Consider the following 144,179-nt stretch of genomic DNA (forward strand, 5'->3'; position numbering starts at 1 on the left):
ACACACAGGTTCAAACAGTGTTGTGAAATGACATTAATGCAGACACGGGACCCTTTCTGTACATTTTATTTACAAAATGTATTAAAATTCTCTGTACAGCTCCTCACTAATGAGGTTCAGCAAATTATGCATGCATCTCTTGCTCTTTTGTACCCACTACTATGCCTGGCGATTTTTGTTTTTGCAGAAGGTGAGGTGTACAAAAAAGAAAAAGGTGAAACTGATTTACAAAAGAATAACCAGGGCTGGATTTCTAACGTTAACCTAAGGTTTTGTGAGTAGCAGAGCTCGTCAAGCATCACTGATTTCACATGCAATTTCTTAGAAAAAAAAAAAAAAAGAGGAAGAAAAAGGGAAACCAATCTTTCATCATGTAATATAAATAATTCTCATTTATCTAAATGTACACATGTTCTTTCTTTTTCATCACATATCAGTTTCTTTTTTCATATAAAACTATCTGCCCATAGCTTCAGGTGATTAGATAAGTATCGTCCTAAATTCTATGGAATCACAGTCTTTTTGAAAGAAAAGAAATTGTTACAGCAATATGGAAATGTGCTAAGCTTCAGGACTCTCCCTGGTATAACCTTGTATAAATCTATTTTCCGTTGTATTCGTATATTTTTCATTTTCATTTACTAAGTGAAGTCACCAAACACTGTAATGCTCATTAAAGGAAATCAAATTAAAAGCAAACCACAGCTCATTGTAAAATGTGCAATTGTTAAAGAAAATGGTAAGGTAATCCAAAATACTACAGTTTAAATGCCATTACTGTTATCCTTTAATTGGATTGCAGTTAATCTACAATTGAATTACCCTTTTTGTTTGGTTTTACTTTCATGTACAGAAGACTTGAATGACTCTAGACTTCAGGGAAAGACTGTTCGGAGCAGCGAACCTTAGCAAGTCAGTGCTCCTTTGATATTTTACAAACTGTGAATCACAAACAGATTTTTTTTTTTTCTTTTTTAAATCAAGCATGAATACTTTGCTTTACACACTTTTTGTCATACAAAACACACTCTTGGCAGTATTGGAAGTGTGAATTATGACCTGGTTCTGTAGTGCACAAAAGCCAAACCAGATCATCTTCTCATCTTCATGAGTCCCATCAAACGTTCAGAAGACAGTGGCAGCAGCACCAGAGTTTAGAGTACAAACAACACACTCATCATTGTTTTGGGCTGAATGGCATTTCACTCCAATAAGATCAATCCGCCTTTTAAAACAAGTACAAGGTCACCATAAGTGGCTTACAGCAGTATAAAAGCTATTGTCTAATAACTTACAGTGTCTTACAGTGCACTGAGTGAATCTAATAAACTTATTTGAACACATATAACCAGTGAAAATCTGGCAGCAGAAGGATGAAGAGTAATCTGATCATATTGATAACAAGAAAACCAATTAGACACTTGTCATATAAGATTTGTCGTCTGTTTGGCACTTCAAAATGTGCTTAGGGTTGCAAATGATGGCTTTAGTTCTCTCATTCATTGTAACGTCAAATGTATTATAGATATATATTCTTTTTTTTTTTTTTTAATCACTGCACCATTCTTCTGTTTTGTATGAGTTTCAAGCAAAAAGCAATATCATTGTGAATGAGTTGCATTGATTGGACTCAGGAGTTCCATAAGGCACTGAGAGGAGGGAACCGCATTGGCTCTTCCCATGATCAGTCCAGTCGTGTCGTCATTGCAGATTATCGTGCCATGTCCGCGCGAGGTGGGGTGGGGGGCGGGATTTGGCTTGGAGCTCAATCCCCGTGATCCTGTCCTTTCATTGATGTTTAGTCACAGTTGTAAGGGAAAATGAAAATGTTTCTTAAACCTGTGTCGACACACAGAGGAGAAGCAAACATGGGAAGAGTTGAGGTTTATGTCATTGTCTGGAAAAACTTCACATTGTGTGACTCGTGCTGGGTGAAAATATGTGATTGTGAATGAAAAAAAGTCAACTTAAAAAAGAACAAAACACAATGAATGTGGTTATTTTGTTTGCCTCCAGTTGAAAGAAACATATTTTCTAAAGCCTTCAAAATCGTGGTTTCAAATCTTGACTTCTTTTAAATAACATCAAATGTTTATGATTAAATCAGAAACAGTCAAAGTAAAGTTCAGGTTTGATCGGGTTGACGGCAACGTAAGTGAACAATCCGTCAGCTGCCATTGCCCTGCCCACTTCAAACCAATGAGGGGAGCTCAGACAAAAAAAACACAAATACAGAAGTCTCTCATGTAAATAATCAGAAATTTTCTACTTTGGCAGAAAATTGTGTTACAGAAGTTGATTGAGAAAATGTGTTTTCAGGGCCTTTAAGTTCAGTTGCTCTGTTGTACAGCTGTACTGCTGGAAACAGACATGTTTTTAACGAGAAGCAACAGCGCACAAATGCAATCAATCCAATCAAACACAAGACTAGAAATTTATTTAACAATACAACTGTTTGTTCAGCGCGAAGCTTTAGAATTGCTGTATGGAGCTATTTTGTGAATTCCCACTTAACTCTAGTGGCATTACATGGTAAGTGAGCTTTCAGTGGAACTACTTATTACATTTCTACAGAAAAAAAAAAACAGTCCTCAGGATCTGTATCAATGCTGCGTTTACAGCTTTTTTTCACTGCCCCCAAGTGTCTAAACACACACACAAAAAAAAAATAATACTGCTTTAATTTTTTAAAATAATTTCTTTTAATGCTGTGAGCATCACTGAATTCTTTTCACCTCTCGTACATTGACACGGAGGCTGAAATCTAAGAAGTGGACGTCTCAAAACTTGGTCATTCAGTAAAACTAAAACCTGCATCTGCATAGCTAGACACTCTTACAGGAACCGACCCTATAAAGGTCATATTTTCCACAGCATGCTAAATTCTTACATCATAAAAAATAACCCCATACAGCGGTTTGCTGACACTGCACAAAACAAGAGGTTTGTGATAATGTGCCCTCACACAGCCCGAGGCACGATCCACGAAGCTATATGTTACAAGGCATGAACAACATGTCAGAGTTTTGTGTTTGAGTGGACATGCATGTTCCGTGGAGTCCAACACGACAACCATAAACAATTCCACGAGCAGCAGCTGCACAGCAAAACAAACAAATGAATAATTCACTCTCAACTGATATGACAGGAAGCTAAATGATGCATCTCTCACAGTGCTCGGGGTGAGGAGAGGAGCCGTACCTCTAGATCTTAACGCTCTCGGTTCCGTATACGTTGTAGCCTTCTCTGTATGTGGCAAAGTTCTGGGTGTTGGTCGGGGGAGCCGGCTTAAAATTCTGGGCATTCTTGGCCAATTTCAGCCGTTTGGTTTCTTGTCGTGATTTATAACAGAACTCTATCAGAGCCACCATCATGGCCAGCCCCAGCCCTCCAACCAGAATATAGAAGACACCAGCCACATTGCTTAGGCTGAGAGCACTTGTCTTGTCCTGGGGGAAAGTGAATAACATAGTTAAGAGTTTTGCAGTGGAGCAAGGGCAGCAGAACAAAATGCAGCCTGTATCCTTCAAACTGACTCTTACATAGCCTTTATTTCAACAGTAAAATTGCTTTAGTAAATCATCATACTCTATCTTACTGATGCTAGGTTATGGATACTAACAGCTACAAGCAACAGAAAAAAATTTAAGATGTAATGAGGTGCTAAGGCTATAATTTCGACTGAACTGATTTTCCTATGGTTGTCACAAAGTTATGAGGAACTTCAGACTGCCATAGTCAAACCATTCTCCACTAAGGAGAAAGAAGCCAACTCTTAATGCTCTATCTGCTGGTGAATGTAGAGCTTACGCTTCCCTGCGCTACATGTATGTTAAATGGCTTCTGCTCTTGACCATGTTAGGAAGCTGGTCAGTATCGCATAGGTCGACAGCTCTGAAAATCCCTATCTTTTTTTTTTTTTTCATCCTCTTAAGAGACATGTACGTATAACTCTCATGGCAACATTGTCATACAGTACAGTCAAATTCATAGTAGATGAATGATAGCTCCATTAAAGTTAAAAAAATAAATAAAACACTAAAGGTCAAACCATTTTGCTGCTGCTTACCTACCAAACATATTCATAAAAAATTTGTTCATTAGGGTTTTACTATTTGCAGTTTAACCCTATGAGCATGGAGATATTATAAAGCTATCTAGGGACCCTGATCTGCAATCTGAGGCTTTGACTATATCTCAGAGGGTTAAATAGTGGGTTTATTACATTCCTCAACTTCTTGTAGTGTGCAAACAGAGCCTCTAACCTCAACTCCGCGCAGCCACAAAAGATTTGGAGGACACCCTACGGCGCTCTCGCCGCTTAGAGAAGTTGAATTTGAGTAACTCATCACAATAAGAGGCTTTGCTTGTTCACCACACCACAGGAGGCCAAAGAATCTAATAGACACATCTCAGTGCAAACTAGTAACAACACAAATAAATCAAATTTTCATTAACAGTTTGGTAAATAGAAACAGCAGCATAATGGTCAGAGTATCATGAATGTCAAGAGTGAAAATGAGCAAAAATAGCATTTATCAACAACTGTTAACTGCTGTGATTCAGCTGAAATTGTATATCTGAAAGGCACTTTCAGCAATTTCCCCTCAGCATTATCATTACAGTTTTAACAAAAAGGAGTTTCTACATTTTATATTGCATCAAAAAGTGTCTCATTTCTATGGCATAAAAGAAAGAAAAAAATGAATTTGGGGAAGCAGTGCCATGTGTTAACGCCACAAAAACTGCGTTACAGCTGGTGGCAGAAAAAACTGAAACACTAAAAAAAGAAAAAAATATGTGTAGCAAATAAACAAAATGTATACTATAGATGTTAGAGAAGTTTTGTCTTGCATATGAACAGTACGTCAAAATGCAATTTGGAATCAGTACAAAAGACCTGCAGCGACTGACCTTACTTCCAGAGTCCTTGGTTCCACATTCACCCTTATCGTACCACCATTTGTTTTTCAGCTTGTCTAAGATGCCTTGTTCACTGAGTTTCAATACTGCAAGGTTTACAGGAGTTCTTCACGTGGGAAATAACATAAATAACATTATATTATGTTATTTTATGTTATTCAACTTTTAAACTACTACATACTTTACAAAGCGATAAAGCAGGGCTCCTGGCTATGTCAACATCACAGAGAGCAGGCATTCTACCTATTACCTTTATAACCCCTAGTCTAAAGCCAGGGCCTACCCATATCGCTTTGAGTAATCGGCAGACGCTGTTAGCAGGGCGACAAGCAGGTACTAAAAGTACAATCTGCAAGTCTATGAATACCAAAAAGCACCGGGTTGCATTGGTTTGAGGGCAGGTACTGGATCACAGGGGCTTTCTGAGAAGCATTTAACAAGTTCAGTCCAACAGGAGCTTTGTTTTAACAAACAGAAAAATCAAAGTTACAAACACTACCTTTCTATTTCCACCAATATCTGCTTAATCCTGCCATGGCTAAGACTTCTGTCGCTACAATGACAACAATCAATTCTGGAGGTATTACAACCAATTTCATGTATGCCGAAAAGTGAAAGCTTAATTAATTCTTACGTGCTCTATCCCGACATATCGCTAAGAAAACCTTATCTCCCAATTACACCAGATTAGTGTCAGATGAGTGTGTCCCAACCAAACTGCACAGAGCTGCAGGACTAAGCTCAAAAGTATCAGTGGAATAATTCTTCTCATATTTGCCTGTAGTTGCATAATCTAATGTCTGACACAGCTGTTTCTTACCCTTTGATATCTCTAAGAGTTATATCATGACCTCCAAATACTGCATGCCAATATAAATTATCATAATATTCTGTTGCACTAGATTACTTCCGGAAAAAAAAAAAAAAATTGTAAATCTGGATAAAGATCAGACCTTTTAGTCATAATAAAACAGTGGATCATTTGTGGTTCAGGTCTCTCTGTATAACTGAAAAGCAAATTGGAAGCAAAGAAAAATAGTGCATCGATAAATGAGTGGCCTGACTACTCCCTGGGAACAATGTCCCCCAGGGGGATCCATGCAATGCATAATGCACTGAGAGAAGATTACACCACTGTATATCCCTCATAGCCAATCTGGAGAAACGGACTGTGAAGACCAGACCATTGTCTTGGCTCAGAGAGACATTGATTAACAATGCAATTACCCCGTAACATGCTCTGTGTCTGAAACTCAATCTAGGCTGCATTGTGTTGTGCCTGGAGGCAAAAAAGAGCTGTGTTAACTGTGTGTGAGTGGGTGTGCATGCAGCCGTGTGCACGATTATGCGCATCTCCCGTTGTCTGTTGGAACACGGAGCTGTGAGAGGGACGGGGCCAAGCAAGGCATGGTTTGGAACGAGAGCGCTCCAGGCCGCTTTATTCCACCTAATCGGGCCTTTTCCACTGAGTCCTGGAGAGCCAAAACAAGCCAGGAAACAGACAGACAGTACATACCTGTGCATGATAAAAGATCGATGACAGCACAAGAGAAAGATACTTTCAAATGACTCCTGAGCATGCTCTCAGTAGCACAGGGAGGCGTCCTGAGCTCTACAGAACATAACAATGTTAGCAATGCAAACACTGAAAAAGATGACATAAAAAAAAATCCTTTTCAGAAATGACCCATGGGCATTTAGTAGGACATTATTTGACCTGTGCCTCATGTAGCTTCTTGTGGTGATGCTATTTTAACAGAGTCACTGCAGCTTAGCTGTTCACTGCGGTTCAGGCCAGTCCATGACAGACGACACTGAGGGTATAATTATACAATCTGCAGTCCACGGGACCTTGCAGCTTGTGTGTAATCTAGTCAATTACTTGACCTATATCATCACATGTGTGCTGACAGCGTCATTTGTCAATAAATTGACCTGCATTGTAAATAATGTAATGCTACTGCCTTATGTGTAATTTAGTGAAAATAGCACAAGGCTTCATGGCACATAAACTAAGTAATGTTACACTAAGTTGTCACGGGTGAGTGCGGTTTCACACTCTGCACCATTAGCTCCCATAATGGAAAAAAATCATTCATCATCTGGAAGAGGGAGAGATCTGATGGTCAAAAGGGTCAGAGAAGGGTTATTAATGAGTTGGGATAGGAACTGTATGTGGTGGAATCAAACCACAGGCGGTTTATCAGATGACCCAATTAAAAATGAATCACCTTTTGTTTAAATTAGAATTCTCACGTTTGCCTGCAATGCTTAGTCCCCTCAAGACGCCGCTGTTCCCCTTGCTTTGCGGTCGGCCTCAGCTGAGCAGCCATTTTTTAGGTTTTTTTTTTTCTGCAGTTAAGGAGAATTTACCATGTTGGCTTTAGAGCTTATGGGTTCTGGGCCAGTGTCATGGATGCGAAGCAGCTGTGCGATGAAGTACTGCAAAGCCATCTCTTACAGGATTAGCTAACTTCACCTTCATGAGGGAAGGCTGGAGGTTACGGCCTTTTCAGCGCGGAAACATACTCTGGAAAACTACTGCCTGTTGAATTACACGTGTGACTTCATTAAGTAGTATCTCAAACTAACAAAGCTCCCTAGACAAAGCCCTAAAAACTGAGAGTAGGTGATCTGCCCTACAGGTGTGTAAGGATGGATGAACAAAACTCAACCTTTCACAACTGCAGGGCAGCCACATCCCCTTCACTATGGTCAAACAGTAAGAAAACTATATTAATTCTTATTTTAACTAAATGTATGTCTATGAACATTAAAGTCTCAAAAACCACAAATATTTTTCTGTTGGCTAAGCAAGGGCTCCTTTGTTTGATCTGAGCTGTTAAACCGCCAGGTCAGACTATCAGTTAATTTGGTAATCTGCCTCCAGGGCAGCAGCAGGTTGGTAAGGACGGACAGTTGGTTTGGTTATGGTTGGGTTGTTGTAACAGCCTTGCCGATTACTCTGCACTATGGTACCCGATTGTGGTGACATCGAGGCTGACCTTGGAGTCACCTCCCCCGCTGCCGCACTCTCCCTTGTCGTACCACCATTTGTTTTTCAATTTGTCCAAGAGGCCTTGCTCATTCAGTTTTAAAACTGCCAGGTTAACAGCATTTCTTGAAACGATAAAACATAACTTGTAAGAAAATGCACAGGTCCGTGAGAAATCTAATGCAAAGTAATAATCGTATTAAGCATCATAATGATAGGTAAATGGTAGAGAGACTACCACTGTCAAAGCAGGGGCTTATGCACAGAACACTATCCGTTAATCAGAATGGACTAGGAAAGGACAAATTGTTCAAGAATTTAAGGAATATGAAGAGATAAGAAAGGCTTATTTAAGGTAAAGACAGTGTTAAATCTTGGAAAAGGTGGCATGAAGGGTTACGTAGTTTAGAACTGAAGTGTGCGGGATGGGGACACTTGTCATTGAGAAGAAAAGTAACAACAACAAACATCATGCAATTAACATTCGTCACAAGTGACAGCGCAGCTTTTAAAGGCTAAATTGAAAAACCATTGAACTGTTAAATTAAAAGTGACAACACAACAGTCAGGTAGGACAGCACACGGGACAGAAGGAGAGATCGAAGGAGAGAGAAAAGCAACAGTAAGAGAGACATAAATATGAAATGATTGTTAGCTTTAGCCTTATAATCTGGATTTGATTCCTCTACTGTAAAATAGCAACTCTTCACACATATATAAAAATATTTAAAAAACATTATTATCATAAAACCTTTGTATCCAAGTGCACTGAAAGGCATACTACCGTTACCTCTGTGTCCACAAAAAAACAAGAAGAGGAAGAGAAGAGAATGACAACAGGGGGACATCAGGGTAGGTGGAATACTATAACAACATGGAGGATATTGTTATATTATTCCACCCACCTTAATGCTGAGCCTTTGGGCGTCGCTACACCGTAGCCTTTCGAGTCGAGGTTCCCGCCCACTTTCATGGTGTCGCACGGCTTCCGCTGCTCGATGTACTCATTCATGGTGGACTCGAGGAGAAAGGCGAACTTGCCCTTTGACTTTCGTACCCGGGCTACGCCATCGGGAGTGGTCTTAACAAACACTGAGGGTTCAGCGGATTTCATGTATGACCACATCTTCTCATACACTGCTATTTTGGATCGCTGTGCAGAGGAGAAAAGGAGAAGAGAAGTAGTTTAGCAGCCAGAAACGTTATATATGTCTTTAATGGAGTTTGTAGGATTTTTGTGCTTAATGATCATTTCATTTAAACTGGCATCATGAAGTATTTATAGACATCTTGGAATGCAGCAGTGTGATATCTTTAAATACTTCCACAAAATATTGCTGGGGAACTTTTACAAGATCATGAAGTACAAGAATTTACAAAATCCATTTCTCTTCATCATCATAAATGTACTCTTTAAATATTATGTTGCAGCTTGAAGCTCAAATTCACAGAGTGTGAATGAGTATCACACATCACCTATACAGCAAGTATAATGTCATGCAAACTGGGTTTTTAGTAGAAATACTGGAATTTGTGGGCTTGATTATGCAAAAATAAGTTCAATAATTAAACTTTAGTGACAGTGAATTGCAGGTTATGATCATTTACATGGAGACTTGCAAAAGTTTTAGATCTGTTTGTTGAAAATATAGTCTCAGTGAATTTGAGCCTTGGTTTGGTTTATAGTCCTAATTTAACTTCTAGAACTTATTATAGTCATTAATTTCAACAACACTGTCCTTAATGTAACATCTCAACTGTGACTCAGAGGCGATGTGCAGAAGAAGCAATAGACGTGAGCAAGAAAGCGGGTTATACAGACGCAAGGCAACCCATCACAAAATGACACAGATGAGCATTTTCCCAGCGCCTGGGGTCAGGCTTAGCGAGCCTGTAAAATCTGGGGATAGTTGAGCGCTATCTATAATAAGCATCAATTAAATTATTCAATGCCGCTGGATTTATTTTGGCATAGGCATTTCAGTCTCCGATCAGATCCTGATCCAAGCAGTGATGAGCCAGTTCCTGAGTGGCACTGTGTGTACTATGAAAAAAAAAAACTTTCTTTTAGTAAAGGCCAGAGAAAGACGAAGGGGTTGGATGGTTTTCAAGAACTGGCTGAATCAAAAGAGCTACTGTCAGCCAAAGGGTTTGTGAATAGAACCCGGACAAGCTGTTGATATACCAGCATCTGTCAGAGATACTTCCCTGTGGCCTTTTTTTTTTAATTTTTAATCTCACATGGTCACAAGTCATGTAGCAATAGTGCTGAAATTATTGTTTGACACAACTTTGATGTTCAAATAATCGTTTGAGCCATTTATGAAGCATCTAGACTGGCTATGAGACTGCAGCCATTCTAGTAGCAGCTCTGTATGGCTTTACTTAGGCACAGCAGCGCTTTGAGTTCAATGTTAATGCCAGCATACAGCTAACCTGCTCACAAAGACAATGCTGATTTATAGCAAATACTGTGTGTTGCACCATTTTCACCATCTTAGAATGCCATTCATTTGTTCATAACCGAACTATAACCCAAGTTGTCTCCATTTTATATCAGAATCATATACATTTTATGCATGGATTTTCATTTTTAGTTATAACATTTGTTAATAGAAAAGGAGATCTTGTATTACACAGCTCTTCTATTTAAAGTTTGAGATAAAGGACACTTGAATACATACAGAACTCTGTGCCTTTGAATGTCCAAACATACTGATCAGTAAACAGACTCATCACTGCCCTGTATTGGTAAAAGCCCTCTTAATAAGAGCATATCCATCCCTAATGCTTTTCTATTAATAAACAAAAGCATTAACCTTGACCTAACGAAAGTGCTTCACTGGCTTTATGTAATCATATACAATTTGTTTGTAGGCATCTGTCATAGAGCATCAGGCCAAGGGTGAGGATGAGACGAGACAGCAACATAACACAAATTAAAAAGTCTGCATGATAAATGTTCCCTGCTCAGATGAAAAAGCCTTGAAGTTGGTGTGATGGTCGTTCTATTTTAACGCAAACACAACGGATAAAATGATGGGGGTGGGGGTGGGGCTCAACAGTAAGAGATAGATGTGATGTTTTTGTTTACAATCTTGTTAAATGTGTTCATCATGGAAAGGACACTAGTTTGGAGGACAATTCTCCCAAAGGCCTGAGGCTGATCCGCTCGGCAGTGGGAAAGCTTGAGACGCCTCCTCAAATGAAGAGAAAAGAATGGATCTGGGCATTGATTACTGACGACAGAGTGTGCTGCCTCAGTGCTTTATGAAGTCAATTGATCAATATGAGAGCGGGGACGAAGTGCGACCAAAACTTTAAATAGGGCGATTCCACTGCAACTAAAGTCACCAGTGAGATGCTTAAAGCAGATTCTGACAGAAAAAGAGAGAGAGAGAGAAAAAAAAACAAGCTACAGTGAGACAGCCCGGCAGGGGAAGAGAGATATTTGATTATTGACTGTTGGGACACAAATGGGCATATGCACAGAAACAGACACACACATACACACACATTAACACACCACAAAGTATCAAAAGTCTCTACTCCCGTCTCCTTTAGCATGTAATCATTCACATTCTGGTCTACAGTGGTCATTTAAAATTCAATTAGGGAATAATGGCTGCAAAAGTCCATCATCAATGAAAAGACAATTTGTTAAGCAATTACATACTGCCATAAATACAGCTTTATACATGTGGCTCTCCTCCACACCATATAATGGCACCGTTAGAACATACTGCTGAATTCTAAATGAGCTTCCAGACAATTAACAAGGAGTGGCTACATTTGACAGCAACTGTATGAAGCAAAACAGATCCACGACTCTGTGTTCAGTGACTTGCAAACAGCATAACCCTCCTCCTCTAAATCTCCTCACATTATACTGAAACAACCATAATGTTGCTCTATTTATAATGAAGTACCCAAATAGTTGATCTCAGCCAACCCTCCTACCTAAGTGACACAGTTACATCATCTGTGTAGGTGTTCCTCCTGCAAATCTGTCTGAAGCTGTGAGCTCCCTGCTGTCTTATAATAGTCATAAAGGCAAACTCGGGCCTCTTATTCCAGTCTGGTGACCTAAGATGAGGAATCAAGAGAACAGGACTTGCCTTCAGCAAGACAAGGTTAGGCCAGAGGAAAACTGGTGGGGGTTTATTATTCTGCTAGGGAGAAGTCTTTGAATCAGCACATCCAAATCACAAGCAGATATGAGTAGACATGCACTCAGCACACTAATGCGTGCAGATACAGATGAAGTTTCTCTTAGAGAAGGGGTCGGGAGTTCAGGTTTTGTTTCTAATTCTTCGACCTGCAACAGCTGATTTTCTTTCATTTTATCTATCAACTTTTAAGTTGCTATGGCAAACTTGTTAGCTAACAGTGCCTTATTTACACATCCAGAACAGATGAGGCAGTGTTTCGCATGACTATAGTTAACATCAGCATGTCATTTCTTTTAGACTGACACCTACGATATTTGTGTTGTGAGGCGCAAATCTGTTATGGGCAAATATGCTAAAGACACAAAATTTTAACTTTTTTAAATTCAATACAATTTGTCTCTGAAGTGAATTTAAAAAAGTTTAAATTTTGTGTCTAAATTTGTCTTGTACCTATACATAGCTATCTACAGTGAAACTATTTAAAAATCATGTAAAAGTTTTAATGCAAACTGTAAAAGTTACAAATTAAGCTGCTGTCAGGGGGCAAAGTATTTTTGTTGGAGGGCTGGATGTTTGCCAACTGCTATCTTAGTATTCCTCTCTAAGAGGCAATTACAGGATTTGCTTTTCTGTATCTTAAAACATCATTAGTATAATCTATTGTTTGGAGAATTTGTTGTTCCAGAAATCAACAATGTCATTAAAATGTCAGAGAAGGGACAAGTGATTAATGTCCAAAGTCAAAGAAATTGCGATCTCCATTCTAAATAACCACTTAATCCGTATTGATTCCGAGTTACGCAGCATTTCCAGACCTCTGTCCACTGCCCTTCGAACCGCAGCCTGTTTTTTATTCTTCCTATGGCATCTCGGGCTGCTTTCATTACAGCCTCTCTCACATGCACTCCACTGCTTGTATATCTAAATGCCATTTCCAAACAGGAACCACTGCATTTCCTAGGACTTTACTTCCCTTCCATTTTGTTTGTGGACATCCCCATTTTCCCCAATATCCTGTATGCCAAGACTACCTGTATCTCAAGTATGCAGAAATGAAAGTTGAGGCTCTGTGGGTGTACTTTGTCACTGAAGTGCCACATGCTACGCCATGAATACCAATTGCTTGTCTTTGATGCTTGTTGCTGGACTCCAAAAGCTCCTCTTGCGCCTGCTGGTTGCTGCTCATCTAAAGTTCGACAAGGCCCTCTGAGGATAGTGCTTCCCTAAGAGGTTATGCCTATCTTGCACCAGTCTATCATCACTTTTGTCAGCTTTCTCTTTTATGCAAACAGGCTCTAATCTTTATAGGAGTCTCCCCTTCACTCAGCACTATACTGGAACAGAAAGTGACAAGAGCTCGGGGAGTTGCGTTACAACGTGCTGCATATGATTGCAGGGCAACCAAAGGATTTCTTGTGTAAATCTCCTTGCCGGCTCCTCTTCATGCAACCTTGGGTAAATGCTGGTGTGCTCTGCATTAAAAAGCTACTTATTAAACATTGTGTTGGGCCACGCAGAAGCTATAATGTCCGTGCCACAATAGCTGAGACGTGAAATTGATTTTCATGCATAGTAAAATGCATTGGTGACTGTACTCAAGCTGTTGTTCACATCTCCACCACACCTGCAGATCAGTAAGATGCATGGTGTTTGCTGCTGAGGCTTTGGGTAATGTATAATCTTTTGAGGGAAACAGAAAACAATGCTGTGGTCTCATTTCTCTGCGCAATTATCATTCTTTCATTGTTACGCTGTTAAATGAGGTGCATGAAGGGACAGCAGTGTGGTTGTCTTTGATGGTCTCACCCCAGTCTTTACACGTAATTAAACATCCACATCAGCCTATTTTATCATCTCAGCCATTATTATGATCCGGCTTCTCCTTCAACGTACATTTCAAAATGTAACTGAGCCAAGCCTTTTGATGGAATAAAACCTCATCAAGAGGATAAACATGGCCTCGCTGGTACAACTCATCATTTTCTAATCATCCAAAAACACAAATATTCAACTGACTGCATGAAAAGATCCATGACAGGTATTAAAATGATGAAACAAACCACAGTGGTGCAGTGGCGCATGACAGCTGCTATGTCGAGGAAGCGCAACATAAAGCTTGAAGCTATAACACATTGTCTCAAGGTAAAGCAAGAGACAGGCTGGAGACAGAGGAGGAGAAGAAAGTGCCCAAACAAGCAGGGTAGTCTGGGGAAGAGGAGCCAAGAGCGGGTAGAGCTGCACTGCCAAGCGCCTACAGCCATTCAGGCTTCTGCTGGGCACGTCAGCGGGCTCCCAGGCCAGCTGTCCTAGTTGATTGCGAACAGCAGAATCGTGGCTTTCTGCGGGATCTACACTAACACCGCTCTCTTTGAAAATTCCTCCACAGCTCCTCTTCACTCCCACCCCTCCCCACCCAAATGAAGACACACATGGCGATGTGAATACTGTCACTGTCAGGTAATAAGCCATATGTCCAAACTGTCACGTATCGCAGGAGCTAAGAAAAACAGCCTTAGAGGGATATCTTAAACCACAGAAGACAAAGAGATCGTTTATCTGATTTCAAAACATGAAAACCAATGTAGAAGGTTTTGCAGCTCATTATTACAAGCTGTGTAGGTATTACCGTATCTTATTTTTTCCAAATTTGCTTAGAAAGGGCGCAAAAGAAAAAAGAAAAAAGAAATTAACAAATGCACAACATTACTGAGCTTGTTCTTCTTGTCAGCAGTGTAAGATAAACCAGGTGAAATCATCAAAAATTAAAGACCAAAGGTGATAGAGATGATGACATATGTCTTGTCTGAAACACTGAACTTGATTTAAAATTTCCAGCTGGCTGATGCCGTATGGGTCTAATTAAGCCTGAATGTATTTCCTGAAAAACAGATCTGAAATAGAACTTGAACTCCTATTAATCAGTGTGTTTTTTTCCTTGTCAGCCCTCTACAGCTTTAATTAAAAGTCACTTGGAATAGCAGTTCACACATGTCATTTCCTATTTGAAGACTTGGGGATGTAAGTAGGACACTCATTATACAGACTACACGAAAGCTGCGACTCTCCGACCACCTCTCAAATTGCTCCACCAGCGTACCTTGGGTGGCTTCATTGTCAGGCTGGAAACCTAATCTGTAATTGGCATCTATCACGTGTGTGACACAAAGACATATACTGTATATGCACCTGTGCAGCAGCCCTGATGAAAGGGAAAGTGATGACAGGCTTTGTGAGGTGTTCAATGGAGAATCGAGTGTTGCTGTCAAACGTCATGCGCCATGTTTCTCATCATGTATGATTCTCTCAGTCTACAGTCTTTTACAACCAACTCCTAAGAGTTTACAGACTTTAAACAAAAGGATTTTTAATATCAAGCTTTGAAGATGCTATCTTGTCCTTCTTTGTCTAAAAAAACATGGATTTGATTTTGCATTTTGTTGTTCTGAGCTATTCAACCCAGGGGTAATACAAATGAATTGCTCTTTCTGCCAACAGGCTGCAGCTGTGAAACATATGAATTGTTTCTCTCCTGCTGATGAGTAATGAGGGAGCGTAAGATAAAAGACTGTCTTATTGCCTTTTCGTCATCACAGGCTGAGTGCAGTTTCATTAATTCTTTTTCAACTTATTGCTCTGTAAATGCAAAGGATTGCACTGCCGATCCAGCCACGCCATAAGCTAAGACATCTATGGATTTCACAGCAGAAGGCCGATCGGTGTAAAAGATATGCAGAGCTCTTAAACTCCTGCATGTGGTTGCCTTTCAGAGACTAATATACTTTCGCTTCAGATTTTAGTTAATTTATGACTTAATTGCCAGGCTAGTCCCTCATGCCGATGGACATATTGCTTATTCCATCTGAACCATCTTTCAGACTGCAGTGTTTGACCTACAGGGCTCTTCTTCATCAGGTCCAATTTGCCTGCTATGGCTGGCTAGCTAATTATATTTCATGAGCTGACCCTTCTGAGTTTGAGCCTGATGTGGGTGCTTTGATTAGCCTCCTGTTTTTATCACCTCTGAGTCTTCCACGTTGTTATCACACTTTCTGCTGACAGCCCCAGTGCCTCAAGGTTGCACACTGGAGAACTGCCGCATAAATTTCACGTTCATGTCATTAGAGTTCAAGAACTGGTTCTCCGTCAACATGCCTCATTTGGAGAAATCTTGTGCGGGTCACGAGTGCTGTGCTAAAGGTACAAAACGGAAAAGCTGCGAGGAGGAGTTTATCAAGGACATTACACAAAGTGGTTCTCGTGATTCAACGTGCCTGAGTGCAAAATGTTTAGGCCTTTGCATTATTTGCCAGTTGAGCTGAAAGCAAAAGAGCCACCGGGTGATTAGTCGGGTGCTGTGCTTGTGAAACAGTATGTTGGCACTACTCACCCTAAAAAACTCTTTTGTGGAGCCTGAGTCCAGAGTGCCATAGGCTATCTCTGTCTGCTTGGCCAGATCTTCGGCACTTTCTATGGGAGAGACCATCCTCTCCACTGTCAAGAAGGCAGCCAGGTTGGCTGTATAGGAGGAGATGATGATGAGGGTGAAGAACCACCACACACCACCGACAATACGGCCCGACAGAGATCTGCAAGAACGAGGTTGATGACAGGGAAACACAGAATGTAATTACACAGTGGCATGTGGCGGCTATCAAACCGCTAAGACCTACCAGTTGTGTTTAATGTACCTAATTGCATCGCTCATCAGAATTTCCTTGTAAATCGTTAGAACAACCTGGTACTGTGTCAGCACTCTAAAGCAGTGCATTTCCATGGAAAATAATACCAGTTGTTTAAAATGTAGTCTAATCCAAGTCTCTAATTGACTGTGAAACACTGAGGGTCAAAGATCATTTCGTAGCCTGAAGTAACTATTGATGAAAGCATTTTGTTGATGATCATTTCAGCATACAAACTGACAAACTCAATTACACATGAAGTATAAAAGCTGCAATAAAGGCAAAATGAGTTTAGCCTCAAATAATGAACACCTCAAGGAAGAAGACAGCAAATGCAGATGCATGAGTGACTCTGTGTACTTATTAATAAATCATCTCATCACCTGAAGTCTAAATCTCTTGTATTAATTCAGTATTAATTTCTTTCTGCTGTCCACTCCTGGTGTCTACTGGAGCCCACTCACCTGGGGGAGATGTCACAGCCCTGCTGCATGAAGGCGCCCAGTGAGAACCAGAGGGAATTGAAGATGCCAAAGTCATTGGGAGGATCGGGGGGAGTCTGGGGGTCTTTGGTCTCGTCCTGTTCCTCGAGGTTCCACTCATAAGGACTGAACCGACTGACCAGGAACAGAACCACGCTCACCCCAATATAGGCAAACACTATACACATCCAGATCTCATAGGCCAGTGGGTCCAGGAAGGAGAAAACACCAGGCTTGGACTTTTGAGGCTTCTTTATCATAATGGAGATGCCCAAGCTCATAAATGGCTTGGAAAAGTCTATCACCTCCTCTCGAACCAGAGTAATGGTGAGAGGTGCAACAGCTATATCTGCTCTCTGGAAACAGGGACATGCACAGTGAGCATTAGTTACGACCTGCATAAAGAAAAAGGTCATTTTACATGTATGTGTGAGTGACTGGAGCTGGAGAGGGAGTTTTTAAACAACGTTATCACATATTTTACATATGATCATAAGAAATAAGCCTCTGACTGTGACACTTGAAGGCAGACTGAGAAAGAAAACACACACACACACACACACAGAAAAAGCAGAGTAGCATTTGCACAGTATTACAACCTAGGATGGCACTTTATAGATCTGAGATTCAGACAGTAAAATGAATCAGATTTTCCACTGAAATGTTAATACATTGGGAGGTAAGAAAGAGGAAAAGCTCACGAGGGCACTGCGAGACTTTGAGAGAGACAGCTTGGAAAAAATCCACCAAGGCAGATGGGAGTTTGAGTCATATTTGACCAAATGTTTAGGTCTTTTTTTTTTCAGTTGTCCAATTCCAACCAATTTCTTACTACAGCTTATAATGAAACTCTAGCTGTTTCAATAACTGAATTGTTTACATTACAACTACAAAATAATCAGTCATCTGACTGCTATTCCAACTTCAGAATGTATAGTGAAGGGGTTGCTGTATAACAAAATAAAACTCAAAGTCCTGGCTGTGTAAACTTCATCACATGCCATTCAGCAGGCTGGATTCCCCAAACACAGCTTATTCTGGCCTTAGCTTTATTTATTTTTTTATTTTTTAAAAATTTCCAAGCTGTTTCTCTTTATCTCCCTCCTTTGCTCTGCTGCTTCAATCACATTATATTATCAAAACACATCCATGGAGGTGGTACTGCCTTTTTAGAAATCACAATGGGTTTCTTTGTAAATGCAGAAGAAAATAATTAATCACATTAGACAGTGTTACTGCAGCTAGTGTGTATGTGATTAATTAAATAACTGCTCCTCTTCAAAGGAACCGCTCTGTGAAGGACAGTTCTTTGTATTGTGCTGTATTGTCTTTTTATGTCGAAACTGAGAAAACATTGGATTGAAGCAGCACAAGGCAGAAAATGTTTCTTACAAGGTCAAACTAGGAGCAACACAAATAGACCCAATAAACATGACTGTTTTCTTTGCGCTGTCAACACAGCATTGTGAAGGGGCTATAACCATTTAATCCTCGTGCAGGCGTAAGCAGCACTCAATCAATGGCGAGGGAAACAAAGCAATAAAGAGCAGCCTCAGGCCTAACCTTTAAAAGACAACTAAAATCAAATTAATTTACTGGTCAAAAGGTCAAAATGTACAAAACTATTAGTCCCGGCCCACCTGCTGTAAAATTACAGGCCTGGAAAGACTTGACAGTGACATGATTGGGATATTTTTTTCACCTTCCATCTGCGGGGAGTGGACTTTTCCCATTTGAAAGATAATTTGGTGGCGATAGCACATCAAACCAGGCAATCTCTCAGGCTGATAGTTGGGAAATTGAACAGATGAGAAAGCCTAACCCTCATGCATTTTGTATTTGGCCCCTGTTCAACTATTGTGGCCTCGGAGAAAGGCGAGAACGGGGCGGGGGGGCGGGGTGGGGTAATTTTGCAATGCTTGAGGTGTTGCGAGAGCCTGAGAGCTCTGTCAGATGTAAAACATGGCGTGACCCTTCGCTAATGTGAGAGGTTCAACCTTTATGGAGCACAACACATATGGATCTTGTTGTTTCAAACCGCAAACCACCATTTAGCTGTTGATTCTAAAGCAGATTTTCTCAGCTGTGAATTTACAATGTGGCATATTCATCATACACATCAAACATTGAACATAATTACACAATCACTTCAAAGGCATACAATCTTTCATTCATCAAAGTGATTACAGTGTGTTTGCCATATGGACTCATTGTTTTCATGTACCTACCTCTGTTTCAACTGTAAGAGAGAGAGAGCTTTCTATAGGCTAAGCAACAGGGATTAATTGCAATGAACAGCACTGAGAAATGATTTCATTTTCTCCGTCTCAAGATGATCACCAACTCCCCAATGCTTGAGGCTGCATTTGACAAATTCACTCACAGCTGAGCGTCCTGAGACAGCATTAGACTTTGAACTGGGCAAGAGCTGATGAGTTCACAATGGGTTGGTGATAACCTTAAGACAGAAAAATGAGATCTCCTCTCATGTTGAAGTTCCTTGCAAACTGTCATGTAATCAGCGAAATCGAGGCTCCCAGTACTCACCCCATAGACCAGTTCACCCACCATCCCGTTCCACGTCTTGGTCTCGGGGTCTCGGGCTCCGTACTTCCCATCCATTACTATAGACAGTTTGTACTTAATTCCAACATGTTTGGCAATCTCAGATGCTAAATCGACGCAGTAGCCTTCATATCTGTCATTCCCCTCCAGATGCATATAATTTTTCTTGTACATCACATAAGGAGCTTCCTGTTGATTTAAACACACGCTGGTTTATTCACTCCCATGCCCTAGCACACATTCAGTTACACAGAAATATGCATACATGCATTCATTCTCATGCACGCACACACACACACCACAGGCTCTCTCTCTCTCTCTCTTACACAAACACACACACACCACAGACTCACACACACACACAGATTCAACATACTGTAAGCTGCTATAACCACATCCATGCAGTCATGCATACAAAGATGATGCCCTGCGAATGCACAAGTATGCACTGATAACAGCAGCGTGATCGTGTGGTCACCCTGCTTTCATCGAGCCGTGGCAGCCAGCAGACACCAAGCCCAATGCATCCAACCCATTTCGAGCCCAAGGGTGCAACTCTGTGGCACAATAAAGGAAGGATAGAGGAAGGGAGGAACAACTTTTTTTTTTTTTTAATTTCTGTAGGAGAAGACAAGAGGCCAGAATGAGTTTTAGTAGGGCTGGGAGTCATTGGTAGGCAAGGTGTGGGTCAGCTCAGAGGTGGGTGGGGATGGGAATGGGGATGGGTTTCATAAGTAAATGCCAGTGACAGGAGAGGGATCAGAGAGTGCCCATAGTATCTCAACATATTCAAGCACATTGCACCAATGCGCAATTAAAGGCTGTTTCATTCCAAAATAAATAAAGAAATAAATAAACAAAGAATAAAAGAAATAAATAGATAAATAAAACAAAACGAGCTGGTATTTGCTATCCAGAAAAAAAAAAAAATAATGCAAGAAATTTTAAATAAAAATTACATCAGGAGAGCAGGAGCGTGCTAGCTTTCCTCTCCTTTTCAAAACGCTGGTGCAGCTCGTCCTTTCTCTTACTGAGCACATCATCATTATCAAACAATAGGACCGCTCAGGAGAGCAGGCATTGTCATTACAGCCACACACAATTAGAGCGCAAGTAGGAGAGCAATGGTTTGTTTGTTCTGTGCTGAATGTATCCCCTCACCTTGGATCCGCTGAGTGTTTCCCTCGAGTTAACACGTGTTTACCTCCTGACTGTATTTCTCATCTACAGATTTTAAATGTTTCCTCTCGCTATTGATTGACACTCCCTTACGCCTCAGAATACAAATGAAATCTAACTGTGGATAAATACCAGAGAACTTTATCATTTTCCAAACATTTCTCCTTTATCATTTTAAAAGAAATGTTTGCTTGTAAAGAATGAGGTACTGCAATGGGTAATTATAATACCATTATACAGTCAGTAAATACATTTGCAGAGGACGCTATCCAATAAGCTTGAAACATTTAGTTGAGTACATACAGTTATAAATAAATCTGTAATAGTTTGTTTGTTTGTCATACTTTGGTCTGGGAAAATACCCAGGAAATTATCTTCCTCTAGAGCGCTGACTGGAGGTTATACTTCAACACAGAACATGTGGAGGAGCAATACAAAATAGATTGGAGAGATGATAACAAGCAAAAAGTACCAAACCTTCTTATCCCTGCTCCAATACTGTTTATTTTGCTTTGCCCAGGCTGAAAAACCATTGCAGTATCATCCTCTAGTCATTCTTCGGCCAGTCTATCCCATGTGTCATTGAACATTTACTTGATGAGGACAGACAGGTCTACTTACGTATGCGTTTGTATGCGTTTTGTAATTGATGGAGTCAACCATTATCATATATACCATTATTGTGATGTCACTGCTACGACAGGCCACTGAAGTATGGAAAATCAAAATGCTTTGACACCCACACGGATACAGTTGAAACACTCCCCCGTTTCGGACCGACTGTTTCAACATGTAGTGAGTGGATGGAAAGCAACACAAAAAAGATGTGGTTCTACCCGCCCAGGACAGAATGTATCACTCATTGGAATCAACACCATGACCTTGAGTGGCAGAATACGTGAAACATTTAAAACTGCATGGAAAGTGTACCATAATAGTAGTGACCACAATCGTTCGGTTTTCCACTGAGGAGTCGTTGGAGACCTGCGGGTCCATAATATTTACAAATCGCGTGTACTCGTTCCAGTACCCAATCTGCGAAGAGAAAACAGTGGTTAGTGTTGCATGCCAACCCACTGATGACACTGATGTAAGTGAACATATCAGGGACACATCTAAGCATTACTGGGAACTGGCATGATGCAGGGCTCATGAAAAGAACACTGCATTTCCCAGAGGCCTGCCGCCCTAAAGTTCGACCAAAGCAGGAGCAAATGAGCAGAATACTAAAAAAAGTGGCCCAGTAATCTAATCTAATCTGAGTTTATACTAAAGTTCTACATTCAACATGCATATAACGCCATCATCCAAGACACTTTTGGTTTTTATGCTCCACATCAGTTCAAATACCCAAACATGCTGGAACCGAACTGCATGAGCATACGGCAGACAACTTCAATCCCTCCCACCTTCAGCTTCCCAGGTTTTATGGTAAATAATTGATTTTCAGGCCCATGAACTTCATACATGCTTAATAATTTAGCATAATATTCCAGTGGCTCTACAGTTTCTTCTGCGCAGTCCCACCATTGCAGTTACTCTGTATTCTGCTGTACAGATGCTTAAGTCAAACCAATGTCAAGTGTTTGTTTGCCCATCTGAAATAATGGCTGCTCTGGCTCACGATGAAACGTGTTGCATATGTTGCTGCCAATAGTCTAACTGTTGCTGGCTAGGATTTTCCCCTTCACATCTGGTCTGCATTTTTTTTTTTTTTTTTTTTTTGCCTCAGATCTTTAAATGTTTGGGCCAGACAGGTGTACAACAGTGCAGAGTTTGCACCAAGTGGAGGCGCTAGAAAGCAGCAAACTTCTCAAACTTCAGCTCCAAACTGTGGTTACAGTTGTGGCTGTAGACTGTGCACTTGCCAGACTGGAGAAAACTCCAAATGTTTATTCCCAGCTCTTGTCCGACAGTGATATTTGAGAAGCGCTGCTCGGGGGACTGGACTGTGGGGAGCTGTGTCATGGAGTGCTGCTCCAGAGGCAAAGTCCTGATCTCACCCTGAGCACCTGGGACAGATATCAGCTCATACATCACCGGTGACAGTCACAGCTAAGAACCTTCATCCTCTAACTGTCACTGGGGTGACTGGGGGCTCCAGGTCCTGACAAACTGCTGCCTGGCTTGTCTCATCTTCCCCCCTCCCTCACTCTCTCCCCATGACCTCCTTTCTCCCACTCACTCCATCCTTCTCCTTGCTCTCTCCTCCTCTGTTTGGCTGTGCGGGGATGGCTGTTAGGGCCGTGTGATGCTAATTGAAGTGTGGGCTTTAGAGGCCTGGGAGGCATGCGGCATAATCACATGTCATATCAGACTGAGCCCACACTTATCCAGCTAGCGAGAAATTCACAGCTGTCTCTTGGAACCCGGTGAGGTTATGAAATAAAACCAGAGGTCATCATATGGTACCGGTTATAATGTGAATGTACCGCTGGGAATTACCGTTTTGAAGAGGAGCCAGAGGAATTCTTGGATCCCCTTTGCAGTAATTGGTTATTTGAATGGTAATTACTGTCAGGAGAGGACCAAAAATCATATCTGCACTATCCCACGGCACGGAAACAGCCTTTTATCATTCTTTTGATAGGACAGTTTTAGCTATCAGATTGCAGGCTGTGTGTGATTTGTGGGGCTTGTAATGCTCGGCATAGCTCATCAGCGCTGCTACCTAACAGAAGTAGAGAAAGGCAATCAGCATTACTCTGCACTGTCCTCTCAGCCCTGCTGGTCCCACATGACTGAAAAAGCCCTCAGTGCTTTAATAAATGGAGGTAGAGGCTTGTTTGAAAATGTGTTCTACTCTCACACAATCGCACATTTCTCTCAAAACGCTTTAAGCTGACTTGGCGGCGTGGTTTGGGCATGCCTAAACATGTGGCCAACATTCATGGAGTTCTGTTCCTTAGTACAGATGATCAATAAATCATTCAAAATTACAAGTTGGCTCAACTCCAACCGACCCTTGATGTGTGCCAGCTGTTAGCTGTGTTCTGATAAAGACCAGGAGTTTTTTTTTTTTTTTTTTTGATCAAGTCTGAATTTGACAGTTGATGGATGAGAGCTGATAGAGGTCGCCGCTCCGTCTTACCTTCCTCGGCCCACCTGTTTTCATCTCATAAACATCTATGGTGTAGTTTGTCCTGCGGCCGTAGTTGTCAAACTGGATGTTCCCGGTCATACCCTGCACTTGGACCTGCCATGAGGGACAGAGACGCAGAGGGGGGTTTGTGTAATAGCCATCACTTTGCATATATAGCTGGTATTAAGGTGCTCGTGTTCATGGAGCTACTGGAGTGTGCACAGTCTGTTAATCAAATGATGAACTGGATACGCTTTAATAAAAGATGTAGTTTTATGGTAATGAGGGCCTGGATTTGAGTGAGCTCTGTGCAGAGATATCTGGAGGCAGAGGGAGGAGAACAGCTCTGCGCTCTCTTCCCTTCTCTCTGTCACTTTCCATCTTTATCACACTCTCACTGGCTATCTCTGCTTCACTTCTCCTAGCCTTTTCTTTAGTTATCAGCTTGCTATTCTCTCCCTCTCTTTTTCTCTCCTCCCCCCTACCGTTTTGAGAGCTCTCTCGATGTCGATGCCTTGGCTCCAAGGTACAGCGGGATTGGCTAGACAGTCTCCAGCGCTGCCCCGGCGAGAGACATCCACACGTTGGCGCCGCAGGTACCTGAAGGCCTCTGCTATCACCAGGATGGCATCATGGGTCAGAGCTGAAGTGTACTGTACAAAACCAAAAACAACAAGATAAAAAACCCAAAAACTCGGCAGAACAGTGAAATAGAAACATACGGTGGTAGGAGGAAGATAAGATTACTGTTTTTGTAGTAAGTCTTTGCAGATTTAAACTGCAAATTTATATTGTCCTATGTAACATGTTTTGTAAGACCACAAATAAATAGTTTAAACAACTACGGCTAGAGCTTTATATGAATATATCTTATTTTCAAATCAATCAGTTTTTGTTGGCAGTAAAATGAGACAATCCCAGAGAAAACTGGGGCAGTCTGTGTGTTGCTTTTAGCTCAAGTATCTCAGGTCAGATCAGTGTGTGTGGGTTGGGTGCGAGCTGTGACGCTCAGCATATGATAAAAATAGTTTGATTGGACAGATCTGATTAGAAAAGCCAGGACGGTCAGGACCTCTTACAAAACTTTTACTGCTGAGTTAGAGGGAGAGACTAGAGCATTAATGTGTGATTTTATGTTCCACTCGCTTCCCCTCCAACTTCGCCTGACCTTTTCACCACTGAGGGTTGAGCCACTTGTTTTGTTGACCACTGCACCATGACAAAATCTAATTAAATGCCATTCAAAATCCATTTCTTCCTTGATCATTGTTTAATTAGATGTAAATTGAAGCTGCAATATAACCTTGCCTTGCACCACCTATCAATATATTGATCGCTGGGAGGGATGCAAAGCAAAGAGGAGGAAACAAGGGGTGGGAGGAAGACAGAATGACAAAGGCAAACAGAGGATGAGAGGAGGAGAGGAACCGATAGAGAGCACTTCAGAAGGGATAATCATTGTATTCTGCATGCGTAATGAAAGGCCTTGCAAGCAAAGTACCTTCAGAGGAGTGTTTCGGGCTTCTGGGAATTCTCTTTCATCTAGCCGCTCCCAGCGCTGCATAAACTGCTGCACAATTGGGTTCTCAGGGTTCACTATCTGAAACCCTGAAATGTTGGCTCCACCGGCGAAGACTTTGTCCAGGCTCACATTAGAAAATCCCTGAGACAAGGGAAAGGAGGAAGGAGAAGGCTTATGAACCTTGTTTTTTTTTTTGTTTTGTTTTTTTTGAATAACCTAAGCATTGCAAAATATAAGCAGCTATTCTGGCAGCTTGTAAGGTGCTTTTTATTATGAACTCTGTGCTGTATGAGAAAGCAACATGTGTTTTTCGTTACTCTGAGGCAAATGTTTCTCTTCAAGCTTTGTGGTGTAACCTGAATTCATTTACGGATAAACAACCTGCAAGTAGATACTTTAGAGTTTGTCTCAGATCATGTAGAAGACAAAATATTTTACTTGAACCAGCTGGCCTACTTTCATTCAGAAGGCTTTGCTATAAAAAAAAAAAGAGACATTTTCTAATGCATTTCAAAACTTCTGCTACTCTAGCTGCCTTTAAATTTCCATCTTCACCCTAGAGCCATGACATGGAGTTATTTCTTTTTATGGTCAAATTGCTGTTTTTTAAGTGTAGGATTGTGTCATGGCGTGCGAGGACATGTGTCTGACTGCTGCATAATCACATCTTCTAATGTTGGTGAAACAGCAGCAGGGGATCAGCAAGTAAGTCAGGCTAGGCCTCCACTTTAAAACTTTCAAGTTAATATCAAGGCTAAATGAACATTTCCCTCCCCAGAGTGGGACAGGAGAGATGGCTACCCTCCAAAGATAGTAAAAAGGTTAAATGCTGTTCATTTTATTATTTGGGAGGTTAATTTACTTGAATATATTCATATCAGAAAATATGCAGTGCTGTCAGACTGCCAGATTGTGATTGATAAGGCATGAGAAATAAACATAATAAGGCATATATGCATACAGAACACAACATATACAGACATTTGTGTTCTTTTCTTTTTAAATTTCATACAAAAGCCTATAATCCACTTATTGTGCATGCACATTTGTGCCCATGGCTGAGACTAAGCCCCATCGCATGCAGCAAAAAGCAGGTTTCACTCCCTCCCAGGGGAGAGGCTCGGTTATTACTCACAAGATTGGCCAGAATGTAGTGGTAACCACGGCTGTTCTTCCCCAGCGTCACAACCTATGGGAGAAAGAAACATCGATACAGTAAACCACCCATGAGATGAGAGCTAAGAGCCACGGCTCGTATAAATGGCTACAAACAATCTCCGTAAACACGGTAACGTCCTGCAAGCACGAAGGATGCCACCGTAGCTGAAAACAAAGCGAAGTCACCTGCTGAATAACAAGAGAGAGGAAGCGTTTACAGGAAGTGTTCATTAAGTAGGAGCTGATGATAAGAGAGGAACAGGAACAACGAGGAACATCCTTGAATATTCTGCTCACTTTGAAGTCATTCACGGCGCAGGGATGTGAGTCCTAAGCAACTGCTGGACGGAGAGTAGAAATAGGAAAATTAAATTCAAAGGAATTTACAGTGAGAGAGCAAGATGTAGATCTCACTGTGCTTTGAAAATATCACACCTTTGGAGCATAACAGCATGTTTCAACCCACGCAGCCTGTCTGAAAATAGTAAGTGGTTTTCTAAGCCATTCCATCACTGTAACCATATGCTGCCTTTTATTCTACATTTTCTTCTTCTTTTTGTTCTGGACCTGCAGATAAATCCAATAGTGAAACTTTAAATTGTCTTGGCTTTTTTTTTTTTTGTGCATTAGATGCAGGACATAGTTTTCGATTTGGCCTCGTGAGATCTATTATTTATGAGATTTTGCCGTCTGTTGCTGAAGGACTTCTGAGTGGCTGCAGTGCAGAAACCTGTCAACCATGTCTCGGTTTTCATCTGCGTTCTACAAACACAGCAACACAAGTTTACAGCAAAATCAGCATGTTTGCACATGTTCTGGCTCTGGCTCTATCTCAAAAACAAACTGTCAGTTTATCATCTGTTTGTGTGTGCGTTTGTTAGGCCGGGGACGTTGGATATTTGTTACCGCGGATCGTTTACAACATTCCCGCTGAGTAGGAGAGAGCGATGAAAAGCAAACTTGTATCTTCACATCTCAGGCTGCAAAAAAATCTCTGAAGTACGTTTTCGGTTTCACCCGTTTTCGACTACAATGACAGTATTTCATGTAGATGTGCTGAACTTTAACTGACCTGGGTAGACTCGTGCACAGTAGCACACAACAATAAAACAATCATCCTTGCTTGGACTGAACATCCTTCCAAATTAAATAAACCATTTGTCTCCCTCTTTTGTGGACACCTGAAGGTCGCTCACAAAGTTAGTGATGTTTTTCAAAAAGAGCACTCAAGGGAGCCCAAACACACAAAGGATTTCACTCATGCTATCAAGCTGCTTGGGTGGGTCAGCGTTCTCTGACAGCTTCCCCATCATTAAGGCTTTAAGCTTCCAACACTGCAGGATGTCAGGCAGAGGGGAACAAAGCAGGAAAGTGAAATAGAAACAAGGAGGAAAACGAGCTGATTATAATGCAGAAATAGCAGGAGTTGGCTTTTAGAATGCATCAATCTGTGTCTAATGAGCAAGTGGCAGAAAGCTCCATGAAAAGAAATCTCTAACATCTAATGCATTGATATCAGAGCTATACAGATCACGGCTATTTCCTGTGTAATAGTTCAAAAATCGGACTTTCAGGCGTTTAGCCCCTCTGAATTTTCTTGGACAAACCCCACAGCTCCACACTCCTTCATCATGTGCTAACCTTGACTCTGGCGGTAAGCCCTCCTCCTCACACCTGCCCTGGAGCTGGGCAGAGAAAGGGCTTACCCCCCACCTTCAGCCCGCAGCTCACAGTAAGCCTGGCAACGCCTACAAGCAGCAACCTTGGGATGGAGCACAGCAAGACACTGATGACACAGAGATACACGCAACCTCCGGCCAGAACACACCAACCTCTCCCCTCAACCTCTTTAATTAGGCAGACGGCAAGACCTGACTCCAGTTGAGATGGACAGATTTCATTGTTACTAGCTGTGATGCACCGCTGACTGCCCTGTCCGCAAAACTCTCAGATACTGCAGATGGTGATAACTGTCTTTTAATAGTGTTGATAGCATATGATTCTCATTAAACCCAAAATTATTTGAGCAATAACACGCCACTATGAGCCACAATGCTTACTCAGATTAGACACAGGAAAATAAATTCTATCTTGCTTGTGAATAAACAGCAGTTGAAAGTGCTGTTAAGTTACAGACCTTTGAAGGCATAGTTTACATTTAATTGTTTTCTTGTCAAGATTTAAATGAGAACACTGATGCTAATCTCATGTCTGCAGAGCTGCAGTTGGGACATGATTGACTTGCTCACTAATTAACATGCAGTGTCTTGTTTGTTTAATCTGCAGACAAGGAGAAATGTTACTATTAAGGCTAATGTTTCCCTTTGCTAGGTCGAAAAGATAGCTGCCCTCCAAAGGTGGTTAAGGTTAATTGTTATTTATTTGTGTAGGACATTAATTTATTCTTAAAATATGAATGTATTAATTTAAGCAAATATGCAGGGGAGTTTCACTGCCAGACTGTGATTGGTAAGACATGGCTACATGTGGCTAAAACTGGGACTTGATTATCTCAATTTAGCATAAGGCCTGAAATCAGGAGAAACAAGCTCAAAAAAAAAAAAAAAAAAAAAAAAAAAATCCTACCAACACTGTTTCTGTTTGTAGATGGATAAAACAAATGAGTTACAACATGTTAATTAGTGAGCTTTAGAGGTGTTGGTAATTTTTTTTTTTTTTTTTTTTTTTTTTTTTTTATAAAACAGAGCTAAGCTAGCTGTTTCCTCCTGCCTCCAGTCTTTATGCTAATCTAAGATAATCATATCTCAATTTTCACAACTCACTCCTAAAAAGAAAAGTGCTGACTGTGGTCAGCTGCAGCCTGTTTGCTTTAATTGTCCTTGAGATGTGTCTAGAACTTGATTGGAGTCCACCTGTGGCAAACTGAATTGACTGTGGAGTCGCACACCTGTGTAAGGCCCCACAGTTCACACTATATGTCAGGACATAAACCAAGCCAAGAAGTCCAAGGAACTGCCTGTAGATACAAATTGTGGTGAGGCACAGATCAGACCTCTGTGGACATGGGAGAACCTGTAGGAAGGACGACCATCTCAGCAGCATCCAACAACCTTCCAAAAAATTCCCCAAACCCCACAGAGACTGTGTCTGCACCTCAATTAAATCCATCAAAAGTCAGCAAAAGAGGAGTAATTCATAAAAACCTGATAGAAAATTAAGGCAACTACTATAAGAGAACCAAAAAACAGGACAATTGAAAGTGGACTAAACATTAGATCACGCTCATTCAAATCCCTGTTAGTCAATGATCTGATAACTGATCATTACATTGATTTATTCTGTTTTACTGAAACCTGCAGTAAGTGTTATAGTTTAAATGAATCAACATCCTCTACTCATGTTAATTGCAAAGACCAGCAAAAACCAGTTTTACTAGTTACTATAAACTGTCCGCCTGCCCCTTACTCTGAATTTTATCTGAATTCTAAGACATTTGTCTGAGTTAGCTCTTAGTGCAGATAATTATAGTTGGTGGTTTCAACACAGATGTTGATGGCGACGGCCTTAGTTCTGCACTTAATTCACTATTAGACTCAATTGGCTTTTTTCTCTAAATGTAAATGAAAGCACTCACTTTTTTAAATCACATCCTCGACCTTGTTCTAGCATATGGCATAGAAATGGAACATTTAATAGCATTTCCCCGAAACCCTCTTTTGTCTAACCATTTTTTTAGTCACGTTTGAGTTCACAGTAATGGACCACACAGCATTTGGGGGAAAAAAAAAAATCTATTACAGTCGGTGTCTATCTTATAATGACAGTCAAATTTAAGGAAAGAATTCCATTGTTATTTACTACTGTGCCATGTGTTGATGGTGCCAATGGAAGACAGTGATCTCAACTTTACTCCCACAGAAGCTGATGATCTTTATGACGGTGTTGCAGCCTCACTGTGTGTGACACTCCACACTGTTTCCCCCTCTGGAAAAAGAAGGCAGTGCATCAGAGGAGGCTTTTTGGTACAATGCCTGCTTTAAAGCAGAAATCACAAGAGCTGGAAAGGAAGTGGCATTCCACCAGTCAAGAAGAATTTCATCTAGCCTGGAAAGATAGTCTAATATAAAAAAAGCCCTGTGTAATGCCAGAACCTCCTATCATTCATTATTAATAGAAGAAATGAGAACAACCTCAGGTTTCTTTTCAGCTCCATAGGCTCTGTAGCCAGACTGACAGAGGGTCATAGCTCAATTGAGCCATTGATTCCGTTAACTCTCAGTAGTAATGACTTCATAAGCTTCATTACAAATAAAATTGTAACTATTACAGAAAAAAATTAATCACCTCTTTCCCACAGATGTATTGTCCAGTACAGTGGCCTTAGAATCGAGTGTAGCACCTGATTTATATTGAGACTGCTTCTCTCTGATAGATCTCACTGAGCTAACAACCTGTCCTTTAGACCCTTTTCCAACTAGGCTGCCCAAGGATTCTTTACCTTTAATTAACACTTCTATATTCGATCTGATTAGATCTAATCATTTTATCTTTATTAACAGGTTACGTACAGCAGACTTTTAAGGTTGAGGTAATTAAACCTCAGTGTAAAAAGCCTACTCTTGATCCAGATGCTTTAGCCAACCACAGACCTGTATCCCTTCTCCTCTTCATTTCTAAAATCCTTGAAAAAGCTGTTGCAAACCAATTATGTGGTGATTTGCATAGGAATGGTACATTTGAAGATTTTCAATCAGGATTTAGAGTGAGTCATCGCACAGAATCGGCACTGGTGAAAGTTACCAGCAATCTTCTCATGGCCTCAGACAATGGACTCGTCTCTATACTCGTCCTGCTTGATCTTAGTGCTGCATTTGAAACCATCGATCACAAGGTTTTATTCCAGTGACTGGAACACGGAACTGGGATTAAAGGAACCACACTAGGCTGGTTTAAGTCATAATTATGCGACAGATTCCAGTTTGTTCTTGTTAACAATGACTCTTTCACGCACACAAGGGTTAGTCATAGAGTTCCATGTGGTTCTGTGCTAGGACCGATAAATTGGTTCTGCTATTATTACTGCTGTTATTTTTAGCATTATTACAGCTATAAATATTACTATTATTATTACCAACCACGACAACCAGTATGACAGTACATGAATACAACAGTATATACAGCTGTTCCTGCCCCACCACCTTCTCTTTCTCCCATTTGTCTCCTCTCAAGCCATCCAATAGAGGCAGACTCCTGCCCGCCTTGAGTCCGGTACTGTCAGAAACTACTTCCTGTCAAAAGGGAGTTTTTCCTCTCCACTCTCGGCAAGTGCTTGCTCGAGGTGGGAACTGTTGTGTTTCTCTCTCTAATGTTGTAAGTTCCTGACCTTACTCTGCACGTTGCCTTGAGATAATGTATGTTCTGATTTGGCACAATATAGACAAAATTGAATTGAACTGAATTGAATTATGGCAGAGTGGCTAGGTGGAAACCACTTTGAGCATTCAACAACCAGCTTGGAGTTTGCCAAAAGGCATTTAACGGACTCTGAGAGGACTCTTGCGAGGTGTCCGTGCCACTCTGCTCTGCAGGAGTACAGAATGACTCACCTCAGTAAATCCAGTTAGCATTTCCAAACTCTGTCTGTTTGAACAGAACCGCTCCCTCTAATCTAATCTAGTACAGTCATTCCTGCTAACCTAGCATTACTGCAGCTACCTGTGCAGTGCAGAGGAGTGACTCATTCAGAAGCTGCATTCATCATCAATGAATATTGAATATTTTTCATCAAACTAACACAACTTAAACCCCACAGAGCATCTGTGGAGAGACCTAAAGATGGCATTGGCTTCTCATCCAGTCTGACGGAGCTTGAGAGGATCTGCCAGGACGAGGGGATAAACTGACCAAATAGGCCACAGTTGTGCAAAGCTTGTTGAGACTCAGTCAAGAAGTCTACTGTTGTTACAGCGAACTGTAATTGCTGCCAAAGGGGGTTCTAAAAAGTAAAAGGGGTCTGAATACTTTTGATTTTGAACAAATCTGCAAAAAGTTCTAAAAAAGATGTTTTCACTTCATTACAGATTATCGAGTGTAGATTGGTGCGCATCAATGGCACTTTAGTCCTTTCATAATTAAATCTAAAACACAATAAAGTGTGCAAAAAGTGAGCCACTGTAAATACAAACAAAAGCCCACTAAACACTTATTCTTTTTCCCTGACACTGAAAATAAAAAATCTGTTAAGCGTGTCTACCCCTTCAATAATGTGATTCCTCTTTTTCATACAGTGTGCCCTCTTGCAAATCGATCCACCAGCTGGCACCACCACCTTTTGTTCTGCTGCTGAAGGAGAGCCTCTGTTTTGCAGACTGGAGTTTTCTTTAATGCCTGATGGGGACAGACAACCAAGATGACCTTGACTTCACCCTCATCCAGACTCAGCGTGCCGCGCCCTCACCAGACAGAGAGCCTTAAATGTAAAACTACAGCTACACATTTTCAATAAACGCCAGGCCATTTTCCTCTGAGTTTGACCTTTCTACTGTGAAGTTTGCCACGGCACAGGAAGAGGCAGACTGAAAATGATAGGTTCCCCAGAGTTTGCAAATACCATACCATTCACCGCAGCATATAAAGGAGCAAATAATGATGCAATTATTTTTAGCCTCTTTCTGAACTGCAAATACTCCCAACTAAACCGGTAAGGTGCACTGTTATGGCATTATGGCTGCAAATATTTTTTATTAAAGAATAAAGCCCTTTAGGTGATGTCTTCAAATTGCTTATCATGTCCAACCAACACTCCATACCCAAAATACATGCGGCACATCCATAAGGATAAATGTTTCATCCAAGGAGAAAAATAAACAATACTGTAAAAACTGTCCACTGGTTGAGTTCATCAAAATAATGTTAAATTGATATGAGAATATATATTACACCTACAACAAGTACAATTTACAACAGACTAATCAAATTAGAATTTCAGTAAATTGTAAAATTCTATCTGTGAAAAAATAGGTCAATCAACAAAGTACACTCAGCAGGGCTGTGCAGCCAAATATTTGAATCAGTATTAAGATTGAAGTAATCTTCAAAGGACTTGAAAATTCACCTGTTTCCAGAAGACCAACCTTATACATATAAGAGTGGGGTTACTTCAAAAAGGGACAGAAGCGTTGTTCCAGTCTAAGCTTTCAGGTTTCACTTTTAGTGAGAGAGGCAGCAGTTGGAGTCACATACAGTCAAAGGTGGACATCTCATCTAAATCGACGCAGTGCAGGTCTCAGACTCTCCTTTGAAAGCTGAACTAACACTGGCTAACATCAGAAATTCACAGACTGAGAAGCTGCTGCTCGCTGCTGTGATAATGATATTGATGGGATGTGCTGAAAAGTAAAACTGAAGGATTCTGACTATTATCTACTATCTGCCACAGTTAGCTGTTAACTTTTTAAAACTGAGAATTTGTCTCCTTCTTTTCCTGATAGTACAGACAACAGTTTGCACCACACATGTACTAGGTAAAAGCCAACAGTTTTATTCTGTTGCTGGGCTTTTAAAAAGTAAATGTTAATACAGCTTTAAAAAATGTAAAACTGAGAATTCTGCTCACAGCATTGATATTGCTCTTGATCTTATGGGGCATCAAACTGTTTGAGCCAAACATATAAATCATTTTTCATGGTAATAACAATCTATATTAAACTTCTACATCTGATCACGAGCAGATCAGCAGCAGTGAAGAGGCTGCACTTCACTCAGAATGTGACATAAGGGTGATTTTGACCTCGATATACTTTGATACAGAAGGACATTCCTCTTCTTGGGCCTCCATTTCTGCTTCAAGGCTCTTGGAAGAAGTGCTCTTGGTGGAGCACTCTCTAATTAACAGTCAGTAGTGGCTGTGGCTGAGATGATTGTCTTGGCAGCGGTCATATATGCCCCTGGCGGCAGCACAAGTATTGGCCTTCCCCTGAAATGGAGAACATTTTACCCTAACTTTACACCTGACTCATATTCAGATGATTATGTCTATCATTGCTCTGAGATACAAGATCAATTTGAGACTTGATACCTTGGGAGGAAGGAATCTCTGACACCGCAGCTAAGACGTCCTCGTGTTTGTGCCAAAACTTGGAAGAGATAAGACACCCTACTCTGTTTTCACTGAAAATATTCAGGGTTGTTTTGCTTGACTGATAACAGGAAAAAAAGGTTCCTCTGGTTTACAGACTGTGTTATTATAAGACTATTCTTGACACACCTACATGTGCAAATCGTCACAGTGGCAGTACACAGGTCTCAGCCTTTCATTCAGTCATGGATTCAGTGGGTCACATTCTCTTTAATGATAACACTTTAATCCCATTTAATTCTATAATCACAGTGAGTAAATGACCCTCAACAGCTCAGGTGGGTGCCAGGGATTTGAAAGCACTGGGTATCCTCAGCTTTACATCAAGCAGGAACGGATCGGCTATATTTCTGTCAGCCCCTCCTCTCAGCAGCCCGGGGGACAATAAGCTGATGTTGAGACCAGGAGCACTTTTCATATCAGTAGAGACATAAGCTCACTATCTCCCCACTTTCATCCCCTATCTTGTAGAACAAACTGAGAGACATGTCAGGTGTAGTATTCCTGGAAAACAGAGTCAGAGTAATCAAGAGGCTCTGAATACCTGAGAGCGTTTCATGTGGCAAAATTTGTGTTGTAACTTTAGGAAATGAAGGAGTTCCAGAGTACAATCATTTAGATTTTATTTTAGTTTGCATAATGTCTAGCTAAATCTGCCAGTATCTTACAGTGTGTCATCCCTTGGTGTTCAGAACACTGATATTTATCCCTTTTTTTCACTGTGTCATCCACAACATCGATTGAGGACCTTCTCTTTATTGCTGACATTTTTCTATCAGCTGCTAGCCATCTATCGTCCATTCTCTCCCTCTCCCATGACTTCTTATCTCCTCTGGTCAGATTCTTTGCCTTTCTTGAATGTGATATAACACACAGATTTCAGATTCTATAATATATTCAACTGTGGATTTTCTCAGAGTTCCCCATTCAAGAGCAGAAAGAGGGATATGGAGGATCTCCAATTCTCCATGGTGAGGCAATATGGCCACCCTTCATGCCTCTACAGGCGGCAGAATGTTGTCCTAACAAATCCCCAGATGCACCTCTCAGTTTTTTTTCCCTCTTTCTGTGAATCCTTTTCACTTCTTATTGTTTTTTTTCCACTGCATGAAAATGCAGCTTTGCGGCTGGCAGAGTGCTCATTGCCTGCCTGTATTTGAACAGCTTGCGTGCCCTGGGCCTGTCCCAGACGTTGCTCTTTTTTCTTATTCTTTCCTTTTTTTTTTTTTTTTTTTTTCTTTTTTGCCTGCCTCTCTCTCTTTACACTAGTGATGAGCAGGTTGTTGCCTCTGAGCAGACTCCAGCACAGGAATCCCGGGAGGGAAGAGGGCCAGGACGGAGCATGAAGGCAGATTTAAGGCTACATGTGCAATCTCATAGATGGATCTGAATAGGCAGGAGCATGCATGCGGTCCAACACATACTCTAAAAAAAAAACATCACTGTGACAAGTGGTAGCGATACAAATATGATTAACTTATACTCAATCATAGTTCTTTCATGCCACAAACATTCCTCTCAGCATATACTATCATAAACCCAGATGGTTCAATGAAACATATTCGTTGGATATGATTCAGAGAGTGGAGCTGGTGGAGGCTTTCCCATTTTTGTCGTAAGGGAAGGATTGCCATTGGGTTAATTTATCTGCAGTGCAGTGTATTGATGGAAAAGTCCTATGGACGATAAATCCTGAGTGGTTGTTACAGCATAAAATGATAATGGCCCGGGTGTAGCATTCTCCTCAGCATCCCAAAACAAATTTGTTGGGAGACTCGCTCAGCTCTTATACGAGCAAACAAAACTGCGCCTAATGCAGCAGTATGCAAATACTTGTCTTACTGTGTTTCTACATCATGTCAAGTGATAAATGAAGCTAATAAAAGTGGCATTCAGCTGAGCGTGCTTACGATTCAAGAAGAGGCACATTCATTGTTTTGTTGTTTTGTGTATGTATGAGGAACCTTTCGCCAATTGTAAGGACTGGGATTAGTGCTAAAACAATGAGTCCATTAACTGATTAGCTGATCAGCTGAAAATTTATCAGCAACCATTTTAATAATCATTTTATTTTTCCAGTCGTTTAATCAACAAAAAACGTTGAATATTCGCTGCTTTCAGCTTCTTTTTGCTTCTTTTTTGTTTCTTTTCTCTTTTTTTAACATTTCCTTGTCTCTATTTTATATGCCTTTTCATGTCTTAGCACTGCACAGTATGGGAGCCTATAGGGGACTATATTAAAATGATAATGTAAAAACTAATTTCACAATAGCATTAGAATTTTCCACATCTGTATGTGTTATTTGAGTAAAAATGAAAATGAAAATACAATAATCCAATTTGCATTTTCATTTTCGCACGGGAGTTCTGTGACCATATTAAAACAAAAATGGAAAAGCTGTTTGACGTTTAATTTTTAAAACTTGCATCCCACCATACAGTGGACGGTATTCGAATGTTAATTCAAATTTGAAAATTAAAATGCAATAAAAACAATGTAACCTCATTTTCCATTCATGCAAACAATATTCAAGATGTAGGGAAAATTAAATGGATGGTTTTGTGGAATTTCATTTTCATTTTCAAGTTTACATGATCATTTTAATGTAGTTTCCTATGAGCTTCCACAGTACAGCACTTGAATTGTATTGTCGTTGAAAGGTGCTATACAGAACAAGACAAAAAAAGACATAAGATGTTATCTTGGACTCTCAAAACTCATCAGGGGATCATTATATTCAAAAGTTTTCATAAACTAAAGAATTAATGAATTAATTGAAAATATAATCAGCAGATTAATTAATAAAAAGTGTCTTCGGTGCCAGCAGAAACTCTCAGGTCCTTAAGTACACAAAATTACTGTACAATGTATAGTACATAATGAACAGTGCAGCATGTCTATAATTGGTTTATTATTATTATTACAGATGCATTAACACGTCGAGGTGGAACAAATTTTAACCTGCGTAATATATTTAGTGTTGTTTCATGGTCATTTGTTTTGAAAGAAAATTTTAATTGTACAGTACTTGAGTAAATATACTACCGCTGGATGTCCCTTTAGTCATTTAGGAAGACTGCTGAAAGGTTTAAAAAATTCAGCTCATTGAACTAGTAGAGAAACAAAGACCCAAAGGGCCAAAGCATTAAACAGTGACCAGATCAAAAGTGGTGCTAATGAAGAGCAGCACGGAGGCTTCTCTTTTTCTTTTTTAGTGCAACAACTGTGCCAAATTGTGGAAGCTCGACCCTTGCCTATTCAAGATAACTCTACATTCCATGAACTTCATTGCCTGGTACAAAGACATTCATTCTGCGGTGGGATTACACCAACTGAAATCATAAAACTAAGCCACTGAGCTGATTCCCATTTCCCCCAGCAATCAGCTGGCTGGATCTGTCCTGCCTCATGATCCTCTCTCAACAGGCGGTGACCTTGAAGGATTGAAGCAACACGTCGACACTGCGACACACAGACACCGGCCTCATATCACAGGTTCTGTTCAAACTCTCCCTCCTGTCCTCCAGAGATGAAACTCTATCTGTCTACAATCATCGGTTAATAGAACTACAACAGCAGGTAAAAGCAGTGGGTTTGCACATAGCTGCCACCGGGTGCTCTTTTTTGGTGTGATTGCCCTCATGGGAGACAGTCCATCCCTGTTTCAAAGTATAATGGTATGGCCCAGGAGGGGGGCGGCTGCAGAGTGAAGTCCAGCAGCTTGCCTGAATGCCTGACTCATCCATATTGGCAGAACAAGCGAGATTATTTCAATTAACTCCAAAAAAAAAAAAAAAAAAATCCCACGCTGTGGTTGTCATTAAAACAAGGGGTAAAATTGAGCACACTGCTGCTTTGAAGGTTAGCTGTTGTAAAAGCTTTATTTTCCCCTTCTGAGCTAAAACAAAGTTTAGACAGAAAAATGTATGATGGTGATAGTTGGAGGAAGGGAAAGAGCCCCCCCGCCCCTAAAGAAAAAGAAATAATTCATTGATGGGAACAAAGACAGAAACAGGAGCACATCAAACAAAATACTGCCTTGCGTCCTTATTATTGTTTGCAGGAGGAAGAAAAGCAATTAAAGACGCACCCATGAATATGCCTCACATGTGATTTGTAATGAATATTCTAAGCTTTTCTTAAAAGCTGACGCGTATTCTTAACACAAAAAGGAAATAGATTTTAGTATAGACCTTGAATTGTAAAGGGAGGAAATTTGCAGCACAAGAATTAAATTAGACACAGCAAATTAATACTAAAAGCAATTCTGCTTTAAACTATGACTTTGGGATCAAATTAGATTCATAAAAAACAAGTGAAACTAACAGTCGTAGAGGGGATATTGTGAGGCAGAGAGAAGCCAATATCTAAATGAATGTTAACGAGCAGAATCCAATTCGGGAGCTGATTGCCTTATAAGCAGGCAACAGCAAACAGAGAGGTGTAGGATGGTGCTGGGCAGGCAAACAGTGGAGATGCATGGCATAATAGCCACTCATCTATTCATGGTAATTGTGTTTCCCCTAATACAAGGACTGGTGGACCTTTCATTTCCTCCTCAGGCAGTGCATGTGATAGAGGAATGGAGGCGTTTGGGGTTGTTAGAGGAGGATTAAAAAGGCTGCATCATCAGTGGTCTCTCCAAATGGCTGCTCATGCTCAGACCTCTCAACTTCAGGCTCTGGGGCAGCTTCAGCACACACTGATTTTCAAACAAGTTGGCCACAAACTTAGCAACCAAACAACGGCAGGCTGAGCCCCTCCAACAGGTGGGATTACTGCTATCCCTCACTTTCAATTTAACACACTGTGACACCCTGAGGACGTTGCACAAATGCAACTGCAGAAAAATAATTTAGTTGTGAAATGAGACATTAGCTTCCTGTAAAACCTGACAGCAGTAGTACAAAGGATACTGACATTTGTATTAACAACATCTTTTACATTCTAAAGTACTGAACCATAGACTGGATTATTCTCCAAATTATTCTCCTAATTAAAGGACTACAATTTAGTATTCCACTTCCATCCATGAGACAAATGCATGAACTGATTTTTTGATTTTTTTTTTTGGCCACTTGGGGGAAAAAGGTGACACGTTATCAGCTTGAAAAGTGATATGCAGGAGCCATGGAGCAACGTTAGCATTCATTTGTAGTCGGGTTTCAGTCAACCAATACTGACACTTGTTTAAGAGGGAATTGATGCAGCAGTGGCAGAAATATCCTGATTTTTTTTTGTTCCTATTATGGATCAAGCTCCAAAAATGTGATGCAATTCAATAGCATCTTTTTTTCTTTTTTTTTGTGAAATTACACTTTCTTGTCAATTCTGTGACTAAAGCAGGAAGCATCAAAAGGGCTAGATGGACAGTGTAGGTGTTTGGTTACATAAACTACCACATGCGTCACCACCTGTACAGTGGGTCTGAGGCTCACCTGCTCTAATATGGTGTTGATCCTGTCCACCTCGCAGTCAATCACATAGCGCTTCTCCTGCCTCCTGTCCATCTCCTCGATGATGCGCTTGAACTCTGCCGCGTCTGTTGTGCTGCTAACAGAGCGAGCGGTCACCTGCCAGTTGTTAGCCACTGCTGCCTCCATGATGGCCTGCAGTATAGAGAAACCTAGAGAGTGGGAGAGATATAGACAGAGAGTGACCCAGAGGATTAGACACAAAAGAGACTGGCACACAGTCATGCAAGAACTGAGTGGCTGCTAATTTATTCTGGAGAGGTTTTTGCTTGAATCCAAAGGTTAAAGGCCATCTCATTACAATCTAAAATAGCATTCTGAAGTCTGCAGGCCCCCTAAAATATGGTCTAGAGTCTAGACTTTGTGTGCAAGTGTATAAGTGTCTGCGAATTTACATTTGCATATTGAGAAGGCAATATCATAATGAAGTGAAAGGACAGGAATTGTATCTCCATATTATTAAAAGATCAGCGGGTGATGTTATTGCGCTTGGCATCAATTAAATTATGGCATTTAGCTCAGCCACATGTTAACTTTGACAGTGCGGTGAAACACATTGCGGCCTGTGTCTCCTTGGAGGATGGTGCCAACTCATTTAAAGATAAAGACAATGAAAGATTCATCCAGGCCAGTGGAAAGAGATCATTATGCTACCAGACGAATAGCGAATGAGCCCTTCTAATGATTAATTCACACGTGAAATATTTTCATTTAACAGAGCGCTCAGAAACACTATGGTCAAATCACATACCACAGAATGAATAATGTAGCCCTATTTCTGGAGGGATAGCTTGCACGTAGAACAAGCTGAAATAAAAATGGCTTAACTCTTCTCCGATGTACAATGGGCAAAAAAAAGAACATGAAAGTTATTAATGAAAATCAAGCATGCTGCTGGTATTTCATTAAGCCACGCACAATGAAATTGCAAGCTATATGGACAATAAGCTTCTTTTCCATATCTCTATTCATTTTTCATCATCCGTCGTGTGGTTGACTGATACAGAAAAGAAAAAAAAAAAACTTCCAGCTACAGCAAGTTCACATACAGATTTTATATGATGATTAAAATAGTTGCCTGTGATTATTATGTAAATTGCCTGACATAGTCTGAACAGCAGTAGGCAAAGTAAACATTTGTCATATATATATATATATATATATATATATATATATATATATATATATTTTTTTTTTTTTTTTTTTACTGTGAGCCGTTTCTCTGTACAGCCTTATCTCCGTGAACCGGCTGCAGACAGCCAACAAAGCCAGCAAAGGGAGCAAAGAAACAACAACAGCTATAACAAGAAAACCACTTTGTGACTCTCTTCATTTCTCTGCTTTTGCATGTTCCTTCTTTTCCATTCCATCTGAATGGTCAGGCAACCTTTTTTTTTTCATGACTTGTAAATGCTCTGAGACTGCTGCACTGAGTGTGTCTTGGCACTCCCGGTGTGACGCGGCCACTGCAGCACACGGCCACATCGCCAGCGGATGACCTTTTGGCGAGCGGCACAGCAAGTAGCGGAGACCGATGCACAGTGTGTCATCTGTCCAGAGGAGCAATGGCTTACTGCCTGGAGACAGCAACATGCCAGACCTCAAGGTTATCTGGCAACCTGGTTATCAGGTCACATCTCCAAGGAGTTCAGCCTATAGTTTATGAATGTAACTTGTAGCCCAACACTGACTTCAGATGATATGTTGAGGGCATGTACAAGTACACATGTATTCCCTTTGTGGCTTCTGGGTTGCATGAGCCATTTAAAAGTAGCAGCATTTGTACATCTGAAGAAAAACACCATGGGACAATAAGAATATGAAATCAGTGTAGTCTAAAGGCGTAAAATTGTCAAATGTAGCAAGATTTTTCCCCCCTGGACAAAAGCCACAGTTTCCTCTGGAAAAAAAAAAATATAAACTTGAAGTGAAGACATCTGAAGCTTTTCTCAAGTATCATCATTTTTAAATGAGCAGAGACTCTTGTGTACTATACCTCCTCATATCCCCCCTACCTAAAGCAAAAGTTACAGAATGAGGGTTTGAATAACATGGATGCATTATTCATTTTCCTGAGGCATATGCTCAGAACCTCACCGACCACAAGCCAGCTGGATAGCATGGCAGTCTTCCCGGCAATAAAAGCTTCTCACTTTGAGAGATGTCATGCAGATTAACTGGGTCAAAACGGTCTCTGTTGGTTTGCGAAGTGTCGAGAATACAGCTGGTAAAGCTAAAAATGCCAATGAACCATTTAACACACGGTAATCACATTGAGTGTACGACATGTCATGCATATGGGTTAAAATAATAGGGTGGATATTTGTTTCAGGGCTGCAAGTATCTCTTTGTTTACTGTGGTGCAATCACTGATTCCTGTGCTGCTTGAAACACACAATAACATGTCTCAGAAGATTTTAAATAGCAAAGGAAAATACAAATGCACATGGTGGAATGCTCTAGGGATTTGGGCCTCATATACAGTATGTATCTTTCAAAAAAAAAAAAAAATCAGAGCATTTCCTATTTCCATTTCTGAGGTGCAAGAAAAACATGAATAATGCTAACTCTCATGTGAAAGAGGGAAATAATGTCCTGTCAATCAGATTAGAATCACAGTGGGCTTTTATTTTGAAATTGCTGATTTGTGCGGCGTTCGTCTCCCTGTGCCTCTGGCAAACCCTGAACTGTGTGGGAACAATTGGATTCATTTAAGATTCACAGAAGATTCCATGCCTGCCTAGTTTTACATTTGTATGGAAATTAAGAGATGGAATCTGGTGGTCGTAAATAGTCTGTCCAGAAATGGATTACTTCTGCTCCTGTTTTCTATTAACGTCAGCAGAAAAGTTTATGTTCCGTGATTTAGACTTCAAAATCGAAATGAACAAAATCCTTTGAGCGCAACTTAATCTGACAGCAACGTCAACACCGATAGCTCCCTCTTCATCTCACCAGCAAGTATAAAAAAAAAAAAAAAAAAAAAAAAAAATTGTTATTCCGGGCTTCTTTGCATACATTTACATCTGCCAGTTACCTTTCTCACACCAGAGTCCACTTCAGCATCAGCAAATCAATGGATTCAACCTCCTAAACAGCACTGGAGACCCCCCATAAATGCTTTTGCTAGTCATCTTTATTTCCAACACTGAGAGAAGCTATAAATCCCATTCACCTCTTCGCCTTCAGGAGCCCCACAGCTGTGTTGCATCTAAAAATGTACTACAGTCAACTACATAAATTATGGAAGACAACAACAAGATTTCCTTATCACCACCTATAAATCCCCATGCTATGAATGCTGCAGCAGCAGCAGCATGCAGCATGCAGCAGTTTCTGCTGATCATGCTCCTTAGTGCTAATCATGCCATCAGGACACGGAGACATGCTGTTATGCTCACTGAACTCAGTCACGTCACGTTATGTAATGTGGACACATAAACATACAAACATTGTAGCATGTACAGTGTGTACATATTTGTATGTGTATATGTACAGTATATTTACTCAAGATACACAGGATCTGATATTCATGGTGTACAGTATGTGTGTGTGTGTGTGTGTGTAGTCTACCTTGTTCTTGCTGCACAGTTTAGATGTATTATTATATTGTCAATTGATTCTATACTTTGCAATAGTAGTTATTTGACCAAAAATAATTCTGTGAAAAAGCTGTGATGCATCCTTGTACTCCAGTGCAAGGAAACATCAGGGTCACCACCACCCTCACAGACTGTAAACGGTACAAGAGAGTAATGCAAAGTGCAGCAGTGTGTCTGTCGGCCAGCGCTGACAAGGTGCAGTTCAAATTTGCTAAAAGGTTTGGCCGTTAAATGTGTGAGTCTACCAGTCAAAAGAGAAAACGCATGCTTGAATTTGTCAAGGCTTGAATATGGTTGGAACACACCTGCGCAAATTTGAACTGGGGCTGATCAGAGATGTCTGTGTGACGCTTTATACCTATGTGGACTTTTGTGACTTTTTTTTTAATTATGTTTTTTTTTCCTAAACCTGTATGACGTATGGTTACCCATAGCTCCCTTCTCTGCGTTCAGCATGTTTATCTTCACAGAGGCATACTTCCAGCCTCAGCTGCACGAGGTTCAACTGAATTGAACAGGAGGCAGAGTTAATATTCACAGAGTACTGACTGTACTCTGGACAAACTGTCTTAGAGAGATGAGAAGAAAGAGAGAGTATTAGTGAGGTAACTGTGAGGGCAGAGGGATGTGAGTCTGGGTCTGAATCCAGTTTTTGAACGTGGGGAAAGTGTTGAAGCTAAAACAGGGTGTTAAGTCGCTCTTTAATCTCGAACACACACTTGAAACAAATGTGTAGTTTGTGGAGCAGTGCATAAACGGCTGTGATGGGTGAAAACTCAATTATTTCTGCATTTTCCTTTAAATCTATATCAGAACACTGCAGAGTCTGCTATCAACTCCCGACGGAGCCTGATGACACCCTGTGTGCTTATAAATCAGAGCTGTTGCGAATGAGATGTTGTGGCAGTGTAGCGTACAGCGGCTGAGTGAGAGCTGCAGTCCTCTTCCTCGTCTGTGAACCGGATCTTAACAGGATGAGTTTTGAAGCGTCACCCGTGGCGGCTCAGCAGTAATTGAATTGAGTTGCATCTAATCTCATTGCCCAGCTCCTTTGGTTCCCTGCCTCTCATTAGGGTTCGGTGCAGAGTGTCACAGCCCTCCATCTCTCCCTCTCTCTCTCTCTCTCTCTCTCTCTCACTCACAACCCTCTCTCATATCTCGCAGCTGAGCCAGGCTAACTAGACAAATCAGAGAAACCGTATTGCAAATTTCTCTAAGCATACAACTTGGCATTAGCCACAACTCAGTTTTAGAGAACCAGCTATATCACTTGCTCATATTACACTGTATCATTACACTGGCATTACACTAATCCATATCAATCCAAAATCTAATCTACCAATCTGATCAAATAACGACATGTTCGTAAATAAGTCACGTTAACCACTCTTCAGTACACAAGAAATTAAAGGAACCAAGAGCAACTGAAGCTAATAGCTAACAGCAAAGGGTGAGAAATGAATGGCACAAACAACACAATCTGAACTCATCTCTGAGGGATCAAACTCTAAAGCGCACACATGGAAAAGAGTCAGTGGCTGTTGAGCCAAGAGTAAATGTGGCTGCCATACCCCCTAACTTGCCAATCCTGTGGTAAATGAGGGTCGAGACGCCCTGCTGAGCACTGTCCCGGGTCTCAGAGGGCATCAGAAACAACTGAACTGAAACCACAGAGATAATGGCTTTGACTCATAAATTGTGGGGCTGACTTGATACCGAGTTTGGACATCTGAAGAGAAAGATGGAAAGTCAACTTTGTAGTAACAATATGACAATATTTCCATGAAGGGTCAAAGAAAAATAAATATCCTGTGTTTTTGTATGTACAGTGTATCATTTACTTCACTTGGTACCAAACTGTACAAATAGTTTTGGTTTTATTTGTCCCGGTTTTTAGATTTTGTTCATATGATGCTATAAAGGCAGTTCCAGCACACATGCGTGTACACTAAGCTTTGGGAAAAACATGAAGAAAAGCCAGCAAACTTGAATCAAAATAAACTTCTGACTGTGTTATAGTGTATAAAACTGTGTCCTATCATGTTAATAGTGTCTAATGCAGAATCAGACATCAAGTGTGTAACAAGGGGGAAGTAGGTTTCAGCAGTTGAGTTAAAATAGCCAACTTTACAGCCTAAAAAAACATATTTACAGTCAGCCTGGTACATTTTTTATTTTTGGTCTCTATTGATAGTTTTCACCTCCGTGAACTCTGGGAGGGGGGGGGGGGGGGGGTTACAGCAGACAGGCACTGGCAGTTAGCTCTTTGCTAAAGCATCGGCTGGGCTAGGCGGCTACATCCAGAGGCTTCCGGCTATGTTTGCCAATGTTTGGACAGGTTTTTGTGACAGTATGGCTTGCTGTAGTGTAGACTGGACCAACCGACTGTCGAAGGAGTCTGTGTTGCAGTTTTTTCGGTAAGTAAATTTCTCACTATTTTACCTGGATGTCTGCACTCATTAGCATGTATTAGCATATTTTGCCGCTAGCTTATGACATAATTGCCGATTTATGGTCGCTGCTGATACACATAGAGGACCGGAGCAGCTAATGTTAGGAACGCTGCTGCGGTGTGTTCTGTGCTCTCAGAGTCCGTTTATTGTGGGAATAGTAGGCTACAATTTTATTTCGTCTCATTTTTCTGTTTAAAAAGTCCGACATTGCATGGACAGAGCAGCTCCGTCAGGAAGCGGCTGCTGTTGTTTGTGTGCTAATGTTACTGTAAGTGGATAGTGGATGGAGGCAGCGGTGAAAGCCGGTAAATATTAAATATTGCTCCGAGCTCAGTGGGCATGTTCTCGGCCGGCTGGCCCCGGCTGACACGTAACCACCTCTCTATGGGAAGTACACCCTCCACTAAAATCCAAGATGGCGCAGCTCAAATGCCCATGGCGTGGTCGCAAAACTGACTCCCCGAAACCAATGGGTGACGTAACAGGTGCTAGGTCCATGTCTTATACAGTCTATGGTGTGTAACAGGGTGGCCTGTCATGTAACTTTTGATTTAGATTCACCTCTCCTGATTTTGTGACTTTCCCTCCATCCCGGACTTGTCAGTATACTGGGCTGATTCACAAAAAGCTAACTTTAAGTAAATATAAGTCACATTTGAGTAAATCCTGGCAGACTAAGTGGCCCATGAACAAGTGTAGACATCATGAAAATAACACCTGAGAGCTGCCCTCGACCGTGAGGACAATACAAATGTCTATTTAAAATTCTCAGGCTGTCAAAATCTGTCTCTTCATTAACTACACTTCTGTGTGTGTACAATTCATACATATTCCCAGAGATGCTTTGTCTCCATTGTCTTTTGAGGAAGCCAAAATAAATACTTACAGTATTTAGGACCTGGTGAGTGTTTGCCTCTGGGCTAAGTAAGCTCACAGGGCTCTGAGGATCCCTCCAGTGTTTGTGCAGTGGAGATCAAAATCTTGGGCTGGGAGAGGAAGAAGGCTTTATATTTCCTCTCATTAGTCATCTGGCATAGGCCCATAATTTGTATAAAATAGGCAGTGGCTTGCTGGAATTATATGACCTGTTCTCTTGACTTCTCCAGCAAACTACATACAGTAGCAACAAACAGGAAGAGTCAAATCAGTTTCTGGTGGGTGGTTGTATGCAGATGGACTCTTTAAGCAGCTGTAAAGACATGCTAAATAAGGTGGCTTTGAGAGAGGTTTTAAACACCTGACAATTAATAAAAGAAAAAAAAAAAACAAACACACCCAGAAACTAGTCCATTCGACTCCTGTAATTTAGAGGGAAAAAAATGTAAAAAATGAAAAAAAATGTAGCTGATGTGAAATCAGCTAGAGCTGCAGTACCAGCTCCTCCACTTCTCCCTGCCCACGAGAGAGGGACGCTTTAGACGTTTACCCCGATGGCAGAAACCTAGCATTCACCGTGAAGCGACTGCCAAAGTAGCCTAAAAGTGTGTAGCCAAGGCTTTGATGTGGGGTTTACAGTAGGCCTATAACCAAAACAGCTTCACTGCCAAGTGCTGTCCTAATCAAAAAGACAGCGCATGTCAAATCAAACAGAAGCAGCATGCTGTCTATATCTTTAGAAGTGCATACATGCAGGAGGGAGGAGAGTAGCGCTTCTCCACTGTGAAAATCCACCCACAGACTTTTCAGAGCTTCTCCATCTCTCCCCATCTGTCTTTGTTCCCTTGTCTCCCGCTCTCACTACATACTGTGACATATCAGCACATATACATGGACGGGCATGCACACCAACACACATACACAGAGTTGTGTGTGTGTGTGGTGTGTGTGTTTGTCTGAAGGGATTGATCAAGTGCTGTGCAAAAGTCTCTGGGCAGCTTTGGCTAATCAGATAAAAAGAAAAATTACCTTTCATGAACAAAAGTTCAAATATCATTCTGCTCTTGTGTTTACTCTTGAAGATGACATATATACATTTTGTTGTTTCAAAGAAATAAATTGGCTCTGTGACACAGAGTAACATCAAAGCAATCAACCTCTACTATGGCTGCTTGAAGCAAAGGCCAGGACATTTTGTTGTAATGAAAAAAAAAGAAGCTCCCAGCAGTAATTTCATGGCTGCTGAAGCTAGCAGTGGGTAGGTGGTAAAATGGCTTTATTCCAGGTTCAGTTAAAAGAGGACACTGAGAGAGCATAGAGGTTTATTGTGTGCTTATTGTGACAGACGATGGCTCTCATATCACTTTTTTTTTTTTTTTTTTTTTTTTAAAGGCACAGGTGCTTGACTTGTAGTTTTTCAAGGGGTTACTGAATTACAGCGGTTGCCACTGCAAGTTGGACCATCTGTATATTAGGATGTCACTTTGGCAGTGATACCAGTTTATGTGTGCAAAATAAAAAGAGAGAGAAAATGCCAGTGATGCATAGCTTCATTCACATTTCTTTAATATTATTTTTCTTTTGCATTTTATGGCTTCTCTGATGTGCCCTTTCTTGTCAGCGTGTCCAAGCTGATTTATTCTCCTGATGCATGCATAATTTAGTTGTTATGAAGCCGGCGTGAAGGAGAGGACCACTAAAGCACAAGAGGCATATGTGTGTGTGTGTGTGTGTGTGTGTGTGTGTGTGTGTGTGTATAAAGTCTCAGCTGGGTGCAGCCGATGTGCCATTATAGCAGCTGTGATGAGACCACAAAGCCAAGGAAACAAGCTGCAGTCTATGATATAGGCATGGTTGCAGTAGGGAGCTGGCATTCACACTTATTATCTCACATTGCGAGCAGGGAGTATAAATCAACAATCATGGGTGACAATATTGCACTTGAGTAGACATTATTTGTGTGAAATGTGTTAGAATGGCATAAAAATGACTTATATAACAAACGAAGGGGAAAACTGATGGTTTGCAGTAGCACGGTGAGAAAATATTGCTTTGGTTTAGCATGGTGGTTAAAAGATGAAATGGTGGTTAAAAGATGAAATGCTAACTACAAAGTCACTGCACATGAAAACATGTCACCGTAATTCCTTAACTAGATATGTTGAATCGAAAAGCAATAGCCATTTCATGTCTGTCTTTTTGTGTTTAACAACTGGAGTTTGGACTACCCTTAATGCATTTGGTAGTCTATCAAACAGCTTGATTTGTTTTCCTGTTTACAACCGTAAAAGCGATGCCAAACCTCTACAACCAAATTAAAGGACAGACCTGATTTGGTTTGCCATCAAAGGCATCCAGGAGCACAGTGGGAGGCATTTATTGTTTGAGTCTTTCAGGAAACAAAGGCAACTGTCTCTGGGTAGCCAATTAGAGGGATTGCTGAAGAATAGGGAGCAAGGTTCTCTTTAGTTGCAATGTATCTGGTTCTGTCTGATTGCCCCCCAGCCGCACGCCCCCCCCCCCCCCCCCCCCCCCCCCCCCTTTGTATCTGTCTTTCTATCTACAGTAGCTTGGCAGGAATTAGATGAGATGAGGCTAACTATGTGGGGTCATCCAATCCTCCCATTCACAAGCCTCTTGGCCGTATTGGCACATCACTCTGCCAACTGTGCCAGACTGCAGTTATCATGTCTGCCTGTTTAACAGCTGATCCACGGTGTCTGTGGTGAGTTATGAGGGTTTAATACAAAGCCAAGTGGTCTTTGATTGATGCAGCCATCAATATGATAGATTATTTTTTTTATGTTTTAGCAAGTTTGCAAATCTTATTACCCAACCACCGACATTAGCAGCCATGACGGAGGTAATCATGTGATCAGAATTCTCTGTCTGAACCCAGACAAGAAGCATGTAATCAGTGGCTGAACTAAACTAGTTTAGCCAATAGATTGAAACTGAAAGAACATGATCAAGAGGGCAGTTTGGCTTTGGCCCTTCAATCACTTATAAAATGAAACTGTAATAAAATGAAAGACTGAATATTAAGATATTTTATTTCTAACAACTGATAAAACAGAAGAGAAATTTTATATATTTAAATAAGTCTGGGCTGTATTGAGTGATTCATGGTAGCTTTACATTAGCTTGTCAAAGTAGTTATGAACTCTTCTATAACTATCGATTGTTCTGAGTGTGCTGAAAAGTTTGAATTTGAAACACCGGCTACACCGGCACCTTGGATTAATAAGTAAACAGATCTGATTGGCAGTTTCATACATAATAATGTGGGTGGGTGGACCCTGTCCATCTCTTTACCGGCCCTCTCTGTGTCCCTGTTGTTTGAGAACATGGTGCATGCACATACAAATTACCTGACTGCAAGCTTGCAAATTCATTTGTCTGCCTCAAAAATATAATACATCTTTTTATAATGAGAATAGCAAAATGGCTAAAATGTGTGCTAACTTTTTTAAATGGAATATAAAAAGATTATTTAAGGGGGTTTGATTTCAGTACTCAAGTACTTGATGGTTTGAGTTGCTTTGGAGCACTTTTAAAACTGAAAAATTACTGCAACAATATATTCGACTAAAAGAAATAAAGCACGTATTTTCACGGATTGATTTGTTTTTATGAAGGGCAGATTACTTTTATCAATTTATTCACATTTAAAAATAACAGAAAGGTATCATTGCTTTCATTATGGTAAACCAAAATTGGCCTGTTTGATTTAGGTTTAGGTTCAGACTGTTGTCTGGGAGACAGCTGCCTGAGTGATAATGAAGGCGCAAGTAACTGTTTTTAGAAAGTATATTTCTCTTGAGGACAGCTTTGGTGTTGTTCAACTTCTTACTGTGTTAACAGCAGCTTGTGTGAGATTTTCTATTTGTGTAAATAGTTACATGTTAATTCAATATTGACATTTTAAGACCTTTAACTATAAATGTGGCTATAAAAAGTGCCTCAAATAAATACTGTTTATATGCCTGCGAACACTCTGGAGACCATATGGTGGGACACAATATGCACATATTTGCATGTTTTACAATAAGCTGTTCCCGTTGTGGTCAAAAATACTCCAAATACCTTTAACAATCAATACTGTACATGTTCCTTATTGTTCCAGATAAGTTTGCTGAATTGACTGCAGTTGAGGTCACTGAAAATATTGACAGAATGAATGAAAGAAGTGCCCTAGAGGCATTACTGGACTGAATGCCAGACTACAGCTTCTACCTGGCAGATTTCTGTTCAAAGTACATTTGACTTCCTCGTGCAATAATGATGGTTTTAATATCGAACACTATTTCAACTGTAGTTTCAACTGTCAGCAGTTGAAATGATATAGCTTTGCGTTTTCCGTGCAGCAGCTATGACTTAGATCGTTTTCTTCCCAACTGTATCACATTCAGAATATTGATCGGCTGAGGAAATGACAGAAGGAGACAACACAAGGCCCCAGCATTGTTCTTAGTATGTCATCAACGCAGCCTTGCTGTGGTGATGGATATTGTGAGACAGGCTAAAATCCTGTGTCTCACAACACCATCATGGATTTAAAGAGGTGGCGGTTTCAGGTCTTACCGCAAAAATATCAGTGGTATTGCTCTCTGCAGATTGGTATTCGCAAAGTGTCAGTGGAAAATATAAGTGCTTTCACAGTGCCAGGAGACTCAATCAGTTATATTTACGTCTCAATTCAGGTTTTATTTTTTTCGTCTTGTTGCTCAATTCAAGGTGAACTGTTTTTTTTTTTAGACTGACAAAACGAATGTGATGCAGAGAGGCTAGGGGGGGGGGGGGGGGGGGGGGGGGGGAGTAGACACACAATTGACCCTTTGCTGAACCCCTCCCCCCCAAAACAGTGATTGTGCCATCATAACCTAGCAACTGTGACCGGGCACAGCAGGCCTGTCAAGCTTTGAATTTAGTGCTACATTTGCATTTAAAATCTTTGGATGGTGGTGTCCTCTATAGCCTTTCCAAAGCCAGAAGCACAAGCGCAAACATGAAACAAATGAATCACCTGCTCCATCATAACCTACAATTATTAGCATGTCTATTAGCATGGCTAATGTTGGCTGCATGTTTGCATGTCTGACACACAGACAATTAGATTGTGGGATTGCAGGTTGTGTTGAAAAATGCCCCATTCACAAATAGCAAATCAGGTGTTTACCCTCCGAGGGCAGAGACAGGTGGACGCTATAAGAGCGTAGGCTAATGAGCTACGGTAGCTAACGGTCAGTCGTAGTCATTGGAAAAATCAAAATACAAAAGACAGTATACTGCTGCAGGACAAATGTTCTCACACAGAACAGTAGACAAGTTGTAGTTTTTTTCCCCCCCAATTCATTTTTGTGACCCCTTTAGATTCTGATTCAGATTAACTTGCTGCATTTAAGGACAGAAGGGTTGTGACCGCTTTACTAGTACAGCCACAGTGAGGTCTAAGGTACACTCACAGGACAAAGGGGCACAAGAGAAACCTAAAAACATATAAGGAAAAGGTATAGAGGGTGTGAGAAAGAGAGAGCGCGACTCATAAATCAAATAGAGGTGAGATTGCTGAATCAGGGTTGATTGTGCCTGGGAGAGACAATAAAGCCTGTAATCATCTGTCTCTGCTGCACAGACCCGGCAATTATCTGCCCATACCTGGCCGCCAGAACGGAGAGGGCAAGATCCATCTACCAGCCTATACACACCCACTTTTTTGAGGGGAAATTCGTCTGCTGATGCAAACTGAAAGGACAGAAAAAAAATGTTCACCCTCAGAGAGGTGAGACTTGGGAAGACAGAGGACAGTAGAAGGAGTGTTGCAGGGATTGAGGTTTTTTTTTTTCCTGGTTAGCCATAGTGTATGTTGTATGTTTGGGGGTGAATCAAAAGAAAGAGTGGTGATGTCTGTTTGGATCTTTCATCTCTCTCTACCCACACATGTATTAATACACACACACACACACACACACACGTCAAGTAGCCTGTCAATGTATTACCTCAGATAAAAGAAGAGTAGCCACTCATTATGCTGGTATAACACTGCCTACAGAGGCTCCATTTGCTTCCAGTTTAGTTCCTTCATCATAACGCCTGCTTTCAAACAGCTGTCTGATATTGGCATTTAGGGCACAAATTTCCCTCCATTTCCCTCCAATACATCGGAGTCTGAAGCATATGAACCAGCACTCTCAGACTGAAAGCACTGCACTATGGCCTAAAAGCATTTTTTGCCAGCCCAATAACAGAGCCAAATGAATAGTGTGGTTGTAATTAATCTTTTCTATTGACTGAATAAAACCTCACGGTGGAGCTCAGCTAGTGAATGCTTTTTTCTTTTCTTTTTTCTGTAGCGCTGTGTTTTCTCTCCCTAATAGGAGAGTTTGGAGAATAATTGCAAAGTTGCTTCCAGTATTATGGATGATCAATGCTTTTATCAAACACAAATTAAAAGGCAAAAAGGACCAAAGAAAGTAATATGTTGAAAGAGGTGCTTTGCATTGCATGAGCAGAGGGTCATTTGACATTGGGTACATTTGCTTGTTCACTATTTATCTGCAGCAAAATCAGAAACCTGTAATAGCCCCCTGTATGCAGGGCTGTACTGTTACATAGTTTTAATTTTCTGACTTGCTTGTGTAGTATTTACAATCATGGTCAGAGATGATGTAGACAATAAATGCTTGAAATAGTTAGACTGACAATTGAACTGTAAATTTTGGAAATGTACACATTTGGAACATGACAGGTGGTATAGATGAAGGGCAACTTGAGCTCAACAGACAAGGTTGTGGGGGTATTTCAGACAAAAATAAGTTGGGAACCACTAAATCAATAAATAACTCAGAATAATACAGACGAAACCAAGTTGTCTGTCAATTTTCCTTTCGCTTCAGAGCAGAAGGGTAAAAAGAAAAAAAAAAAAATACACCCTTGAAAACAGTTTTCCCTTGTCACTCCTCCTGGTTTAGCCAGCAGCCAGTGTCCATATTGCCAGGGGAGCTGCACTACCTGATAAGCGGAGGTAAAGGCTCTCTGACACATCTGTCTGCTTGATGAGCCAAGTGTCAAAGCCCCCCAAAGTGCTGGATGGAGTGCATCAATAAACGACTTTAATCCCCTCCTGGGGCCAATGTCCTCCCACTAATAAGGGATCGTCTTACACCACTGGCAGTAAGGAGAGAGGTAAAAGTGGCTTGGCATGGGCCTCAGCACGGGGATGTACAGTACACAGGGAATTGTCTGTACACAGGTAACAGGCTGTAAATCACACATGCCTGCTGTTGCCTTAATTGCTGTACTGAATTGGTGTTTTGTTTCCTCCTCCTTCTCACTTTCCCTCCCACTTTTGCCCTCTGTCGCTGTTTTCACTCTTTAAAGCATGTGTCTGTTTGTCATAATTTTTTCTCTCCCTAACACCTCTTCTCTTTTTGTATTACAGACTCTTTTCCCCACCTCCACTATGTATCCAACTCTGGCCCAGACTGTCTCACTTGCCAGACAGAAGTAGAAAAGCAAAGGGATGGGGACCGGTAGCTGGGCAGTATTGGTTGTGCTGAAGGACGTGTGGGTTGCTAGCATCCGCAGGGAAGATCCAATGAGTGTTCTAGTCAGAGTGACCCTAATTAACCACATATTATCTGCAGGCTGTGTGGAGGATTAAGGCCCCTCAGCTCTGGACCCTACAGGCCTGGAGACCCAAAGACAGAGGACTGTGCGCTAAAGCACACTTCATATTCTGCCTCAAAGCGAGACAGACAGAGGAGGGGGCGTGAGGCTGGACCAGAAAAAGAGCCAAACACAGAGCAGAGAGAGCACACTGCAGAGAAGACAAGTTGCTTGAAGCATATCTGCAGGTCAGGACCTCTCTATAATGAGCAAATAAACATAGCAAATCCAAGCTGCTACGTACAGTGGGGAGGAATTTGTTGCCACCCTTTTTGGCACTGTCGCAAAGAAGAAGTAATATTGTCTCTTTGTCTGTGACATGTTGAACATATCCTTCCCTTCTGCCCAGGTGTTGTTGGAGCAAATTGAAGTTTCCGTAGGAGGAGTGGGATCATTATTCTACTGAGAGATAACGTGCTCATTTTCTCGTTTCACATTAGAAATCCCAGAAATTAACACTTCGCCATATTGACAGGTCGTCATGCACATGGCGCGCTGCTACATTAAACCAGCGTTTATTGTCAACCAGGCAATGCAATCTGGGAACCTCACAATAAACCCTCATAGAGGCGATGCAATAATCAGCCCCCACAGGCAGGAAGAGACTTTTTAGCAGCAGCTGTGACATACCTCATTTCAGATGAAAGACGAGCCAATACCAACAACATGATTAAACAGAAGATTAACTGACACCAACCAGCCAACTGTTAGAAGAATCCAAAGGTTATAGCTCATAAGACATGCAGCTTCTTAAAGTGTAATGTGTTATTACAAGTATTATGAGCTGCTAGTGAATGTATTCCAAATTTACATATCACCAAACTACTGTATGAAATAGTGCAGTGTTAACAGTTTAAGCACTTACAGGGCTTTCATGAAGTATTACAGTGTAAATCTACCCTTTGCTAACGCTGGTGAGCAGCTGCTATTCTGAGTCTCTGAAACATTTCCTGTGGTTTCACACTGTAATTCAAGCTTTAAGTCCTGACTCAAGGCCCGCACGGTCACCTACCTCGGTCAGTGTCGTAGAGGTAGACAAACTTCTGCCACTTGTAGTGAGAGAGCAGGCTGAGGACAGCACCCCGGAGGGCGGGTCGCATCTGGATGACAAACTGCACCTCATTATCAGTGGGGTAACTGGGTGTGACAAAGGAAGTGTGCAGAGCGCCGCAGAACGAGGTCAAGGTGTTCATGGACTTCTTGTCGTAGAATCCGAAGATGGCGTACACCCCGCGGGAGAACTGGGAGCAAACTGCAGGGACAGCAGAGGGCAAGAGGACATGAGTGTTAAAACATTAGTCAGCAAAATATGGGTATGCACATTCACAAATGTATGCCTCATCATTTTAGGCAGCAATACATCGATTGTGTCATTTGACCCACCACTAATAGCCAATTAAGGGTTTATGTGACTCTGAGTGACCCCCCCTAAAGCGCTGACAGCATATCCTGGGAAATAAAATAATAACTACTGATGTATTCTCTATAGTCAGATGCATAGTTTTGCTTTCTTATTCTTTGATCAGGTTCTGTAGATACTGGTTTAAATGAAAAAAACAAAATCTAAGCAATGTGCAGCTGCTTGTTTTTGACATTTAACATTTAAGACCTTTTGCTTGTTTTGATAAATTTTAATTTCTTTTTAATGAAAACATTCATATTTGTCAGTGTAAAAAAAGTAATGTTTTAACATCAGTACACTCAAAACTTGGATTTGACTCTAGTATCGGACCATTTCCCATGACGTCAGACCTAAAATGATCAGTCAACCAATCAATTAGCTGACAACAGTTTTGTCATATAATCATTGAAGTCATGTTTAAGCAAAACATGCAGAGCAAATTGCACAAACGCTTCTTTATTGGAAGGAATTGTGCTGTAGCAAATTGTGATGGGCATTTTTTTTTAGCATTTTCTGACATTTTATAGACCAAATGATTAGTCAGTGAAGGGGCATTCCAAAGATTTTACATTTCAGCTTCAGTCGTTAGTGGTACTACTCAGCCTGTGTAATGCCTTCGGGGGCTCTGGAGAGAGATTTGCAAAGTCTGGAAAAATAACCCTAATGATGTCACCAGGGTTATCTTGGGCTTATAGCTTGGGCTTTGAGACTAAAACCCCTTAAAGCACCTCTGATTACGTAATTGATCATGAAAATAATTGCTAGTTGCAGCCCTAAAGCCTGATACCACTCCCAAGTGATCGCAACATAAGAATTTACACCTGGAATTAATATTCAATCTCTGCATCTAGATAACGTATCTGACCCAAAAATAAATAAATAAATAAATAAATAAAATGCATGTTACATACAATACACAATGAAGAAAGCATGCACTGCATCTGAAAGTGAACTGAATCTGGTAATAGTCAGGCTAGCGTTGTGACAGGATGTCAGCAGGTGTAAATGCAAGCGGTACAGCGTGTTTGTGTGTGTTTGCATTGGTAGGAAAGTGGCAGCCAAATGATAGAAACGTCACGCGGTTCACTGAAGGTCTCCAGCTCCCATCAGGAGCTCCCACCAGTTACCGCTCAGTTCCCTCATCCTCAGTGAACGACTCACTGCAGCATTCACAGCTGCTGTGAGCGCCACTGCTGCCTGCCACCGCTTCTGTTGCCTCCCACGAAAGAGCTGAAAACGACAACTCTTTCTGCCTGGAGTGAAAAGTGAACACAGTTTCACTTTCAGTGACCTCACGTGTACTCATGATGTCTTTGCTGACGCCACGATGTCAGTTAAAGCTACATACAATGAGAGCTGATTAGAAAGAGGACAGAACTTAAAAAGACAAAACGCATATTAAGGTAAACAGACATCACACTTTTAAGCAAAAAAAAAAAAAAAAAACCCTTCGAAAGGCTGCACAAAAACGAGACGACCAGAGGGTAAAATAAAAAAACAGTTACATAACATTTTTGAATGTTTTTCCCTGTAAGAAATCTTTGGGGAAATGAACATGTCAGTGATACAAGCATTTTTTAACTTTTTTTTTTTTTTTTTAAATCAGCACGAGCATCTGCTGATGACATTTTGTGTGTGTCAAAAAAAAAACGTTTCAGTTTGTGTATTCATTATGCAGTCTACTGGGACAGCATAAATTGTCAGGCAGGAGCGACTTCCATTCAGTCAGAGGCCATTAATGTGTAAACTAATATAGCTACAGGTGTGTTTTGCTTTTATTACCCTATCATGAATGGCTGTTCACTTATTCTGATTGACTCTCAAGTGTTCCCGCTGGGTAATCAAGCATTCTTAACATCCGTAAACACTGAATATTCCCGCACAATGAGTTGGATGACATGAGGGAATGCTCTATCCAATCTTCTCTTATGGCTATGTTAAATATTTGTCTGAAGTCTGATTGGCTGATGGATATCCATTCATGTTATATGGTAAGAAACATAAGACATAGCTAGAGCTCAGTTCACCTCCAACATGACAGTTTGTATTATGTACGTCCATCTTAATCAAGCGCAAGATGCAATCACACACACATGCGCGCATGCAGTAAACATGTTTTTGTTTTCTCTTTCAGCCCGTGAGGATTCGTCTGTCCTTGTGATGAACGCTGCTACAGCATGTGAAAACCTTCCTGATGCTCAGAGGACAACATGACTGCGCTCACGTATTCGGCTCTTAAGCACAATTGCTGTGTGAATGAGAGATCTAGTCACTGCTGGGATTTGCCTCCTCTTTTTTAATTCTATTCCCTCCCTATCTGTCCGGGTACAGACACCTCTCCCCAGGTATAAGCATCCATTCTCAGCAACACACACACAACCAGGCAGACACACAAACGGACAGATCCAGGCATACACACACACCAACGCAGCTTCTTGATAAGTGAATCAACAGATGGACAGCAGTATTGTGGGTAAGTGCTGCAGGGTGAATGGTGCAATCTCCCACACTGAATGGGAGCCAGTAGGAGTTCCAGACCTCGTCGAGGCCCAGTTTTCTCTGCACTCCCTCTTAATTTGGGCCAGTACTGACACAGAACCTATCCTAGGGGACCAGATCTGGCAGCCTCTTTCTCTCTGCTCAGCTGTCCTCTGCTTATTAGGTTGAGCTTTGAGCAAGCCCATGCTTCAATAACAGATATGTCCACACACACACACACACTTCTTCCCTCTTCTTTTGAACTCTCATCTTGCTCACATGACTGATAGTGTCTTTGTGCTCCCTCCTTTTCAGGTGCGCCATCTTACTGTGGCAGAAAGGTCTGCCATCTAGAGCAATCTAAGCGGCAGGTAGGTTCACCCGCAGTGGTGAGGTCTGTAAGGATGTTCTAGACAAAGAATGACCTGTTCTGTTTTAGGGGCATGCGCCATCCAGTCTCACTGCACCAGATCTGCCAGCATCCTGCAACTCTGCCCCTGAGACACAACTCATCCTGAACTCTTTTGCCTCAAGAACTGCACACTCCTTTCTTCACAGTTCACCACCTTCTGCAGAGTCTGTTCTCATGAGCATCATTTGTGACAAGTTATGAGTCTTTGTTCAGTTAAATTCAGAGGGGCTTTACTGGCATAGGAAACAGACGTTTACATTGCCAAAGCAAGTGTGAAAAAAAAAAATGCACATATGCACACATATACAAAAATGCACACAAACTGAAGAAGTGTGATTTTGCTATCAGAAATATATAGAAGTATATATTTCTGTAGTAGTATATATGCATGTATATACATATCACAGCAGATATGGGAGTTATTTTGTTATTAACCATGTTTTCAAAGCCTTTTCAGTTGGTTGTTTTGTCTCTGATGTCTTATTACAGTTGGCAGGTGGTTAAAAAGTGCAGTTCAGTTTCCACCTCCTGCTGTGTGCAGCGGTTCCACAATCTTTCTTCTTTGGGGAGACCGATCTGCCTGCGGTGGCCTCTCTCCATGGCGAGGCTGTGCTCACTGAGTCTGTACATGGTCAAAGATTTCCTTGGATTGGTCACAGTGGTCAGGTAATCTGCCACTGAGCAGTCTCTTCTTAGGGCCAAATAGCATTCCAGTTTGCTTTGGTTTTTGGATGACTGTTTCCAATGTTTCAAATAGTTTCTGTCTGGGGGCCCTGCTTGTGTTTGTGAGTGGAGTCCCAGAACCAGCTGGCTGAGGGAGCTTCACTCTAGGGTCTCTCTGTAGGTGAGTGCTTTGTTATGGAGCGTGTCAGGGTCGCTTTCTTTTAGGTTATTATAAAATTTAAGTGCTTTCTTTTTAGCCCTTTGACCCCAAACCTTGTAACCATAAAAGGAAACAGGTTCTATGACAGAATCTAATATTTCAAGACTTGAATTGGGTTGTCTAACTTGATGTTCCTTTTGATAGCATAAAAAAAAAAAAAACCTTCTTGCCTTGTCTCTCAGGTCATTTACAGCTTTGTTGAGTTTCCTGTGGTGCTCATGTTTAGGCTTGGGCTTAGGAGGTAAATATTTTTGTAGGTTCTACAGTGTTAGCATTTACAAAGAATTTATATTTATTTATTTTTGTCTTGGTTAGATTCACTGTCAAGGCCCAGGTCTGGGGGAGCTGGTGCAGAAGATTAAGGTGCTGTTGTAGCCCTTCTTTGGTTGGAGACAGGAGCACCAGATCATCTGCAAACAGTCTGCATTTGACTTCTGTGTCTGCTAAGTGGATGTCAGGTGCTGTACGCCTTTTTAATGCCATCACCTGTTCACTGATGTATATGTTGAAAGGGGTCAGACTCTAGCAGCATCTGCTGTGTGCTGTATATGTATGATATTTTGGTAAAAAGCCAATTTAGGATTTTCATTATTTTCACTAAGGAGTTGTAGGAGTCTGTGGTTTATGATCTGGCTTTATGGGACTGGCATTCAAAGCCACATGCATTCAAAGCCACATGCATCACCATGAACAGAGACAATTACAGGTAGTGTAACACCTTATACAGTTAATGGAAACAGTGTTATTGATTTTCAGTGGAGTGCCATAAGCTATGCTGTGCAGAAACCTCTGACCCATTTCCATGGTTAGAGACTAACGAGCCACACCACATGTTGAGTTCTGATGGTGTATAATATGTACCTAGGCCTGCAGTGGATAGTAAATCTGACTTAGAGGAAGCTTTAGGTGGAGCTACAGCAGCAGTGCTGTTTATCATGCTTGATTAAACAAATGTGTCACCACATCAGTAAAATGACCCTTCATCCAGCAGGCAGCTACAACCATCATTTTACAAACTGCTGCAAATAAATAGCAGAAACCAATTAGCTGCTACACAGAAAGCAGAGAAAAACAAAGACACGCTTATCACCGACAGCCAACACCTGTGAGGAATGAGCATGTGGTTTTTGTGTGTTTAGCTTTCTTCTTTCTTTAAATTGCAGATTTTTGTATAATGCTGTATCTTTCAAATTAATCTACACTGTTCATTGGAAGCCGCACCAATCTGATACCTCGCTAATTTGTCGTGCTTGTAAATTTCCTAACATTTCAAATTTTAATAAATTCTAATTCTTTCAAGACAGTACAATTACAAGACAGCTGAACAAAAGAGCAGCAGATATACAGTGACGAGTTTATCAATAGGTAGAAACACAATGACCTGGCGAAAGTGAGGAACTTGGAAGTTTTAATGTCAGTCTGACCAATATTTTCAACTTAATCACTTCAACAAAAGAGAAATACCTGCAGTGGTTCCACATGTGGAGAGTTCAGGATTTGGAGTCATACTCTGTATATGTATGTGTTCTTTCACTCACTTTCTTCCAGAGATGTCTCTCCATGCAGTACTGATCCCCTCCTCCTTCAATGCCTCACTGTCCCTCTCCGCTCTCCTCTCCTCCATCCTCACCACTCTATTTGACCTCTCCTTTTGTTGCCTGTCTTTTGCCTCAGCCATCTGGTCATCCCCCAAAGCATACATCCTCTTCAAGCGTGGCAGTATCTCTCTCCACCTGAGTGCCCCTCTCTCTTTCCCCTCTCAGATTGTTTCCCCTATAATACTGCCCCGCTCCATCAGTGGAGCTGAGATTGGCATTGGACTTCAGTTGAAAAAAAAAAAAGAAAGAAAGAAAAGAAGTGGAGGCCCTGGCTTCATCCGTCTCAGTAATTAAATAAAAATGAAATAAATGTTGTGCTGTAGGTGGAAATGAGGCGGCCGAACCTGTCTCCAACTCTGAAGAAATAACACATCGGTTAATATAATTCAATGAGTCTGTGAGTGTCACCTTGAATTTCAGTAATGCTAATTTACTCAGTCAAACAACCATGTGCATGCAGGCCTACACGGAGCCATTAGAGGAGCTTGCATGAGGACAGAGTGGTAAACAACACAAACATAATTCTCTCTCATCAGCTCTTTCTCTTTTCCTTCTTCTCCAATCTCATTTTCCCTTTTTTTTTTTCCTCTGCAGCTAACCGCACCACCTCCTCCTCCTCCTCCTCCTCCTCCCCCTCCCCCTGCCTGCTGCAGGGAACCATGCATCCCATCTCCAGTTCACTGGTCAAACACACACAGTGTGCCGCCCTCATTCCCTTCTATAATCAGGACACTCGGCAGTGCTACGGGGATGTTACATTTCTGATGCATCACTTGAGATGGCTGGCCTGGAATGCTAGTTCAGAGGGATATGTGGTATCCTGCAGGCAAGCTGGGTTAATTCATTAAAAAAAAAAAAAAAAATACAACAACCTTTTCATGCACTCAGAGTATTTGGATTTCCATGCTCTTTCGCGGCCCATGAGCCAGAGCCTTGCACAGCCTTGGGAAGGAGGCCGGGAACAGTAAATGTCAACGATGATTGTATCTCTTTAGCTGTTTTCCTCTTCTTTTTCCACAAAACCCACATTCTCGCTTTCTCTCTTTGACTCCTTTGTTTCTCCTCTCAGCTACATGTCCTCCATCTCTTGCCTGTGTCTCGATCTCCTTCCCCCTCTAGTCCTGTGTAGCTCCTCATGCTGGTACCCACCCACCTCCCTCCCCTCTCCCTCCCTCCCTCCCTCCCCCAGCTTTCACCAGCCTACATCAGGACCAGCCTGTCCTGCTCAGAAGAAGGGACGCTGTCACGGGGAGATAGCTCGTAAGTGCCCTGGGGGATTGCATCAGCTCTTGTCATATAGAGATGGGAAGTGCTTCAAACTGTTAACTCAAATGGCAGACCCAGATTCGAGATCAACTCAACTGCAGTGGTGCCGTGAAACGTTAAAAGGAAGCTGTTACTAGTCCTGCTGCATCCACATCTACAGTCTATCTGTACTTCAAATTAGCTGCTGGGTTAAATGACACCGGTGCACACACTGTAGAAAGAAATCTTGGAGTCGTCACTGAATCAGAACCATGACTCAATATTAATGTGTTGTCATTTTCAGTGGAATGGCATCATGGCCATGTTCTCATTTTATGAAACGTTGTTTAATTTAACGTTTTCAGGAAAACTGTCTCTCTTTCAGTGACGCATGAATTTATGCCACTGCCAGTTTGGGATTCCCCCAGTACCCTCATCTGCTGTTTGGGCTTGAAAAAAAAAAAAAAAACGAAGTAATCTACTGGTGAGTTCAGGGGCACATCTGTATGTGTGCATCCTTATGCGTGCACATGTATGTGAAATTGTATGATGGATGATAGGGGGCTTGGGGATGCTCTGTCACTGAGGCTTGTTAGCCTGGAGCTCACTCACCAAGAGATCAGAATCCCAACAGGTTGACGGAGACAGGTTTTGTTTGACTTTCTTGATGACTGAATAAACTCTGTGCTCACCTCAAGACATGTCTTGTATGCGCACACACTCTTCCATAACCTTCATACAGAGATTCATAGATTAAGCTGTGGCCATGTAAAGCCATAATAGAGCATGCATAGCTTGGATAACAGAAAATGAAGGTGAAAGTTTTACTGTCTCTGTTTGGTCTATACAAGTGCAGACTGTGAAAACCCAACACATTTCCTTCTGTGCTTGATACATTAGTAAAAGTCACATCAAAAAAGGTTACTGCCCAGTAACTTTAATGGCTCAAATTAGTGTGTCTCTATGAAAGAGGATGCTGAAAGGCTGCCTGTAAATGCTGCACAAAGAGCACGCATAGAAGCCTCTGTCTCTCCAGAGCGTGGATAGACAGAAAACATGTCAAATATTTAGAAGAAACGTAATTTTATTCCAACATGGCAATGGCACGTGTGTGATTGTTGGCAAGTTTCTTATTCACAGTTACACTATTGATCCAAATGTAATGTGAGAAATAACAAGGTTTTTTTTCTTTTTTTTTTCTAAAAATATATGGAAATGTTTTATTAAATAAACTAGTGTAAAGTACATTTTTGACACTCCTGCTGCTCGTATATTTAGTATAACACATGAAGCCCACCACATATCTACAGATAGCACAGTAATTTAAAATATGTCAGGAGTCATTTGTGAGAACAAGCAAACTGAAATGTTATGCTGTATATACTGACTAAGACTGCATTGGATAAGCATTTATTAGCATGCCACAGGGATTAAGTTTTAATTAAACCCAAGTTAGAAAATTTACTTTGCATTTGTGTTCAAAGGTTCTCACTTGCTGGCTTACTGACAATATAAAAATATGTTCACAGAGCTGTATAGTTACCAGGTTAATATTCTGATCAAATACTATGGTGTTGTTTTTAATGGAATTAATGGAAATTTGTGTGACAGTACAAAATTCAAATTTCAGTATAGGTATCTTTTTTTTTTTCTTTGAGCTCGATGCAGAGCAGTGTATCCAATTGAAAAGGACATTATGGAAATCTGTGTGAAAGCATAAAATTCAAACACTAGTTAACATGATTTACATTCTCTTTGAAGCTTGAAGACTTGGACTTTAAAGTCTTCTATAAGAAAACCACTTAACACACTATACCATACTGTGCTGGAGCGTTCAGATGGAAGGCTCATGCACAACTTGAAACGCCAGTCAGTCCTAATAAGATGTCACTGGACTTCTATTAGCGAGAAAGACAGAATCGAAAGCTGAAAAATCACATCTGAATTACGTGACATGAATCTGTTTGTTAAATCTTTGCAGGGTTGCCAGAGTAAGCTGAGGGAGGATTACTTGTGCAAACAGTAACTGTCTGTTTCGTTCTGTAAATCAACCCAATATTCACATTTAAACCCGTCTTTTAAAAGAATTTTGAGATGTGAGTGAATTATAATTGCTGGCTAGAATTCATAGTTTATATCATACTTTTAAGTTCTTTTAAATAAGAGGGCTAAAAATGGAAAACTTAATACATTACCAATGAAATGAAGGGTGAATAAAGATATCTGCTATCTACTATCCACCCCTATCTATACTATCTACTAAATATTCAATATTAACAATAAATCAAACATTATTTAACAACACTTTTCCTTCCAACAAGGATCATCTGAGGCTTGAATTGGGACTACCCCTTTGTGAATTCCATATGCAAGTAAAAGTAAAAAAATTCACAGCATTAAGTCCCATCTCTTTTCTGCATTGAACTTCGCATAGTAACATTAATTATGTCTGACACATTGTAGGTTTGACTGCTGCAAATTATCATGTATAAGGTGCAGTGAAGATGAGAAACTGACCCGAGGACCAGAGTTACTGAGGTCAGATGTGGCCCACGAGCACGTACCTCCCAATCACTGGACTTCATTAACTATTCTCTTTCCTCTTGTTTTTCTCTGCAGCCCTTCATCCACTGGCTCCCTCTCCTCTCCACCTGCCATCTTGGTGAAATAGTCCTGTACTGTGTGAGAGTGGCTGGTGAGCAATCCCCAAGGGAGTCAATGACTCTCAACTCCATCTTCCTCTGACAGATATTTTCGCCTTCAAGGCCTTACCATCATGCTTTTGTTTGAACACAGTATAACGGACAGGGCTGAAAGCACTTCGCAGGTCAAACAGACCTCCACGCCACAGAGGACCCGCACATGTGGTGACGTCTCCATTATCATGGAAATGCTCTCTGTTTGACCAGAAAAAAATCATTATGCAGAGCAAAAGAGCAGGAGGTTTGAACAAGAATGCTGTTCAAATGTTCAATACATTGGCCATTTCAAAAGTTCAGATAACAGTGTCGTGATGGCAGCTGCGAAACTGAATAATTCTTAGGGAAAATCAGTTTGATAGGACCCAGCCGATACATGCACAAATCTCACTTTGCATGCCCTCCGTCCACTGCGTGCCATTTCCTTGACACATGCAATTATGGACTATCTATGCAAGCTGATAACAGACCTAAACCCTTGGCCTTTGCTTCACCTCGAGAGCCGTTCTCCGAGATCTCGGTCCATCACGCTGAACAAATAACAACCCCTTCTCCGGCAGGCTCACGCAGCCCACCATTTGCTGCAATGCAGAGGCGAGAGGAGTGCTACAGGACATGTCTTGTCCTGTAGCACCTTCGAGAAGACGTCAGTGCAGTACACAGCAAGGACAGCTGCTAAACTCTGACCCTTTGAGTATGGCTGTATGCATTTTTAAGGAGGATTCAGCAGAGTATGAAACATGTAAGGCTTATGATATTCTGTAATTGGATTTCCCAGAAAGCTGGTGACAAAGTCCCTCACACACCACTAATCCTCCCAATCAGCACTGCGGGCCTAAAGCGTGCTCTTCTTTGCAGATGAATATGGAGGAAGGCAGGAGAATGGAGCATGAAGCGAGGAACAACTCAAGGATAGCTAGACGAAGATGGGTGTGGATTGCGCCATTACTGCATTACAGGATGAACGGCCACAGAGAGTGTGCCAACGTGTCCCAACACACACGGACCTAATCGCCATCTCTGTGCTGGGAGTGAGACAAGTTGGAGGAGGCAGGGAGCCCAGGACAGCTGCAAAAAGGAACGGGGGAGACAGAGTTCAACGTGTCAGACCACAACAGCAAACATTCAGACTGTTGCTGTCAGAAGTGGTCTGAGGCTCTGCCTTCACAACAGACTAAGCAGATTAGCTTTGCTGAATCACAGGAAACAGTTCACTTTAGGACTCCATGACAGATGCCTTTAAGAAAAGAAGACACAAGGAGAAAACTCTCAGCTCCATCAAAGAGATTATAGTTAGTTTAAGAAGATGCTTCTAAATTATTTGACTTGACTACAGGAGAGCTGGGCTTGCCTGGGTAAAGACTTGTGGGGATATTTCAGGTATAGAGAGCGTCGCACCCAGCTGACTTGTTTTGAATCCAATTCAACACAGCAGGGGAAATACCTGGCAGCTGAAAACCTCTCTCTTGCTCCTGTTCTTATTTGGATGATTGAAAAAAAAAAAGAAACAAGAAGAATAAACTTTGTGCATGTCTGGCAGGCGCATATATTTTTCCATCAATGTCAAAACACTGAATTGTTTTTCCTGCCCTCATGAATACTGTACATCAATTCTATCTGTACTTCAGTCTTGCTTGCTAAACTAGTTTGTTTTTGTCATTTTCTCTTTTCCTCATTTGAAAGACAGGACAGCAAGAAGTCTTGAAATTTCCATATTCCAGTTAGAGTGCAAACCATTTGAGTTTAATGATCCCTGACTGGTTGTTTCTGTCCTTTAGGGGGGATTCCAGATCTCTGTGGCTCATGTGCGGCGTATACACATGTGCAAAGCCGAGCGTGTGCCACACAAGGCCAACAAGAGCAGATAACTATCTGCCACTCTCAAGAGGTCCACTTCCTGCATGTGTAAACTCAGCCTTTTGCCCCCGGTGTCACTAATCAAATTACATGTCACAATTCATATCCTATGGCGATGAAACAAACCGAGCCGAGCCATTAGGGATTTGCATTGTGAAGCTTGATTACAGGGCTGAATGTTAAAACAGCACCTCTCCATGACTAGTCTCTCCCAGCTCCTTCCCTTTCTGTGAAGAATAATAGAATAAGTCAATGAGGACAAGAGATGGGACTAGTTGTTTAACCTTGAAGACATCACTTAAAGAATTCCCTCTCCTTCTCAGCCTCAATCCAGGCCTGGTTAAGTATGTAGAGTCCAGCACCACTTTTCATCTTATTAGTGTCCTTGCTGAGACTGTGCTCCATCACTGAATGATAATGCTGGAGGTAGCAGAAACAGAGAGATGGAAAACAGAGGGCTGCGACAGTGAGTGAGCTGTAATCCTATATTTTCCAGTGCCCTGTCATAGAGGCGCTTAAAATATGCCTTACTCACCTTACTTTTCTAAAGCAAATTTCCGCACCAAAACCAATAAAGATTCTCAGCAAGGGGCTTCACTTTAGACCCGCTTCATGCAGTCACTGGGAGAAAAGACAGTAAGAAGTTTTCATGCTTTAAATGAAAAGATATGGTCCATTTTATTCTTAGTGGACCTTTCATTGTCTGGAACGTATGCTGGGCACTAACGATGAGAAAAGTTCAGCGTAATTTGGTGGCAGTCTGACACCTTGGCTTTGGGTTTTATTTGCCAATATTTTCAGATATCTGCCACCATACTCCAATACAATGGAGCTGAATGAAGTTTTGTTTGGGGTGCTCACAGAAATCATGTCTTGGTTTCCTGAAGATAATCCACAGACCACCTACTCATAGGTAGTCATTACTGGAACATCTTTCCACCAACGAAATAGCCCCTATAAAAACGACTTGGCTCTGGCCATTGGTTCAAACTAATTGCTGAGGCTGCAGAGCACAGCCTCATTGTTAAAAATGGGTGCAATGGAGAAACAAGCACAACCGTCAGACAATCATATGCAGGGTGTAAACATGAGAGGTTAATTTAAAACCAAAATTAAGCGCACTTGTAATGTTGGAAATATCAATAAATAACAATTTGAAAAATACAGGACCTTGGGTTGTAATTTTAGCATTCACCTCTGCTCAAATAAATCTTTTACTTATTTTTTAAATTTTAATTTAAATCTCTTTGATTGACTGACCACTTGTGCTTGTTGCCTTCATTTTTAGCAAAGCTGTTGTCTTCAGAGATCTCAGCGTTCACTTTGGTGAGAGCAATGTTACAACAGAACCGACAGCCTGGAACTTTTAAACCTTTTTTTCCTTCAATGGCATATTTTCTGGGACACTCCTTTCATCTCCATTGTATTGGTGTGGAGGCAGAAATTGCAGTGGATGTTTCAATACCTGGGCAAATTAAAGCAATCTGCTTTGCTACATTATATACCACTTGTGCGGTAAGTGAGGGGCCAAACTGACGGTTTAAGATCTAGATTGTGTTGTGTACCTGCATTTCAAACTAATGACAGACTATGGTGGATTTTGGGGAAAAAAAAAAAGGATTCTACACCGCTTCTACAACAGGAAACAGCTCATGCAACAAGACTCTTCATTACTCCTTAATATTTCATTCAGCTACAGGGCGTCCTAGGTCTAAAAAGCTTTACTCTGAGACAAACCCCTGAAATTGGGAGTGAAATGTTCACTGACTTTTCACAAACTTTGGCCACTTGAGAGCAATTTCCAAACTTAAGCTTCTTTATGCATAAAAGACCCAAAGTTTATCCCCTTACAGCTTAGGGATGGGACTTGTAGAGTAGTAGCAGCAGCAGCAGAAGCAGCAGTACAATGGGCAAGAGGAAAATACATTGCACAAAGTCTTGAGAAGAAAGCAAGAGAACATAAAGAGAGTCTGATGAGACTTCTCTGTGCCCTTGACACATTTAAGAAAGGTATGTTATTCAGTCTAACTGCCCATTTACACTAGAAAGAGAGCACCTAAACCACACATATTGTAAGTTTCTTTATGGTAAGTTAATGTCAAAGCGGACATCTTGCCACTTTTGGCTACTGCCCACTTCACAGCCATTGTGGGTCTGCTTTTGAATGTGTGCAGCTCATCCCCTGCAGCGTATCAAACCTAACACATCGGCCGACGGCGTGTCCTGGGCATTTAGCTTGCTTCACTTCAGTATCGAAGACAGGAGAGATGAAGGGGAAGCAACTGCATCTACTTACTATCCAGTTCACATTACACACGCGTGTACACACGGGCATGCACGGACGCAGTGGTTAGTCACTTCATCTCTCCATCCTCATACTGTGCCTCTCTCCTCCACTATTCCCTTCTCTCATAAACATAGCTAAGCCACTGAACTCTCCCAAGTCCTTTTTCATCATATTCTAGCAGTGTCAGGGCTGCAAAGGGCACCGGCATCTGAGAGAAGCTTTCTATTGAGGCCTTTGGAATGGATTCACTCCAAACGGCCTTTTCATTCTGCAGCTGCGATGGATTAGCTCTGTCATGGGTCCAGATGAGGTTTGCCTTCCTGATCTGCACACCACACCGCAGAAAAATAACGCCACACTACCCAGATAAAGAAGGCAGGAAAAATAAAATTAAGGGACAGGAATCGCGCCAGCGGCTACCCAATGGTCGATGATAGAACACTTCAATATTTCATCACACAGTCGAGCATGGACACAAACATTAACAGCGGCCTGGGAGCAACCGCCCACAGGTTTTAACGTAGCCATGTGTGAAATGGCAAGAGCCACACAACAGCACTCTCCGAATTAACCATTGGAGGGAGAAACAGAGCAGGGTCATGGTTGAGCGAGCACATCATGTTCACTTAATTCTCACTCATGGGGATAGTGAGCACTAAGGACAGGAGAATCGCGGTAAGAAACAAGTAAAGTAAGATCACACCGCTGCCTCTCATTCGAATGTTTTTCTAACACAAGTTAGACAAACTGATGGACAGCAATGGCAACCACCTCCTTGATGACAGAGCAAAAGATGAGTCTAAGCACCTTCGAGCTTTATAGTCACCTACAACAAACCAAATAATTCCCAGAATATTATTCATGGCCATTTGACCACCACTCTGATCTTTACAGCATTCATGCAGACATGATTAAACTCGTGCATTCAGTGTGAATCAGTGAACACTCAGAAATATATTGGCGCTTGTTATGGTGACAACACAGCTAAAGTGATTTGAGTGGCTTGGGTTTGCTCCTCAGGCCTGCCAGAAGATATTTCTGCTTCAGTGTCATCAGCAGTTTATTCCAACACATCAACAGACCCCACTCTGACATTGCTGGGGTCTTCAATCTTCAACTGCAATCACAGTTGCAGTAATTGTCTATAAATTCACCCCCGTCTCCAGAGGTGTTGGTCTGCATTATGTCTTTCATTACATAAGATGTGTTTAATATTAACCACAGAGGCTATTCATGGCACGGCATGTCTTATTTGCATCTCTGTATCACTGCAAGGAATATGCTAATATCGTTTTTTTTTCCCCTCCTCCTCCTCCTCTCCTTCAGCCTGTATGCTAGAGTGCCCATACACTAGTTTCACAAGGTTATGATGCTTCAGTGGCCCGGCGACTGTGAACTGTCACAAGCAATCAGTTATGATGGAGCCCTTGTTTCTGCACAGACATGCAGCTTTGGCAGGGCTCTGCTAGCGACTGCCTCTTTTAAAACAGGCCAGAAACGTGAGGATCAATCTGCTCAGTCGGCAGACGGAGAGTTGGAAGCTGGAAGCCCCTTCGCACTGTGATCCAATATTTACTAGTTGGGAGAGTACATCGTGACACTCCCCGTTGGTGTTTTGTATTCATCACAACGCCACCCTGATGTCCTCTTCATTTTTGACTGTCTTTAGCACAGAAATTATACTCCGCAGCACACATACAGAGGGAAACCAAAACAACAAACAGCTGATAATGCAGCCCAAGTGGACCACCAAGATTAGACAGCACATAGGTGCCAATTAATGCCTTTCCTGGGTTCTTGAGAAATAATAAGAAGGCGCAGAAGTGCTTTCTTTCTAAAGCTGTGTGACCTTGGTTAGGACAATGCAGTAAGCAGCTCCTGTTGAGGAAGACTACAGAGTTTCTTTTTCTTTTGGACCCAGTGAAGCCAGACAAATGCAGCAACTTCCGATGAGGCACGATGTGCTATTCCAGCTCAAGTAGAGGATTACTGATTCAGTGATTACGGGTATTGTAGGGGAGTGTAGTGAATGGCCAATAGCCGGCTGAGTGTGACTGCAATGGCTGCGGGAGCATAGCCGTAATGGGCTTTGTGGGAGAGATTAAATATATATAAAGAGAGAGATATAGAAATGAGAAAGAGAGAGAGGGGGAGTAGAAGTAGAAAAATGCTGACTGCAATGTCAGAGATCTTTAATAGTGACAAATTTTGAAAATGCGCTTCCTTTACTCCTCTTTACCTACTCCACCCCTGGTTTTCACAACTGGGTGCATGAGGATAAATGACATTTTGAAATGAAAAATAATCTCTGCCACAAATGGCCTACCCCACTCGCCTTGAGAGGTTTTGCTCATTGAGAAAACAAAATGGAAAGCAGCCATTACATGGAGCTGGGCTGCTGGCAGACATATCCCTGATGCACCTGAGATGAATAGTTCACAACCGCAACATGCCCCCTGTTCATTTTACTTAACATGCACCACATGCACGGGCTTTTTCTTATCATAAAGTTTTTTTTTCTTTACACACAGCACAGCAGCAGTAGCGTTTAATGCACCACTAAGGTCTTGTGTGCCTCCTCCTGTGTGGTCCATCATAGTGTTTATCACTGCTTTTTATATGGTCAGCCAGCTCCTCTTGTTCATCACAACGCAGTGCTGATATCATCTTCAATAAGGGAACACAGACTTGGCCTGTCATTGTTGACTTATAGTTCAGAAACCACCCCATTATTTGAACAGTGGTGAACAGATGTGCGGAGCATAGATGGGCTGTCATGTTGCATCATGTCTGCGAAAGAAAAAAAAAAGGGGGGCTTGATCTACGCCTTGCATTCATGGCTTTGCCATAAAGCTCACATATGGGTCAGTGTTCCACAAATTACTCTTCAAGTTATTCTAGTTGATGGTTAATGGTAACATCAGGGATTTCACTGCTCAGCTGTGGCGTAAATTGTTTTTATAGATGTTGAAATTTTATTGTCAACAAAATCCATCAAAATGTTAGAGCTTTATGAGCAATCCCATATGTCCATGGACATATTTAAAGCACTTCCTGCAGTCCAGAATTACTACGTTTGCATTATATAAAAACAGATATCGTGTTAATACAATACAATCTACAGGGGTTCTGCATTGACTGTGGAGACTATTAGAAATTACTGTAGTCTGTAGGGTGATGATATCTTCAGGTTGCCATGACAGTCCATCCATAATCAGTTCACCTTAATCCCTCTTCTCACCTGCAATTTATCAAATTTGCCCCAGAAAATTGAGCAGATAGATAAAGGAAATCAATAGGAAACTCAGAGACCCCTACATCCCCACAGTAGGTCTGAACACGCCGAAAAAGACTAATAACTGTCAGGGCAAGAGAAATCTTTACAAGTAGCAATGTAATTCTATGGTGTGATTTACTGATCTTTCAAATCAAAAAGCCTCCCCTATGCTATGCACTTATTTTATTTATTTATTTTTTTAGATTCCATAGCTGCTCACATGGCCAAATGCCCAGTGTTTGTGAAAGATATATGGAGATTTGAAGGAAGCACAGCAGCGAAGGAGGAAAGCTGTTGTTTTATCAAACAACATCTGCCAGCGTCATTGATTCCAAGACAAATAACACTCTCCGACAGCAACACTTCTCCTCAGGTTGGGTTTAAGAGGATCTTTTGATATTCTGATTAAAAATTCATTGTGTTGAATCTGCCTTGGAGTGTGTTCTGTGTTTTCTGTTCTGAATCTCATTACAGCTTCAGCTATATTCCTGACTTAAAAAAAAATAAAATAAAAATAGAAAATACAGCGGACAGCATCTCATGGCCAGAAAATTAGGTCAAAATAATGTTCCTTTGGGGGTTTGGCCTTGAGAAAATTTCCAGCTTTTTATGTGTTGGCTGTATGAGAAAGCAAAGTTTTAACCTCATGTGACCGCAAAACAAAAACAGTACCAGTGACTGTTATCATGCCAGTTCAAGAAAATAGTATAAAATTTAGGATAACAGTATTTCATCAGTACTAAATTTCAGTGTCTTATGTAACGTAGTAGCACTTACTGCAACACTTGTACCAACAGTTAATATTAGTTTTATGAAAATTTTTACTCTTTAGTGCTCCTAAGGAAAAAAAACCCTGCCAGACATTTTCAAACCTCAGTCAGATCATAAACTATGACAAAAGCTCCACCCCTTTCTGTGCCTCATGCCTTTGCTATTCAAGCTGTGCTGTCACTCACCGCCTTCTGCTGTTGTCCTGCTCCCCTCTCAGAGACCTTGCAGTCCCCACAGCATATAACCTCACCCAGAGCCCTTACTGTACCACTCATCTGACTGAGACCCACATCCAGCCACCTCAGCAGGCCTCTGAGACCGCCTGGCCCGCTGGCCTCGAAGTCACACCATTAAGTAACTGCACTGTGGCTCATGTTTCTCCCAGAGACCTTTACGCAGTCATGGCGCTTATCAAATAAACTTGATACATGTTTATTTTTCCACATAAATCCGAGCCTCCATATCTTTCAAAAATGGTATTTTCTGAAATTGTGTTAGCTTCTTGCACAAAGAGACGCAGGGAGAGCCAGTAATATTTTTACCGTGACCTTTACTTTGGATGGATGATGAAGGGTGTCATGGGAGCTTTAGTACAAAACAGTGAGATTTACTCATTAACAAATGTGAGGAGGGAGACGCGATGTGCCTGTCTATGCATATGTGACTGCACATGCCTTCCGTGTCTGTGTCTGTGACTCTGTGCATATGTGCACACAAATGCTTACATATGAACATGCCTGTGCATCCATAAACAAACCTCCATCTGTGCCTCCAACACAGCTGGACTGTTATGGCATGTCCCTGTACAACCCTCTTTGCCTGAAGAAGTGTCTCTGGCTCTCTCTCTCTCTCTCTCTCTCTCTCTCTCTCTCTCTCTCTCTCTCTCTCTCTCTCTCTCTCTCTCTCTCTCTTACACACACAGACACATTCATACACACACATGCACTCTGCAGTATAACCAACCTCTAAAACATTCTTTAATCAAATTCTTTTTCCTCTTGCTTTCTCTTACTGCAGTCTCCGTCTCTATCCTCCCACATCTCACCTCCCCGTCTCTTTCCCAGCTTCCCCTGCCATGTTTCCCCGGTCACACCTTTCAAGCTGAGTTACAGCCTGCAAGGACAAGAAGTGTGGCACTACTACAATCACCTGAGGAGCTTCTCTCGACCATAGCCTGTCCCTGTCAGGCTATGTGCTGAGAAGAGAAAAAAAGCAAAGAAAAAAAAAAACATGTCTCCCTGTCGCTTTGTTTACCATCCATTCACACACCACCAACACCAACAACAGCCCCAAAAGCTATATACAACAATACATGCAAAGATTGGGTAAGGGCTTTTTTTTTGTCTGTGCTTCGCAACATATGCCATTTGCCACATGTGCTCAGTCATAGTGTTGGCCGCCAGTGTAAAGAGACTGTCGGTGTTTCCGGGCAACATGTGCATAGCTAGCACTGCCTGAGTGGGTGTAAAGGTCACTGAAGAAGACGCTTTTAAGGATGTGTTGTGTCCGGACAAAAATTTGACTTGTGTGCTGTGTTATTGACATCTCCATGTGTCCTTTTGAAAACAAGCATCAGCTGTCTATTAATTGCCTTAGTTACTTCGTTGCCTCCACACATGTTCTGATCCTGATCCTGTACATACAGCAGCATTGCTCTCGTATTATCACCATAGATCATCCTGCATTTTGTGCAATACAACATCCAGCCAGAATGCAGCACGTAAATAATATGTGATAATTCATTTTTCAGCACATTACTTCAGGCTGACAATGCTAATGTGCAGCATGAACCTCTAGCATCACGTACGTGCTGCTATTCACTTGGAGCCTGGTTAAAAGAATAGTTTTGGGAAATACATTTATTTGCTCTCTTACTAAGAGTTAGAAGATGTATACTAAACTCATGTCTGTACAGTAAGTATGTAGAGTTAGTCGGAGTTTAGCTTAGCTTACCACAAAGACTAAAAACAGGAGGAAACAGTGAGCCTGCCTGTCCAAAGGTAACAAAAAGCCCCACCCACTAGCACCTCTAAGGCTCACTAATTAACACATTATACTTTGTTTAATCAATGTGATGTTGTTCCAACTTGTTACTTTACAGACAGAGAGTGCAATCAGTCTCCTCATCTAAGCCTTGGCAAGAAAGCAAGTAAGCACATTTCTCAAAATGTCAGTCTATTCCTTTAGACTCATCGTCCCTCCATTTACAATAAGACATTGAAGCTCACGGTCAGTCTGCTTTCCTCTCAACAGACTAATGCAATCACAGTGACTCTAGTTTTATCCTGCATTCTTTTCCATACTCTTGGTGGGAGAAGGTGGCTGAACGCTGCAGCCCAAGTAGAATCTGCTACTGCCAGGGTTTAAGGACCTGGAGGATTTAATAAAAGAGGGGTAGGCACATGTAAAGAGGCTGGCAGAGGGGACACAGACCATTAGCTTAATGACAGAATGAGGAATGAAGAACAGGGAGATGAGATTCAAAAGCCAAGCATTGCAAAATTTGCCTTTAACAGGAATCAAGGCGAGTAATCTAATAAATAGCGTGGCACGGAGAGGTGGAGGGGGACTTAATGTTTTTTTTTTTTTTTGCCTCAGGTAAAGGAAGAAGAAGAGGAAGGGTAAACAGGAGAGAAAAGGATGGCGGTGTCATTAAGTTGGCTAGCCGTGACCATCAGGAACATTAATGCTGTCTGCTCTGTTTTCTTCAGACTGGTACCCTTTGCTTTGAACTGCTCCTCTGTGAGCATACCTGACTCCTAGCTTCCACAGCTATTATGGACCCTGCACTGGTAATTACACATTTCACAATTTCTGATGTCACTTCAAAGCAACAACAGTCTTGCCATCAAAGCACATACCATGCTTCTGCAGTACAAAGCCAAGCCTTAAGGATTACTGAAGCCACACATTGTTTTGCTGCCGGTCACTAATTCAATTAATAGCATAAGGCTTTACACTGACTTGAAAGAAACTGTTCTGACACAAGGCCAGGCCTTCATTATACCTAAGGATTTCCATATTTTGTTTCTAAAAAGCAAAATAAACTGAAGCAACTTTAATTTGAATTACTGTATGCAGATCCCCTTGTTCCTCTCTATTACTTTTAAAGGCTTGTACAGCAAATGAGTTTAGGGGGTGGGGGCTGATCTACGTGATGAGTCAGAGTAGAGGGCTTTGGCACTCTCTGACCCAGAGTAAAGAGAGAATACACACTAAAGTAAAATAACATCAGCTGTAAGAAACGAGAAGTCCAAATAAAAAAAAAAATATATATATATATATATATACAAAAAAAAGTAATTTCAACGACTCTGCAAAGCCTCAGGCAGCCAGATCTCATCTTGATCAAAGCAATGAAGCTTCCCTCAAAATAGATTTACTCCCCAAACCTGCATAAATGCCACTTTCGTAAAATCTTGTTTCAGATTGTCCGATTATAAAGTAGATGTGTGCTATTGCTCACAAAGGTCTGAGTCATCCACATGGGGCTATTGATGACAAAGGGAATTTGAATGTCCTCTAAATAATTGTGACAGCTTGCAGAACAAACAACAGCGCTGACAAATGTAGAACTCAGAACACAGGAGGTCTTCACTCACTAGAGGCAAAGCCTCAAAGGCCTGGAAGTCAGCAGATAAGTGATATTTAATAACCGTCATCTCTATTTTGTTCTCTACATTGGTAGAGACAATCTGAGGTGCTTGTGGACTGTTGTGAGCTCAGCATGAGCTGTCTGTGGTTTGCAAGCTCAGCTTGACAAGAGTCTCAGGGCACTACCTTGAAAAAATTCTCAGATCATACATTACACAAATCAGATTCTGAAGAATGCTGCATCTCAGATTGTTTTTAGCACAGCCTTTGCTCAAAGTTTATTGATTATTTACTTCATTCTTTTACTATTAGGTAGAGAGCTTATAGTGTTAGGTGTAAAATATATTTCTGAATAATGGAGTGGGCTAAACACTCAGCACAGAGTAGATATTTCAAGCTGAGCAGGTAATTGATATACATATCAAAGTGAAAGAGATGCTCTCACCAAAAACCATAATGGCATATGACAATCACCCTCCTATTTTTGCATCACTAAACAATAAATTTCTTTTAACCACTGGTTTCTTCTCGTCATTAAAAGTTCATAGTTTTTTGGTTTTTTTTTTTTCTATCTGAAGTTTAAGACAGCCCTGAGACAATGCTCTTGATGGAGATACTAAGACGTGGCAGCAAGAAACAAGAAACGGGGCCATGGCTCCCACAGGAACCCCTTCCTCTCACTAAAGCTCTGTCTGCCCCTGAATTTAATTAGATTCTGATATCAAGCCTTTTTCTCCTATGCTTCCCTTCCTCTTCAACATGCGTGAAATTGCACAGCACTATCTATTATTTATTCTCTCTCATTTGCTTATTGTTTCTTATGGATGCCTTCGTTAGGGCACTTGCAGCTGTGCTTCTTGTGATATGATGCTCTGCTTCATCTCCCTCACTGCTCAAACCCACCTCCTCTGCAGGTCTGAGCCCAACTCATTTGCTGGCGCTGGTTGGGGAGCTATGGATTTTTTTTTTTCCCCCTTTCACCCAATGACAGCACGGTGAGGTGCTATGAGGGCTGGGTGCTAATGAGCTGACTCTGCAATGCTGGGGGAGATGCTCTGTAACACAGGGGGAGTCAGAGGACGGAGCAAGCGGAGATGCTCTGGCACATGGAAAGTCAGAGGGGCCATTATGACCGTGCCACACAGGGGTTAGACGGGCTGAGCCACACCAGTCACACAGAGCTTTGTGTCTCCAGAGTCAGCCATTCAGCCAAACTGAGCCCATCATTTAAGATGACATCAGAAAATGGCATTCTCGACTCTATTTCTTCCCCTTTTGTCCACTCGGTTTCTGCTGATTTCAAAGAACTGCTGCCAAAGACAGAGTATAGAAAGGAAGTTATTTGTTGGATCAGCTACAAATCAAAATGTGCTCTGTGCAGCAGTTCAACCATGGGATGTCCATACCCATAAATTAGGACCCATAAAAAAGCCAGGGAAAAAAAAAATCAAGATACCATATCATATTTGTCCATGTTCTTTCTTCTTTTAATAGTGAATTATTTATGTCATGAAAATTAAAGATATTTACAAAACACTGCATGCTTCCATCCAATTTTGTTCCATAACACTAAACATGAACTCCTCCAGCACCGAGTCCTTGACACTGGCTTTGTGTAATTGACTGCATTTTCTTCTCAAGGCCAATATGTATACAGCATGTTGCCAAGGGAACTTACTTCTCAATGTGGAAGTCATGCATTTGTAAAATATCACATCTGTCAAACTCAAGACAGTGAAAAAACTCTGGACGTGGTAAAACCCAAGAATTCTCAGTAGTATGAACTGCAAGAACACTATGTACAGTAGAAAAATTCTGTGTTTTTGTAAATCTTTCTCTAATTCCCACTGTGACTTCGTGAACCAGAGCGAAGCCAGATGAACCTGACTGCTTGCTGCCCTGGATTGAGCTGTAGCCTCTATAAGCTCCATATGAGTTTGACATTAATAATTCTGCTCATTCTGCGTGGACAGAAGTGGTGAGTGTGTGGACATGACTGAAATAGAAGCACACTTACACGCATGGGTGACTGAAAAGCTGTTGGACGACTCGAGGTTGTCGACATTGTAGTTGAGGTGGAAAGGCTTTTCAGTGGTGTTTTGGTTGGTGTTGTAGAGTTGGACAGCGAACCTGAACGCGCTGTGCTCCTGCACCGTGGAACGCATGAACAGTCCCCCTTGAAAAGATAAAAACCCAAGATCAGACAACGCTTTCACTCTCGCATCTGTGCCTTGCAGTGTGCTGTCAGCCTTGGACTGCATTTTATTCAGTGAGGGGGAACACTATACGTCCCCCAGTACTGTAAAGCAGGCTAATTGTTATGTGAAAGAATAACTATCATACATTTTTGACCAGTGCGCCTGTCAGTAACTCTTCAGATCGAGCTGATCGTCTCCCGTCTTCCTTATTACACACTCCACTTATTTTCAGACAGTGATTACAATGACACCGTCGGCGCTAGATGTAGCTTTAATCTAGTTTTCAACAATCAGCGGCTTTAAGCTTTGCAGCATATGTAAAATCAAGTTAGTCTCTATCATTGCGCAGAGCTCCGCGCTCCGTACACATCTTTCGGGTACGAAAAAAGAAATAAATTGCAATGTTGCATTTGATTTCTCCATACAAACCTCTGTCTGCAGCCCCCTTCACACAGCAAAGCACTTACCGATATTAATCTGATTGGGAAATCCTGCGAATGATCTTTCAAAGAGCCACAGAAGAAACAAAACCACGCGTTGTGCCATTTTCTCCGACCTATCTGTTCAACTCCTCAAAAGGGTCTGTCTAAGCAAATTCATATGTTCTGGATGAAAGCCGACTGCGATGGGAATCCAGTGGATAGATGATGGTCGCTCACAGTGCACCAATTAGGTTCATTGAGGTGCAGCCCAGCTGCAGAGCATTTTTTGCAACTAAGGGAGAGGGAGAGAGAGAGAGAGAGGGAGAGGGAGAGAGAGGGAGGAGGGGTGGGCTGGTGGAGGGGGAGAGAAGGAGCTGATCTGAACTCCGATTGGACCCGTCGAGGCGCGGGCCGGTGTTGGTCAAACTTGATCTGACGTGAAATTAAAAAGAAAAAAAAAAAAAACCTCAGCCCGCTAGATTACGACAGCCTGGAATAAGCGCGGCACTTGTCAATATTAGCCTACCGTTGGCCAAATCAATAGAAACACCGCAGTCTCAGGTGGCCAGCAGTGATTCTGAATAGCCAGGCCACTTCCAGCTGCGGCAGCTGCTGCAAATCTCGGCGATCAGCGGAGACGCTGCGTTTTGCTGCATTTGAGGCGAACACGGGGAACTGCGGTGGTTTTCCACAGTGGGAACATGTGCTAAAAAGTTTGTGTGCAGGAGCGTCCATGTTTTTTGGGTTAGTTTTTTTTTTTTGTTTGTTTTTTAAAATTTATTTTTTCCCCTTTTTTTCTTCTTTCTACAATCTTACACTGTCTATGTTTGAGCTCCAGAGTGGCTGAGAAAACAGTGGCATTTTAAGGTTAGAAAGAGGCGCAGCAATACTGAAAAGTTGTAAGCACATCATGTCTGGATACACAAACACATACACATACACACACACACACACATACACATTAAATGGTGGCAGAGGGAAATAGGGACTTAACTGAACTGTCTATGGTCCTGAAAAATGATCATGAAAAGACCTAAACATTGGGGCATTGTATTTTCTATCTTCCTCTCCGGAAATTATATTAAAAAAATAGCTGTTAGCCTTCTTTGGAGCTTTGGTGATAGGAATAATAAACTGACTGATATCAGTAAGGTCCGCATCTCATTTTATTTACTTTGAGTTTGACTCTGCCTCTAATGAAACATCTATCATTCCTGTGATTCTGCCTAAGAGGGAACAATTAAGGGATTACTGGCCCATTTATCACCCTCAGCAAAGCCTTTGAAAATGGAGTTTTTAATTGCATTGCAAATGGCTGAGGCTTTGGCTATTGATGCTGCAGTGCACTGAGTTGCCTTTAACATAAGGAGGACAGTGTGTCCTGTTTTAAACTTTTTAGCATTAGAAGACATGTGCAGTGACACTTTGAAACCTGATCTTAGAGGAAAAAGAATGACTGGTGACTACTGTAAATAAGCCAGTGGTAAAGGCTCTGCTGCCATGATGCAGCCGAGATCTCTAACAACTAAACAGCTCAATAATCACTGAATGCAGTGTAGCTGTATTCGCCTGTGTTTATGTCTAGGTGAGCAGATTAGGAATTCACACTCAAAATCTGAGAAATTACCTATGTTGAGTCTTATGACAATGAGCTGGATCAATTTTCGCTTTTATATTCCACACTTGAATTATAATGTAACTGGGATCATGTGTTTGAAGGTGTGCTGTTAATCATTGGTGTCAATCAAGTAATGATGTGGCATGACCTAGTCATCAGAGAGGGCGGGATTTCCTTTCCAAACAGGGTCAAAGTTGATGTCTGTTCCCACAACTCACTGGGCCTCTGGGGACGAATCTGAAATGACATCACATTGATTCTCTGGTCTCCGCAGCCTCTGTGTCAAAGTCGTAGGACGCTGGCTGCGTGACCTTAACGACTGAAGTCATAATGACCAATGTCAAACTGCTGACCTGCTGACTTCTCTGGCGTGCCATCTCCACAAACTCTACATCACATCATACCTGGATCTGAGATGTTCATGGTTGTTTTAGTGGAAATAAGAGGCCACCTGTGATGTTGGTTTGCTAAAATGCTGAGTAGAATAATTAATTGAAAGAATACCAAAGGAGCCATTTCATTGGTCACGTGCAGTGCATGCTGCTTCTCTGTGTGGATGCAGCTAATCATGCCTCATTTCAAGCAATCTGCATAAAGGAAAAAAAAAAAAACACAATTAGCTACAAGGGAAGCCCAAATAGTTGAGATAAGGCCTCGATATAATTGATATTAAATGGTGATGATTGTACTGCATCATTTGCAATTAGGACATTTTGGCCATGCTGTGATATCCTCTAGGCTCAGCCTCTGCTGGAATTCAATTTTGTCACGAGTGTAAAAAATTCACAGATATAATCTATATGAAAACAAATAATTATGTGATATGCCTTTTTGGATCTCAAAAACACTCACAGGAGTGTTACTGGAGCAGGCGAAATGAAAAGACTGAAAAATAGATGAAAAGATGTTGCCTTTTATCTCATGATGATGATGATTCACGGGCTATAGCTCAGAGCAGTGCAAGCCTCACCAGCAAGAATTATTCATTTGCTCCCTGCCTTCTCCTCCTAACACAACAGGATGAGATCTTCATCTTTGCCTCTTTGAGAATACGTGAGCAAATAAGTTAGAGACTATAACATTTATTAAAAAAAATGACATTCTCTGTCTCTGTGGGAATCTTGGCACCAGGGGTGTACTTATTTTTACATTTGATTTGCTCATGATGACTGGGTAATTATTCTGTTATCCTGACACCACAGAGTCCCATGATCAAACTCAAGAACAAACTATCTTCTTGTGATCATAAAAACATGTGTTATGTGATATAGTCAGCAGGTGTGATCAGATTGCATGTTGACAATGTTTCCCAGTCTTTATGGTTTGTGACTGCAGCCCGTCTGGCACTGGATTTTTGAGGCCAATAAAGATAATGATACTACATAGCTTAACCTCTTAAATAATGATATACTGGCCACTATTCATTGTTTTACATTTCATTGTTTTAAATAAAGATCGATACAACGGTGCCATAGTATCCAAAAATACACTGGTGTTTACATTTTGGTTTTTACATGTATGCTGATACCAATATGTCAGCCATAAGATAATGCTGGTCTGTTTATCGGCTCTAGCTGTTACCCTTTGAAGTGAAAGAGTGGTGACCTGGTAGCCTAATGGTTACAGTGCATACAACATAAGCACAGCTTGAATCCTGGGACCTGTGTTGCATGTCATACCTCACTTCCCCTATATTCCCCTATGTTTCCTGTCTCTCTTGCTACACTGTGACAGTCAAAGAAAGACAAAACCCCAAAAAGTGGCTTTTAGTGTAACGAATATAAGAAAGAAGATTGAATAAGAATGCTTTTGTGGCAGGCATATTTGTTTTTTGACCCACCGTTGTATTCAAGCTTGAACTGGTGCAGAGTTAAAATGCATGCCCACCAGTGCTGCGCTCAGGTTTAATTCATCGCTCCCATGTTTCCAGCTCTGTGAAACCCATTTGGCAGTGTTCCTTGTAGCTGTAGTTGTGACTCCTACAGGTTGGTCAGGGCGTCTGTGTAGAGTTGGGTCAAGATCTGCGGGAGATTCTTTGAACCTCTGCATGCGCGACACCTTCCTAGTGGAGCTCCTCACTGTCAGGTGAAAAGAAGCAGCTGGTGATTCCATGTGTATAGGAGGATGCACACGGCTGTCAACACCCTCCCCAGGTGAACAGTGGGAGTTTAACACAGCAGGTTCTGTGGTACATGGGGATTTGGCCTTTATAAATGGGAAACAAAGGGGGGGAGCATGCCAAAAAGAAAATAAGTTAAAAAAATAAAAAAAATAACACTATTAGAGCTGACTGCAGTTGCAATTGACCAAAAAGTTCCTGTCATGTAAATGAGCAGTTTTGCTCATTACGTTGTGAATTCATTATTTTTCATGATTGCAAGAAAGTAAAACGTGTCATGTAGAAAGAAACAAAACATGACATGGCTGATTGGTCCATCGTGCCCATGTCATACTGTTGTGACAAGAGCAAAACTGGCTCAATATGACACATCTGCTCAAACTCATTGGCTTGGCATCCAGCAACTTCCAGATACAGAACCAGGTGTTTGGATAAATTCTTAAATCTGGCGCAGATTACCTTAGAGCTTTAATCGAATGAGTTGCAATGCATCAAGGCCATACGTTTTAAATCAGCTATGATGACTCCAATTTAGCAAGACTCATTCTCTGCTAAAATTTTGTGCATATCAGAGGAAATTGCTTTTCATGTCAAAGATTTAAACACTTCACAGCCTGAAAATTCAATATTTTTCTGACTTGTGTCATTGGTACTGGTCACATCATGTTTCATTTCCTTTCCTCGCATATGACTTGACTCACCTTTCAAATCTCTCTTTTTTCCTGCCATTTAGTGCACTGCCTCACATCAATCCCACCCTGCTGAGGAACTAAATTCAGTAATCATAGAAATGGCTTCCTCTGGTGAAAGACTCATAATGAGAGGGGGTGAATTAGTATTGTAGGAAGGATGCAGTTAAACAAGCATTATGCAGCTCAAACTCAATGATATTTGAAGAGCTATTCCAAGAGCCCATCAGTCTTGGCCAGATGTTGGAGGCTGATAAGAGACTCCGCTCTCAAGGAGCTCTTTTTTATTCTGTCAGTGCCTCTTGCCATGAAAGAGACTGTGGGAAGGCAATGGCCTAAGGAGATAGGGAAGCACTTGCCATTGTGGTAGCGAGTCACATAGATGTAAAGAAACAACAAATCTAGTTGAATAAAACATTTTGTGTAAACACTGTACAATGTTGAAATCACATTTTGTTAACAAAGTGTAAAAAAGGAAAAAAAAAAAAATCTCCAGTGGACTAAAACGTCAAGTGGTAGAACATTCTGATGGAAAAGATGTTCGGGAGGAGACATTGTGAACTCCCCATGAGGAAAATGAAAACTCATCATGTGGCACAAGATAAATGACGTGACACAGTTCAAGGGATGAGGAAAAAAGTGCCATCCCCAGTTTCACTATTTGAATGCCACTGCGTGCTGCGTCACAAACCCATCACGCGCTTTGGCTCCCCAGCAAACACTCTTTGGCCTGAGTGTGACAGAGGCGGTGTTATCAGCTGCACAGGCTGACACACTTCACTCACTTGCCTCGGGCTTTGCACAGTCACAACCATGCGACCGCAGCAGTCAGAGCAGCGTGGCAGGAAGACATCTTCACCACATGAGGTTTGAGCTCCATGGAAGGGGCCGTCTGCACGCAGAAGGGTACCCACATGTTAACACGCAAATATATATACTGGACAAACATGTTTATGTATGTATGTATGCATGTGTGCACAAAGTAAACCAAAGGGCATTTCTGGCTAATCATGCTATGAGTGCATATGTGGGTGGTCAGAAGGTTATATGTGGCCCAGTGCTGAAATGATTAGCTGATTGCAGTTGGTGCGTCAACTGGAAAAATTGTGGACACTAATGTGACAGTTGATTAGCACTAAAGTCATTTAAGAAGCACAATTTCTACAGCTTTAAGCTGTTAAAAAAGCTGGTTTTAGCTTTTAGAAATGCCAACATTAGGTAACAAAATGTTTTCTGATATCCTCTTATTTCCATAGGTATAAATTTAATATCTTTGGGGTCAGATGTGTCTCAGAAGATGTCTAAGGACATTTTTTAGTGGGCAGTTTGGGGCATGTTTAACTGTTTTTGACATTCTATACTGATCAGGTGATCAATAAAAATGATCCTTTGATTAAAAAATAACAAAACATTTAGATAGTCTTTGTAGCCCTCATGTGGCCACTATAATGGACCAGGGAATGCTTATCAATATCAGGAAGTAACAGGACAAAAACTGAATCTCAGATCCTGCATGTGGCTTGACCTCCATAACCATTTTCCAAACAGAGCTACCTATACTAGCTATGGCTAAAGGAACATGTCGGATGCCTCCTGCCTATTATTGTTTAAATACAAATGCTTTCATTATATTCCAAGTCTGTTACTACTTAATGTCCTCTGCACAGCAGAAAAAAACAAAAAACAAAACAACCAGCACCTCATGGCTCTGACCCAGGTTAGGTTTCAGTGACCCAGTCATTTTAGACCACCAAAAGGGAGTGACAGAGGTTTAATGGTGGAGACAAGTTATCGTGGAGAGGATAAAGAAATGAAATGCAGCCAAGAAAATGCTCAAAACAATCCCTCAGCAGCAGCAGTGGTAACAACAACAGCAGCCTGTTATTTTCCCTTCCCCCATGGCCTCTGCTGCTATATCCCAGTAACAGGAGATGGGTGTTGCTCACTGCTTGCGTGCCTAATTGAGAGGAAAACAAACTGGTTGCTACAGATAATGGGAAAGGTGAGGCAAAATACCATTAATAGTCAGTGATCCTTCTAAATAATTACCAGTGTCCACTGTGTCACTTTGCCAGCGCTGTTCCTGTGATTGATGTCCCAGCTATTGTGGGTGTTAAGATAAACTTGCTAATGTAAAGAGAAATCAATCTTACTTATTATAGTGTAGGATAAATATTCTATGAGTAAATACTACAGTTTTAGGTGATTTAACAACAGTGTTACATAAGGTTTTATGTAGGCTGAACAGCAAACATGATGAGCAGCACTAAATGTACATGTTCATAAACAGTGGAAAATAATGATAACCAGAGCACATGAGAAAAGCAAGGAAAATATTTATCTTTGTATAACAGACACAGGTTTTCAGGCACATTTAGTACACAATATTAAACTAATGGTACTCTCTTTGATTTCCGACATACAGGGATACATGAAAGCAGCATTCAAGGTCATAGGAAGCATTTTATAGGAAGAGCGCACCAAGCCAACAGCACATGATAAATGATAAACATAGTGTAGATAGTCTGTGCCATACTTCTTAATAATGCACTCCACATCTCTGCAGTTATAATGAAACATTCAGTAGCTGGAAGTATGAATATTGCATGTCATTAATGGATCAAAGAATCAAGAGGTCAGGAGCCGATGTATGCTTTTCTAAAGTCTGCATGTATGTTGGTGAGTATCCGTGCTGGTACTTTTGTGTGTCTGCTTGTGTGTGTGTGTGTGTGTGTGTGTGTGTGTGTGTGTGTGTGTGTGTGTGTGTGTGTGTGTGTGTGTGTGTGTGTGTGTGTGTGTGTGTGTTCCAGTGTTGTTTGTCAGCAGGGAGGCTCCTGCTGTTTGTTAGTCCCTCACAGACCGTAATGCTTCAGTTATCCCATTGTTAGCCGGTTCTACTGTACCTGCAATTAAATTTCCAAAGTCAGAGGAGCTTAACTAATTACTCCCAGCAAATGCCCCTTCTTTCCAATGCAAATAACACTGCAATATGCTCTAATAGTGCAGGAAGCCATAACATGGGCAGGGTGAATCTCACGCTGTCAATCAATGCGAAATTGGATTTGCAACATAATGTTATGTCAGCTATTTCTGCGCATTCATTTGACAGATAAAACTGTAATCAAGCTAATGCAATGCTCTCAATAGAATAGTTTAGCAGTGCAAGTTGAAATGAAGCCACTTTTTCCTCTTTGCCTGACTGAACAGAACCCAACAAGTCTCAACTGCAACATTTCTCATGTATGATACTGACGAGTGCTTGACAAGGCCAAGGCCAGGCAGCTTGTCTGCACACGAATGAGAAGGAAGCATTTTTTTTTTTTTCAAATACAACTCACCCTAGAAATATCACCTTGGAATATTAAGTCCAATGTAAATTTTCTCCGTTTTGATGCATATTTGCATATTCTCATGTAGTGTGCTGTCAGTGGCAGCAGCGGGTGGCGGTGGAGCGCAGAGCAGCTTCAGTGTTTGTTCAGTTTGGCAGACAACTATTGCTATAATTATATTAGGACATCTGCAAGGCCACTGTCGGCCTATAAACACCACCTGCTGAATACAAGGCCTTCAAAACCATCTCTCCACGCTTGTGTGACTCTGTAAAGTACTGTAGAGCAGCTCCTGACCTGAAGCCATCTCAGAAAGGTTTCCATCAATGGTGACTCACATGAGGTAAAATAATGTGTAAGAGAAAAAGCAGCAAGACAAGACAGAAGCAACCAAAGCAAACACAGTGAATACTAGAAAAACAGCCTTGAAATTCATAATGTGCACTAACCCTAACCCTAACGCTAATGTTTGACATTACTGGTTATTTATTTTTGTGTTTGAGGTAATGATAGATGGTGATAACGGTTCTGTTCACAAAACACAAAACAAAATTAAGCCACTACCAACATATTGTGGTAGGTTTGTGCAGTGTTCCCATCTCTACTGTGAATGGCACAAGGGCTGCCTCACTGCATACGTTGTCTGAATTATATATTAAGTCGGGCTGCAGATGCTCAGGAGTGCATTATTTACTGATGCCAGCAAAGGAAACCCAGATGCTCTACTGTATGTCTAGAACATACAGTATACACCTGACAGCTGGAGGGGTTATTCTATAAGCACTTAAGTCCCTTCATGAAGATCGAGGACACTGCTTTCTGTTTAACTGATATCCACAGAGTTCTTATGTTGAGTATGAGTGCTTTTTTTCTTTTTTTATATATAAAGAAAAAAAATGTCATAACTGTAATTCCAATTTTGAGCTACAATATTGACCTGAAATCCAAATTTGAACACTGACCATGATAGAACAGATTTTTTTAGAGACACTTTCTGTTTTATTTTTAACATCCTGTGCATGTGACATTTCTTTGACTAGCTGCAGTTTATCGCATCTTTCACATCATTTTTCCTGAACACCATATTCCTCTTAGAGTCATTAAATTTTCACATATTGTCTCTTTTTCTTCTGGAGGAAGAGTGCACTGGCTGTGTCATAGGTGTGATCCAATTCACTCTGACAGAAGCCCTTACTGCTTGGCCACGTTTACCCTACATGTATGTATATCCTTGCAAAATATCCCTTATTCATTTTCATTTATTTTGACCAGTGGTGAAGCCGCGGCAACACTGGCAATAAAACAGCTCATTTATTTGACATGAAAGCCAATGATTACTAAAGACAGCTAGAGTGGTGACAACAAAGGCAGAGGAAATCCAGAGAAGATAGAGTTGGATTGATCTCCGTAGAACAAACAAATGACCCTGTCATCGAGGGGAATAGTTATACTTTATCCTCTATTGCCCATCAAGCAAACCCAGAGTTTTGTTTAATGTTATGTAGAAATAAAGCACCCTATTGAGTACAATCTTAATATGACAGATTTCCTAAGCTCTCAAAAAGTACAGACAGGTGGTTGCTGGTTGCACGCCCACAGACAGGTCAGTCCAGCTCTGTGGGAGTTCTCCTTTAAATGTGGTTTCCAGGAACATATCTGAACTAAAACAAATTGCTCTGAGCTCGAAAATTCATCACTGTCAGACCATCTTTTTGCCACACTTCTATAGGTCATGATGAGCCCCCTAAAACAGGAATTTTCTGAAAATATGGCATACTTATTTTAAAACCTCTTCACCTGACATTTCAAAAGGTTAAGCTTCCTGAAAAGGGCAAGCTAATTAAATAATTTCTTCTCAGAGAGAGAAGATATCAACTAATCACTGTGGAGACGTATCTCACAAATATTAGATCATCATTTAGAAGCACTTTGGAGGAAACAGTGGCAGCATGTCAGACTGACGATAAAGCAGCAAAGAGAGGAAGCTCTGTTGCCTAGAATTAGCCATGGTTAACGATAAAGTAGTAAAAGGAAGAAACTCTAGCCAAATGTGCATTTATTTTTAGAGTGTAGCTATCATTACAGAAGAGAAATCCAGTTTCCATTCCAAGCCTTGGATTTCTACACACTAGCAGTAAGAGCAACAGTGTTGTTTAGTGGTTTCTGTTTTTTTAAGAAACCACTATGCGAGAAAACCAAAACCAAAAACGCAAGAGCAAAAGTGTAAGGCATGTGTTTTTCTGCTCTTACATAAACTGTAAATGTCAGAACTTAACCAGCATTAGTTCCACTGCCAGGACCATTTCATACTTTATTACGTTGTAGGGTTACTCCAGCAACCCCAGCAAAAGTTGCTATCTGAGATTGCCAAACATGCTAAAAGCTTTTTTTTGTCTTGTAAGGGCACAGTTTGAAAATATGAACAATAACACATTTCATCTCTTATACTTACATCACTAGGACTAACTAATTTTTCACTGCAGTACAAGAAAAATGCTGTTTTTTGTCTTCTACACAGATCATCAGCTGGTGAGGATGCTAACTTTTTGCCGGAGACACATAGCTTTAGCCCCAGTCTTTTTTCATTATATCAAGTATGTATCAAGTGCATATTTAACAACCCTTTTACTTTTGGTTTTTTTAACAAGTCAGCTGAAAAAATGAAACAGCCAGAGACAGCAGTTTCAACCAGCTCATAAATAGCAATGCAGCTACAGCTGATATAATCTACTAACCGCACTTCCATTTCAGCCAACGACGTCAATGGTCGACAGCTAGAAATGAGAAACCTTCTTTTGTCTACTTCTAGACCAGCGACCCATTGTTTCAACAGTTAATTCAAATTTTGAGAGATAAATCTGCCACTGTTATCTGTGTAAACTGGAAGAATGAAAGATTTGACACTGTGCAACAATAATTTGGGCTTGATTTAACCTGGATGGTCTGTAGAAAAAAACTGTATTAACTTCTATCTTGGCTTCAAGATACTGTATGTCATCCCTACAGCTCCAGAGGATCTAATTGGAGTGGTGGGATCTTACATAATCAGATAACTGATAAAACACCCCCACAATGCAGTGAAGTGACAGGTTCAAGAAGTGCATTCAGCTGATTGCTTGGATATTAGACATTAGTTCTTGACAAAATGAAAAACTCATCACATGTAACAATGTGTGCCTGTGCCCTCTACACAGACACCCACAAAATCAATCCCCTATAACTGTCGCACATGCATCATCATTACAGCAAACTGATATATTTTCATGTTGTTTCTCTCTTTGTCAGTCAGGAGGAGAGGCAGACTCTTGTGCCTATGTTATTTTTTCCATTCAAATTAAGATAAATAGTGATTTCCAGAGCTAGGGTTCACATTTCTCCTGACTGGACAAGAGCAGCACTGACCAGCTGCAGACACATTGATTTGCCAGGATCCTCATGTATGAACATCAACTTGATATTTCCACAGAGACATTATGTTCTAGCCTTTGCATAAAAGAATGCATTAGCGTGATTAGGATCGGAGCAGGGCTGATAATGCTCAGCACAGCCTATGTGATTTCAGATTTGACACAGTGGGTTATGATATAAGACTGTATCCTATCAGACAGGATGGAATAGACAGACGAGACCAGTGGACTAATGCAGAGTGACACTCGCTCTCTCAGCGACTCCACTAATGGCCTTCAGATAGACATACAGAACTGCGTGGCGTGAAGGGCACTGGGTTACAGGTTTATTCAACCACTTCTCTATCTAGTCAAATCTATTTTATTATTGTAGTGTTCACATTTTGATACCAAGGACAGGGAAGATCCTACTATTATTTAAAATAAAACGATTCTTCATGTAGCTAAGGGCAAGTTTTTATTTTTATCATTCTTTTTTGGTGTGTAAGGATTCTGAGGAAGGTTAGGGTTATTTATGAGAAAGAAAAATCTGATCGTTCCAGCCCCTTATTTCCATTCAAAACTTTTAAAATTGCTGCAATCTCCCTGATCTGAGCCAATAAGATACAGATTTCTTAAAGCTATAACTTTAGAAGAAGCACAGCTTACACTTAAAGAATCAAAGAATGGCAAGGCCTTCCATAAAGGGTGTATCTATGCACTGGAGAATGAAGAACATTGAATGAACAAACAATGTATGCAGCAGCCATAACTGTCATTCCAAAGAGCCCGAAGACGTGGGCTTGTATTGTATTGTCATCATCATCATCATCTGCTGCTTATCTGGGTCCGGGCCCAGGTCGTGGGGGCAACTGCCGCCCAGTCCACAATGCACCGCCCATGACTCCCACCCCTTGAGTCCCTAATCTGATGAGGACCTGATCATTGCTGCATTTGATCCAGAAAAGCTTTTGACCAGGTCACGTGGAATTATCTTTTTGGTGTACTCCACAAATTCAAATTAGCTGAATAATTTAATTAAATCAATCCAATTACTTTATAAAAGTCCTAGAGCTAAGATTTTGTCAAATTAAACAATATCCTCCAAACTTAAAATACATAAAGGTCTATCAGATTGTAGGACCAAATGTCATGACTAGCCCCTAAGGGGGCTGTTTTCAGAACCCTTTTGTTATGTTTTGAGCTCTTTTGTGGACTTTTGGGCTCTTGTTTAATTTCTTAAGTTCTGTTAATAGTTCCTGTTTTATTTTGAAATCAAAGCCCTTTTGTATCTTGTCTTGTTCTACTTCCTGTCTTTGTCTTGTTTCTCGCCTTTGTGATTGTCTCCCCCGCCCTAATTGCTTTCACCTGTTGCCCATTGTCTTGTGTATTTAAGTCTCGTCTTCCCTGTGTTCTTGTCAGTTTGTCTGTTTCCATGCCTGTGTTGATACCCAAGTCTGTACCCGAGTCTGTGTCTTCTCTGTGTTTGTTCCCGTACCTGTGCCTTGCATTTTTTCCCCACCTCATGGACTTACCTTGGTTTCCTCTGTTTTCATGTAAGAACGTTTTGTATTTTCGTTTGGTTTTGTTTCTGAGTATTTTTCTCCTGCGTGGATGATTTTTGGTTATTTGAGTTTTGTTTCTTGGCCCTGGACACTTCCAGTGATTTTTGGTTTATTAAAAGACTTTTAGTTCACTCCTTTTGTTTGTCTTTGGAGTTTTTGCATTTGGGTCCAAGTCCTTGATCCCCCCCCGTGACACCAACATATAATAAACCCACCTTTAGATTCAAAGTAACTCCTCACAATTTCATCCATTTTGGAAAACAGGTCACTAGAATATATCTTGCCTATTTCCTTAACTGGCAAAGTTAATGCAATTAAAATGGTCTGGTTTCCTCAGTTGCTTTACCTATTCCAAAATCTCAGAATAAGAAAGATCCACTTATGCAAACCCAAGACGGAGGGAGGATTAGCTCTAGCCATTTTCATTTGCTGCTGTTGGGCTGTAAATGTACATGTCTGGATTTCACTCTTCCACTGCCTCTCATAAATGGCTATAACTAGAAAGCAAAGACTGCCCATAAAACCCAGGGGCTATTTGCTTATCTCCTTCCAGACCTCCAAAATCTAAATACCCGAGTAATGAAATAATAGATGCATCAACTTGCATCTGGAAGCAGTTCAAAAAGCATTCCAACTTCAGCTCTCGAATCCCATGATGCCACTTTATGGAAACCCTTCATTTGCGCCATCCACCTTAGATGTCGCCCTCAATACTTGTGAAAATACTGGAATTTTGACACTTTTCAATTTGTATATTGAGAGAGATTTTTCTTCATTTCAGCAACTGGTTGACAAATTCAAATCTAAATCTAACTTCTTCAGAGACCTGCAGATAAGAGCAGTCAGACCATATCTGACTCCACACTTAGATCCACTGTCAAAGTTTCACCATAGATTCCTCGCCTGGTATCTAACCTTTACACAGCCTTGCAGGATGAAGAGGACACTTCTTGCATAAGAGAGAAGTGGACAAAAGCTTTGAACACCCAAATTGCCTGAGCAATGGAATCAGCTTAAAACAGATCAATTTAAATTCAATTTAAAATAGTACAGAGGTTGCACATCTCCAAATCTGAGATAATTACATGGTTCCCCTCTCATTCAGTATTTGGAGAAGACAATAAACAGGCTCTAATCCTATATACAGAATTCTTGCGACCACCGTGACAAATGAGGATCCTTCAGTTTTGTTTTGGGTGCCGAGGTTGGGTGGTATGGTCTGTTGTGTTTTTTTTCTCTTTTACTTGCCTTTTCTTCTACTGTTTTTTTTTCATAAGAGTTAAAAAGAGAACAGTGTCTGTATTTGTTCTGTATGTTCACTAATTACCTTTTATTTGCATTTGTATTTTCACAAGTAATCCTCTTATTTGTATATTCACTAATGACTTGTACATAGTAGACTTCACTCTCAAAAAAGTTAAAAAAAAAGAAAAAAACAGGAAAAATGTCAGTGCGTTATTTTGAGCACTACGCACACAAACACACACACACACCTGCACAGACACACACACCAAAAAAAGCCAACAAAACAAAACACTGAACTACAGTACATAACTGTAATAAAAGTGCAGGTAGGTGTTTAGCCAAGTGACAGTATTCATTTGTCACCTCGCAGACTGCTGGTGGTTGACTATTTGGGGCACAGGAGTAGAGGATATGTGTGGTTGTGTGTGTGTTTCCAGGGAAAAGTGCTGGAGGTAGGGATGCTACGAGCATAAACCTTATTCTGCAGGAAGAGTCAGTGAATGGAAATAGAGAATCAGTTGATTTTACCAGTGCCTCTGACCTGCAGCTATCTATAGTAAATATGAAAAAATACATGTTGGTCTTTCACTTCATTATTTCTTACATTACTGTATGCACTGAAGGCATCTTGCTTCTTTTGAATTTTTGGGTGTCTTTCCTTTGTCTAGCTTTATTAGTTATCATGTTGTATCTCCACCAAAAAGTAAACAGACACCATCACTGAGAGAATTCATCTGCCCTGCTGTACAGTATTAAGATGTTATATAATCTGCCCATGCAGTGGCCCTGAGCCCCGTTGAGGCTGCTATTGCAGCTTCAGAGTGGGCACCTGCCTGCAGAAAATGTCCTGAAATCGAAAGCAGACAGTTTTTGCTCAGCTTAGCCTTCTGATGCTGTCAAGAGACACTGGGAAGGCCGCAGGCTGCTTCAAGCCTCGGATGAACAGTAACCGTACTCAGTGAGGACATTAATGTTAACATGGTTTAGTAACTTTTCAGAGGAAATGAAGGTTTATTTCTAAATGTGTACTTTTACTCAGCATTTCAATACTAAGCTTGCTATATGTAATGACGATTTTAAACAAATGTGAGTCTGCTTTCCACTTCATCAGTAGATGGGTTTTCTGTGTATTCCCTCTCTGCTCTGAAACACGGCAGCAAAACACTGTTGTAATAAGAAAACAGACTCTACTGAGACACGATGGCACATATTTTTCCAAAAGCACCCTTTCAGACAGTTATATAACACCCAATATGATTACATTGGAAATTTCAAAGTAAATCTACACTTTATAAGCACGTTTTACTTATATTTTTTTCAACCTACTGGTGCAAGTAACTTAGAATTTAACACTTCTTTTTTTATGAGTAAAACCAACACGACGCTAATGACTGCTGTTTCTCCTACCACTCTTAATCTGTGTGGCTTTAATATGCTGTATCAAGATAAAACAACTATCAACAGGTGTCACTATGTGGGGAAATAAATGGCACAGAAAATTAATATTACTTTTTGGCGTTAATTGGCTGGCACAGTTTTGAAAAAATTCATGTCGGCAGCGCTGTGCAGTCGTGATAGATGTCAAAGCCCAGCATTCCGTGTTATGTGAGCTTGTGTGTCTTCTGAGCTCATTTCACAGATTTTAGTTTTACACCAGGCCAATAACTTGTGAACTACAACTTGAATCTTAACACTATATTTTACATAAAAGAGGATGTCGCCTGGGGGTTTCTGAAGACTCTTTCTTCCCTGTATGGGCCCCATGAATCAAGGACCCCCTTAGCATGTGGTTAACTCAGGAGATACACATTTCAGATGGTCTACGATCACGCCTTGTCATTTATTCAGGCTTTAAAAATTTTAAATAAGAGGACACTTTTGTCCACACTGTTGCTTTTGAGGTCTGACCAAGGTTTTTTATTTTTTTTCTCTCTTTGCTATAAATACACATCTTGCCACAGAAAAACTGTCTATCTAGATGAAATCTGAAACATGTAGAGCAGAATAGACTGTACAGGCAATCACCTCTCAGTCACAGGCTTTCTCAGAGATAGACCACAGCATGTGTGAAGTATTCACACTGTGAAAGTTGACAGAGACAAATATTAAAGGCATAAAGGTATATAGTATCATCTGACTTTTCCATAATTCACTGGATGTTGTAGAATAAATATCATAGATATGCACTGTGGTATTCAAGTCAAGCCAAACACTGTCACACCTCTGAGACAGCTTTTGAAATCAAAAAGCTCATAATTGTTTTGCTCTGAAATTGTAAACTGTCGCAATAAGTTGATGAGAAAAAAGAAGACAATAGAGTGTGTTTTTAGTTGGCCCTTTACACAAAAAGCCACATCAGAGCTGCCAGTTGTTGAAGGGCTACATGATACAATGCACTTCTCCTTCAGATTCCAGTTTTACAGCAGCTCAACATCTAACCAACACATAAGCACAAACATGTTTGTATTTGCTGTTCAAATGTTGGCTGTTGTTGATTCCTGCTTCAACAACGCTATTAGGTAATATAAAAAGTATGAATAGATGGTTGTGCCTCTAGTTGTTGCTACAGAATGTTTCATCTAAAGCAAAAAAAAAAAAAAAATGAACCTGCATTATAATAAAGGCTTTACTCTCATGCAGTAATTTGTCAAGCTGCTACAATAATTAGTAATGGGATTTTCACCAAGCTCTGAAGGCAGAGTCAGAACATCAATGTACAATAAAAAATATTACATTCAGTATATTTATTTCTAGATGGGCCCCAATTGTAACACCTTTGTTATTCCACAGAATTAACTTGGCACCAAACTACATGACACGCTTTACCCATACTGTGCACTGAAATAATACAGGATTTTAAACGATGCAAGGTTGCTTTTACTGTGAAAGACGAGGAAAAAGACATATTATTATCTTTTTGAAATGAACTCATTAGTCATGGTTTAAATCACCAATCACTATGGAGCTTTGTCCTTATTTCAAAAGTGACAAATGTTGTCATCTGAAGCTTAGAAATCTAAAGTAATCCCATCCAAATACTATAACACGCACACAGCGGGAGGATATGCCAAGAACACACTGTGTTAACAACAAAGTGTCCCGACGTAAGCACAATATCTCAAAAGTGAAATATTGTAGAAATTAAAGGTGCTTTAATTAATTAATAAATTAAATTGTTGGTGCATGCCCTGTGGTAAAGCTTTGTGATGTGATGGCACTATGGCTGAGGTTTGGATTGGAGAAAGATCATGGCTGCACATAATAAACAAGGCTAATCTAAGTCTATGCTCTTTCTATGAAATCTGTCAAAGATCCATGTCTATGAATTTTACATGAACCTTTAAATGGCAATTGACATTATAGCGCTCTCACCATCAGGCCCGACTCCCCCACCCCCCCGAGGTTTCACACAGTTGAAACTATGTCCGGTGGGGCCTCGGCGTCTTTAGATCACAGTTCATTGACATGACCGTGTCTAAAGTGAACAGCGTTCATTCCCTGGGCACTGATCCTTCTTTCTGCAACACTCCTCAGTGTGTTATGCTCTGTTTGGGTTTGTCACCCAAAGCTGCTGTGAACAAGGTGAATGAGTAAAGACAAGGCAATAGCACAGTACCATTGCAGCTTGGAATACAGATTACCTGGGCTTTGAATCAAGGAAATGTTGAAATCACATTTAATTCTTTGCAATAAAGGGACTCTCACTTTTCCTGCTGCTGTCCTTTTATAGTATGATACATTACATAAACACATATGTTGTGGCTATTATAGATATATACAATAAATATGTATATATAAATATAAATTAAAATGTAATTGAATTTGTTGTTAAGAAAACAAAGCTTTGACAGCTTTATTGCAATACAGTGGAAACGCACAGTAAATACATCAGAATTAATTCAGCTAATGTAAAAAAATATCACCGCACATTCATAAGCTCCCATATGTCCAGCTTGTAACCAGCATATGCAGGGTTGTTGGAAGACAAATTCCCTCTCTACTTTAATTAAGGCTGCTGCAGCAGTGTTACAGTTCTCCTGAGCTTCATAAACTGCAGGACTTTTTACTTTCCTATATAAATGCCGGGAGGGACATTTTAACACAGAGCAAGCAGCATGCAAATACATTATATAGAAAGGGTTTCTTATTTGGACTTTTGGATTACAAATGCAGCATAGATGTGTAAACAAACTAAATAATTTGAAACAACAAATGACACAATACACCTGACAAACTGTGGACCACTCGTACAGACCACAGAGGCGACTCTGATCCTTCAGTAGTTTATCTTATCTCTCCTCATGCAGGCTGAAGTCTGCAACGTCTCTAATTCTGTAGAATAGTGGAGCACCAGCATTTTAAGAACGCCATGATTCAGCTGAGTGAAATGCTTTCCATAACATGAGCAGGAACTTTGCAGAAACAAATGTTTCAGCAAGATAAACACACACAATAGTCAAGTTCAACAATAACAGGCACCAGTTTCCTCACAATACCAAATGACTACTCCTGCCTAATCAAGAAGGAAGCCTTAAGGAGAGGTGATAGAAAAAAAAATATCTAAATGGCAAAAATCCAGGCATAGAAGGACAAAGCTGCCAGAAAGAGAAAACAATCACGTATTTCTCAGCTAATGATAATGTAAAAGTTTGCCCTCAGGTCCCTCGAACATCACAAATCATTGAAAAAACAAAAGCTCCTCTTTAAACAAAGTGCCCATTTTTCCACCAGTGTAATTTATTCAGGTCTCTCCTGTAATTTGTCAGACAGGTGACAAATTAAAGGAAAAACCTGAATAACAACGATACATGCCTGAATGCCAAACCCCTCCATGCTGACATGATTTGGGTCCACTTGTCCACCTTACAAGGAGGTATCACTGCAAATCAAAACAAAGTTGTTGTGAGTGATCACCTTTATCCCATGATGAGACATTTGTCTCCTGATGGGAGCGGTCTCTTCCAGGATGAAAGTGCCCTCATCCATAGGGCAGGAGGGATCACTGAATGGTTTTCCATCAAAACATCAAATATGTTATGGAAGAACCATCCAGTAGAGACCAGAAACTTGTAGAATTTGTCACAAATCTATAGTATGATAATATTTGATAATGAGTGTAAAAACATAGTCGTCTAAAATATTTCAAAAATTCCACTTAATGACAAATGTGTGAAAACATGTTCTGCATACATTAGAAATCTACACCTCTAGATATTATCTCGTAAAAATGTGGTCATATTATAATGAGTAAACTTATTACTATTATTGAAATCTACAGAATCAAGCTCCCTTTCCTGAATGCTCATGGTATATTTGAAGGTGGCAGAAAACAGCAAACTTTTTGAGAGTTTCTACAGCACATTTTTTTTAATCTGGCAAAATATGAAAGAAAACAGATTTGTTGCATATGTATATTCGACAAGAAAAGCATGACAGGAGCCTTGGGTGTGCCCTTTATTTTAATAACTGTTTAACAGAAAACTGAGCTTTGACTTTGCTATGATATACAAACAAACTCTGCCATTAGTGTGATTGCACACTGAGAAAATGCATTTAGGAAAACACCAGACAGCATTTTGATCAGTTAGGGAAGCAGCAGCATAAAATGATGCTTCCTTTGACAGAGCTGTCTTGAGCACTTCTGTTTACAACAGGAGCAACAGCAGATTAGGGTGTTTCTATGTCAAAATCCACCCATTAAACAGACAGTCACTTTTTATCCCTGTCCACAGCTTTTAAACCACTTACTGTACTGGAGGAATTTAGACTGCTCTGTTAAAAGGATTCTCTCTCTAATTCCTGTTTGAAATGGAAAATAGCAACTCTATCAACATAGGAACCAAAATGTGTGGAGCAAATTTACATTTCCTGGAAGTGAAACATAAAAAAAAACCCACCAATCACAGTACTCAGCAGTATACTGTATCTTCCTGCTGGTTACAGCAAGTGTTTCAGTAAGAATTGTGTGATATGCTTTGTCTATCTCCATTCAATATTTGAGACACTGAAAAGCTTAAAGGAGAGAACAGATAGGTTGAACGGTGATTAAGACAAAGAGAGGCCATCTCTCATTCTGCCACTACTTGTTGTAGCACTAGTGTGACTAACAGCAGGGCTGAATGTCTTTTGTCAGTAAATGAGAGTTTAATATGTTGCACCATGGAGATTGGGCGTAGAGTGTGTGGCCCCTGCTGTTTCCTTCATCAATGCCTTGCCTTGTCACAGACCGCACCACATGAGCCCTCTCTCATCTTTAGCCACAGGAGTCTGAAAGAGCACAAACCTGAGACCTTTATAACGGCTTCCTGAATTGCTTTCTGATGTACATTCATCAAGACCGCTGGACTCAAAGTTACCTAAAGGTATAAATCTCCATTAATATTCTCACAGACGGGGAAAGGTCATTTGTCTTTTTTCCATTAAAGGAAACTAACTGTCCTCAAAAAATTAATGACTTACAATTATTTCCAGCTGTTTTGGTGTGATGAAAGCACAGGGGCACAGTGCTGTTTGGGTTTTGGAGGGTTTGAAGAAAATACACTTTGGTTGTGGCTGATTTCAGAACTGCCTTCAGAGTTCAGCAGCAGGGCTGTACCACTATTTTCCTCGATTTGTATGCTGCTTGTAAGCCTGCAGGGTTTCATGTGATGGTAAATCACAGAGACTTTAATCTTTTCAATCTCATCATAAATTTTAATTATAAAAAATTATAATATATAATCTGAACTGTCATTCAAATATTTTTTTCTGAGAAATCAGTAGTGTTTGTTTGACTTATTTGGTCAAAATTTTAATTGACCAAAAGAAGAAATTCAGAAGTAAGAAAAGAAGTAAAATTCATTTTTCTGAGTGGAAGCTAGTGAGCCTAGCTTGCAAACTTAAAGGATAATTCCAGTATTTTTTTTTAACTTGGGCCTTTTCGGGTCTAAATGATTAATAGGGTCAGAAGGTTTGGAACCGATCCATTATTGAACAAGAACGCTGTAACCGGCAACTGCTAACCAGCTTCAGCGGGTCCGTGTCAAAGTATGTCCAATAAAAGTGCTTATTTTTGCTACTGGCAGGTTCAGATTGTTGTTATAAATGTATTATAAAAGTCATTCACCTGATGGTGCCAGCGTATGCTAAAATGTTTCATATGACCAGTTTTTAGATGTGGCTGTAACTTCCATTACTTTCACCAACTGATGAAACGAATAAGACATGCCTGGTTACATGACTGTAACCAGGCATGTCAAAAAATTATTTTCCTTAGTAATTATTATCAATCATGACTGAGCCAACCAAAGCCAACCATATGCTCACCTGCATTAAACGGTAAAATAAACGGCTGCGTTCCCTTCAACTCTTTTTGTTGGGCCCTTTTAGCTTTGAGCCTGTATATACTTCACTGTGCTGGTAAAGAGAATTGTTTGAGGGAGCAGAGTGTGATAGTATTTGTTTAAAACAGCACAGCGGTTTTGACAAGGGACTGTGATGAGAAAAGAACCTTAAGTGAGAAGCAGTGTCATTATCACTCAAGTGAGTTTTACACAGCTTTAAAGCCTCTTACAAACAGAGCCATCAGATAAAACGGAAGACATATCAAATGGGGTTGACGTGGTTTCTTTGAACTTAATGATGAAAGGTCTTAGAAGAGTCATATTTTCTTTGATGGATTATATAATGATAATTATAGATGTCAGAGTTGATCATGAACATCCATAGTTTATAATCACAGCTCAAACACTTTGCGCATTACAATGTCCGTGGATACCACGGGGCATGCACGGTGTTTTGTCTCTTGTGTCAGAAAACGAGTCTTTTATCCTCTGTAGAACCACGCACCATATTGCATATGTGTGTAGAGTAGGAGGAAAAATCAAATAAAGCCCCAGCAAAACACTGTAGGTTGATTACATCATTTTATCTTATTTAAATCTGGTTCCATCCTACATATGCAACTCAGAAGTGATGGGTGTTGTGCGTGAAGTTTTATCTGCTATGTGCTATACAAATAAACTTGCTTTGCCTTGCAGTAACATATACAGATCAGCCTACACGTACGACATATGGTGATATATTTTATGACACTGCCAGGGCTATTTTTAAACTTGAGTGTTTAGCTTCAAAACACTCAAGCAACCTAATTAGGCAGGGTACATATGCATTCTAACACCATGTCTTTACTACATCATGTAAGAGTCTTCTTTGTTCAACAGAAGGGTCTGTACTCACCCATCAAATCTTTATATCTTGGCACTTTCCCTGAGTGGCGCCATGTGTTCGATAGGTAAAGTAAGCTGCCCTTACGTTTGGACCCTAATTGCCATGTAAAATTAGTGAAACAAAAAACTCACCTAAAATAAGGACGTGCTTTGCCGTGCCCAGAGAGTGACGTCATTTTTGAACTTGAACCAAGTTTGAGCTGGTCCAACTTCTAAAATGTATTCTTGCCATTTCCTTAGGGATGTGGAACACAAAAGGCCCCCATGAAGAAAATTAACATTTTTCACAGTTCGTTGAGCTCATTTAAATGAATCAAAAGATGCAACTGACTCATTTTCATATAATATGGCAAAGCTGATGCCAAGCACCGCTCAGCATTAGGCCCTACTGTATTTACACAGTTGTGAAATACACAATTTCACAGGATTTTTTTTTTTTTATCGTTAAAAAATTTGGGTTTAAATTTATGTCTGGTCTGATGACTCCAAACACAGAGGTCTTAAGTTACGATACCATAATACATTATGAATCCCACATTGTGCATGTAGTGTGTCTCCACACGGGTGGGTTTCTTCTTCAGTGAGCATTATCATACTGCATAATGTAACTTGAATGTAAGTGAAAATGCTTGTGGCCAGTAGAAACCATGCACATGACCGCTATCATCCCTCAATGAATGAAGTCTGTATTCTGCTTGTCTGAACAGCAAAAAAGGGTCTTTTGTTAAATTTATTGATCTGCACACATCCTCCTCAAATTATTTATTATTGTGCCTAGATTTTGTCAAGAACTACATACATGCCAGGTTTTCCTAGACCAAGGCATGTAAATGCAAATGATAAATGCAGTGATCAGAAGGCCCCCTCCTCAATAACAAACATGCTTCTTTTGTGAGTAGTTGCTAATGCTCATTTTGGTTAAGTTTGTTTATTTTGAATATTATCACCAGTTCTTTGAAAACAGTGCAGAAGAAGTGGCTTGTTTAATTCTCGTCAAGGTTTATGTCGGTGTCTGATTTACAGCATATTTGGGGTATTTTGCATAGTCTCGGAATATTGCCACCAAACCAATCCCATGAAAAGTTATTTCCCTTGGAGGACCATTTATTTAGTCAAGGCCGGAGTAGTTTAGCGGGATGGCTTTCATTTCACGGTTCATACTCTCAATGTGATTAATAAGTAAAATGCTGTTGAAGAGAGAGAAAAGCCGTCATTCAATCCTATCTTCCTGGAATGGTAGGAGGACAGAATATCCTAAGGCATTAGGAGCTGTTGTCAATCACTGCATGGAAAATCAGGCATATTTGGATCTGGTCTGGCAAGTCCTCATCTGTTTTGAATATTTCCACAGTTAACTAGAGTAAGATAGGAAATATAAAGGATGGTATGAGTTCAGGGATGGTATGAGTTCATCAGTGTAGCACTGCACACCAGTGTTACAATCAGAGTGGCCATACTGGATTATCTGCAGAGATTTCTCTTTTCTTTTCTTTTCTTTTATTTCAAATTTGATTATGAATTAATTTGATGTGTGACATTTGTTAATTGATTTCATAATAAGCTACGGGTTCCTCTGAGAACTCATTTAGTTTGCATATTCTTTCATTTTCTGTTTAACCTTGCAAGCTGTGGGGCTTGGAGGTCCCTGCAAAATGTTAAAAATGATCCTAGATTGAGCGGCGCAAGGACCAAATCACACTGTGAATACTGTCCCATAGAAAAGCAATACATTAATCTTTAATCTCATCACTGTTGTGAGCAAGAAATATGTGATGAATTTCCAGTGACTTTATGAAGAAAAACAGAGGGCTGAAAAAAATCCAGCATGTAACCTCAGTTATTTCTTATTTTTATCACTGGAGTCAGGCTAAAGCTGATGGTCAGACTGTTTCACATTATGCCCAACACAATGAGCACCAACTAAACATCTGATGTGACTGCTTGCTTGGTTCACACACAAAGACAAGTGCATCACACACTAGAGATCAGATTTGTGTTCACTGGAAACGCTGCTGGAGGGAAAGAACTTTTCTACTTTGGTTCTTTGACGGTGGTGTAGAGCGCCGTCTTCGAATTGATTGAGATATTGCCTCTGTGAAGGCCATGGCATCTGACTCATGTTTTCATTATCTCATCCAACCACTCAGTGACCTGTATGGAAGCATTTCTTATGTTTCTCCACTCACTTAATGAGATTCTTTCTTTTAATTTGTCACCCCTCTTCTGTGTCCACTCATTTTATATTATACATTATAATAAATGGTATATCCTAACATGTACACACTCATCTTTCACAGGCTGGGTACACACTCTCACGCACATATATGTATTGAATGTGTTAATATGCACCTGGATGAAAAACTAATGTGGGGATGTTTCAAATGTAAAGCAGAATATTTCGCTTCCTATCACCTCATGCTGTAGACTAGAACTGTCTACTTACATTGTTACAATAAAAAAAGCACTTAATTTACAAAATAAAAGGCTATAATGTTAGTTTTACAGTTCATAAAATGTGCTTACTACAAAAGATACAGACGATAAAAAAGATTTCTTAGATAAAGTGTGTCAGAAATTGTTATATTTCATATTTCATTTCATTGTAATTCACTTGGTGGCTGTCTGCTGTTTTGAAGCCAGCCTCTTCTTTTATAGCCGCCTCCCTCAACACTTTCTCTCTGCCTCTGTTGCCTCTTTAGAGGGCACATCGCTGTAAACAATGAGCACCACTGAAAAGGAAACTTCATTTGGAAAACTACATGGACCTCAGATAACCATAGTCAGTAATGAGCCTGATACAGTGTTAAGCAGTTATGAGCTCCAAGATGTTAAGTGCAATGTGTGAAAAATCATCAGTTTAATCAGTGAAATTAGTTTAATCTCTGAAAATTTCACCAAATCTTAACACATATTAAGTTTAATGTTAAAAAGTTAAAAACACACTGACCACATTATTAAACACAAATACAGCTTCGGCACTGAGTGCTAATTAACTGATGAATGAGAACCAGCACTGAACACTGCCAACACTGCAGACGAGGACGACATCGCTCTTTGATTGGGAGCTTGGCAGGCTTTCTCACAATAGAAAAAATATTAAAATAACACAAGTGACAGCAGCAAAGACAAACAATAATAATACTCATATTAATTGTAATTAGTATGGATTTAGTCCAGAAAGGATTTTCCATCAAAAATGGCTGAGATCATTTAGTTAAGATTTTTGTCATCACCATTAACACTAACATTAACACGTTTCTTAAAGTCTTTTTTACTTGCTAAAAAAATACTTTAATTTACATAGCTGTCTTTAATGATAAAAATGTATGTGACTCAGGACAAACATCATCACACACATCATAGATTTATTATTCATACGTATTTGCAAATGTATGCTTCAGAGTTTCCTATGCAACATTAAAACCACTGACTGACTGTTTTAATGCTGTGGCTGATCTGTGTATGTTGCACCTCTGGCCATGCAAAGTGTTTATCATCAGGAAAGATACAGAGTTCAGCTGAAAACTCTGTACACTCCCTATGGGAATGTATGCATGATTAATACCGCCTGTGTGTATACAGTACACTCACCATGTAACCAGTGTCTGCCATGACTCATACAGCCCTTGGCAGGTGGGACAATATCTATCTAATTTCTGAGGAGTGAGTTGGTGCCATCCTCCGCTTTGTCGTTTTTAACGCTGTACGATCACCTGTCATTTTGATTAAGTAAGCTCTTGAATCTTCTCTGGTGTTATTAACTTCAATTTCCATTTTTTCCCCCCATACATACTCAAACACTGTGGCTAGATGGAGAAGAGTAAAAAAAACAACAACAAAAAAAAACAAAAAACAAAACTGTGACCTGTTTTGAAGTCTGGTCTCTAATGACTTGTCTCTTTCTCGGTGCTCAGCATTGTTTTAAATATTGCATCAATATCAACAACACTTTTCATGGCTGGATGATGAATGACTGTCAGTGGGAGCTATTCAGTGAAAAAATAGCAACAGCATACAGTAATAGTGGTGGTGCAGTTAAAAATATTATGTATCTAACCCAGACAATGTGTGTGTGTGTGCATGTGTGACTGTGCACACGTGCGAGAGAAAGAGTAAAAGAGAGAGAGAGAGAGAGAGAGAGAGAGAGAGAGAGGCTGTAGCTGAACACGGATGTTGGATTCAGGGACTTTGTGCAAATGTCAGCAGGCCTCCCAGCACCTCCCAAGCAGTCTAACTGGAAATGGCACTGAGACGCTGCTGACCATATGGCTCTTGTAATTAATCGTGCCGATTAATTTTTGGCTCGCCCTCAATGTCTGCACAGTCACTTATGTAACACCAGAACCCTATGAGCAAGCACTTCCCCTAGCCTTTCATAATGAATGTTAGAATATGAATAGAAGGCCATGTGGTGCTAAGGTTAACACCACAGCTGAGAGCTCAGTTTCATTCAGAAAAACTCAGAGGTAATTTAGATCAGTCTAATTATTTTATACTTCTTAATTCGACACATCAATGGAATGAACAATGTAGAAATGATGAAAGAATTACTTTCCATCTTTGGCATTCAAAACGAATCAGTCTAATCAAATCTTATTAAGAAAACCACTGACATTTGTACTATGTTGGTAACGCTCATTATTTTAAAGAAGATCACAATTAAGGACTAAATTAGCATTTTAGAGTTTCACCATTTCACATACAGTGTATTTGTAGCATCTGGCTAATCTGGGGAATACAATCGTACGGAAACTGAAGATCTGTTTCTATCATTCATCCGCTCGTTGTATTGTACTCTTAAAAGTCTCCCTTTCTATGAAACAGTTTAAAAAACAAATTGATTCAGCAATTATAACTGTGAACATCATCCAGATCGACCAGCCAAAGTGCATTACAAGGTCATAGATACAATGCTCTCTCCTGGCACATGTTTTTTTTTTTTTTTTTATCACATTCATTTCTCTGGAAAATCAGCTGTGAAACATGTATGTTTTTGGTTCATTAATTTAGATACTGTACCTGGCATATCAATATCGATTTGATGTATAAGTCATGTAGACAGTGGCCTAATTAAACTGGCCCAGATTATAATTTATAAAATCTCAGAAATTATCATCACGTCAATGTCTGAAGAAAGAAGGAGAGACTGCAGCAGCAACTAAATGCAGAAATACTTGCTTGCCTTTGTTCAGTGTCATCCCACATAGCCCGTGACATACGACAATTGCAAGTACACATGGCCTTGATATAGGCCAAAACACTTCAAAGTACAAGAGTTATCTATTATGTATTGTTTACCGCTCAGCTGAAGTAATGTATCCACGAGAAAGGTGAAGAATAGCCTGGGGGCATTTACCAGATGTTCATTTATAAAACACAATGTATTCACTTTAAACGCCTCTACTGAATTCAGCTCACCTCTACTGAATTTTTTAACAACTCACTGTGACTGTGAACAATATGCAATTCTGTCTTGTATTTTAGGTGTAAGATAACCAAGGCGATGGAATATTTGAGATAACCTCACAGAGTCATATACTGAAGAAACTGATGCATGTCTGCGTCACAGTCAGTTCATCTCTCCCTGTATCTTTTAAAATGTCCTTCTCTGTTTATGCTGGACATGTTTCATTGGTTTTTAATGACTTTGTTTTTCAGCTCCAGAGATGACCTATAATTGAAGTGTACAGTTTGTCTACCTTGTACAGCAAAAGCCCTAATTTGTATGCACTGAGCCGTCAAAGAGTCTGTCTCACCTGCTGTGTCGTAGGGCACCGTACTAATCGTCCTTGGATGACTAAAGAGCTCGGATTATGACACTGTTTTTTCCCCCCCTTTTTTTCCTCATAGGAATGCAAAGGTTGGCCCTTCACAATATTAGTCGGACTATCTGCTTGTGGGGAGTCAAAGGGTGTCACAGGGGGGAGCCTGAAGGGCTCATACTAGTCGGTTTTCGAGTCTCATCCTTCTGCTGCTCTTTCACCTTAACTCTGGGAATGATAAGACTTCTGCTCCTGCAGCTGTGCTGCTCTGGAGCGTTGCACAGTGATAACAGACCAGCGAGACATCAAGCTGTTATCTCCTTGATGCTGACATTCACCTCATATACTTGGTAACATGTGCCCAAAAGGTACAGTGCTCTCACTGAGAACGCTGCAGGGAACCGGGGAGGCAAAGCACAGTGAAGGAAGACTGCACACACTGACAATTGAACATGAAATGCAGTCACAAATAGAGGATCTATATCCACCTCCTGAAGCACAGATTTCTGTTTTTGACTAAGCCTTATAAAATTTGTACCATTACTTCTACTATTACCTATTATTATCTGCTTGTGTGTCAGAAAGCAGCACAGCCAGTCTAGGAGGACGTTTCCTTAGAGTGACTCTGAAGAGAGACAGCCTTAACTCAGGTACTTTAGGTTATTTTTGGTAGCTGAAGGTCATATGTAACTTGGCTTTTAGGATATTTAGACTGAACAAGTCAGATTTTGTTTCATGCATTACAAAATCCTGTTGACAGATGCACATACACTTAAATTAAAGATGCAGTTGGACCTAGTTCTGCCAAAACAATTGCACAGAAGCTGTTCATGTCATTTACAAACTATCTCCAGGAAGAAAAAGAGGAGAGAAGACACAATTCACGCTTTGAAGCCATCATTCCTTTTTGTTTCAAACATGACATAAGTTGGACAGAACCTGTTGAGAGACAATGTGTTTTGAGACACTTTGTTCTTCAGAATTAAATTAAGTTTTACATCAAAAAGAGGTTTGTACTTCATAAGCGCCGGCAATAAAGGGGAAGGATGTACCTTATCTCTGCCTGTACTCTCGCTTGCTTTTATTACAGAGGTAATTTGCATTTTAATTTGGAGCTTGAACCTGTGCTTAATAGAATTAAGCTGAGAGACACGTTGACATGGTTTTCTGACCCCTCCAAGGCCCGCAAGTACAGAAGAGGCAGACTCACTCAAGTTGTAGCGAGGCATTGGGTTGACCCCAGCTGAGATAAGCCTTAAAGGTAAACACTGGCTCCTTAAATGCCAATTATTGCCATCATTTTCAACAAACTCCCCACAGAAGCAGTGCATTAACCTGCAAAATGGTGTGTTATTGAGAAATCACAAATCAGCTGGATATTTTCATGTAGCACTCCCCATAAAATATTGCCTCTTTGGTGTAGAAGATTGGAAGATCTTGCACAGAAAAACAAAACAGCATTGTCTTTTTCTCTTTGATGCACGGCAAGATTGTGGTTTGTTTTTCCATAATAACTCCCAGTCCTGTATCTGTGAAATTGAAAGAGGGCTTGTCAGACATTTGAATGTTTACAGCAGCTTTGAATTTCCTATTCCAGTCAATATTAGGTTAGGCTATGGGGGAAATAGCTTGAGAGGGAGAAGTGCTATGAAGCATGAACAGCCTAGCTGTCGACCTACGAGAAAAAGAAGCAGACAGAATGAAGTTTGACATTTTATAATTAGAGATGAGGGGCTGGAGCAGCAAACAATGCATTTCAACTGGCACACGTCAGTGTCTTATACAGTAAGTACAATAGCAGGAATGAGATGTATCATGACATGCCTGCCTCGAATAATAACAGCACAACTCCAACCAGTAAGTAACTGATAATTCATTTTATTATACGATCAGTTTCACAGCTTTCAGTACTTCAGACTTGACTAAAAGAGGCTTTAGTGCCTCCAATACTGATGCCTTGTTGGCTCTCTATAGGCTCCGTTTCTCCATCTGTATCACTGTGAGTCATCTAGTCACAGACAGACAAGTATAAACACCATGTTCTTCCAATAGTTGTCAGCCTTGACCTTTAAGGTGGTTTTAATAAAGGTATAATTGACACTGAAAAGACTGTTGCCACAGAAATACATAAAGCTAGAAAAGGTCTAAATGAAACATAATAAGCCCCAAAGCCAAATAAGTGAGATCCGAATAGATCACAGCCACACTGAGCACAGTCAGCTGCTGCTCCATACATTACACATACCGCCTCACTCAGTAATGCAAGTACACAGCAATATCTGGCCATAAATATCCAGGAAACCCACAAAACATGAACTATTATAAGTGCTCAACACTTTAACAGCAAAAAACAATAAATATTCAGAACTGCAGCAATGTAAAAATGTGACAAGGTTTCTTTCAGACACATATTAATACAGGATTTAATCAGTGAAATTAAGATTGAAGAAGAGACTCTCTTGCCTTCCTCTGTACAAACCCATCCACCACCATACTGGGCACCTTAAAGACTTGGCTAAATTGGCAAATGTCAGTTAATATGTCCCAGTTTGGAAAACAAGTTGGGATATTAGGGGCTGCTATCAATAGCGGTTCTAGTTAGCATCAGAGTCAGCCCAGTATCTCAGCCTTACTGCTTTCATCCAGATGTCTGTGTTCTTCAGTTTCTGTTTCTTTTTTTTTTTTTTACAGGTAAAATGCCAGTTCTGTAGCTTGTTGCCACCACTGAGGCTTCATACATCCATTTGGTTTGCCCACCATCTGGAACTGTTCTTACCATCTGTGCAACAGAGCCAACCTGTGGCAGCAACACTAAAAGAATGGGGATGTAGAGCATAAAATGAAATAAGCCGCTGTATGTCTCCAAAGAAAAGAACAATACACACCATCTCTGTGCTTTCCCTTGTTATGCCTTTTCTGAATGTAAATTAAACTTTCAAATGTCTTCAGCCGCTTAACATTCATCCTCTTCTGACTACTATCATTAGAAAAGGTAGAGGTTTGCAGGGTGGCCACAGCCAAAGCAAGCTTCTCCCTGCTGCCTCCTATTTCTGCACCACTGATAAATTTAGCAGTTATGACCATTTTCCGGGACACTTTTGTGCATCACACTGTATATCACTGCAGTTCTGCTTCTGCAAAATAATGTATATGGGTTTGTTTCCCTTCACAATGTAAAGGGGCTGCATCTTGGACAAAATTGAATATTTTCATGAGAAACTTTATTGTATTTATATTATTTTGCAGAGAGCTTTGTTTTTGCTTTGCCAGATACAGACAAACATCTTTGCTACTTGCACATTATAATTCATATACTATTTGGTTCATTTTCCATAGTGTCGCCCTGGATTGCCAATGCATGCTTGAAGCCTTAAGGCTGTTACCACAAGAAAAGAATGATTAGTCATAGCAGAGGTGTTGCAGTGGCATTGAGCTGCTGGCATCACTAGGGAGATACACAGTGTAATGCTTATTAATGCAGAGAGACAAACTGTGCAGTTCATTTGATCTTCTCTTTAGCCCATGAAATAAAGCGCAGTATTCAGTTATATTGTTTGTTTGACACTTCGTCAAACAGTTTGCAGATAAAAAACCTGCAAGTCTCAAATTCATGCAGCCTTACTTTTAGTCCATTAAGATATAACAAATCATTTAACCTGGACCAATATTCACATTTGATGTGATCCTTTTCCCCCCTATTTTTTAAACTAATTGCTTATTGATTTCAATCCAGTGGAATGTGCTCAAAGTTGGAGGTCTGGATAAGCCACTTTGGTGCTCTACTAACTCTTTAGCATATGTTTAGTGATTGCAGGCGATGTGACAAATACTGTCCAAGTAAAAGCACTGATGACATTTTAATAATTAAAACTTTATCTGTTGTGTAGCATGTAGATGAATAGATTTTATATTTTATTAAGCTCAGTGTTGCTGATATTTTACATCTGAAGCTATATTTAGCCATGTACAGTGCAGCCTAGGATTGTTCATCATATTCGCTTTTGTAATAAGTCATGCTTTGAGCAAACACTATCAGCTTCCTACAAAGAACTGTCCCTTAAAGAGACATATAACCACCATTGAGAATTGCTCATGAAAAAACATAGCTTTTGTTCTACACAGTCGCCAAAATACCTGCATAGCTATGCCCACTCAAAAGTAATTAGGTGACCAAATAAAGCGAAAATAGGCGCTGGAGCATGTAAATTAATGAATGAGCGTTTGAAGATGCTGCATATCACCTGACACATGTTGACAGTGAATTCAAAGAGCCATTTATCTCAAAGGGAAAAGAACCACTAAATGCTGCTGATGCCAGAGTTAGGCAGGGACCGTCTCCCTCACCTTATGTTTCTGTGGTGTGTGTTGTTTGTCTTTGTTTGCATGTTCTTCCTGTTCATGTGTATGTGTTTCTTGTCTTGGTCTGAACAACGTCTGGGGACGTCACATTTCCCGCCAACTCACTTGCACACCTGTTGTGAATTCTGTCATCACTCCACCCTCTTCCTGAGTCTATTTAAGACCTGTGCTGCCCCTCACTCTTCATCAGTTTGTCTTCCTGCCTGGTAGAAACATTTGCCAACCTCTCTGAGAATATTACTTCCCTTGTTTTTGTGGATTACTTTGCCTGTGCCTCAGGATCATTATCTATACCACTTCTTGTCAAGTTCTTGCCTCGGCTTCCTGGAAAAACTCCCCTCCACTTTCTATTTATCCTCCTCACCCTGAAACCCCAGGCCGCACGCCATTCATCCCCCCTCTCCAAGCAATTGTCAGGATTCCCTGACCCCTGCTGCTTGCCCACTCACTGAACTGATAGACTCTGACTAATTTACATAGTGTGGCAATAAACTCTTGGACTTTGATTCGAGTATCCATGTTCTGAATTCTGCGTCTGGGTCCCATTTTGTTAATAACTTGCAGTCGCAACAACAGCTGACCTTCCTGAGGAACGTTTGCATACGGGAGTGGACGGTTTCCTGAGATGGTTCATGCTGACAAATGCTGTAATTCTGCTAAATAGTGAGTAAATTTTTATTCTTATACCACTGGCGACACATTGTCCTTCTGGTGAACTGTAAATCATCTCGCACACAATTGCTTATCTCTGCTTTGTATCACTTGTCAGCAGTGTTGCCATCAAGCCTGGTCTTACCAAATGACGTCTGAATAACAAAACAATTTCCTTCACTCATTTTGAGCATTTTCACTATGTTTTTTTTGTTTGTTTTGTTTTGTTTTTGTTTTTTTGCTTTTCTTATCTTATTTCACCCCACGTCATTTCTTTACTGACTAACCGTCCGTGTTGTCGATAGATTTACTGTAACAAGGCAGTGGTGCTTTGAACAGCTTGCTGCTCTTAGTTCAAAAAGATAATGGGAACCTCGGTGCTGTGGAGTTGTTGTATGAGGAAGGCCCTTCATCACTTAAGCTGGTGTTACTGCCTTAGCATGTGAAGCAAGCTCACTGACACTGAAATAATTAATTAACTAATTGATTAGTTGATTGACCGAAAACGTGCTGCCAGCAGTTGTGATATTGTGTTAATTGTTTAATAAGCAAAATTGCAAAATGTTTGCTGCCTTCAGTCTCTCAAATGTGAGGATTTCCTGTTTTTCTCTGATTTGTTTGACCTTAATATGAACAACTTGGAAGTTGTGATGGTTAATTCAGTTTATAGACACAACAATGAATCAGTTAATCCCCCCCCAAAAAAGAAAAACGTGTATTAATCCCTGTTAGTTATGATCATGCATTGCAGCTCTGAATTTCTGTGTTCTTGTCTGTTTGGTGAATAGACAATGACAATGATATTTGGTGTCCATTCGTATCTGTGGGAGGTGACACTGATCTGCAGTGTTTACAAACTGATTGTTCAGTCAAAAAGGAGATGAGCGGGATGTTCCAGTGAGGACAAAACCAACTCATTCATTCATCAACAGTATACACGATATTTCAAATTAAATAAGCTCCCGCTGCACCAATACAGCACTCCTGTGTAACAAGGATGACCCGTGAATTTTGTACAGGAAAGTTTTAAGTACAGAAATGAGCTGAATAATATTAAAAAAAAAAAAAAAAAAAGTTATTCTGCTCTTTCTGCTATTTTGCAGACAGGCGCTGTTCAAGAATAGATCATCCAGGCAAAATATCTATATTTACTCAGATTTTTAAAGCATTATAAGCATGTTATCGACATCAAAGCCTACAACATCCTGCTCTTAAAATAAGCCTTTTTAAAGCACTGGATTCATAGGTCTGAGCAAACAGATGGTAGTTTCACACAGTTATTCGCTTTGAAGCTGCTTCTTCACAGTGGGCCTCTCCCTCCTATGCCAGGGAGCTCTGGGTAAAACTATCTCCCAACTAGAACATATTGACATGATTTCAAATAGTCCTCTCTTGCTCTCTCTGGCTGCTGCTGTCCTCACCTCGAGCAGTTTAGAATGTGAATGTGTTCTGTGTTTGTTTTGCTGAGGGAGAAAATGCATGCACTCCAGAGTATGATCTGAAGGGAAGTAGATTGAGACGGGCACAGCCCAGATCTATAATTGGAATCTGTTCTTGGATGTGGAGAGTTTTCGAACGCCTATCCTCCAAAAAAACGCTTTCTCTTCCTAATGGGAAAGGAGGGTATGGACACATCTTTTTAGCTTTCAGCTTCTATTTGGCACTCTCAATAGAAGACAGTGCTATTGTTCAAAAATATGAATCCCGCAATGCAGAATTGCTCCTAGTTATACCACAAAAAGCTCTTATTTTTATGGGTGCAGATATGAATCTTAAATAACATCACACTCATGTGCGCTGTTCTGTGTGCTTTAGGGTCTATTACATATTTACACTGTGAAAACATACAGCCCACTTATTGTCCGAGAGCCTTGGATGGACGTCATTAATGCTTACAATTCCTTGTTTTTGTGCTCCCGAGTCCTGTGTTGACCCATTATTGGAGACACCAGCATGGAGCAGCCTGTGGTGCTAATGGCATGCTCTCTCATTCATACAGACACTGAGCAATGGTAGACCATTACAACATGCAGCTCCTCAGCGTTGCCTGCCACCACAGCCACTGATTCGGCATCCATCCTCCCCAGTAAGACCTGTAATTGTGGTCAAGGGAAAATGATAGAGCTTGTTAACATTTTTTTTTAAAGGAAAGCCTATGTCAGGTATAATCCATTTTTAAAACCAATAGTGGTTGTGATAAATATCTCAAATATGGTCCCTATGACAAATGAACCTCAGTGGACGAACAGGTCTGATGGAGAGCCCCTCACTGATGTATATCATTGTCGCAGCAGAAACCAAGGCTGACATTTATCACCTCAGAGAGAATAAAAAAGTCGGGATCTCTGAGGTCCTCCTTAGTCTCTAATCTGTTTGGATTTCCAGAGATCCCCAGGCTTTGACTGACTTCACGCACAACCCACGCAACAAGGCTGCAGAAGTGGGCAGGAAGCAAAAGCAGAGGAGTGAAAGAAGTACAGAGAAGAACAAGAAAGGAGGAGACAGATAAATGATATGATGATGGATGATAAGGGAAGATCATTATTAGGGTAAGGCAGAAAGGGTTAGAGGGAGAAAAGATAAAGAAAGAGCCAGTGATTTAAATTTCTTTTTCCTTCATTTGAATGCAACTATATTTATCAGACTTTGCCGTCTTCTCTAGTCTGGGTTCAAAAGTTATTTCATGGTGCATAGATACATAAATGTACTTCAAACTTTCAGGTTTTAAACCATCTCATCACTTTGTCGTTCATAGTTCAAAAGTCCTCCTCAACTCAAAAATGTGTTGTACTTATTCCAGCTTTACTTGGATCTTTGGCCTTCACTGTGGAGAGTGATGTATGTGCGTGTTTGACAGTAGAAGGTTGTTTAAAAATTCATCTGCTGAGGGAGGAAAGTTTCTCAGTGCTCACCTTCAATCTCGGTCGAAGATGTACGTATGAGCATGTTTATATGACGTCACAATTATATGACGTTTTTTAGCAAGTCGTGGATCAGCATGAAACTTACATGATGTGGAAACTTGAAATGTACAGTATTTGTATATTCATAGACTGGATTTTTCTGTGAGAATGAGAAGGGACAGATGAAATTTTAAGAATTTTCATACAAAATTAGTGTAGGTTTTTGATCTTTTTTCATGTGTACTTTTTCCATCATGGGAATCTTAAAATGCAAAATAAAGCCTGATCGCTAATACTAATGGTAGTTTTATCATTTTAAAAAAATCTGATAAAAATATAATATCAGCCAATATTTATATTTTGACATACAACAACACATGAGTTTTGATCATATGATTATTAATGAAATGTGACCAAAATATGTCCTGAGTGGGCCGTTTCAAAAATAAACTTGTCGGTGATTTCTGGTGGACAAATTCTGAAATATGCAACAAAAACTAAAGCGAACAAATCACTGTGCTCCTTGTCAGTTTTCAACCAGCATATAGAACGATGTCAGTATACCTGTCCTGTATCTATAATAGCCTGAAATTGCCCAGGCTGTGGTCATTTTTAGGCTGTAATGAAGACAAAAGCAAAAAATGCAGCTACCTCAAATGCACATATATTACATATATATATATATATACATATATTTTTTGCTTAACATAATCTGTGCATTATTTTTAATGCACTGCATTTGTGGAAAAAGTACATGATTAGTTCAAACACATTTAGGTTTTGTTTATCCTATGTGTGGAAGGCAGTAATCTGGAAATATCTGGGAGTAACACAGACAGAGCACAGATCCACCGGATGAATATTGAGGGAGTCCATATGCCAATTTACTATTGTACTGTATGAAGCCAGAGTGTCCAGTGACAGCGATGGAAAGGCTGTCAGAGGATAAAGGCACAAACCCTCTCCCACAACACTATTTATAGCTGAGCGCGTGCAAATGTCAATAATTTATGCTGACACGTGTAAACACTGCTGTCACATTAATAATTGTGTTGCTAAAATAGTCACGGAAAAAAGCATACAGAGCAAAATGTAGGCGGCAGTGAACAAGGACTGCTTTTCATGAGTGTAAATCATCCAGTGTTATGATGATCAATGGAAGAATGGGACCCATGAAAGGCAGACTTCCAAACAATTTCAGATGAATAAAAATGAAACTGGTGATTTTGCTGAATTCTTTTAATTGCACTTAATTAATCTTGTGAAAACCAAAGGGATGCAAGCTGTGCATCAATGACAAATTCTAATAAAGAAATTTAGATGCCGGAGCAGATACCCAGCCCATCTTCTCTGTATCTGCTTGGTGCTCTACGTGTCCCGTTTTACAATGGGCACATGAAGAAAAGCATAGCAATCAATATTTCCTGCACTAATTGAAGTGCTTTTTATCTTGTTGGACTCTCAGCGTAGTGTGTGTGTGTGTGTGTGTGTGTGTGTGTGTGTGTGTGTATGTATGTGTGTGTGTATGTGTATTTGTGTGTATTCATCCACATAGCTGTCCACTTCTCTTTGTCTGGCCTGTCCTGCCTTTAGACTCTGTCAGCCTGTGGAAGTGGCTGCCTCTTTTATCAATATTTATGCCAGACAGAAATTTGGACCCAGGTCACGAGGTTCTGCGCTACTTACAGTCAACTGACTGTGAATGCAGCTCATGGATCGCATCACAGATGTATGCCTTAAACCTCGGTTAGTTTAACATCCTTTTCTTTGGTCAAAATATTATTATTGAATAATTTCAGCTAATCATTCTGTTCTACTCCTTCTTTGATTTCCCCTGAGACTAATGTGTGTATTGTGCAGAGATAACCACGGCTGACACAATCAGAAGTTGGTAAGTGGATCCCAAATGACTCCGAGACAGTTTGGTTTTCACAGTCAGAGGCACAATCTGTCGCAGTGTCTCAAAACAAAATTCAAAAATCAATATACAGTGATGCCACAAATGGATATAGCTATTTGACAGTCTAATTCCTTTATCATGCAGAAGAACAGTATTAACAATTAATTTAACGAACGGGCCCCCAAGAGATTTAAAGTCTCAGGGGTTTGAACAAATGTCTGCGGTGAAGAAAAGGAGGAGTATGTAAATGAGGATAGTACTATTATATTTTAATATCATTATCTGCTGATGTGTTCACTGTTGAATGACAAAACAAGTAAGAGCATCAAGATTTAAATCTTCGTCATGCCTTGCTTTCTACGAGTCCCTGGTAAGGCACGTGGCACGACTGGGAATGTTCACTATAAATTCAAATTAGCCTATAGTGCTGCTATGCGAGTGGGGTTACACACAAACGTCTCTGTAGATGTTCTGTTCAACAATCACAACTTTTTCTGCTAAATCTTCTAGACCTTCAAGGCAATTGCATAGCAAATATCAAGTTTGCCAACCGGGAAATTTCGTCTGAGGCTATGCTTATGTGTGGTAATCTGCCAGACTTTCAAGTGCAATCACTCTCCACTGGAAAGTCCTGCTCTTCATTTGACACGGGGTGTTACACTGGACCAGCGGCTAATTATGTTGGCCCAATGATTAACATTTGAAGGAAACACTATCTTCAACACTCAGGGCAATAGTTGCATCACCAAGATTTTTCTTTTTTCTGCTTTATGGTTTTTCTGTTTGTGATATAACTGAGTGTGTTTGTGTATGTGTAAGTGTGTGAGTATATCTCTGTTTTGAAACCCACTTACATGCAAGTAATGTTAGGTTAACTGGAGCAAAGCTAGCCTCAGTCCATCTCCAAGAATACAGCAAGAAATGCATATTTTATCTAAGAAAGGCTTATCTTGACAACCGTAGCATTTTTATTTCTTATACTTTAAAATAACAGAGCAAAATACAGAAGCGACGAATAATTTCTCATAGAGCAGACATGTTACTGCGTGCCTTATGGAAAAAGGTTATTCCATGTTGCAAAGATGAGAGGTTTATCAGGAAGGTTAATTTGTTGCGCTGCATTAAACTACAGCAAGTTTTGAATTGCTTAAATTTAGCTAACAATTTTAGTTTCACAGTTACAGGCCCTAAAATGTAGAAACCTGGAGCCATTAAACACTTTCTGATCATTTGACCCTGTGATATATTTGTCTCATGATCTCATTTTGGGATTTCCTGTTTATTTTTTGCCATCATATTGAAAGGTTGCGGTGACAGACGCACACAAGAACACACACACTGAATCTGTCTTTGTGGATCAGGATGGAGCGGGACGGATAATGAGTATTGTCAAGATTAAGAACATTGTGACAATAACATTATGAACACAGGTCACAGAATAAATAACTGTATATCTGCAGTTTGCAACACTAGTAATTATTCTGTGCAGTAAAAATATCCTCGTGTTTTGGCAGAAGCAACAGATCAGCATCATGTTTTAGGCAGGCTCTTATGGACTAATCAGGACTGGACAAGACAGCATACAATTACAAGCACAAATTGCAGGTCTCAACATAGTTTCATGTGTAGTTGCCGTGCTGAAACCATTGTTCCTGGAGGTGCATTGTTTTGCAGAGTTATAATGGCATTCCCCAGTTTAAAGAAAGGACGTGTAAAATGCTAATTCACAATATCTTTGTTTCCACATTGTGCAGAAAATGGGGAATTAAGTCTCTGTTGCCATGCTTTTAGTTCATATTATTTTTTGATACTAAACAAAATAAATAATAAGTATGACCCTTGTAAGCCTGTGAAGGTTTCCCAATAGGTTCATACGAGGATAAGGTACATTAAGGTTGCATGGATTGGGCGACAAAGTATCAAAATATTCTAAATAAAACTCAGCTCTGCAGAAGCTAAAAAATCAAGAACTGGCTGCATTAGTTTCAAGGCAGCTCAGTGATGCATGAAATAATGTCCTGTGGCATGTTGCTAAGACCCATCCCCAATGGGAACAAGCACTGAAATAGCCACCGAGCTCCAGCATTCACCCCCCCTGCCCCCACCCCACGCCCGTCATCAGCTCTAAGACTGGGCAAGTCAGTCACGGCTCACATTGCTGTGTTTCTTCATCTCATGCCATCATACAATGACTCTTTCATGTGACCCTTTTATGTTTGTTATGTAACACATGGGTACAATGCTTTTCACTTTACAGCAGCTTCTCTCTGTCTAACACTCAGCCCCATTCCTTTAATAACTGTTATTCTGCTGCAATTCTGAACCCACATGCTGTCTGTTTTTAATTGCTGATGTTTGAGCAGGTTGGAAGGTTACACTGAGGAATAGATTCTGGTCTGTTAAGTAGGCCCCACTGTCATGGGGTGACAGGTTTAGTTTGAAGCAGGTACAAACACGGTATATACTCTCAATTGTTACATTCTGCCCTTTGATGTACTGCTATTTATATACTGCCGAAAGTGGTCTGCAGTATAATAAATGCCATTATTATGCAATCTGTGCCCACCAGTTTCATATCAAACATGACGAAAAGCTTCACTTCTCACCACGCTACCTGTTCAGTGTGAGACAAAGAATGGCTTATACATTGCCGTGTGAACCCCCAGCACTTTATTCAATGGCATATGCTCGGGTTCTTATCATCTTTTGAGACAGTTTATGTCACTATAATTGAAAGGAACTTATTCAGGCAGTGACAAGGAAGCCTAACCACACACTAAGCTCACATCTAGCATAGCCTTACAATCATTTATGGCAGTTGTGTATGTCGGATAGACTTTACTGCAAATTAGCATAGTGGCTTTTGGGAAAACTGTAAGGATTGTGGGGTAATTGAATTGTACTCTAACTTCTCTCTGCCACATATACTATAACCCCCAAGACAAATCCATAGGAATAATGAATTACTACTGTCTTTCACATGTGGCACCTAATTTGACCATTTAAGATTACACAGGGGTACACCCCGGCTCATTCTGTTCGCTGAAATTAAATGGTACAGACCAAATAAAGCCACCAAAAACAACTTTCGTAAAACACCAGTCAGTCCACTTTGTGTGTGTGTGTGTGTGTGTGTGTGTGTGTGTGTGTGTGTGTGTGTGTGTGTGTGTGTGTGTGTGTGTGTGTGTGTGTGTGTGTGTGTGTGTGTGTGTGTGTGTGTGTGTGTGTGTGTGTGTGTGTGTGCGCTACATGAGCTGCTGCATTCATTGGTAAAACTTTTACAGGTTCTACTCTGGGGATTGAAACAAAATCTTTTGACTTTGCTCTTGACTGTTAAGTTCCCAGAAAAAAAGGGGTTCTATGTTCTGTGGTTTCTATGGAAACTATAATTGGGGGGTGGGGGTCCCTTTTGATATCTGTTAGCTGGAGAAGATGAGCCCTGGGCAGCAATTAAATTGTAAACTTAGCCTGAGAGGAACGAGGGTGAGTGCACGGTTTGAACTCTACACCAACAATTGACATGTGAGAGATGAGTATGTTCAAACAAATTTAAACCCAACTGACAGCATTTCAAAACATTTCTGTCTGTGCTTCACTTCACCACCTCAGGCGTGTGCATGCTAGCTACAGGATGGGGGTCAGTGTTTAAATTCATCTCTTCAAACTAGTGAGACGGTGAGGCACACCAGTGAGGGGCTCTGTCTGCTAAAAGAGAAAAGGGCTCAAATACATATTAAACACAGCCCTGAAGAACACTGTGTTAATGTCAGGTGTTCCCCATGGTGCAGCAATGTCAGGAGCATCTGGCTCATTTCAGGGAAGATGGGCAACATTTTTCTTAACATGCAGTGGGGCACAATGGCGCATGTTAAAGGCTGAACATCTGCATTTTTACGTGAGGCACGAGTCGGAGACAGAACAGCACAAGTTATTTGGTACCAGTAGGTAATATGGATCCTGTTGATTAGCAGAAAGTGGAAAGCAAAAGTGCTTTGCACAAAGAGCAGAGAAATGTCATGACTATGTATTTCACAGGAAATTTGATCAGGTTATTGCCATAAAGTTAAATTTTCAGTCTGCATATTTCAATTAAAGACTTTATATATTACACAGAGGGTTAAGAAGGCATGATGGGAATATTGCAACTAAGGAGTTATTTTCATTGTCATTTAACCTGCTGATCATTTTCTTGACTAATTGATCAGTGGATTATTGTCTTTACCATGTGAGAAGACTTGAGGTCGGCCTCTTAAAATGCTTTGTTCTGATCAACAGTCCAAACCCCCAAAATATATGATATGTGTGGGATAGTTTTACTATCATCCAGCTGGGAGCACAGAAAATTTGGGATTTCTGCTTGAATAATTCTTGCTACAGTAAAATATATTCACATCACATCCTTACTACCTGTTGTAGATTATAATGAGAGATTCTGAAGAGATGTGGAATGGTTACAAGACACAGTGATGGAGGTTGGAATGGCTTTGCTAAATCTATGCAAACCAAAATCTTTAGCCCTTTTCCAGCCCCTATTAATAAGTTAGTAGATGCTGTAATAAGGACATCCCTGTGAAGGATGAGGACTGCAGTAGTCATAAGAAAAGACACAGAAAACCTTCTCCACAAAGCCTCAAATGGTTGGCTTCTGCTGACAACTCTCTCCAGATTAATCAACTGATAGGGACATGGCAAAATGACAGTGACATGATGAAATTGCTCTCAGGTTTTATCAAAAAGGTTTTTAAAAGAATCTCTTTTTTTTCTTCTTCTTCTTCTTGATTGCAGCCACAGTCAGCAACCCCCAGCTTGGAAACAAAACAAAGCGATTCTTAATTTCCAGCAGTTACAAATGCCAGAACCCAAGGCACATGGAAGAGGCAGATAAAGTTGTTATTGGCAAATGTCCTTGGTGCAAGCAGAGTGAGCGCTCAGTAATCCTACTGTGTTATTAGTCTCCCAGGACCCTGGGACTCCGCGTTACTATCACAGGCTGGTCCCATGTAGATAACACCAGCTCCATTCACCCTCACATCTACTCATAGCTAAACTGACTGCAATTATCAGGACTAGGGAGCTTATTATTGCCCTCTTTTATTTACACACAGACTCCCACGCAAGCCCCAAAGTTTTTAATGGTGAGAGATGTTGGACATTGCCTAACATGTCTTAATTCTCCATTAAATCCTCTGGAAGAACAGCATTGATCTCATCTGCTTTCCCCTAAGCCTTAATTGACCATGAAGCAATCAGGTATTGTATAGTTTGCATTTTCAGTTCCTTGTCGAACCAATCAAGAAAGTTATATGGACAAACTTAAGATACATACTATTGTGTACAACATGATAATGTTCTATTGTAGGTACTATTTTGTCAAAAATATATCAGTTTTAATTCATAGCTGTGTGCTGTGTGCTTGTATATGATATTTGCTTCTAATATATAGAGCATCTGCATCTACCTCAGTGTTTATTCAGTACTGAGAGTTCACTTAACTCTGGCAACTGCTTTAAAAACAAACACGCAAGGGCCAGTGGCCTCAGTGTCAGCTGTCATGTGCATGAGACAGAGAGTTAAAAAAATGACAGTGTGCTTGTGAAAAAGGCAGACAGCCAAGTGGCAGGGGGAAACAGGTGACCATGACCCTCTCTATTAAAAGGATATCACCTGTGGTCATCTGCTATAGGTGAGGTCCATAACCTTGCTCTCACTGAAAATCTTGGAAATATGAAGTGGCCTGTCAGTAATCTGAAGTCTAGGAGGGCACCAGGAAACTGGAAGGGGAAAATATTAAAACTTATCATTTCTGACACGGCATGTGTCGAAGCATTTTCAGTCTCATTTGTATTCTGAGTTCCCAGTGGCTTTTCTTTCCATTCACCCAAGCACGGCTGCTGAAAGGCTAAATAAAAATGAGGCTTATCCATATGGGTAAACTGACATAGTACTGGACCTAAAGCAAAGTACACTGGAAAAATTTTTTTTTGAAAAAATGGTAAATATCATTATCCTCAGGGGCATGTCACATAGCGCACTGGAAAATATAAATTAAATATTCATAAACATTATTTTATAACCAAACCTATTAAAAATTCCATGAACATATAGTCATGCTGCCTTGCAGTAGCCAGTAAGACAGTCACATATTATATCAAAGAAAAACAGACATACATTATGTATGAGCTTTATCACGAATTAGTGACTTTTCTAATCTTGCATGTAAGTGCATGACAAAGCACAGTATAATCATCAGTAATGCTGAAACAGCTCTGTGTGAGTGCGATCCTGTTTTACCGGGAGCAGACTGACTGTGGGGCGCAATCGGTCTCAAAGCTGCCCAGCTGAAAAATGGGCACTGAACCATTTCTCTCTGAATTCCGGCCAAGAAACAGTCAAAACATTGACATTTTATTTGCATAAAAGGGTTATCTCAATAATAAGATATTCATCAAAGGCATCGCTGAATTAGGATATATTTTAATGAAACAGCATGCATTCATACATTATTGAACGTAGATCCTCCTGAAACGGTGTGCCTCAAGTTTGCCGTGGGCTGTGTTAGTCCAGCTGACCTTTTGAAAATTTAATCTCTGATTGCTTTGAATGGAAAAATACTGAAAACAGTGTATACGTCTAATCTGCAGCTCACATTTTAACTCGCAAACTTTACATGTGGTGTATGGAAATGTGACATACTGTTTCTCATTCTCCATGTTTTTGTTTAGACCAAATAGGCAATCTGAAAACAAGTCTAACCAACAGATCTTCTATTGACCTTTGAGAGTGAATATCTGTAAATGGCCGACTCACTGTAGCATATTCATGAGTGCACGTATTTGTATGTGTGGGTCCTGTTTGATATTTTACGAAGAGAAATTGAGAAAATACTTCAACTTCGTATAAAGAATTTAGAAAACATGAGGTATAAATATGGGAAAACTCCCACTGATCTGTCTTATGGGCTTTCCAACGTCAAAGTTCTGCAGAAACAGACAATTGCGCAAAAGTGTGTTTTAAAATGAATTATTCAAGTGGGTGTCTAAAAACTGGCTGTATCTTGCTGATACAACATGTGAAAGGACTTGCAGTAACTGTTGAAATATTCATGCAATTAAACACTACATGCAAAGTGCAGGGTTGAGAGAAAGTTAACCCTCATATGCATCAGTCACACTTGTCTACAGAAATCTTCCTATAGGAGGCGTAACTCAACACAGAACACATGTCTAAGCATGTCACATGAATGGTAGATTGTGTATTCTTAATATAACTAAATGCCCAGTCATTGCTGTGAGCATACAGGGGCTGTTAATTGCCCAGTATGAATATAAACTGGCCCATTCAGATATCCAAGAGATTCTCCCCATAGGTATAATTAGATGTGCAGCTGCCAAAGCATCCCCTATAGAGAACCTGCCGTGGGTAACATTTCCTCCTAGTGGAAGCTTGAAGAAAGATAATTGGTGTAATGTTCAAGCCCAGTGTTGTGAGCTAATTAACGCTAGGGGCATTGGCTATCAGATCTTACCAACTTCATAGCAGATGTCCACTGGTCTACAAAATGTTCCAAAGTTTGCCTTTTTTGTAATTCATTTTTAAGAAAATATACATTTTACATATATTTACAAAGAATGATCCATTCTCTCCAGCTGTCTCTTGGGATAACATTTGGTCAGCATGATCTGCCAAGTATGACAACTGAATATTGAGGTTAAAGTTAAAATTTTATTATTGGTTTTGGGTGAAATTTTAAGCATTGGTCAATGCTGTGCGCTCTTTGAATCACTTTCAAGCATTACTTCACATTTCACATTCACTTTTTTTTTTTCAATCCCAAATTTAAAATGTGACTTTACATGTGATTGCAACTCACGGTCAGTACACAGTTCTGCTGGGTGGGCTTTGGATGTTTCACACAGTGGTGCAATACTGGAGAAATGTATGAAAGCTCCAGATATCACAGCTGCACACAGCTACGTTTACAGCCTGAAAAAGAATTTAAGGAAAGAGAAAGAAGGAAAGCTGTTAAACAAATCTGTAGCTAATGAATAGTCTAAAACCTAACCTTACCCAACAATACAGAGTGCACAACACAGCCACACTCCATAAACCTGGCAAAAAAGATAACTACAGACTGCTGGATCTGTGCAACCTGCAGATTTATCTACAGCAAATGGACCCACTCTGACCACAAAACACAACAGTACCAGTGGTATTGCCCATCTTCGTTAGCTGGATCAGTACAGAAAAGGATCTGCTTTATGCTACAATATCCTGAATCTCACACACAGATTGTTGGCACACCATCCAAACCACAAATACATACAAAACCCATAGCACTTCATTTTGGCGGTTCCCTTATGGTGTTCCCTTGACCACATGAGCATGTTGTTCAGTAGGTGCACTTCAGTTTTATAGCTTTTCAGGGAATACAGTGTGTCTCCAGCACCTCTTCTTTTGAACCAATATAGTGATCTGTTTCTCTACATCTCAGTAACCGCTTGTTAATGCTTTAGTGGTCCCATTAAAAAATTATTCAGGTTCCTCTCACAGATGATTGAATAGTTACGACACATAAAAACAATAAGAGGGTGAGTGTCCAGTTTAACCTCGTTGGTAAATTTAGAAGACCATTCAGGAAAATGAGGTGCCGGGCTGTAATTGCTTGAGAGTGATTATAGCTTTTATTTTGAAGCTTTTCACAGAGAATGAAAACGAAACACCATTACACAGCCATGATTGGACTCTTCTTGTCATCAGCAGGATAATTGTCCACAAGTTCATGATCTCTCTACAGTGCTGCCTGAATTGATTCTGGAAATAAAAATCGCTGCACCTCCCACATAGCACTACCCTACTGAACCACCTCAGCATTAATTCTGACTTTGAGCTCTCCCTCCCAGAAAAGACCTTTCCAGTCACATCAGTTCATCATTTCAGATGGAGTTTCTTTAAAATACATACAGTGTGGCATGATTTACAGTGATAAAACTCATATTTCTAGCGCTACAAATATGCTACGTCTTATCACAGGAGCATTAGAAATGGTAAATTTAAAAAAAGGGAAAGGGGAACTTGTATGTATTAGGATACAAAGATAGAATGTTATTTTGGTCATTGTTTATTGCGAAGTAAATCACTTTGCAATTTCTTTGCTGTAATTGTAATTTTTATCGATACTGTTCGTAAATCTTTCTTTGAGGAAAAAATAAGGCATTAGTGTCAAAACCTAAAATAGCTCATATGTATTTCTATATTTATTTTTAAGAAGAAATAAGCTCATCTCCTCTCCCTCCGTTATTGGGGTGAAGCTAAAGGGTCAGGGTGACAGAGAAGTAGGTCTGGGGCTGATATCTCGTGGAGGTCAGTTCCAGCAGCCCGGTCTGATAGCAGGACTGATGAGGACAGCAGACTGAGTACTGCAGCAATCTGGCCTCCTCCAGACGGGCTCCATGGACATCAGCAGCAGAGATCTCCATTACTCTGTTAAACTGTGTCTGAGAACGCAACCTCACTATTATGTCAATGTCAGGGGCTTAATGCTGATTCATACAGCCACACAAATCCGAGATTAACCTCCAAGCTGGAAGACCTCTTTCAGCAGCAAACTGCATGAGCAACTTTGTGTCTAGAAGGAGAAGCAATATGATTTTGTTTTGATAGCACAGACAGACACCCGTAAATCCAGATACACGTATTGACGTACACAGATAGACAAGCACAGACTGGTAGTTACAGGATACTACTACACCGACTATTCAGCCGCCTTCATCTTTGGGTCTTTGAGTGATATCACAGTTGGGGAGAACATACTGTACCCATCTGTTCATAATCTAACATAGGCTAAGATATAACAGAGATAACATTTATCATGTCAATTTAATTTAGCTGTCAAATGCTTATTTAATATGTTCAGCACTGCAGAGTTTCATACACTATCCAGTGTCAAAGAAAAACCCTGAAACAAAATCGTCGTCCTTCCTCAAAGATAATATAGGGAAATCTGAGTCACTATTGTTGAAGTGAGTCTTCTGTGCTGCAGTGCACCCCCACCCTGGCCTTGCTGGTTGGGCACTAAGAGCCGCAGTGTTCCTGTAAGAATGAGTATTAAGGCATTGGTGGGGGGTGGGGGGTGGGTGGAGGACTGGCAGTGGAAGGGGGGAGTATTCAGCTGCAAGCCCTTGTGTGCCGCCCAGTGGTATCAGTCTCCTTTTACAAAAATAGAAACAAGCAAAAGTAGTTAATTATATTTTTAGGAATTAGCTGGCATAAAAGTAAAGCATATTTATCAGCAGGCGCCTTCATGCAACTCAATTTCTTTCTCTGAGTTTCATAACTTCAAACTGAAAATGCTTTACAAATCAGATTAAATGTAGATTTAGGGCCGCTGTGATGCACATGCTGCACATTTTAGGATTATTGATGCCATGGACTGTTTTTGAGTACCACAGTTATTAAACAGTATTATCAACGTGCCAGGGCAGGCATGCACAGAGTGGTGGTGTATACTTTGGAACTACTCGTGAAGCTACAGAACTGGTTAGATAGGTTTTGTAGCTGTGTCTTAGAAACACGTTCAGGCATGGCGCAGGAAATTGCATCATATCTTGTGTGAATCAACAGGCTGCAATCTCGCTGAAAGTGCGTATGTGTGTGGAAATGGGTAGGTGGTGAGAGAAGTGCAATACAATAATCAAAAACACGAAAGGCGGCACATGAAAGTTTCTCTCTGGTCAACGGCTAGGAGGGTTTATTTGAGGAAATTGCAGTTTGGTGAATGAAGGGTTCTCCTTGAAAGACTTGGCTTCTCCATCACAACAGCCACTTCCTCAACCCAGGGCATGGGATAAGCATCAAACTTTGAAATGGGATTTAGTTTTTGGAATTCATTATAAATCCGTGATATGGACTCTGGGTGGCCCATTTGTTGAGCAATTCTTGTGTCATCTATACTGCCTGTTCTCCTCAGTCACTGCCCCTCTGTCCTCAGGGACTCTGAGGGGCTTTATTTTCACGTTCTGGCTTTATTTTCACCTTCTGGTCTGCATGGGGCTGTCTTGTTTGATGAAGATCACATTTTCTTTTACAACATCTGATTCATCTGTGTATTGAAGAGCCCAGTTTTTAAACACTGATATTTACTTCATCTGTGTCTGGAGAAGATTTTGACAATCCCCTTAGCACAGAATATAAACATATGTAACACACATCTGTTTGATAAACATTCTAGAATTGGCTAGAAAGTCTCATGGCCAGGAGCACTGTACTTGACTGAGCTACTTGTTTTGTTGTGCACAACCAGATAAATCAGTTGAATAGGCTTTTCAAGACATGGCTATATTTTCAGGAACAAAATTATGGCAAACTTGTTAGGAATAAATCGATCAGACAAATCAACCTAGGTGTTTTAGTCTTCAAATGCTATGTCTGTCGTTAAATAATTCCAGTTATTTTTGAGACCTGCTTTTCATGGGTTTTGCCATCACACCAATTGTGTTCAGTATTGCATCAAATTTATGTGGCTATGCTTTGCCAGGTGCACTGCTCTCAGACTCACACTGAAAGCCAAGGCAATCTTGAAACACTGACCCATAAAGTAATTAAGGTATGTTCTTTGAACACAATGAAATGCTTACTTTGGAGCTCCACGTCTATAAGTAGTTGTGGTTAACACTTAAGACCAGTTTTAGTGTTGCACTCCCACAGCATTGTCTACTTCCTGGTCTACCTGCTTTCTAACATGTTCAAACCAAAGAAGAATAAGATCCCATTGTTTCAACCTTTTATTTGAACACCCACATACAAAATACCTGTACTTATATAACTTATATTAGTGTGAATGTAATCTACAATTGTCATCTCAAATTGCCTGTTGACATAAATATTACTTATTGGAGGTGAACAGGCTGATGTTTAACATGTAGGATGTTAAGCATACCAACACTATCATGTTAAAATGTAGCCATTGTTGCCATTGGGAGGTTGCATGTGAAGGAATTTCCCTGCTCAACAGTCCATATTTATGAAAAATGTCAGACATGAACACAGCACGAGTATGGTTTTTTTTCCAGTAAGCAGTGCATGTTTGCATGTTTCAGGCAATGGCTAATCTGATATAGGCAGGCCCTGTTGCAGTATAAGGAAAAACTGCGTGTTAATGGCTTTTTGGGTTCAGGTGTTGAAGATGCAGTACATTGCTTTAACCCTTTCAGTAATTCCGATACACCTTCACCTCAATCCTTCACAGTAACCTAAAATAGCAGCTAATAATAACAATAACCTGTTCTAAGTGTTGTTCTGGAGAGGGGGCAGGTTATGATGTTTCAGTGCTCTGTTTCTTAACATTAACTGAATATCCCAGTCCCTTAGAGTTTACTCTATTGATCTCACATCTGTCACTGTGTATCTGTCAGCTACTTTACTTCCGCTTACTCTGTGCAACTTCTCCAGTCTCTGGGCACAGAGGCCAGTTCATGCTACAGTTCATTCATCCCTAGAAATCCAGCATAAATTGAAACCAAGGAGTGTTATACTTTGGGAATACCAGTCCTTGCTTAGCATGACTTAATTTCTTAACAGGTAATACCGAAGGATGGGATTTCTTTGAAATGAATTTCAGATTTACTATGACACCCTCTTCCTGTGATAAGAGTTCAAGAACGGGGTGTTAAATTTTTGCCTGTTGGTCTATTGCTGATGTCTATCTTAAAAGCTCAGATTGCAGAATCAAAGACAATGAAAGATGGACTCGTTTGATAACATTGGACATCTGTTTTGACAAAAAAGATTGTTAATAATTTCTGACATGTATGTTGGCATGCATTTTTTTATGCTACTTTGCAGTTCCAAGACAGATTAATGAGCGCTAAGCCATTGTCGTTTGATTTATTGGGTTGACTGAGTTTCTGCTCGGAGGGGGAACCACGTAGCTTTTATAAACAGATGTGAAGCTGCAGAAAAACATCTATGTATTGCACGCACTGCATAAGGCCACTAAGAGCAGCAGCCACTCTCTCAACAGAGTGGGAAATGAACCCATAAGAAGCGGCTCAGCAAGCACAATTGGCACTAAGACATGGTATATTATGGAGCATGTGCTGCAAGGTCATGGAGGTCTTGGTCTTGGCATAAGCAAACCAGAATGAAACAAAGAAACATCCACACACAAAAAAGGCAACTGGCAGCGATTCCAACACAGTGGAGGAAGGAGTAAGATGTGCCAAGACAGCTTCCTAAGCTAAGCGGTGACAATGGATGAAGTGGGAAGGAGTGAAAACAAAGATGTTTAGTGGGAAATAGATGTGATTTTGGTGGGGAAAAAAAGCAGGATTAAATTCATTTGTTTTGCACTTCAAATAACAGCATGCTGAAAACCCCAGATGTCCTTCATACTTGCTCAACCTACTTGCTGAAAATACCAAGTTTTTCAAAGCAGTGAGGTTTATTGAAATATTACATACACCTCCTGATGCAATAGTTTTCTACTTTCTTGTGATTATAGACTTTCTTTGTTGCCGAGCAGGTCACTTCATGCAAAATATTCCCCTAGCCTCGGTTAATTCTGTTTTTGAACTATTGAATGACTGTTTCATTTCAGTACGGGCCATTTGTTCCATTAATGTCTGATTGGCAGTAAAATACTGTTTCTGAAGTTCTGAGTTCAAGCCAGGACGGTCGGTTGACCCATTAAACTGTGATGGCTGGTTCACTACAATGCTCTTTCTGAACTGCTGAATGGAAAGTTGAAAAGCAGCAGGACTGGTTATTTTATTGGCTGTTTGGAGGTGAGACTGACATTGTGTTTGAAAATTTGAATCACAGTTCTGTGGACTGAGTACGACTCTGTCTATAGGTGAAGCAAATGTGGTGTGCTGTAGCTGCTCCAATTGGTTTGGCCACCTTTCTACAAAATTACTGTACCTCTTAAGACATTATTCACAGCCATTTGCTGAAATGTTTCTTCTTGTTCATTGTTCTTTAGGGACCTTGTAGGGTAGGCGTAGGAACACTGTAATTACTTATTGATGTGCCTGCATTTGTTTTTACATTGGTCCCTTACCATAATGGGAGAGAGGACATTAAAAAAGTTAAATGAATTGAGTCTATACATAGAAATTCATGATATTTTATTAACCATTTCCCCTTTCATGGCTTTGCAAACCTTGCTGCTATTCACCCTAAAGAGCACTAAACATACAGTACATGCAGAATCCACTGACTGTGAGCTTATCATGACCACGTCAGCAGATGATAACATAAATTCCCTCTGTTAAATATAATTTCCAGTACATATTCTGTTATGGCACCATAACATTTTGCACTATGCTGGAAATTAAATGTTTGATATTTTGAAATACAGTAAGGATTACAACGCTGAGGATTAGGCTTAACCAGCTAAGCTTGCCTAATCACTACATGTTAAACAGGATTGGTGAGTGTGCTCAGGTGAGGCTGTTTATTAACATCCATTTCAGCCCTAAAAAAAGAAAAAAAAAAACCTACAGCACCTCTGGTCTGTGTAAGGTTCACCTGATGCGCCAGAGAGAGAGATGATAATACTATGGAGTTCAGCAAAGTCCAGCCATTTATCACTTGCCAGCTCACTTTTGTGCTGTCTCACCAGCAAGATTGCTAGAAGACTCTGGACGTGCAGAGTTTGGTTGTTAGTTATTAAAAGGCAAGGGGATACAACAAGCTCTGAGAAGCCCTCCTTCTTCTCCTGTCTCTGCTTGTTTTGTGTGTTTGTTGTGGTGGACAGAATGATAATACAGCAGAATGGCACGTGGGGCTTCACTAGGCTGTTTGTCGAAGCTTATCAGATGACTTGTGCAGACTTCAAAAACCTGGCTTAGGAACTGTCAAAGTCCCAGGAAAGGCAAACTTAGCTTCACTGTTGTACCCTAAGACACTGTAGGAAACAAAATTAATATTCTGGTAGAGGCACATAAGCACAAAAATTACTAGTGTTGTGTAACAGACTGGGTAAAAACGATAATGGCCAGTGTAATTACCTGAAGTGTGTTTTCAGGCGCCAGATCTGCTCATGGCTCAATGGGCTCATGAAATGAACAAGGCTACGGAGAAACTCTCATCAGATTATTATGTAAAATGTAAGGAGCAGATGCATGTTTGTTGTTTGTTTTGTCAAAATTTAAGACAGTTTATGGTTTTCATTTGAATGAAAAATGATTTACATGGCTTTTTCATTTGTTTGTGATCACATTTTTTCTGAAACATCTGAAAGGATACTGTGATGCAGCAACGTGTGGTGACTTCTGTAGATAGGCAAGCATAGCCAGTGAACCAACTACAAACCACAGAATCGATGTACGATTCAGCTGTTTACTGCACCAATGAGAAAAATGGATCAGACTAAAACACACCTTTTCATGAGAGTAGTAGCAGCAAATCTCTCTTAAATTAGAAGCCTGTCCTGTCTCGTGATTTTGTGCTGCCTGTCTTTCCTTAACTGAAAGTCTCTTTCCTGCATCTTGCTGCACTCTGTCTGGACATCTTCATCATAAACATATCAAATGTGTAGAATAGAGGAAATATATAAAAAATGGCTTCTGTGATAATTGCTCAAAATGTTTACCATTAAGTGACAATGACACGCTGCAGTGACAATGCAGAATTCTGTATTTTCTTCTCAGACTTACTGCAGCTCTTCCACAGAGAACTGTACACCTTTTTTGGATGTAGTTCTGGATGGTGTGGTGCCCCAAATGTTAGTGTTGATCCGTTAGCTTTAACATATCTTCTTTGGTGATGGAAGGGTGCATAATGCCTTGTGACAGCTACGAAATAAAGTAAACCCAACCCTGCTGTGAGCAAGTATTTATCTATAATGCCTCACATTCTGATGGCACAAACATTCAAAAGTGATGACAAGCGCTCTCTTTTTTTCATCTTGAACAAAATATAATTTCATGCTGGATTAACTACATATTGACCAGAAGTAAGGAAGAATAATCTACGGGCACAACTGAAGCCCCTGGGCTTGAAGATCTTCATCAACTGACTATGTTTCAACACATGAAAAAGAAAAGGGGGTGGGTGGGGGTAAAAAGATGGAGAGAGAGAGAGAGACTGAAGGAAAGTGAGTCTGATTTTGACTTGTGACCTGAGGGCTGTCACATGCTTAATCTAGAGACATTAATTCTGACATCGTGGTCTACATTGCCTCACACGTCTATGATTAAATTCCTCTATTTTACATTTTAATTGCTTTATTACCATGATAATTCAGAAGTAGGAAAGACTTATAGGTCTGTGATGGTAAGACATCCCTGCATAAGCTCCATTAAAAGAGCACAGATAGCTACAACCAGGGCATGAACAGAAACCTCCAATCATTCAGCCAGTCAGTGTTTTAGTCAGTTCATCAAATAGTCCATTGTTTCTTTTGTCTTTACATCTACATAAGATATAATATGGACCCGAGCTGGATACTTGAGACTTGAATGTGTTGGCATGAAGTTACAGAAATGAGGATCTGAACTCGTCCTTGGATGTGAACATGTAACTTGACTTGCAAGTTGACTTGGAGTAGTTAGCAGTGACACGTGACTTGCATAAGGCCCGACTGCCCGAAGAGTGGACCTAAAACTTGAAGCCAAAAAAGTTGATCAGCTTTGCTAGTCCAGAGCAGTAAATATGAAAAAATGCTCCACATGCAGTTTTGCCGTGATAAACAGCACATGAAAAATTGATATTGTAATGGGGAAGGGCATGCCAGTGTTTCCAGAGCCTAAAAGTAAATGGTCACATGTGCGCCAGCTGGCATCAACTATAAATTCAGATAAGACACATTAGCCTATCTCTATAAAATTAATTACATAAAATGAGTAGCTTAATAGGGTCCCCCCTTTTCTGTATATACAGCAGATGTATGCCCCTCACTGCAGAACCACTGCTGAAGCTGAGGCACAGATTTTCTTATTTAAATGGTACCTCTGCCTTTTAGGTATTTTAGAGCTTTGTTTTGTTTCTCTTCCTTTTACTTGTAATATGTATTGTACCAAACTCTGAAAATTCTGTAGAAATTCAATTCAGAAACCTTTATAAATGGGTACTTTGTTATACTAATACATAATGCCAATGTTGGCAAAGCCTGATAGGAACAAGCCGGATGCAAACAAATAACAAGATATTATTTTTTTATTCATGTTGCCCAGCTCTACCACCCTGTTGTATCGAGCTGGAAATGAGCCATGAAGTTAATACGCACACATGTGCCGTAGGCCTGGACAGGTTTGGTGCTTGTTTATTTGTGGGAATGTGCAGGGTAGACCAGGCGGGGATGTGTTGGACTGAAAACCCAGGAGCATTGACGTATACACGCTGCTGTGTTCCAAGCAGACAGAAACACACCACAGGGCTTTTTGCACCATTAAACATATTTAAACATTTGCTTTCGATGTTCTTAGAAAATGACTTGACACATAGAAGAATGCATTCATTCATAACTTGCAACATGATGTTCTATATATATATATATATATATATATATATATATATATATATATATATATATATATATATATATGTATGTATATGTGTATTTTATGCATTGTACTAAAAACTGGCATAGGCAACACTGAGGATCAATAATAATAATAATTCTAACTGACAATTTGATAATGAAGACATGAGACTTTAAAGTTTTTTTGCATGACTCATTACTGAAAGTTGAAACTTAAAAACTGCTCTGATATAGACCAAACTTGTTTTTTTTTTTCTTCAGTTTTATCCTCCAGGTTCTGAGAATGAAATCTAATGGGCTTTGACTTTTCTATACTGGGATTTTGGCAAGTGCATGGCAGCTGCCATGCAGGGTGGCATTGTTTGGCATTTTCTGTCTATGTTGTGTCTAGAGAGCTCTGGCTCCCGGCCCAGAGATGCTCAGCACAACCTGAGCAGTGTTGGTTTGGGCTCCGGGGGGGTGACTGATTGAGCACAGATTGTATTTATACTCAACCACAGCATGTACGGGAGCTGATGCTTCAGCAACTTCGGAAAACGGACAAAATTAGATCATTTTTCATTACTGAGGCAAACCACCAGCACCGTGTTTCCATAACAAGAAATCAATGTTAGTGACTTAGATTTTTTTAAGACATCAAAAACAGACCAAAACAGTTCTTTGTAATGTAGCATCTGTATTGTTACTTCTACTTGAGCAGTTTTGAATTATTCATGTTTACATTTGAGGTCGTGCAAGCAGAGAGCACAGTCTGTCTGTTAGACGAATGCAAAATGCTGCCTCTCTGTTTTAGTTGTCCCGTATCTCCCAGTGTTGTTTATTTTAATAAAAGAAAATAAGTAAAATAAGGGAAAATAAATAAATAAATTCTCCATTTGAGTATTATTAATCTTTTTCCTGGGCCACCCCAGAGGTTGTGTGTTTGTGTGTGGTTATGGTGCAACATAATGAGTAAAAGTAAACTAAAATGACATTCTTGGCTGAGAAAATATTCCAGGCTCTGCATTTATTTAGAATTTAGGCAGACTCTTTTTTTTTTTTTTCACTGTGCAGAAAACTGTTTGCTCAGGACATATGTTCAATACCAAGTGTTAGGTTGCTAATGTATGGCCTGGTCCAAACATGACAGCAAACAGCAGATGTCAGCATTTGTCAGAAAGTATAATTTCAAAAAACACAGTCTTCTTTTTTTTTTTTTTTTTTTTTTTTTAAGCTCCTTAGTGAATGCAAAAGAAAGCACTGGCCTCTGCTAAATAACTAAGAGAGCCAATCAGGCTGATTGCAGTGCCACTGTGTATGCTGTGCCGTGATCCAAGCAATCCCATGCTCATAATTGCCTCACTATGAAATTTGTATTCATCACTTCTTTGTTGACATGTTCTGTTATGCTTCTCTTTATTCCTCTGCATCTCTGTTCACACAAAATCATGTCGATGGCTTGAAAGCTGCAAACATCATGCACACTAACAGATCATGACTGGTGATGGCACTGCAAGAAGTGGAAGAATATGAGCAATTAGCATACCTCTACCATCACAGCGAACTGCTTCCATGATCACCAGCTGCTGCCTACTAGCGTGTACACCTGTCTAGCTAAAAGTCGCATGCATGGTGTAAGCCACAGTGGCAGCCCGTGGCTCTGTGCCCTCTGATTGCTCCTAGTTATCCTCTGGTTTCTGCTGAGCTGACAGGCAAGCCACACAGGCCAGATGGTCAGGTCCCCGAATCAGGGCTTAGAGTTTACAAGGCCACTTCCAGAGCTGCTATACAATGATAATAAAATGGATGATTTATTAAAAGTTGTCTGTATTGCATCAAATTAATCAGTCCTCAACACTTGGACGTCATTGCAAAATGGTTTCTCCTTAACATCATCAAGATTATTTACACCTATATTATCAGTCTTGTAAAAGCTTAAGGAGTTTTTTTATTGATCAGCCCATTGTTACAGGCTGGAGAGCACTGGTATGTTATCAAATACATTTTTATAGACGTTAAGATAAATACAGTTAGCTCTTATTAGTATCAGGCTGAGCTACTGTTCTTGTCTCCAGTCACGCTGCCGTTGTAAACTCTAATGGGTCTTAATGGGAAAAGGTGGTTGTCCAATCAAATTTATGATAGTCTTATGTGGGGGTCACCACAGAGTTCAAGTTATAACCACATCATTAAAGTGCAGTTAAAGGTTGAGTCCTCTGTGGATTTCATATCACATCATCATGCCCATCCAATACTCGCTTCCTCTCTCCACAAAAATATATCATTCAGCTCAACCCGAGTGAAATACAGTAGAAAAGTATCTCTTCAATTATCATAATTTCTCTTTAAATATTTTAAACATAGTTTATTGCTCATATCTTTTATTTGCTTCAATGACTCTTTATTTTGTTTAGAAAAAAAAAAAAAAAGGATGGTACTCAGTAGTGAGGATATTGATGGAGCCATAAGTTATTCATTGAATTTCAAGTGGGCGTAATTTGGGCAAACTTCACCTCACTATACAAGCTTGAAAACAGAATTTTCCTCTTAGATGTATTAATAATGGAAGAACCATACAGCAACTCTTTCCTGACTCCAGAGATTTCAGTCTGCTTTCCCTGAGAAATGAAGGAAATCATTGGCATCTACCAGCCCCGAGTCAAACTCATCAACACATCCTACATTGATGAAGGGGGATCTGAATGCTAATGAAGGTGTCCTTGACTCCCTCACATCTAGTTAGGTTATCTGTTCTAAGATCGTTTAAGAGCAGTTTGATGGCCCGCTTGCCAATTCAATGCAGCTTTCTTTGGAAAGCATTTTTAACAGCCCTGTTTTTTTCCTCTCTCTCTTTTTTTAACCCCTTCTGTTTTCCTGTTCATCTTCTTCTCTGTAACTCAGTGGCCAGAGCTAAAAATTTGGATCGTATATAAAGCACTGTTCCGTAATGTTTTAGCCACAAAAATGTAACGTGGTGTTCAATTTCGCACAACACGTGGCTGAAACAGCTTCATACAGAAATGTGTGTTCAGATCTGATTGTATTTGAGAACACAATACATTTATTTAGGTGGTGTGGCAATGTCAGTCTGTTGGTTGGTTGGTTGGTTGGTCGGTTGATCCATCACTTTGCTGGAGACTGAAATATCTTAACAACTGTTGGATGAACTGCCATGAAATGTTCTACTGATACTTGTGGCCTGATATCTGTGATGAATTGTAATGACTTTGGTGAGCCCCGGACTTTTTCCCTAACGTCACCATGAGGATGACATTTTTGGTTTGGAGTGAAATACCTCAACAACTAGTGGGTGGATTGCCATGACATTTGGTACAGCTGTCCGTGGCACTGAGAGAATGAATCCTAAAGATTTTACTATGACCTTTCCTCTAATTCCACGAACAGGTCAAGATTTTTTCACATACTCAATAAAATATCCTGACATCTACTAGTATAACCATGAGGCTGACATTTCTGGTTCATAATAACACATCTCAGCAACTGTTGGAGTGATTGTAATGAACTTTGGTACAGACATTCATGGTCCACTTGTGAGAAAATTGTGAGAACTTTGGTGCCCCCCCCCCTCACTTTTTTTCTTGTGCCATCATAAGGTCATAAGGTCAATGTGTCAAGTATTTTGCTTTGATGACATTCCCGTCAGGTTAAGGTCTACTTTGTTTACGGCTAACATTGTCAGTGTAAGCATGTTAACTTACTAACATGCATAATATTGTTAATATAAATGCTAATATTAGCATTTAGCTCAAAGCACGACTGTACCCCACAGAGCTGCTAGCATGGCTGTAGACTCTTAATTTCATTAAATTATAGTCCTTTAAAAGCTTCTTTCTAAAAATAATTTTATCTCTTACGCAGTAATCCTGTGTAGCTATGTGCTAACAGTATATTCCTACAAAATCATCTCCTCACACTTGCCATGAACTTCACTCAGGCGCACTCAACACACTCTTCTCAAAGACCATATGATGCCCTTCATCTGGGTTGTGTATCCTGTGTGTCCGTAAGGAATGCCCATCTCTGGAGAACCACTCAGAGGATTCTCTGTGCAGGAGGCCAGCAGAGCGTGTGATACCCCCCCGAGGTGCTTTGTCAGAGAGCTATTAATAGGTTCAAGGGACATCCTCCATCCTCCATCCCCCAACACTCCCACCAACCTATGCCCCATTCGCAACCATCCACACATAGGCTCACCTCTCTGTTGGCGTGCCCGGTGAAAAGGCAATGGGCAGTCAGCCATGATGCTCTGTTTAGACGAGAAAAGCTCAGCGTGGTGAGAGACGTTCTGCTCATTCCCTACAGGCAACAGGGCATTTATTTCCTCTTCAGAAATTCAAGAGGCCGTTCAACATACAGTGGGGAGATAATAGAGTATGATATATTATAAGAAATATCAGGTCAATAATTGTAACCATGTCTGTGTAATTTACTGTAGTTTTTATTAAACAGGGCATTGCCATTACCTGTCCCACAGATTATTAAACATTTGTGGATCTAATGTCATCAGTCAGGCTGATGATACAGTACCCACAGTTCCTCTTGAAATATGGGTGTCTAAAAAAACACTGATCCATGTTTGTGTCTCACAGTTCACAAGTTAGTATGCAGCCCACATTAAGAAAAAAAACTGATGACAGTTTCCTCTTTTCTCACAGTTTGTATAGTTCCCCTCAGGCAGGCAGGTAATATAGTGTGTCAAGAGCCTCTGAGGAAATCAAATCCTGTGTCCAAAATGCAATGAAGTTTTTTTAATTCTCAAAACTTGGAAAGTTTTAATGCAACATAGCTGCATATAGAGTGGAGTCCAAAAGTCTGGGACCACTTTTTCAGTTTGGACCCCACTGTTCATCCTTTCTGGACATTTTACTTTTTTATCTTTATGATATCTATTTTTAATTTATCTGTATTTTTATACAGTGTAGAGTGATGTGTCTCATGCCTGCGTGATTTGTGTCTGTTATGTGTTACAAATACGATGTCTATATGTTTAACATCTGTTATGAGTTTTTATATGGCACAAGTAGCCAAAGGCAAAGCTCCCCATGTGTAGGTCATAAAGTTTTCCAAAGTCTACTGACGCAACCATGTTATTAAGTGAGTACGTTATTTCCACTTATTTACCCACAGCTCCAGCTTGACAGAGCCAATGTTTTTCAACCTCACTACAGTAATAGGAAATAAGGCAACTTTGATGTCTTTTTAGTAGCATGGAATCTGGATGATTGTGATGAATTGATGAAAGGCACAAATTCTCTATGCTAACTAAACCCTCTCATTGATAGAAAATTGTAGAAGACAGTCAGTTGTTTTAAACATGATCACAATTACTCTGAGTGTCAGAAACCATAAGTAGAAAATGGATCCATAAGGGGAATTTACTGCAAACAGAGAGAGGGACAAAGGCAGAAAGTAAGAGAGGAGGGTGGATTAATCACTGTTGCCCCGCAGCCTTTTCTCCGAGCACAGTTTACTCCCCCGCCTCTGCCCTCCTGGACTCAAGCCAAGAATGGAGCGCTCTGTTTGCATTTCACCTACGGAAGCCCACGCAGCATCACTAATTTCAGCCCAAAGCACATCAAGGTCAGTCTATGTAAAGGCTTTTAAAATCTCTTCAATGTCTTGCTCATCCCTAAAAGTAAAACAAAACTGACCTTCAACAGAAACTATATGACGTACCAGTAAATATCATGAGCCGTGCCATCATAACTGTCTAAGCTAGATGTTTCTTCAACAACACAACAAATGTCACCCTGTCTACTTACAAAGTTAATTCATTGACCGTAACATTTCTGTTCTGTAAATGTCTGCTGTGCTTTCATTAAACAAGAATTGATTGGATGTCGCTTCTATTATCACCTGGCCTTTTGGTTATCAGTGGACATAAGACTGATAATCTATGAAGTGGTATTCAACTGTTGACTGATTTTCCAGACTTGATATACCTGGCTCAAGAATATATCTGATTCATTAGAAAGTTATTTGTAATGTGAATTGAAACTTTTTTATCTATTAAATCTGGTGTTTGTGCATTTCAAGTTGAATAATATAATAGCGTTAACGTGTGTAGCAAATCTGTAATAAGCCTAAACAATAAATAATTTTCCTATCAGACACGGGCAGTGTACTCCAAAGTACAGTAAGGTGAAATTGTCAGGTAGTCCATTAAACTGCAGATGAAGAGGGCCTGCAGGAGCTGAGCAGTCACCTTTTTCTTCTTTTTCTTTCTTTTTTTTGCTGTAGTGCCGTATATAACTTTCTTTGAACATATGTTGAGTTACTGGGTGATTTTTACCTTGCCTGGAGGCCCTGGAAAATCTGTGCCAACTCAAGTCCTTGAACTACCTTTGCCTGAATCCAAATTTAATTGAGCAAATTTTGGCCCTGTTTCACGTGAAATCATGTAGTCTCATATGGTACACACCATTGTTTGTGTCGGTGCCAAAAGCCGTTACCGCTGCTTTTCAAAAGGCAAATTTTTTCTTCATGAGTAAATCATGAAAGAAGTTGTGATGCTGAGCCAGACAAGAAGAGGATATGAAGTTATGTTAATGCGTCTTTCCATAAGCAATCTACATAAATGCATTACGTAGACAAATCAAAGGAAAAATCAACATGAAGTGTCTTAGTATGGTGTTGGGCCACCATGCACAGCCAGAACGACTTCAACAGTATCCAGGGATTCTTCAGAGTCCCTGGACACTACTGGCAGTGACACTTCCCTCAGTGCAGGACTCATGTCCTGCATTGACATTGTCAGTCAGTTGAAAAAGAGTTTCTCTTCTGTTCGTCCTGACATATCACACCACTGCACAAACATTGTGGTTATCAAATGTGCAACATTGATCACAATATACAGCCCTATTAACTAATGCCTCTCATATTGATCTAAATGCAGATGCCACTTTTGTCACTGTTCCTATTGGTCGGTTGAACAGTCTTTGTGACTGAAGTTCTTTCCATCTGTGCCCCAACTATGAAGCCTCTTTCAAAGTCACTTAGATCTTTTCCTCTTGTCATCTTGACACAAAATCAGAATCAACAGGGCCTGTTCAGCATTTTTATACATGCCACAGAGCATGATTGGATGTTAATTGCTTGATTGTACCATGCAATGCACCTGTGTGGAAGCATCTGCATCCATTATGTTTCTCCACTCATGTATTTAGGTGTTTCCTTTAATTTGTAACCCGTCTGTATCTGAATACTAATATTACATTACGGTAAACCCAAGGAGCACAATGGAAAATGTGTCCTTGGCGAGGTCAGTTCACGTGATGATGAAAACCAGCGACTCAATAATTAAGTATATCATTAACACAATAAATCCAGAAATATAATTAAAATAGTCTATTGGAATCCAACCATCAGTTCATCGCTGCATAGGCTAAGGTTAGCCTAATTTGTAGCTGAGAATCTGTCAGTAATGACAATCCTAACCTTGATGTGATCTTCTTGAAGTTCAATTAAGTCTGTGTGATTGCTCATATTGTTTCTGCATGTAAATCAGTCGGCTCGCTTTCTGCTTCCATTTTTCATACTCTGCTGTGTGACTATAGGACATTGTAATTACAATCATACAGTACTGCATCACACTTGGGTTTCATTACAAAATATAATATCTGAATCATTTTTTATGTACTGTAGACTTTGACTCAGTATTTCCCCAGATGTTTGTGTAAAGCAGCTTAGGTCAAGTACTCTCTGAATTATATCATCACATCTATATTAAGAAATGAGACATTCCTCAACCTTGCCATTGTGCTATGTTGTTTCCTGGCTTGTTTTTGTTAGGCTTGACAGCTCTCCTGACTGACACTGTTAACAGCCATGTTGCAGTAATAAGCCACATTCTCCTTGCATATTCCTCCTCAGAGAGAGCTGGTCGCCTGGTACCTTGTCTGCCCATCAATCTGTGTCCCTGTAGTTATAAATCAGTCACACATCTGCGGCGCGCACACACCCACAGCACATCTGAGGCAACGCTAAGATTCAAACACGTTAACCAAGAAGCATGGCCTGAGTTTAATAATGCCATCACTTTGAAAAATCAATTCACAGGTCTTGTCACATAAAACAAGCTACTGTAAACATCGAATGTCAAAAAATTTAATGTTTGATGTGATGATAAGATGCTCTCACGAAATCACACCATCTCATGTCAAGCAAAGTTAAACTTTCACCAGATGGTTCTATTTAGTATTTAGTATTGCACTTCCATAAAGTTGACATGTAAGAGACAGACGAAAAAGAATGGTAAAAACTGAGGCAGCAGAAGCTGCAGAGCAAATTCACCACATTTCCCATGATGCAACCTGACAGCATCTTCTCATTCCCTGCCATGCCCGTACCTTTCAGACTCCACACCACAAGTCTGAAATGCATGATGTCTGTTGTCGTTTGCCTCCAAGCGGCATGCTGAGATAACCCCAATGACGTCACTATGACATCATCAGCGGCCCTATCTTGGGCTATGGCGAAGCTCCTCTGGAGCCACAGACGCCATTGTACCACTGTTCTGATAGGTTTGTGTGTCACTAACTGTGACTTGTAAACTGTGTAAGAAAACAAGTAGAGATCCCATGGTGGTTAATACTTTGTAGGTGGTTGTCAGGACAGCAAGTGTTAAAGGACGTAGCTTTGTTCTTGATCACATAGACGGACAATCTTATGTACTCTGCCATTATCACTGCTCTCCAGCTTGGTATAACACAATGGCCCTTCTGTGTGTGTGTGTGTGTGTGTGTGTGTGTGTGTGTGTGTGTGTGTGTGTGTGTGTGTGTGACCTACAGTGAGGATTCCGTATAGCTGTGTAGCATACAGCAGAGCTGTGACAATCTCAATGACTTTTCTTCGTAATCCAATGAAAGGGAAGCGGTCCATCAAGGAGAAAATGAAAGACGAATATGAGACAA

General features: G+C 40.4%; 1 protein-coding gene across 5 annotated transcripts; it reads right to left on the minus strand.

Annotated features, from left to right (window-relative positions):
* Window positions 1-1,474: 1,474 nt before the first annotated feature.
* On the minus strand, window positions 1,475-80,335 carry LOC121188047 (glutamate receptor 3). Of its 5 annotated transcripts, none has more exons than XM_041047575.1 (16): window positions 80,098-80,335; window positions 79,450-79,608; window positions 55,942-56,181; window positions 40,295-40,482; window positions 26,735-26,788; window positions 25,579-25,740; window positions 24,563-24,730; window positions 24,087-24,191; window positions 21,926-22,030; window positions 19,799-20,005; window positions 17,234-17,607; window positions 16,478-16,676; window positions 8,824-9,071; window positions 4,915-5,029; window positions 3,202-3,449; window positions 1,475-1,839 (listed from the first exon to the last, which is right to left on the minus strand). In XM_041047575.1, exons 1-15 carry the CDS (start codon window positions 80,174-80,176, stop codon window positions 3,204-3,206), a joined length of 2,649 nt encoding a protein of 882 aa, XP_040903509.1. In that variant the 5' UTR covers window positions 80,177-80,335; the 3' UTR covers window positions 1,475-1,839; window positions 3,202-3,203. The 5 variants fall into 5 exon arrangements, 4 of the variants coding, with proteins under 4 accessions (XP_040903509.1, XP_040903508.1, XP_040903506.1 ...); XM_041047574.1 differs by lacking the exon at window positions 4,915-5,029 and adding an exon at window positions 7,929-8,043; XR_005894679.1 differs by lacking the exon at window positions 1,475-1,839 and adding an exon at window positions 7,929-8,043 and having other exon boundaries at window positions 3,316-3,449.
* Between the last annotated feature and the right edge of the window lie 63,844 nt (window positions 80,336-144,179).

Source organism: Toxotes jaculatrix, chromosome 10, assembly GCF_017976425.1.
Source record: "Toxotes jaculatrix isolate fToxJac2 chromosome 10, fToxJac2.pri, whole genome shotgun sequence".
Lineage (NCBI taxonomy): Eukaryota > Metazoa > Chordata > Actinopteri > Toxotidae > Toxotes > Toxotes jaculatrix.

Bases quoted from the DNA above. Each gene is read 5' to 3' on its own strand.
- LOC121188047 (XM_041047572.1), bottom strand. From the start codon at position 80,176: ATGGCACAACGCGTGGTTTTGTTTCTTCTGTGGCTCTTTGAAAGATCA. The intron at 56,182-79,449 runs GTAAGTGTGCTT...CTGTCCCTGCAG, and splicing joins CTTTTCAGTCACCCATGCGT to TTTGCTCCCAGTTCTCCCGC. The intron at 9,072-16,477 runs GTGAGTAGTGCC...TCCTCTGCACAG, and splicing joins CCACAAAAGAGTTTTTTAGG to CGATCCAAAATAGCAGTGTA.